The sequence below is a fragment of the Manis javanica genome, chromosome 1 (assembly GCF_040802235.1).
Source record: "Manis javanica isolate MJ-LG chromosome 1, MJ_LKY, whole genome shotgun sequence".
NCBI lineage: Eukaryota > Metazoa > Chordata > Mammalia > Pholidota > Manidae > Manis > Manis javanica.
The window spans coordinates 156,347,382-156,485,746 of record NC_133156.1 but is presented as its reverse complement, the minus strand read 5'-3'; the positions used below and the strand labels follow the sequence as shown (position 1 = coordinate 156,485,746).

The 138,365-nt window shown below is 44.5% G+C and overlaps 1 protein-coding gene across 4 annotated transcripts; it reads left to right on the top strand.

The window, feature by feature from the left end:
• Window positions 1-55,791: 55,791 nt before the first annotated feature.
• GPR45 (G protein-coupled receptor 45) lies at window positions 55,792-134,156 on the top strand. Of its 4 annotated transcripts, none has more exons than XR_005061771.2 (4): window positions 55,792-55,965; window positions 56,143-56,415; window positions 130,641-132,333; window positions 132,557-132,657. XR_005061771.2 is itself a non-coding variant. In XM_037020047.2 (4 exons), the coding sequence occupies exons 3-4, from the start codon at window positions 130,896-130,898 to the stop codon at window positions 132,859-132,861; spliced, it is 1,299 nt and encodes a 432-aa protein (XP_036875942.2). In that variant the 5' UTR covers window positions 55,792-55,965; window positions 56,143-56,415; window positions 130,641-130,895; the 3' UTR covers window positions 132,862-134,156. The 4 variants fall into 4 exon arrangements, 2 of the variants coding, with proteins under 2 accessions (XP_036875942.2, XP_036875943.2); XR_012132372.1 differs by lacking the exons at window positions 130,641-132,333; window positions 132,557-132,657 and adding exons at window positions 103,635-103,692; window positions 104,270-104,515; XM_037020047.2 differs by having other exon boundaries at window positions 130,641-131,889; window positions 132,557-134,156.
• Window positions 134,157-138,365: the final 4,209 nt, after the last annotated feature.

The following is a 138,365-nucleotide window of genomic DNA, read 5'->3' as shown; positions in this document are numbered from 1 at the left end:
GCACTGCTCCACCACCACCCTGACCTCCTCCACTCCTCAGCCCCCACACTCATTGGCTGCTGGAGGGGCTTCTCTATCCTTCCACCAGACTGTAAGCCAACAGAGGCAGGGGACTGTACACTTCATCTTTATGCCCAGTGCCTGGCGCACACACAGTGCAGAGATAAGTACTTGCCACATGGTGGAAGGACTTCGTTCCTGATCCCTCAAAAACACATTGTGGTGATTTACAAGGTGGCCATAGGCCTGCCTGTTCCCTTGTGCAGCCCGGATTCCCCTCTCAGTCCAGGTGCATTTACAGGTAAGTCCTCTGGGTCCTACAGTGAAGAGGTCACAACAAGTGGTCAGCTTTTGTCCTCAAAGCTCGGAGTCTAACTAGAGAAACAGAACCCCACAGATAAACAATTAGAAGGCAATTACGTCCTGCTGAGGAGCGTGGGCTGTGACAAGGCAGTGACTCAGAGCGGAGGGGCCTGGGACCCCTGCAGCGACCCGATGACAAGTCAGTGGAGGCACGGCTTGGCCCCCGGGCTCTGAGGTCTGGTGCCTGACCGGTGCTCAGGACACCGTGACTCGGCCTTCACTGAGCCTCAGCTTTCTTGTCTGAAAAAATGGAGACAATCTTCAGCTCTGGAGCCCTCGGGGGAAATGCCTGGCAGTTTCTCGGGATGGGTCCCTGGAGACTAGGTGTGATGAGGTTCAGGGTGGGCTGCCCAAAAATATGCCACTTTGATATATTATTTTGAATTAAAGTTACCTAAGAAATAGCTGGTGAAAGAAAGACACCTCCTCTGTTCCCCTGGAAGCAGGAAATAAATTCCCCATGTGAAGGGCACCCTCCTGGCCCTTATTGCCAGAGACTCGGCTTTGGGGGTCGAGTAGGCTGCATGAGTAAGCCTTGTCTTCGTGCAGTTTGCTACCCCAAGTCCAAACCCCTTCATCAATTCTTCACAAACAATTGTTTCTTCTTGTTTAAAAGGAATAAAAGCTGTATACTTGCATCACTTCATGGAGTCTCATATTTCCATGGGCTCCTTTATGTATGAAGTTAAAAATTTGTCTTTCTGTTAATCTGTTATGCTGATTCTCTTATTAAGCCAAAGAACCTAGATGAGAAGAAAGGTCAGCCTTCCTGCCCTGCAGTTGTGGCACCCAGCAAGGGGCCCCCCCATGGACCCTGCTCCCCTGAGACAGCTGCAGCCGAGAGATGCTGGGCCCCCTGGATCTCCACTGCAGGGTCCTGGGGAAGCCCGAGCAGTGGTAGTCCTGTCTGTTCTCTAAATTCAGGCTTGCAGGAGTACCTGTGGACCCAGTCCGTTGGGTGTGCTGACTCTGCAAGCACTCTTGCCCTCCACTGATTCCTTTCCTCCCGAGACAGTCACTGTTTTCTCTGTGTTGTCCTCACGAGGAGACCCACAGGGTGGAAGGCAGGCAGGGTCCCTGTAAGCCTGGAGTTCCACTAGCTTCATAGGCTGCTGAGCTCACAGCTCTCAGCAGACCCCAGACTGGTGTCCATTTGGACAAACGTTGCTGTGGGTCCCCCACGTAAAAACCAGATGATGCCTGCCTTACTTCTTGTTCTATGTCCTGAGAACTTAGCTCTCTGAGCAGTGAGAATATTTTCTCTGGTCTTCGCCATCAGAAGATTCACGTGCCTGCGTGCCTCTGGTGGCCAGTGAAACAGACTGGGTTCCAAAATGCCAAGTCACAGCAGCACTCACTGTGTCCCGCTGGGCCAGCTCTCGGCGTTTGTTATAAGAGGCTTGGTCCATAAGGGGGCCTTGTCGCCTCAGCCTCCACTGTTTGTTAGAGCTGGGAAAGTCCCAGTCCAGGAACATCCACCCAGCGTCACAGACCAGCAGGTGTGTGTCTGCAGGCATCTCCATTCCCAGGAGAGATGGGACACACCGTTCTCACTACACTATTCTTACCTCCTTTGACAGTGACGGTCTCTGCTTTCCCAGGCTACCCTGGGAGTGAACTTTGGATCACGGGGAGTGCAATTCTGCACCCACTTTGGGGATGCCTCTTGTGCCCAGAGTTAGGATTTATTCAAAGCCTGGGAAATTACCTCCAGGTCTTTCCATTAAAAAGCCCATTGGATTGAGTCACTACTGGAATAAATACTAACAGAGATCATGCTTCTCAATGGACAGATACAGATCTTTTGAACTGGAAAAACTTCTGTATTTAAAAAAACTTTCAGAGAGCACTGACCAAGAGCAGCTGTCTTTTAGCACCTCTGGGAAGATCGAATTGGAAAGGGCACAGGAGGTATAACCGCCCGCCTTGGGGATCTCCTTACCAAGATGAAAGAGCAGAATTAGACTTGCAACAAAATCAAAGTCCATGTCCAGAGTAATTCCCCTTCTGCATCCTCTGGGCATCCTCTACCCTAACTCCCTGTGTCCAACCCCAGGAAGAACTTGTGGATCTCTAGCCCTGGGTCATGGTACCCCTTCTCAAAACCCAGCCCCCTGCAACAAATTCACCCAACCAAACACCCAGCTGCCTGTTTTAACTCCCCTTTCCCACTCCGGTCTGACCTCTAGGCCCAGCGTATACAGGTTCCTGGTATAGATAGTGGATGCCGGGAAGTGGATTTTCACAGAAGCACCTGGGACAGGCAGGAAGGCTCTCCGCTGTCCCTTCAAGCTCCTCCTGCTCTCCAGGGCTCTGTGCTCCACCAGCTTTGGGCCGTCCTTCTCACTGTCATTTGCAGATGTACCTGGGCCCCACCACAAAGAATGTGTGTCCCCTGGACAGCAGCAGATCCTTTAACCTGCACCTTCAGAAGATCCCAGAAATTTAGAGAGGAATTAAAAAGATTAGTAGCCCTGCTCAGAAACTTCAATTGGCTGCTAAAGAATGTTATTTTTTGCCCATGATTATATTGTAATTACCAGACAGACAGACCCCTGGGGGAAAAAAACCCTCACAGAGGAAACAGATGCCCCGAAATCCTCCTAGGCCCTCCTGCAAATGACCAACAGATGGCTCAGCTAGTATTTGAGGACTGACAGGTATATATCAGGGGCTTTTCCCCCAAAGGGCATTTTCTGTGGTTGAGTTGTGCACTCCTTGAGGACAGCATCCACAGGCCTTTGGTGAACTCTTTCTACAAGCTTCTCAAAGGCACACTGCACTGAGCTCAGGAGCTCTGGAACATAAAAACTTTTAGATGTCTGCCTTAGTAGGAAATTTTCTCCCTCATATAAAGAGGCAAATTCACGATAATGTAGTTGGATGGGCCAGCCAGTCTATAAATGTCATAATAGAAGCAGCTACTTAATTCTTTGGAAATTGCTTGCAGGAATCCAAAGAAAGAAAGAAAAAAAGCTAAAAGCAATGATTCTTGCTCTGCAACTTGGATTTTTAGGGACACAAAGCACAACTCTAAGAGCAACTCAAAGTCCACTGGGAACCCTTCCTATTAACCTGCAGACATTTGCAGATATTATTAAAAAAAACAAAGCAGAACAATGAAAAACAGGACCTTAGAAGAATACTTGTTCTGCACTTGAGAGAAAAGTTTAAAAAACAACCCCCTTAGGTCCCAGCTCTTCAAAAAGGTCAATTTCACTCCTCCTGAGAGGCAACTCCCCTTGAATGATGGGGTCTGCTATCCTTGTTCATGCCCAGAGCCTGCCATCCAACTGAACAGAAAGGATGGGAACTGGATTTCTTACCTGGCCGTGGTGCCCTCTGCTCGGAGGACTCACCTCCGCCTGCCACCCTGGCTTCTGTTCTGTGTCAGAGGTCCTGGGCAGCCTGGTTCATTGCCCAAATCCCAGCCCAGCCCAGCACCTTTACAGGATGCTTAGGCCCCCTTTCCTCTCCTCAGGCCTCTCCAGTTTCCAGCTGTTCACCAGCAAACCTTTGAGATCTGTTATGTAAGTTCAAGCCACTATAAATGTAATGAGAAAGGTGTTTTTATTTCCCTGCACATAGACCAAATCCTAAGTTTCCTACTGTTTTTACTAAAAACTCATCCTGACCTAAATTCCTCTGAAGAAGGTGAGTCTCTAAAAGATGATCAGTTAGTCTCTGGGCCACACGTGCAATGCAAGTGGGTTGCTCCTGGGTGCAGAGCCTATGTGCGTTTCTTGGAAAAGGAATAAACCGTTTGGATCTGTAACCAAAGCCTCCCGTCCGGAGACACGGCAAGGACTGGCACCTCTGACGGCCTCTCTTTTGCCTCAGAGTGTCCTCTTTACTCCCTCACCCTGTAAGGCTCCAATATTGCCAGTAAAGAAAGAAGGTACATTTGACTCAGCTGAGAACCAAATCTATGGAGTTGTGCAAGACCTAAGGACTAAATACTCATAATTCCTTATCGCCCATAGTCCCTAATCCAGCTGTCTCTCACCTCAAGTCCCAGGATGTGGCCTCGTTTACAGGGACTGGCCACTGCTCAGGTCTCTCCAATGCCAAGGCACCCTGACTCAGTTTCTCTTTGCATTTACATCTAGCGGGCTGAGTCTGTTCTCCTCCGTCCTTGTCCCCACCTCAACAAAGAACTGAAACGCACAGACACACTACAAAGCAGAGCAAAAGTGTTATTTGAATACACTGCAAGGGAGGAGCAGGCCAGGGACCAGGTAGATGAAGGCCCTGACCTGTGAGGCCGGAGGACTTCACGTTGCATTCTGGCCAGGAAGTGCCTCTTTGATTGACAAGGTGGGGTTGTTTGGTTGACAGGTCCATCTACATGGCCATCCCTCTCAGTGCGCATGTCCTTTCCCGTGATGAGGGGTGGTTTGGGAGGTTCTTAGTTTTGTTCAGTTGCACCCACATTGGTGTCTGGTTGGGACCGGTTTGGCTGGTCCTGATAGGCAAGGAAGTTATCTCCCTGCAAAGCCTTTGTTGTCTCCACGTGGGATCCCCTATGTTGCTCCAGAAGGAGGAGGTTCCCCGCCTGGGGCAAGTTCCCAATGAGTTCACTCAGACTAAATAAAGGCAAGAGCAAGAAAGTGGGATTTGAAGGGTGTTTTATTCTCACAGCAGTAAATCTCAGTCTCGTGTCTGCTCCAGCTTCCCTCAGCCAGCCTCCATTCTCTTCTAGTTCTCCCGCCAGGCTTCCCTCCTCTGCTCCTCAAGCCCCCTGCTCCCCCACTAGGGCTTAATCCTCCAGGAGCACCAGGGCTCCAGGGCTCTCTCCCCACCAGGAGAAACTCTGGGGGCGGGTCTATGGTGACAGGCAGACGCCTGACCAGTTACACACCAGGAACTGAGGGGAGGAGAGACTGGGCATCTGCTCTCCACCCCTCCCATGGGCCTGTACTCCCCTGAGTGACCAGCTTGTCTGTTCCTGGTAAACACTCCACAGATGTGCAAACAGGTTCATGTATATATATACACACACAACAGGTGGTATTAAGGCCAGGTGGGAATCCCTGGTCAGAAATTCCCATTTTCTCCACACCCTACCTGGGCAGAGTTTGGGCATTTTTTTCCCTTTAAACCTTATCTCTGCCTTCCCTGCTGCTCGTGTCTGTCTTTCTATCTAACACTGACTCACGTACCTCAAGGATACAGCGAGTCTCCCTCAAAATTTTCCCAGGTCCTGAAGTTCGATCTAGTTATATACCTTTACCCAAAGCCCCACTGTTGTTCAAAGTAAAAATTACTATAACGTGGTAATCAAACTAGACACCTTCTAGAGTCCCTCATTCTCCTAAAGGCACTGGCTGAAGGAGGCCATAAAGTGTCCAGATCTGAGCTTCAATAGGTACAAACAACTATTACCTACTCAAGACCTGAGACATCTCAGGGCATTCAAAACTCATCCCAAAATGCCTTGAGCCAGTTGTGTCTATCCCTCTCCCCAAAAAGGAAAACAGTTATGTAATTTCTAGGGGTAATTACTTACTACTGCCAATGGAATCCTAACCTTGCTGACTCTGCTAAACCCCTGGATGCCCTCCCCCTAGTCCCAGGCACCACCCAGAGCCCATTCCCAGACCTCAGAGACATTGACCTCCCTTAACATTGTGCACACCCACAGCTCTTGGCTTTGCTAATTTTGCCAAAACTTTTCATATTGCCATGAAAATAACAGGGGTGCTGCAGACATCCAAGGACAGTTTTTGCCTCAGACTCACCCTAGAGCATCTTGCTCCTGTCACTTAGACCCCCTGGCACCAGATGTGCCCCATGTTGACATATGGTATCTGCAGCTGCCACCTTGACTGACAAAACAGCACAGTCCCTCAGGCTGCCCCATTCACCTCTGTGTTCCCCATTCAAGTTCACAAGACACAGCACCTGTCAACACGGGACAGACCACTGTGAACAGGCCCTTTTGATTGGCTCTTCTGTCGTCTTCCATCATCAGAACACCTTAAATCCAGTTATGTTACCACCCCTCCCCAATGACCAACAACCCCACTCCATCCCCTGTGATAGCCTTGCAACTGTAGAAATGGTCTCAAAGCCATGAGAGGATCTCCTAGACACCCTTCTAGGCAACCCAGATTCCCTTCTACTCTGTGATGGCTCCTGTAAAGGTGATTTCTGGGGGGATGTAATAACCGGCTATGCCATAGCCCCCCAACATGCACCACTTGAGGCACACTCTTTGCTCCCTGTAGAATGAGCCCCAGCTGTTGAACTCTCAGCTCTTAGTGAGGCTGCACATTAGCAGGAGGGAAAACTGGAGTTTGCAATTGGAGTCCAGTATGTTGAGCAGAGGCTGAGGCAGCCATGGAGCAGGGACCCATCTGGGACCAGTGAGCTGGACTGAGGTACGGGCCCCTGAGGGGGCACCGGGATGGGGCAGGTGTGGCTGAAGCAGAGAGAAAGAGAGGGCAGTGGCTGGTGAGGCAGTCAGAAGTCGGTAGGTGCCAACTAGCAGCAGGGGTCACCTAAGGCAGTGATTGGGGGAGAGGCTGGTGGTCCCATTACGGAGTGCCTGAAGGAGGGGGAGTGGGCCCTGTTGGCAGCTTCTGCACAACATCAGGCAACAGGTGACGCTGGCTTGGACAGAGTGCTAGCAGTGGAGATGGAGAAAAGTTTTGGACTCTGAAGTTTGAAAGCCAAGTCCGAAATCGAGTGATTCTTGATTTATCTGAAGTTTACATTACCCATCCCGTTACTTTATCATGATTGCCAGCACTGGCCAGATCAATTAATATTATAACCCATATGGTCCTGTGCAGAGAGAAAATTTTGAAAATTTGTAATGAGGTGGTAGCTAAGTGATCAAGGAAGAATGGGATGTCTCCACGGGTGCCCCACATCAGAGGCTCTCAAACTTAGGCTGGTGCCAGAGTCACCTGGAAGGCCTGTTGAGAGACATTCAGGGCCCCGCCCCGGATTTTTTTGATTCAGCAGTTCTGGGAATTTGCATTTCTGCTGCTGCAGGGACCACATGTGCAGAGTCACTTCTCCAGCTCATGAAGAGCTCTCAGGATAGGAACAGAATCATTACTTGTCGAAAGTCAGGAGGACTTAGAGATCATGTAATACAGCTGTTGCAAACCAAATATACATTTGAAACAGTGTAAGACAGGCATCAGAAGGTCTGGTGGCAGATTCAGGGTCCCACTAGCTGCAACCTCTGACACCTACCCCTACCCCTTTAATCAATCAGGAAGCCGAGGCCCAAGGAAGTTGTGGTTTTTCCTAATTACTATAAAAATAATAAAATTTTTATTCCAACCTGATAACATAGCCAAATAATGAGATTTTTTTTTCTGAATATTCATTTGAAGTAAAAGAGGCAAATAACAATTATTTCTCTTATGTAAAATAATATGCCTTGCCAAATATATGTGTCTAGATATCTCTAGACAATAACATTATTGATATGTTTTACTTTTTTCTTTTAGGCATAGCCTGACTTTTAAAAGCTCATTTATAACTTTTAGAACAGAGGAAAGAATACAGTAATTTTTTGGTGTTAAGAGTGTCGAATTTCTAGCTATTAGTACCCTTGTTTAACCACACGATGGAGCAGTTTACAACCGAATAAGTAGCTAAATGCTGAAAGAGGCCAGAGGACGCGATTCCCTAATTTAATCTAGGTGATTCATACACACTGTAATCCTTCTTAAAAATATCAGACATATTAATTATATTTTCAAAGTCTATCTATTGAAGATGAATTTCTAGAATCTGATTTTTCTTATGCTTACATTTAAGTTATAATTATCTCACTTATTAAATTGATTGCTTTTAATGAAAGCTGAATTGGTAGAGAAGACTAGAAGCCAAAATTGTTGTACTTCCCAGTAGCTTCTTCCATGAAGGAAAATTCTTGCAAAGAGAAGTCGGGTGTCCACTGTGTCCGTCTCAATCTGCCTTGCCCCCAGTACAGAAAGGAGACGTTTGACTTCTCATTGCCACTCCAAAATGTGTATTTATATTAATGTTTTGAGCTGATAATAAACTTTCTAAATGGTAGTGTACAAAAAGAGAAGTAGAGAGAATTTAAATCAAAAGAGAGGAAGACAAATATTGCAAGAGCAAGACTCAAAATCAGTGCATGGAGAGCTGCATTCCATCATGAAGCTTGAAGAGAGGGTGGGCGCTGGTGAGAACAGAGGCTCACCCCGTAAGACAAAAGGCCATGTGCAGGCACAGAATTTATGAGAATAACCCTCTCTTCCCAGCCCTGCCTCCCACCCACAGCCCATCCTGGTATGACACAGGGCTGAGAATGTTGTTGAAGCTTAGGCTAGTGTGTTCTATCCAAAGTGCACCCATTACTCTTGACAGTGAACACTAACTGTCAGGGGTGGGTGGGAGGGGATTCTAATACAATCGCAACATCGTATAAAATCTGCAGTCCTAGATGTCGGTGCCATCAGAGCACAGAGGGAAAAGGTTCAGCTCTTCTCTTTTAAGTAAGGTAATAACTATTAAGATACAAAGTTACTCCTTTGTTCTAACCAGAACTGTAGCATTAGAATTCAAAATGAGTTTACCAAATGGAGAAAGAAAAAAATAATCACCTATAATCTTACCATTATCTCCAACCAAGAGCTAGTATCACTTTTAGGAATTGTATTGTAGTGTACTGTCATGGGAAACATCGTTCACAGTTGCGGTTAAAAGTACACATACTATCTGAGAACTTGATTTTCCACTTACTGTCATAACCCCTTTGCTGTGCAGTTATCAGTTCATAATTATCACTTTAATGACCTCATAATATTCCAACCATTGAGCATATGTTCCATAATTTACTTAACTTGTTTCCATACTATTAACCACGTGTGCTTTTTAAAACATAATATTGTAAATAATGTGCCATGAGCATATTTGTTGTGTGCATGCTTTTTCCTTCATTTATCCGTAGGGTAATTCCCCAGCTGACTTTATGAAGGCAATGAACACGTTCTAGGACAATACCTACTGCCACATGAGTCCTGAAGTATTTTGCATTTCAGTGTGTGAGGATACCACATCACTGTGGCAAGATCAGCCCTGAGCATTTTTATCTTCAAAAGGCTCCAACTTTCCCAGTCCCTGCCCAGTGGACATGCACCTGCTCTTTACAGCACGCCCCTGCTCTCAGGTGACCCTCCCCTACAAAGCTTGCTCACCATTATCTTGCCCTCTGGCCTCTGGCCTTACAGGCCTGGCTCTGCTGTGGCCCTTCCTGTTGCCTCTGCACCTCAGTTCCGCAAGCTCAGTCTGTGGTTGGGCCCACAATCCCCCAGTAGCCCTCCAGCAACCCAAGACCCACAGCTGCTGCTGTCTGTCCTCTCTCCTCAGGTGCACTTCCCACACCTACACCTCTCCTTCCTACAACCCCATCCAGGGCTAGCCAGCTACTGCTTCCACCTCTCCAATGGATTGGCTTTATTCAAAATGTTAATTGCAACAGTGAGTGGGCATCTTTCAGGCCCTTTACATTTGATCTCTGCAAGGTGTTTGACATGATCCTTCTGGAAACTTCCTTCTGCCTTGGCTTCCATGGCCTCCTACCCTTCTGATGCTTCTCTCCAAACATCTGCCATCTCCTCTTTGTTGACCAGTCCTTAAGTATTGGTGTTCCCCCAAACAATATAAATGGCACGTAGGACAATGCAAGAGGGCCTCACTCCATCTCTATGCTATCATGTTGTTTCTAACACTTCTGAACCCTAGTGTGTCCTCTAAGCTGGCTTTCTGACTCTCAATCCCTGCGTTTCAGTCTCTGCCTTATTTTCAGTTGACACACATGATCTATGAACCAGTTCATCTGCTTCCAAGACTCAGACCTTTCCCTGTGCTAATAGCTTCCCAATCTCTGCCTCTAGCAAGACCTTCCTATTGAGTTTGCCTTTTATCTAACTGCCTACTGGACATCTCTACCTGAATACCCTACAGGCATCTCAGATTCAGCAGGTACCAAGCAGAATCATTATATTCCCCCATGTTACCTGCCGGTTGATGCACATTCTCTTAGTGAATGACACCAGTCTCCACCATGCAATCAAGTTCGAAAGCTCTGTTACTTCAGACTCCTTTGCCTTCCTCCACCCAAGGTCACCACTCACTGGGAGCACGACCACCCCACCTCCTAAAGCTCTCAAATGTCTCCCCTCATGGCTGTCCTTCACTGCTTTCTGAGTCCACTTTACAGCTCTTGTCAGCGGCTGCCTGATTACTCCAACTGCCCCTGAAACGGCCTTGACTGTGTTGCCCATCCCTCCCAGGCCACCATCAGGGGTGATGTGGCGCACTGCACGCAGGCAGATTCCGCAGGTTGGCTTTCTGGGCTCAATTACAGGGCTGTCTTCTTCTCTCCGTGCATGTTAAGCAGATTCTTTAACTTGTATTTGCTCATATGTGAGATGGAGACAATAACAGAATCTACTTCAAAGGACTAGGTGTGAGGATGGGATGAGGATCACTTGAGTTAATACATGTCTAGTGCTTGAGACAGTATGTGGCACAGATTAGGCTATTATCATCTTCTGCACAAGTGGGTAGATCTTTCTAAAGGGAAAATCTGGTCCACCCAATATCCTACTCAAAATCCTTCAGTTCAAATAGGTATTTGTACACCCATGTTCACAGAAACATTGTTCACAATAGCCAAAATGTGAAAACAGCTCAAGTGTCCATCAGTGGATGAATGGATAGACAAGATGTGGTCTATTCATGTAATAGAATAGTATTAAGCCTTGAAAAGGAAAGAAATTCTGACACATGCTACAACATGGATGAACCTTGAAGACATTATACTAAGTGAAATAAACCAATCACATGCACACACACACAAACCCCAAATGCCATGTGATTCCACTACGAGGTACTTAGAAGAGTCAAATTTATAGAGACAGAAAGTCACAGAGAGGGTGCCAGGGGCTGAGGGGAGGGACAAATGGAGAGTTGGTGTTAATGGGCTTAGAGATTCAGTTGGGGATGATGAAAATGTTCTGGAATGGGTGGTGGTGACGGTTGCACAGCAATGTAAATGTACTTAATGCCAGTGAAAGGTACACATAAAAATGGCTAAAGAGGAAAACATTATGTGTTTTTTACCATAAATAAAGTTCAGTTTTAAAAACCCAAGCTGTCACACCTCCGCATTGCCTGCAAAGCTGCAAAGACACAGCGTGTGCCCCATGCCCTCAAGGGCCCACTCAGTTGTGCTGGTCCCACTTCCTAGCACCCCAAAAGCGGCAGCTGCACAGCACTGCTGTGGCCCCCGGCCACAGCTGGGACACTGCTCAGCCTCTACGGGATGCTCCAGGGCCTTGCCCTCCATGTCCATGAGACGTGATTCGCACCTAGCTCCTGTACCTCTGGTCTTGTCAATGGACTTTCGCTCAGACAAATCAAAACATGGCATTGTGGAATATTAGAAATTATTCTGGCTCAACTCTCTTCATTTAAAGATGGGGAAATAAGTCATGGATTTATCTGAAAACACACATCAATTTGGTGGTGTAGCCACAATAAGAACCCAGGGTTCCTGCCTCACAGCTCTGAACTCTTGACATTACACCCTGTCAACCTCGGCATTCATGAAAAAACAGGTTCTGGGCCAGTAACAAGGTCAGATGCTGAATGTAGAGATTGCAGACAGGCCCTCGGAACCATGGAGCTCCGATGCTAAAGGGGATCCTATCTGCATCTTATGAGCATGTGGGATAAACTTGTTCATTTGTTCATTCAGTCATTTGTATCCAGCCAAACAGCCAGCCAGCCAGCCAGCCAACCAGCCAGCCACTTTTTCATTCAACTGGGAGGCAACATAGTTCAGAATCCAGATCTGTGTGCTTAGTCTGAGTCCTCTGCGATCTGTGTGATCTGGAGCAGGTTATTTGCCCCCACCCCCATGCCTTACTTTCTGTATCTGTAAAATGGGATAATGTTGTTGTTTCCTTCATAACATGGTTATAAAGAATAAGTCAAAATATGTAAAATTCTTAGAACAGTGCCTGGCACATAGTAAGTGGTGTAAGTCTTTGATTTAGCACTAAATTGAGGGGGAAACACCCCCAATTCTGGAGGAAGCTGGTCTGTTTGAGCCCCTCCTCCTACCATCACTGGCATCACGAGCCACAGTGCTGGTGGAAGGTCAGGTAGGGAGGCCCCAGCTTCTCAAAGTAGGGAAGTTTGCAGTCACAGGGGGTGTTAGCACATCTTAGTGCTCATGTGTCTCCAAGCTTGAAATGTAGAATAATGAATGTAAGATTTCAAACTATATTTTATATTATGCAAATGAGATAGCAAGGCTTGTTTTAAAACATTAGCATAAGTAAAATTTTAAGTTTATGGGTTTTTCTAATGAGAAAAGCAAGAAATAAACCTGAGTGGTAATTTCTGATGATTCATCTGAATGATAAGATGCTTTAGGATGTTGTCAGAGAGGAAGGGTGCTACTCCTGAGTGAGGTCTGGCAGAGCCTCTGCATTTAGAGCAGAGGGATTTGTCTCTACCTCTTTCAAAGGTCATTTCAGGTGTTAGAAAGTCTTGGAATATTAGTAAATTAAATGGAAAACTTCCATTCTTTTCATACATGGAATTCTCCTGATTATCCACTGGTTTGCATCATCTATACAGCATGAAAGAATTTCATAAAAGACATATTTCAGCTACTGACTATTTTGTAAGTGTGGGTGGGGGTGTTATTTTTGCAATGACTGATAAATACAGCTAATTTTTCACTTTCCTCTAACTTAAAACGTCTTTTACTCCAGTTTGAGGTTGAATAAAAGTGCTATGAGTATCTGGGTACATATTTTTGTGTGAACCTAAGTCATCATTTCTCTGGGACAGAGGCCCAGGAATGCAATTGCTGGATCAGTTGCATGTTTGGAGATGGTTGCATGCTTGGTTTTATAAGAATCTTCCAAACTGTTTGCCAGAGTGCCTGAATCACTTTACATTCCCTCCAGCAATGTGTGAGTGATCCCATTTCTCTACATCTTTGCTAGCATTTGATGTTGTCACTATGTTTTATTTTAGCTCTTCTGGTAAGTGTGATGATACTTTATTGTGGCTTTAATCTATATTTCCCTAATGGCTAATGATGTTGCACATCTTCTCATGTGCTTATTGGCAATCTGTGAAGCCTCTTCCCTGAAGACGTAGCATGTCTCCATTCATGTCTTTTGACCATTTTCTGATTGGATTGTTTGCTTTTTACTGTTAAGTGTTGAAAGTTCTTTACATATTCTGGTTGCCAGTCCTGTATCAGATCTGTGGTTTGCCAATATGTTCTTTCACTCTGGAGCTCATCTTTTTATCCTTTGAATAGAATCTTTCACAGAGCCAAGGTCTTCCATTTCAATGAGGTCAGGATTTCCTTTTATGGATCCTGTTTTTGATGTCAAGTCTAAGAATGCTTCCCCTAGCCCTAAATCCAAAAGATATTTTCCTAAAAGTTTTACAGTTTTCTACTTTTTACATATACATTTTAAAAGTCTGTGACCCATTTTGATTTAATTTTCACTGTATAAGCAGTGAATTTAAAGCTCTTTTTTTTTGCCTGTGGGTGTCCAATTGCTCCAACATCATTTGTTGAAAAGACTATCTTCCTCCATTGAATTACTTTTGTACCTTTGTCAATAATAGTTTCATCTTTTGATCACAGACATCCACAGTGTTTGTTTCTGAGGAGGAATGTAAGATCTGCTAAATCAAATATGGCATGTTCTCCTTCTGTTGCCTCCTCTTCACCGACACCTGAGGCTTATGTAGTGGGAGAGCCTATTTATTGTGTGAGGATGAAGGGGGACAGGTCTGTGCACGTGGTATTACAGTTTTAGCAAACCTGGAGCTAACATTTCCAAACGCATGTGAGGCCTTCCAGGCAGTCACCCTGGGACCATTTCTCAGGCCCTGAGCCCTTCTTTGGACTCCCTTTTGGAGTCAGGAAAACTGAAGAAAATCGGTCTCAGTCTTTGTAGTGCTGTCTTGCTTTTATTTTTAATCATAGGTGGTATTTCTTATCCTGATTATCTCCACCTTTCTCCTTATTCCCAGTCTGGCTTTTTCATGTCACCAGGGTCATGTAACAGTGATCAGGATAGGGTTTCACAGTGAAGGACTTCCCCAGCTTTGCCCCTTACTAGCCATGGGATTTGGGATGAGTTACTTCCCTTGCTAGATTTCAGGTGCTTAGTTATAAAATGGCCACAGGGACATGGTGAAGACCACGGAAGCTATAGATCCATGGTGCATAGTACAGTACCTGACACATAGCAATACTGAATGACAGTTAAGTATTGTCAATACTTTTGACTTTTGAAAAATTAAATCTTTGTAAGTGAGATATTCAAAGTATATGACAGAAGCCTCTAAGGTAATTCCATAAAGGACAATCAAAAATATTTTGAGCAACGTGAGATGAATGCCCAGAAGAGGTAAGCATTCGTTTGTTATGTAATGCCTGCCATGTTTGTTGATACGTATTTCTTTGATTAACACAAAGCTCAAGATTGTGATCACCTCTGGGGGAGGGCAGGCAGATGGGATGGGCTGAGAACAGATAAAATTTGATGGTGTTGGGAATGTGCTGGTGATGTTGGGTGGTGAGTTGATGGGTGTTTGTTTTATTAACACATATTACACAAATTCTTTTGAATAAGTCAAATGCTACACAATGAATTTTTGAAGAATTAGCCTTATTGACTCATAGTCTTACCTGATACATATACACATAATATTCACATAGGTAAAATGCAAAGGTCAATTTAGTTCAATAAATTTCTATTGTACTCCTACTACTGCATAAGAATAAATAAATGTGTAAGTACTATACACACATCCTGAGCGGGCTTAATGGCCACTGGATGATAAGGTAAGTTTCAAATGCAGTTAACATTAACTAGGGCAGGCTTTTTGGAAGAGAGAACTCTTTGAATAAAGAAAAAGATTATTTAATGATGGAATAGGCCAAGTGAACACTTGAAGTTTCTGTAGAATTTTTGCACATTTCCCCACCCTCAAAAATCCCCAGAATATATTGAAGATGCACTTTATGTTAAACAGGGCACTGGATGCCTTCATACTCATCCTCTCCAAAGATGATGAAATTAAAAACTTCACACCATATGTTAATACAATATTTTGACTCTGAACCTCCTCAAATCCATACCACCACTCTGATAACCATTGTTGGAGGAAAATATCTGATTGAATGATGCAGTTGAAATTCATGGGTGCTTCGCTGTTGTTTTTTTTCTATCCCATTGCTTAAAGTAAAATGCTTTGAGGCAGAAGACAAAAAATACTTGACAAATTTATGTTTGCTTTCAATAAAATGAATTATAAAAGAGTTGTCTGTGAACTTAGACTAAATTATGGTACAAGCATAAATTATGCTACAATCATAATTACCAACATAAATCTCAGTGGTTTATAGCAACTCACTCACACTGCATGTCCATCATGGGTCAGCCTGGGTGACCTTTTTCAAGACTTCTTTATCCCAGATCCCAGCTGACAGAGCCTCTCCCATCAGGTCATTGCTGTTCTTATAGCCATGGGAAAAGAAAAGATGGCCAAACCACACAATGACTTCTGTGCTTCTACACAGAAATATAACACATTATTCTGCTCAAATTCCATGTATCAAAGCAAGTCACCTGGCCAAGACCTCAGTGGAGTGGGAAAGTATAATTCTGCAACAGTAAGGAGTGGTGAACATTTTGCAAACTAACACAAACTAATTTAAAGGGTAAAACAACAAAGCCAGAAACAGTCTTTCAAAGGTTTAGGTAAAGGTAGCCTTAATCTGGTATCCAGGGCTTGGCCACTCAAAGCTCTTCACTCAATTTCCACACTTAACTTTCTTATGTTCTAGATCCTTCTGTGTCATATCTGGAGAAAACTTTCAGCCTTCCCTCTTTTCCTTAAGAAACTGGATCACAAGAACTCACACACCTTAACACCCAAAAAGCAAATCACCCTATTAAAAAATGGGCAGAGGATATGAACAGACACTTCTCCAAAGAAGAAATCCAGATGGCCAACAGGCACATGAAAAGATGCTCCACATCACTAATTATCAGGGAAATGCAAATTAAAGCCACAAGGAGATATCACCTCATGCCAGTTACGATGGCCAACATAGAAAAGAATAGGAGCAATGAATGCTGGCGAGGATGTGGAGAAAGGGGAACCCTCCTACACTGCTGGTGGGAATGCAAACTAGTTCAACCATTGTGGAAAGCAGTATGGAGGTTCCTCAAAAAACTAAAAATAGAAATGCCCGTTGACCCAGGAATTGCGCTATCCTAAGAATGGAGTTTCCCACTTTCAAAAAGTCATATGCAACCCTATGTTTATCACAGTACTATTTACAATAGCCAAGAAATGGAAGCAACCTAAGTGTCCATCAGTAGATAAATAAAGAAGATGTGGTACATATACACAATGGAATATTATTCAGCCATAAGAAGAAAACAAATTCTACCATTTGCAACAACATGGATGGAGCTAGAGGGCATTATGCTCAGTGAAATAAGCCAGGCGGAGAAAGACAAGTACCAAATGATTTCCCTCATTTGTGGAGTATAACAACAAAGAAAAAACTGAAGGAACAAAACAACAGCAGACTCACAAACTCCAAGAAGGGACTAGAGATTACCAATGGGAAGGGGGTGGGAAGGGGAGGTGGGAAGGGAGGGAGAGGGGGATTAAGGGGTATTATGATTGGCACACATAATATAGAGGGGTACAGGAAAGGCTGTACAGCACAGAGAAAAGTAGTGACTCTATAGCATCTTACTATGCTGATGGACAGTGACTGTAATGGGGTATGTGGTGGGGACTTGATAATGGGGGGAATCCACTAACCACAATGTTGCTCATGTAATTGTATATTAATGATACCAAAATTAAAAAAAAAAAGAAACTGAATCACATAATTCTGTGCTTCCTCCTCACTCCCTCACTCACTCTCTTCCTTCCTCTATGCTAGGCAGTATCCTTGGTGCTGAGACTGTAACAGTACATACCAGTAAACCAAGCAAGGCCCCTCTCCCATGGAGCCTATACTTTGGTAGTGGAGATAAATAATCAACATTTATTAAAAGAGCTCATAAACAAATACGGTAATTGTTATATTAATAAGTACTGTGATTAGTAGCTTTTCTGAAGATTTGACATATTTTGGAGTGTTTTCCAACAACAACAAGCAATTCTCCAGTTCTCAGTGGTCACCAAGTGGGTGTCTTACAAATTAAACTCAATGCTGACACTATCTGCTTGGAGACAGCTCAGATACCACAAGTAAAGGGCTCAGCCTCCACTTTAGGCTCCAATCTCAAGTCCAGGTTGTCACCTGTACTTCTGAACAATTGATTAATATTGGGTTCTCATGAGCCCCTCCTTGGATTTGATAATTTGCTGGAACAACTCACAAAGTTCAGAAAAATAGTTGCTTATGTTTAAAAGGTTACTATAAAGGATACAGATGAATGAACAGATGAAGTGTATAGGGTGAGGTCTTGAAGGGTCCCAAGTGTAGTCCCTGCAGAACTTGGGTGTGCTGCACTCCTGTCATGTGTATGCATTTACTAGCCCAGAAACTCATCGCATCTTACTGTTTAAGAATTTTTATAAAGCATAATCTGCAGCTCCTAACCCTTTACAGAGGTTGGTGATGGGACCAGAAGTCCCAACCCTCTGATTTTTCAGTCTCTCTGGTGACCAGATCCATCCTGAAGCTGTCAAGGGCCCCATCCTAAAGTACCTGCAGGCATGAACTCAGGTATGCCCAAAGGGAATCTCTGTGGATAACAAAAGACACCTGTATTGCTTTTATAACTTAGGAAATCCCAAAGATTTTAAGACCTCTGTGCTAGAACCAAAACAGTATATATTTCTTCTATTCATCATAGGATTATGTGTCCTAGAGGAAATGGCTTAGACCAGGGTATTGGCCTTGGAAAGGAGTGGGCAGACTGGAGAGCTACATTTTTAAGCATATTTTTTTCCACTGAATTATAGTTGATACACAGTATTATATTCATTTCAAGTATACAACAGAGTGGTTCAACAGTTACCCTCATTATTAAGTACTCACCCCAACTAGTTCAGTTACTATCTGTCAAGATAGAAAGATGTTACCGAACCACTGACTATATTCTCCATGATGCGCTTCCATCCCTGTGACTAACTTATGATTGAGATTTTTGTGCCCCTTTATCCCCCTCAGCCACCCTGCAATCCATCCCAGAACCTGCCCCATAGTAACCACCAGTCAATTCTCAGTGTCTGAGTTCACTACTGTTTTGCTCATTTTGTTTTGCTTTGTTTTTAGATTTCACAAATAAGTGAAATCACATGTATTTGTCTTTCCCCACCTTTTGGCATATGTCACTTAGCATAATACCATCTAAGGTCCATCCATGTTGTCACAATGGCAGGATTTCCTTCCTTTTTATGACTGAATAACATTTCATCATGTATATGTACCACCTCTTCTTTATCCGTTCACCTATTGATGGACACTTTGCTTCCATATCTTAGCTATTGTAAATAATGTGGCAATAAACATAAAGATGCATTTATCTTTTCAAATCAGAGATTTTATTTTCTTTGGGTAAATTCCTAGAAGTACAGTTATAGGGTCTTATGATATTTCTATTTTAAGTTTTTGAGGAACCTCCATACTGCTTTCCACAGTGGCTGTACCAATTTACATTCCCACCAACAGTGTAGGAGGGTTCCCTTTTCTCCACATCCTCACCAACACTTGTTATTCCTTGTTTGGGATAGTAGCCATTCTGACTCGTGTGAGGTGATATGTCAGTGTGGTTTTGATTTGTATGTCCCTGATGGTTAGCAATGTGGAGCATCTTTTCATATGCTTTTTGGCCATCTGCATTTCTTCTTTGGAAAAACATCTGTTCAGAGCCTCTGCCCATTTTTTAATCAGGTTTTGTTTTTTGGTATTGAGGCATATGAGTTCTTTACATATTTTGGATGTTAACCCCTTATCAGATCAATGATTTACGAATACATTCTCCCACACTGTAGGTTGCCTTTTTGTTTCATTGATGGTACAGAAGCTTTTTACTTTGATGTAATCCCACTTGTTCATTTTTCACTTTGTTTCCCTTTCCCAGGAAAATGTGTTCAGAGAAAAACTGCTCGTGCTGATGTTCAAGAGGTTTTTGCTTATGCTTTCATGTAAGAGTTTATGGTTTCATATCTTACATTTAGGTGTTTAATCCATTTCAAGTTTACTTTTGTGTGTGGAGTCAGACAGTAATCCAGTTTCATTCCCTTGCATGTAGCTGTCCAGTTTTCCAAACACCATTTATGGAGGATACCATCTTTTCCCCATTGTATATTCATGACTCCTTTATTGTATATTAATTGACTATATATGTGTGGGTTTATTTCTGGGCTCTCTATTATGTTCCATTGATCTATGGGGTTGTTTTTTTTTTTGCCAGAACCATACTGTTTTGATTACTGTAGGTTTGTAGTATAGCTTGAAGTTAGGGAGTATAATACCCCCAACTTTGTTATTTGTCAGGATTGCTGGCTATTCAGGGTCTTCTGTGGTTCCATATGAATTTTAAGATTATTTGCTTTAGTTCACTGAAAAATGCCACTGGTATTTTGATAAGGATTGCATTGAATCTGTAAATTGCTTTGGGCAGGATGGCCATTTTGACAATATTAATTCTTCCTATCCATGAGCATGAGATTTCCATTTATTTGTGTCTTCTTTAATTTCTCTCATGAGTATCCTATAGTTTTCAGAATACAGGTCTTTCACCTCCTTTGTTAGATTTATTCCCAGGTATTTTATTCTTTTTGATGCAATTATAAATGGAATTGTTTCCCTGATTTCTCTTTCTGCTAGCTTGTGGTTAGTATATAGGAATGTAACAGATTTCTGTGTATTAATTTTGTATCCTGCAACTTTGCTGAATCCAGTTATTAGTTCTAATAGTTTTTTGGTGGAGTCTGTAGGGTTTTCTGTTATATATAGTATCATGTCATATCTGCAAATAGTAACAGTTTAACTTTTTTACCAATTTGGATGCCTTTTATTTCTTTCTCTTGTCTAATTGCTATGTTTAAGACCTCCAGTACTACGTTACATAAAAGTGGTGAGAGTAGATATGCTTTTCTTGTTCCTGATCTTAGAGTAAAAGCCTTCAGCTTTTTGCCATTATATTAGCTGTGGGTTTGTCATACATGGCCTTTATTATGTTGAGGTATGTTCCCTCTATACCTATTTTGTTGAGAGTTTTTATCATGAATGGATGTTGAATTTTTTCAGTGTTGTTTCAGCATCTGTTGAGATGATCATGTGGTTTTTATCTTTCTTTTTGTTAATGTGATGTGCAATATTGATTGATTTACAAGTATTGTACCATCCTTACATCCCTGGAATAAATCCTAGTTGGTGGTGATGGATGATCTTTTTGATGTTCAGTTTGCTAGTACTTTGTTGAGGATTTTTGCATCTATGTTCATTGGGGATATTGGTCTAGAATTTCCTTTTTTTGTGGTATCTTTGGTTTTGGTATTAGAGTGATGCTTGTTACATAGAATGTGTTTGGAAGTATTCCCTATTCTTCTACTTTTTGGAATACTTTAAGAAGGATGGGTATTAAGTCTTCTTTAAATGTTTAGTAGAATTCAGCTGTGAAGCCATCTGGTCCTGAAATTTTGTTTGTTGGTAGTTTTTTTTTTTTTTATTACCAGTTCAGGTTCATTACTAGAAAGTAGTTTGTTCAAATTTTTTGTTTCTTCTTGGGTCAGTCTTGAAAGGTTTCACTTTTCTAGGAATTTATCCATTTCTCTTAGGTTGTCAAATTTATTGGCATATAATTTTTCATAGAATTTTCTGTTAATTCTTTGTATTTCTGTGGTATCAATTGTAACTTTTTTTCATTTCTGATTTTATTTATTTGTGTCTCTCTTCTTGGTAAGTCTGGCTTTGGGTTTGTCTATTTTGTATATCTTCTCAAAGAATCAGCTCTTGGTTTCATTGATTTTTTTTTCTATTGTTTTATTTTTCTCTATTTCATTTATTCCTGCTCTGATTTTTATTATGTCCCTCCTTCTACTAACTTTGGGTTTCATTTGGTTTTTTTCCCTAGTTTCTTTAGTTGTGATGTTATACTGTTTATTTGGAATTGTTCTTTTTGCCTGAGGTAGGCCTGTATTGCTATGTACCTCCCTATTAGAACTGCTTTTGTAGCATCCCCCATATTTTGAACTGTTTCTCTGTTTTCATTTTTCTACATGTATTGCTTGATTTCTTCTTTGTTTTGTTCAGTAGTCCATTTATTATTTAGAATCATATTGTTTAGCTTCCACGTGTTTGTGGGTTTTTTGGTTTTCTTTGTGTAATTGATTTTTAGTTTCATACCATTGTGATCTGAAAAGATGCTTGATACAATTTTAAACTTCTTGAATGTATTGAGACTTTTTTTGCCTCCTAATAGTTGATCAATTCTGGAGAATGTTCCATGTACACTTAAGAAAAATGTGTATCCTGCTGCTTTTGGGTGGAATGTTTTGTACTTATCTGCTAAGTCCATCTGATCTAATATGCTATTCAGAGCCTCTGTTTCCTTATTTATTTTCTGTCTGGACGACCCGTCCATTGAGGTAGATGGGGTGTCCAAATCTTCTAATGTGATTGTACTGCTATCTATTTTTTTCCTTTTTCCTTTAATTCTTTAGTACTTATTTTACATGTTTTGGGGGCTCCAATATTGGTTGCTTACATATTTATAATGGTTATATCCTCCTGTTGGACTGACCCCTTCATCATATGTAATGTCCTTCTTTGTGTCTTGTTATTTTCTTTTTTTTTGAAGCCTATTTTGTCTGACATAAGTACTGCTACTTCTGCTTTTTCCTCCCTATTATTTGCATGAAATATCTTTTTCCACACTATGACTTAAGGTGTGTGTATGTCTTTGGGTCTGAAATGAGTCTCTTGTAGGCAGCATATATATGGAGCTTATTTCTTTAGCCATTCTTCTACCCTATGTTTTTTGATTGGTGCTTTCAGTCCATTTAAATTTAAGGTAGTTATTGATAGGTATGTACTTATTGTCATTTTATTAATTGTTTTCTGGTTTTTATTTTTAGTTCCTCTCTGCCTCTTATACTTTTCTCTTCTTATTTAATTGATAGTTTTCTTTAGTGTTATGTTTGGATTTTTTTTTTAATTTGTGGCTTTAGGTTTGTAATTACCATAAGTTTCATAGATAGCTTCTTAAATATATAGCAGTCTATATTTAGTTGATGGTTGCTCTATCTCAAACACAATCTAAAAGTACTTCTTTTTTCTTCTTCCTCCTCCACACTTTATGTATAAGATGTCATAGTCTACATTTTTTGTGTATCTTTTGACCAATTTTGTGTTTAGTTGATTTTACTACTTTTGTTTTTTGTAATTTCATACTTTCTTAGTAAGTAATTGGTCTACTACCCTACTGTAAGTTTATTTTCACTGATAAATATTTAGGCTTAAGAACATCTACATATACAAAAGTCCTGTAACATATCCTGTAAGGCCAGTTTAGTGATGGTAAATTCTTTTAACTTTCATTTATCTGAGAAACTTTTAATCTGTCCTTCAGTTCTGAATGATAACCTTTCTGGGTAGAGGATTTTTGGTTGTAGGTTCTTCCATTTCAAAAAATTAAATATTCATGCCACTCCCTTCTGTCCTGTAAAGTCTCTGCTGAGAAATCTGCTGATATCCATATGGAATTTCCCTTATAGGCAATTGTCTGTCTCTTGCCACTTTTAAAATTCTCTCTTTATATTTAATATTTGCCATTTTAATTACTATATGTCTTGGTGTTATCTTTCTGGGATTCCTTTTGTTAGGGGCCCTCTGTACATCCTGAACTTGGGTGTCTATCTCCTTCCCCAGATTGGGGAAGTTTTTAGCTATTATTTCTTCAAAGAGATTTTCTAATCCCTTGTCTGTCTCTTCTCTTTCTAGGACCCCTATTATGCAAATACTTGTTTCAGACGGAGTTGTCACACAGCTCTTTTAACATCCTCTTGCTTCTAGAGAGTCTTCTTTTCTCTCTGTTCCTCAACTTCATTCTTTTCCTGTTCCCTAATTTCCATCTCATTGATAGTCTCCTCTATTTGCAGCAAGCTATTATTCATTCCCTCAACTATTGCATTTCAGTTATTGCATTCGTCAGCTCTGAGTGGCTCTTTTGCTAGTCTTCTCTCTCTTTGTTGAAGCTCTCACTGAGATCAATTCTTTTCCACAGGCCATTGAGTGTATTTGTGACTGTTACTTTGAAATCTTTATCAAGAAGATTGGTAATCTCCATTTCATTTAGCCCTTTTTCTGTTGTCTTCTCTTGTTCTTTTGTTGTTGTTGGAACATAGGCTTCTGCCTCCTTATTTTATCAGGATTTCTGTGTTTCTTCCTTCATATTAGATAGATAAGCTATGCCTCTTAATATAGAAAGTAATGGCTTTATAAAGAAGGTGTCCTGCGCTGCCCAGAAGCTCAGGATTCTTAGGCTCTGTTTTGTGGCTGAGCCTCAGTTGCTGTTGGTGGGCTGCGGGTTGGGCGACCTTTCTGCCTGTCTGCCTGCAGTGGCTGATCTCTGTCAGCAGCAGCTGACAGCTCACTCTGTGCCCCTTGTGGGCTGGGAGGTGCTTCTGCTGGGATCATTGTGGGTGGGACCACCTCTGCCTGCTGGGCAGCAGTGACAGTGCTGCTGGGCCAGCAGGGCAGGCAGGGTGATTACAGGGAGGCATTATAGTGGGTTGAGCCATCAGCAATGGATATGGAGCATTTGTAGCTGACTCCTGCTGGCACCCAACTGTTTGGGCTGAGGGAGGGGAGGACTGGGAAAGCTGGGAAAGTCTCCCTATGCCTGCCAGGCAGCAAAGTCTGACTGTTGTTGGTCCTAGCAGGCCAGTCATGCAGGCGAGTGATCAGGGAAGAATGCTCCCAGGGTTGAGCTACCAGAGAGGGGGATGGAGCATTTGGGGGAGGCTCCCATGAGTGCCTGACCAGTTGGGCTGGGGAAGCATTGTCCACCTGCCCTTTCTTCTCTGAAGAGCTTTCCCTTCACCCCCAGCCCCTCTGGTACTTTCCCACTGCTGGTTAATCTTTCAACTGCCACCTCTGTGTTAGGTCTCAGTAGGACTGATGGACCCTGCTTGTCTTTCATAAGTGACAGGAATCTCAACCTCCCAGAGTGCTTCTACTCTCCCTGGTGTCCAGCCCCATTAATAAGCAAAGCCCAGTGCAGTGAGGACTCAGGTTCCCAGAGCAGATCTTCAGGGCCAGGTGTGCAGGATTCCTGTGTGCCTATTCCCTTCCCGCTTCAATCCCCTCCCTCCCTCCCACTGGTGGAAGGGCCTGGGTCCCAGCTGATTATGGCTCAGCCCTTTCACCCTTCTCCATGTGGTCCTGTGTTCTTCATCAAGTGTGGACGGTCTGTTCTGCAGTCTTCCTTCCAACTGTTTTCAGGATCAGCTGTATTTGCTGTAGTTGCCCCTTTGGTGTGTGTGTGTGCAGGAGGAGGTCTCCACCTACCTCCCTACTCCACCATCTTTTCCCAATATCCAGCCAGAGAGCTCTTTGGAAGGGGTAATCTGCCAATCCTGGCAATGTAATTGGAGGTGGGAGTGGGAGAGAGGAGAGAGGAGTGAGTGCCAGTGTTTCTGGAGAGACAGCTCCTTGAGCCATCCTCACGCAGCTTTGTGATGGGCAGAGTGGAAGGGTCTAGCTGGGTCTTTTGTGGGATACCCCATGCAGTGCTACTCAGAAATAACAAAGAGTGGAAGGGTCTAATGGGATCCAGGGTTTGCCGTTGAGGTCTTGGGATGACACGAAGAGCAAAGAAGGAGGCGGGAGTCATCATGGAGGGTGCTCAAAATAAACCACTTTATTCTGCATAAAGCTATACTTTCTATACTGCTTTAGTGCTAATTCATGGTTACATAAGTATTGAAGATGCACATACGTGTGGCCTCCATGGCCTGGTGTCTGGCCTTGAAGGCCCTTATCTAGCGCCGTACTCATGGGTACAACACGCTGTGTTTTCAAGGTTTCTCAAGGCCAGACATATCCGGAGTGAAGCAGTGGGCAGCTGACCTTACAGAACAGTAGGGAAAGTGGGGGGAGGGGGCTTCCCTACAGGGTCTGAGCCCAGGAGAAAGGGTAGACTAAATACCTGGATTTGTGGGTACACTGGTGGCCTTTGAAGCCAAGAGAGTAGATGGTATGTCCCTAGAGAGGAGGGAAAAAGAGAAGGCCTGGACTAGAACTGTGAGGTCCACTGACATTTCAAGGATAAGGAGAGAGAGTGAAGGAGAGAAAGAAGGCTTCAAAGGACCGACTAGAGAGGCAGAAAGAATAAAGTGGACAGCCTCAGGGGTCAAGGAAGTTCAGTCCTCCAAGGGAGTCAGGAGGGTCAACACTGTGCAGAGAGACATTGGTTGGCAGAGATGAGGTGGTTGGTGACCTTGGTAAGAGCCAGTGCGGTGGGGGGGTGCAGGGAGAGAAGCCACATGGTGGGATAAGGTCATGAACTGGGCGCCAGGCCGTGAGCAGTCAGAGGGCAGGGTATAACTGAAGGGGACCCAGGGAAGTCTGGCTTTGTTTTGAGGTGGGGAGACTTGGGTGCATTTAAATCATAAAGCAATGGGGGAGGAAGTGAAGATTTAGGGAAAGGGGTGAAGGATCTGGAAAGAAGCCCTTGGGATGCTAGAGAGGAGAGGACAGGAAGCAGGAAGAACCCCAGGCAGGAGGAATTTCAGTTTTTTTGTTGTAACAGGAGGGAACAGCAAACACACTGGTGTCCATCCAGACTGACAGGTATTTTTGATGGTAGAATGTTGTGTAGGGTCCTGGCTCTTGACAGGGAGAGTACCTCCTCCATGGAAAATTTGTGGGGGCCTTTTTGGTGTGTGTGTTGTGGTTTCTCAGTGATTGAAGGGTGATCCTGGCATTTATTGCACAGAGACCAGGTGTCTTGCAGAAGTGGGACAAAGTGATTCACTATTTCAGAAAATTACCCCCGCCCCCAGAAATGTGCTGCTCGTGGTACCCCCCCACCTCTACCCTTCTCTCCACCACAATGTAGCACACTGCCGGTAGCAATGAGCACACCCAGCACCCTGATCCTGAACTTAAATTCTGTCCTTTACTAAAAAGGAATGAGGGCTCACTGGAAAAATGACTGCCTTGTTAGGGCAGGGACTGAACAAGGTGCCCTTGGGATGTCTTGTGCTAGTATTTTATTAACTAAGCATATGAATAGCAATCCCATGCTTTGATTTTTTTACCCAAGAGAAATGAAAACTATGTCCATACCAAGACTTGTTTGTATGCCAATTTCACAGAGCTTTATTCTCACAAAACCCATACTGGAAACAACCCAGATGTCCATCAACAGGTGGCCAGATTAGCAAATTGTGGGACATCCTATCATGCAGTGCTACTCAGAAATAACAAAGAATCAACCACTGAGACACACAATAGGGAAAGATCTCAAGTGTGTGCTGAGTGAAAAAATAACAGACACAAAAGAACACCTACTGTATTACTCCATTTATATGAGCCTGAAGAAAGACAGAAGTGGTCCTGGGGATGAAAGCAGGTGATGGTGTCAGGTGGAGGCCTGTCTGAAAAGGCTCACAGGGAGACTCGCTGGGGGATGGAGATGATATTGGGGGCGGTGGTCACACGGGGCATCCCCGGGCCAGAACTTACTGAAGTCTGCAGTACCAACAGGTGCATTTTATGTTCTGTAAATTACACTACAGTGGAGATAATTTTCAAAAGGATACAGACACCATGTTGGGGGGCTTCCTCTGGTCAAACTGGGACAATTTGAGGATCAAAAAGAATAATGACTACAAAATAATGACTAAGTAAAAATCTAGGGGGCCATAATGAGAGAGGGGCATCCCTTACCTGGGGATCTGCTTGTAGGAGGTAAACACATGGAGAAATGCAAGGAAATGGCAACCAGTGAAGTCAGGGGAGGTGGGACGGGGGTAAGCCCAGGGTGACTTTGGGATTTTCTCTATTTCTTGTTTTATTTCTAGGCTGTGATTATTTCTAATGCTCACTTTAGAATTATCTGTTAAACTGCACTATATGGAGGTTATATTCTACAATAAAAAGTGCATATTCTGTGTTCCGAGAGGAAACAAAAATCCAAGTAACCCACTGAAAAACACTATTTCAATCCATTTATTCCATCTCTTTAATCAAAGCACGTATTAAATTTGAGAAGTGGAGATGTACATGTAATTAAACCTAGAACTAATTCTTACATAAATGTTACAAGAAAACCATTTTTTAAAATACAGAAAGGGTCTCTTAGATAATCCACAATGAGAGACATCAAGCTGTCCAAAGAGTAATAGCTTTATAATAAATCTCTATTTATTTCAGAAAACTTCAAAAACTCTCCCAGCTATAAAGTGTCTACTCTTTTCTAAGAACAGAAAGAGGAAGCAGAATGGAGCATCTCTTCCATTTGAATTAGCACCCAGCTGACCTAGGGTCACAAGTGGATGGCTTTGTCAAGCTCCCTCTGAAAATATTAATTAAGTTATCAAAAGAAATTTGATTTTCATAAAATAAAGATTTTGATTAGGGCCTTGAGGAGAACTGATTAGAGCCTAAGGCGCTCCGAGGACCACGCGGGGCCCCAGCAGCGCCAGCCCAGGCTGATGGGAGAGCCGTTGCTCCTTTCCCCTCCCTTCCTCCCCACGACACTCTGTCCTCCCCTATCATTACCTGGGTAATAAAAGGCCAGATGATCAAACTGAATATAACACCAGGTTCCATCTCCCCCAGCTCAATCTTGGGCAAAAACTTTTTCATCTTTAGAGGCTTTTTTTTTCTTCTTCTTCATCTGAACACATTTATTCCACTTTGCACAAAAAATTATTTTGGTCTCAGACAACTCTTATTTATTCATTCTTGTGGATGAAAGCAGAGACCTGGATAATGCAAAGTGATACAAATCCAGAAACCTTTTATATTTGACTTTCAAATGTGGGCTTGTACTTACATTTGATTAGCCTGCATGTTTAATATTCTGGGGATTCAGTTAAGACTAAATAAATGAGTCGCAGGATAAACACCTAATGGGGCGAAGTGTGAGCTGCTCCTCTGGGTCCTGAGACCTACTTCTAGCCAAAACCTAGTCAGTGTGACTCCTGAGAGAAGGCAGGTGCTGGCCCCTCTAAGCCCATGTACTCCTGAGACCTACTTCTAGCCAAAACCTAGTCAGTGTGACTCCTGAAAGAAGGCAGGTGCTGGCCCCTCTAAGCCCATGTACTCCATCTGCAAAGGCATCCACGGCCTCCCCAGGGCAGCCTGGGTGCTCTGTTCTCCCCAAATGCTGCTCATTGTCTTAGGAGGAATTTCAAATACCACCACTCGGGGGTCTCAACAATAGAGACCTCACAGCCCATAGCACTTGGGTCTCTCTCACCCTGTGTAAGGCCCTCATGCATACACAGCCTCCTGCAGGAGGCACTTCGCCCTCCTCGAGTCCTGTCTGTGAGCTATGCACCAGCTAGCTCTTCAGCAGCCTGGCAGTGCTGGGTGGTGTCCCTACAGCCAAGGGCTCCCACAGTCATGGACTCGTTCATTACCTCCTTCGATGTAAAGGAGGTTCCCTAGTCTGATGCTATGTAGGATTTGTTTAAAAAACAGACTTTATTATTATTCAAGCATGGTGTGGCCAATACATACAAGTGTATGTGCTAATAATACCTGGGAAGGGGGCTTCACCACCACATGATGGCTTTTCACAGGTCCAAACAATTACTTTTCTAGTCTCTCCCTCCTGGTCCAACTGACTTTCAGTTGTTAGCATGGGTCCCATCCTCAGTCAAGGGGAGCAAATCATACAGCAGAAGGCGGGGACCAGGGGGGCCACCCTGGAGTCCATCCACCACAGTACTTACATTTATAGCCAATCTGTCCCCCATAATGGGCAAAGAGGGTGAAATACAGGAGCAAACAGCCTGCTCTGGGTGTGCATCTCTGGGCCTTCCCTCTGGAGTCCATGTCCCTCATCCTGACTGGGGAACCTGCATCTCGGTGGGGACACTCACCTGTTCTTCCCTGTGTGCCTACCCCTACAGCAACTGTAAAGCCAATACTCAGCGTGCCAGCTCTTTGCAGCGGAGGCTGGGGTCTCAGCCTGGGAGGGAAGGGAAGGATATCAGGATATTGGCAGCAGATGTGTGTTTTAGAGGGGTCACACTAAAACTAAAGTTTTGGGGACAAAAGGGAAGAAAGGAAGGAGAGGGTGGAGAGAGACACACACATACAGGGAGAAGGAGAGTGCAAGGAGCGGGTGAGGGGAGGACGTTTTCTGTAGCTGGTCTTGTTGCCTCTGTGTTCCGTGGTGTGATGGAGTGACTGGGTGCCCTTCTAGCAGTTTCTCTCCACCTAGGGCATCTCCCTTATGCTTCTTCTCCCTGGGATAGGGTCTGGGTGTGGGGAGAAGCTCCAGTCCCCTCCCCACAGCTCCTCGGAGACCTCAGGTCAAGCACTTCCCTCTAAGGCCTGCCAGCCTCTTCCTCCCCTGGTGCCTCTGTGGCCAGGCTGCCAGGCTGCTAGTCACTGAGACAAGCCACTCTGGCCCCCAGCCTGGAAGCTCCTGAGCTGCATTCCTTGGATTTTATGGAGGCTTCCTGATGTAGGCAGGACCAACTATCAACTCCATTTCCCCATTCTCCCCTCTGTGGAGAATAGGGGGTGGGGCTGAAAATTCCATGTTTCTGACCACAGCTTGGTCTTCCTAGTGTCCAGCCCCCATCCAGAGTTCCCAGGAGCACCCCAGGAGTCACCTCCTGATGTTCTTAGTGCTCTCATGACCTAGGAATTTACAAGAGTTCAGAGGCCCTGTGTCAGGAAGCAGGAAGAGACCAATCCATGCTTTCTGTCATCTCACACCTCCCAAAGGCCCCATCTCCAAACACCACCACTTGGGGGGTCTCAACATAAGAGACCTCAGCCCATAGCACTTGGGTCTCTCTGGCCCTCAGCTACCCCCTCTGCTGGCCTCGGTGGGCCCTGCTGTTATGCCTTCCTCAGGCCAGCATGGCTGTCCCTGTCTGTTTACATTCACAGCTGGGCAAAGCAGTCCCAGGAGGAATCCAAGTGGACCCCCTGGGTTCCTGACACATTCCTCCTGCCTTCATGGTGCGGGAGCCCTAAGCCCCCTAACGGCCAGGATGAGCAATTCCTGCCGATGTGATGACTTACCTCCTTTTCTTGTGGTCCCTGGATACAGGAAGCCCAAAGCCGCAGACATGGCTTGTGTTTCAGCAGGACCAGGGCTGTGCCCTGGTGAAACTGCTGTCCCACTGGGGAACAGGACCTCTAACCCCACAGAGCCCGGATTTGGGAGGATGGGAAGAAAGCCCCTCAGTGAGTCACTGGGGGGATGGCCAGCAGAGCCTGCACGGCTCTTGGACCCATGTATTCTCCTCCCTGGGGCCATAGCCCCGTGTAAGGCCCTCATGCATACACAGCCTCCTGTAGGATGGCACTTTGCTCTCCTCGAGTCCTGTCTATGAGCTGTACGCCAGCTAGCTCTTCAGCAGCCTGGCAGTGCTGGGTGGCGTCCCTACAGCCAAGGGCTCCCACAGTCATGGACTCATTCCTTACCTCCTTCTATGTAAAGGAGGTCCCCTAGTCTGACGCTATGTAGGATTTGTTTAAAAAACAGACTATTATTATTCAAGCATGGTGTGGCCAATAGATCAGCAAGTGACTGCTGTTGAAAGATAACTTGTTCTTCACAGTTCCCGAGAGGAGGGTGCATGCCCACAGGACCGCACAGAGAAGCCCTGAGGCTGGCGAGGCAGCAGAGGAGGTGTGTGGGGAATGTGGGCAAGGGCCTTCGTTGTGGCTCTGTGGGAAGGAATGGGTGAGGCAGGGTAAGCAGGCCTTAGGATTGGCCAGTTTGAATAGCTTCAGTGGGCTCTGGGGTATAGGGGCTGTCCTGAATTGTCTGGGACCTGGCTGGGACCTGGCTCTGGGGTAATTAGGGGACTATCGGATCAGCGCGCAAAACCCCATAGAGGAGGTGGTAGAGGGTATGGGCTCTGGATTGGTTTAGTTTGCATATGAAAGGCCCACTCATAGGCAGGTCATTTACTGTCTAGGAACTGGCTAGCCTTGGGAAAGGTTGTCTCCCCGGGGCCAGCAAGACCCCGGATGTTACAGAATAAAAAGACATACCTCATACAGGCTCACACACCCTGGATCAAACACTACGTAAGAGCGTGGAGGGTGGTGTTGTGGCTACGTGAGCAGGAAAGGCAAACCCATATCCAGTACATGTGTCTTTCCTGTGAAAATGAACCATTGGCCCTTCCAGAAAGGCATCTAATGTAATCATCTTGCTACTAATAGACCACATGGATTCCCTGAGGAATGCGCCACACTGGGGACTTAGTACTGGTTTCCGCTGGTGGCAGGTCACGTATTTGGCAGGGATGGTAGCAGGATCAGCCTTGGTGAGTGAGGGTCCCCACCACAGTGCCCATGCACAGTCTCTCTGCTCCCGTGGCCATTCAGTTCATATGCTCACCATGCCAGCAATGGGATGGCTGGTGATTGAAGCTGATCAACATGTTTATTTGGTTGTTCAGTCCAGTGGTTCTCAGCTGAGGACAAGTTTGCCCCTGTGGGATGTTTAGTAAGGTGAAGAGACACTTGGTTATGTAACTGGGAGGGTACTACTGCATCTAGTGGGTAGAGACCAAAGATGCTACTAAAAATCTTACAATGCACAGGACAGCCCCCAACAACAAAGAGTTATCTGGACTCAACTATCAATAGGGTTGGCAATTTAGTGTCCCTCCCATGGTGGATAACATACCTTACAAATATTTTCACTCTTCATGGTCACTCCATATGCTTGTGCTCATGACTTTACCACGCGACCTCCCAAGTCTTACTCCCTGCAGTCTCCTAACCAGTCAACCAGGCCATTCACCACCGCTCATGAGCCCATATACCTTGTTTACATCAACACAAGATCAATGATTTCTTTCTGTACAAAATCAGTGATCAGGTATACAGCCCAAAGCTCTGACCTTTGGGAGAAATTTCCCTGGCTGTTATCTGTCAAGACTACCCTTGAAAGGCTGTACTGCAGGCTGCACTATTGCTGCCATTCATTTTTAGCTGTTCTCCTCATACCAAGCCAACCCTCTTTTTATTTCTCCTTGTCTTAGTTGTAAAGACCCCTGGCCCCCAACATGGCCATAGGTATGGGCTGAAGTTTGGAAAGCTGGAATAGCAGAGGTAGATATGCCATCAGGATCCAGAATACCTGCCCATGAAGCTTGCTTGGCCCTCTAGTCCTGGCTGTGCTTGATTCTGAGTGTATCAGTTTCATGTAACATCTTAAAGAATTGCAGCTGAGTCACCCCAATCCTATGAGCTAGCAGTCTGCCTGGGCTCAGCTCACAGTAGGCAGTTCCCTTAGTATGCTCACTTGTGGTGCTGTGGTCAGGACATGGTACTCTAACAGGTCCTAGTGGTGTAGCAGAAGTTGTTTTTCAAAAGTTGTATAATTATTAACTGCTGATAGCATAGCCTTCCACAGAACCTCAGGGGCTTTCCATATCATTTTTCCATCAAGACTTGTCACTACAGAGCACAGACAACACCAAATTCTGGTGAGGATGTGGGGAAACAGGAATTCCCATTCATTGCTGGTGGGAATACCAAATGGGACAGGCACTTTGGAAGACAGATTGGAGATCTACAAACCTAAGCATACTCTTACTGTATGATCCAGCAGTTGCACTCTTTGGTATTTACTTAGAGGGACTGAAAACTTATGTTCACACAAAAGCCTGCATATAGATATTTAGAACAGCTTTATTCATAATTGCCAAAACTTGAAACTAACCAAGAGTCCTTCATTAGGTGAATGCATCAACTGTGCTACATCCAGACAATGGGACATTATTTAGTGCTAAAAAGAAATGAGCTGTCAAGTCACGAAAAGACATGGAGGCATCTTACGTCCATATTACTAAGTCAAAGAAGTCGATCTGAAAAGGCTACATGCTATAGAATGCAAACTATATTCTGGAACAGGCAAAACTATGGGGACAGTAAAAAGATCATTGGCTGCTAGGGGTGGGATGAATAGGCAGAACACAGAGGATTTTTAGGGCAGTGAACATACTCAGTATGATACTATAATGATGAATAGGTGTCATTATATATTTGTCCAGGCCCATAGAATATACAACCCCAGGAGTGACCCCTGAGGTAAACTGGGGACTTAGGGGAATCATGACATGTCAGTGTAGGCTCATCACTTATAATGAATGTACCACTCTGGTGGGGGATGTTTCACATGTGTGGAACTGAAAGATATATGAGAAATCTCTGTATTATCATCTGAGTTCTGCTGTGAAACAAAACTTGTCTAAAAAATTAAATCTTAAGAAATAAGTAAAAAACTGATACAGGTCCAGAAACTAGGTGAGGCATGTGACACTTTATTGAGGCTATTGTCTTCAACCTCCTGTCTTCAATCTGTCCTTGACTTTTGCTGATACAAGCTGAGTGGTTTGCTTGTTGTGATCTGTCTATTTTGCCTCTCAGGACACCAAATTCTATTAATTATCTCTGCCATGCTTTGAGGGTCAGACTCCCTTGGCTGCCATTCCAGCCTTGCCAATCATTTTGGTAATTGAGACCCTTTGGCTTCTGGCAGCTAAGCACTACCACCCGGCCTTCATTGTCTCGGGGTTTTATCTGGGAGTCGATTCCGAGGCAGTCTCTCCTACCATGACTGCTGACCTGCAAAGAAGAGTCACTGCCGCGAGAGTCTGACACTAATTACCTAGAGATAGGTGAAATTCCACGGATTAAGGGCACAGTTCCCCACAAGACTGCCCTCATGTCAGACACCAGCTACAAGTTCCAGGATCCCCAGGCTACTTAAAATTTTGAAAAACTGGCTACAAATTTGGGGGTTCCTACAACCCCTTCACACTCAATAATTTGTTAAAACAACTCAGAACACAGAAAAGTACTACACTTACAATTACAGTTTACTGTAGCTAAAGGACACAAATCCAAAGCAGTGAAAGGGAGAACGTAATCCTTGGCTGGGTATTCAGGCCATACGTAATATCCATTCAATGTGCCTGTTTCTGTTAACCTTTTAACTCCTTGCTCTGCTATTTGCAGAGAAAAATTCTGGCATTTCAAATTCATTCAGTGGGACCCACCACCTTTTCCATACCTCTAGGAGCCATCCAAGTACTAATTTCCTGGAGTCCTTATTAAGCTGTTGATACCTATATTTCAGGAGAGCGTTCCCAAATCAATGAACTTCTCCCTATCTAATTTTATTTCTGGCCCTTGAGGTGACATACTAAGAATACAGACTCACATATTCTCTCCCAGCTCCTACTAGTAAATGTTGGCCAGGTCTTGAAGCTCCTTTGGAAATACATACGACCACCGTTTAACTACACCCTTGGCTGAGTTATACTGTGACAACCCCAATTATAGTCATTGTGGCTAAGGTCCCCATGTGTTAAGTGTTGGAAAAGGCCTTCTGCATTTCCTTCCATTTCATGGTGGGGAGGAGAAAATTCTATTTCTTTCTTTCTTTTTTTTTACTTTTATTTCTTCTTCTTTTTTTATTAAGTTATCATTGATACACAATCTTATGAAGGTATCACATAAACAACATTTTGTTTACTACATTCACTTTTATTATGTAGTGCCCCCCCATACCCCATTATAATCACTGCATAGTAAGATGCTATAGAGTCACTACTTGTCTTCTCTGTGCTATACTGTCTTCCCCATGAACCCCTACATTATGAGTGCTAATCACAATACCCCTTAATTCCCTTCTCCCTCCCTTTCCATCCACTCTCCCCCACCCCTCCTCTTTGGTAAATGCTAGTCTTGGAGTCTGTGAGTCTGCTGTTGTTTTGTTCCTTCAGTTTCGCTTTGTTGTTATACTCCACAAATGCGGGAAATCATTTTGTACTTGTCTTTCTCCACCTGGCTTATTTCACTGAGCATAATATCCTCCAGCTCCATCCATGTTGTTGCAAATGGTAGGATTTCTTTTCTTCTCATGGCTGAATAATACTCCATTGTGTATATGTAGCACATCTTCTTTACCCATTCATCTACTGATGGACACTTAGGTTGCTTCCATGTCTTTGTTATTGTAAATAGTGCTGCAATAAACATAGGGGTGCATATGTCTTTTTGAATCTGGGATCTTGTTTTCTTTGGGTAAATTCCTAAGAGTGGAATTCCCAGGTCAAATGTATTTCTATTTTTAGTTTTTTGAGGAAACTCCACATTGCTTACCACAATGGTTGAACTAATTTACATTCCCACCAGCAGTATAGGAGGGTTCCCCTTTCTCCACATCCTGGCCAGCATTTGTTCTTCCTTGTCTTTTGGATGTTGGTATGAAGTGGTATCTCACTGTGGTTTTAATTTGCATTTCCATGTTGATTAGTGATGTGGAACATTTTTTCACGTACCTGTTGGCCATCTGAATTTCTTCTTTAGAGAAGTGTCTGTTCAGATCCTCTGCCCATTTTTTAATTAGGTTGTTTGCTTTTTGGATGTTGAGGCATGTGAGCTCTTTATACATTTAGGATGTTAACCCCTTATCAGATATGTCATTTACAAATATATTTTCCCATACTGTAGGGTGACTTTTTGTTCTACTGATGTTGTCCTTTGCTGTACAGAAGCTTTTTAGTTTGATGTATTCCCAATTATTCATTTTTGCTTTTATTTCCCTTGCCCAAGGAGATGCATTCAGGAAAATGTTACTCATGTTTATATTCAAGAGATTTTTGCCTACGTTTTCTTTCAAAAGTTTTATGGTTTCATGACTTGCATTCAGGTCTTTGATCCATTTCGAGTTCACTTTTGTGTATGGAGTTAGACAATAATCCAATTTCATTCTCTTACATGTAGCTGTCCAGTTTTGCCAACAGCAGTTGTTGAAGAAGCTGTCATTTTCCTGTATATCCATGGCTCCTTTATCGTATATTAATTGGCTATATGTGTGTGGGTTTATATCTGGACTCTCTATTCTATTCCACTGATCTATGAATCTGTTCTTGTGCCAGTATGAAATTGTTTTGATTACTGTATCTTTGTAGTAGAGCTTGAAGTTGGGGAGTGTAATTCCCCCAACTTTATTCTTCCTTCTCAGGATTGCTTTGGCTATTCAGGGTCTTTTGTGATTTCATATGAATTTTAGAAGTATTTGTTCTAGTTCATTGAAGAATGTTGTCGGTGTTTTGACAGGGATTGCACTGAATATGCAGATTGCTTTAGAAAGGATGGCCCTTTTGACAATATTAATTCTTCCTATTCATGAGCATGGGGTGTACTTCCATTTACTGGTGTCTTCTTTAATTTCTCTCACAAATGTCTTGTATGTTGTCAGGATATAGGCCTTTCAGTTCCCAACCTTCTGGGCTGAGGAAGGAAAATTTTGTCCACCTGTCCTTTCTCCCGAGCATCAAGCTCTGTGTTATCTTTAACCCTTTAGCAGCCCTCTCATTGTTGGGAAGTCTTTCAGTGCACCTGCCTTTCCTTTGTTCCAGAGCAGCTGGGTGTGGAACCTGCTATCCTCAAGTGGCTGGAATCTCAGTCTCTCTGAGTATTCTGTCTGCTCTAATATCCAGAGCACCATGCAATGTGGTTTTGTGCTCTTGGAGTAGATCGCCAGGGCTGGGTATTTAGTAGGGCTGGGTATTTAGTAGTCCTGGGCTTCTACTCACTGTCTGCTCTGTTTCTCTTCCTCCCACTGGTGATCTGGGGTCAGGGGGAAGGCTTGGGTCCCACCAGATCGCAACTTTGCTACTTTACCCTTTTTTGTGAGATCTTCTCTTTTCCCCAGATGTAGGCCATCTGTTGCAGTCCTCTTTCTGGTGACTCTTTCAGGAGTAGTTGTAATTGTTGTATTTTCATGTTATATGTAGTTTTGGAGGAGATTTCTGCCTCATTTCTCATACCACCATCTTTTATCCCCTTCTCAAATGCTGTTTCTTAATATGGGAAGTTGGGCCATGTCTAGTCTTAGAAAGTTCAAAAGTGTCATCTATGGGCATCATCTTGATGTTACTATCCCATGTGTAAGGGCCCAACCAGGGGCCCTGACTTTGGAATAACAGACCTTCCCTGATTGGACATTTAACCACATTTGCATTGCAGTCACTGGGACTATTTTATCCTGGGCTTGGTTCCTCCACTTTCTTTACCTTCTGTCTGCTGTATAGAATACCTTCTTATGAAACAGGAGGAAACAGGAGTGAGATCAGCAAAACTGCAAAGTAGGCAGCTTTGTCCTCTCATTCACCTACAGAAACATCACAAAACAGCAGAAACTCATTAGAACTCTGGAGAATGGTCAAAAGTTTGTAGCAACCAAATGAACAGTGAATCAAGACAGAGCAGCTTCAAAGCAATAGGAAACATTTGTAATGTTTTTACTTGCCTTTGACCTCGTCTCTGCCTGGCCAGGCAGTGGTCTTAAAGATGAAAGCCCATGTCAGTAAGGGATCCTAGGCTCTGATTCCTTCCAGAGGGAGCAGAGCAGGCCTTATCTTCAAATTATTGAGTATGTCTGCCCTAACCTGTCTGGGGGTTGCCTAAAAGGCTGATGCAGGGTATTTTACTCTGTTTCACCTAACTCAGAACTTGGACTAGAAACATGGCAGGCATTGTGCAGAGTGCTAACAGCCAAATGAATTAACTTGCAGATATTTAGGACAAAAGACTATGGTCAAAACATGAAATAGAGGACAAGGCTTGGGATCAAAAACTGGAGTGTTTCTTTGGGAAACTACAGTATTTAAATGCATCATATAAATGGAGGATTTAGAGAGGCATACACATGCTCAGGGCAAGATCAGTGTTCAGAATGGACCTGAGAAGACCCTACGCCTTTACCTTTGGCTGTTCTCTAGTCTTACTTCAAATCTTGCTAAATGTTGAAGGAGTACAGAACTAATCTACAAAGACTGGCAGAGGTATTGCATTTTTGGTTTTTTTGCTCTTGACATCAAGAAAGTCTCTGTCAAAACACTAGCTGAACACAAGCTGAGGAATAAATACTTCAGTGACCACACTCAACAAGTAATAAAGTCTTTGACAAATAGATCAGGAGAGTCACAAAACAAATGGGCTCCTGCAGCCTTCAATAAATTTTTTTTAAAAAAAAGCAAACTTGGGGTAATGGGAAGAATCTGGTTTGCAGTTTACTACCTTATAATATTCAAATGACCAATTTTCAACAACAACAAAGATCCCAAGACATACAAAGAAACAGGAATTATATTAAAGATGGTGGAATAGGAAGACAAAATGGAAACCTCCATCCAAAAACACATAAAAGAGAAAAATACAGCAAATGCAACTAGACCTGAAAATGACCTGAAGACTGCAGAAGAGAACCCCTACACCTGAAGAAGAAGAGAGAACCACACAGAAAAGGGTGAGGTGGCAAAGCCAAGATCAAGTAGGACTCAAGCCCTTCCCCCACCCCAGCCTACCGGCAGGAGAAAGAAGAACAAAGCAGGGTGGGGGTAAGATCCCAGGAGAGTTGCGCCCCTGGCCCTGGAGATCTGCTCTGAGACCACGAGTCCACATTACACTGGGTTCTGGTGATTATCAGGGCTGGATACCAGGGGCAGGTGGAAAACTCTGGGAGTCTGAGACTCCAGCCAGTGTGGAAGGCAGGCATGCTCCACCAGTCCTGACGCCCAAAGCAAAGGCAGGAGTTTGAAAGACTTGCTAGCAGTGGGAGGAGTACCAGAGGTGACAAAAGTTGAATGGAACTCTCTCTTCTCAGGAGAAAGGGAAGGTGGAGGATACCTCCCAAGCCCTTCCTCAGCCCAACAGATCAGGAACTCTTGGGAGTTCCAGACACTCCATCCCTCTTGCTGGCAAGGCAGCCCCAAGGCTCCTCCCTTCATGCTTCTGGGAACTAACCCACTTGGTTCAGCAGCAGTAGCAGGCTTTGCTGCCTGGCAGGTAGAGGGAGACTCTCCCAGCTTCTTGGCTCCATTTCAGCCCAACCAGAGAGGTGCCTGGAGGAGCCAGCCTCAAGAGCTATTTCCTCCCTGCCTCCCTGTGGGTGTCCAAACCCAGTGCTGTGCATCTGGCATGGGACACATCAGTCTCCCCATCCCATTAGCCCTGCAGCCCCACCATTACTGCAGGCCAGGCAGAGGGTGGCCCCACCCATGGAGAGCTCAACAGAGATTCCTGAGCTGATCACAAAGGCAGCAGCTGAAGCAAACTGCCCACCCAGACTTAGACCACTACAAAAGCCAGACAGGTGCCCCACCCATGGCATACCAACTGAGGCCCCCACATAATAGAACCAGGCACTAGAGAATAAAGAATTTTGAGCTTCTGGGCACCACAGCACATATTCTTCATAAAGCCATTATTCTTTAGACCAGAAAGCATAGCAGAATGATCTAATACAAAGGAAGAAACACAAAATCTCTGACAAAATGAGCAGGCCGAGGAACTTGATTCAATCAAAACTACAAGAAAGAGGGTTAAATGAAACAGAGATCACTAATATTCTTGATAAAGATTTCAAAATAAAAGTCACAAACATGCTCATAGATTTACAGAAAAGTACTCAAGATCTCAGGGAGGACTTCAACAAAGAGAGAAAAACCTGAAAAAGAGCTACTGAGAGCTGAAGAATACAGTATCTGAAATGAAACATACAATGGAGGGATTTAAAAGTAGTTTGTTCATGTAGAGGAGATGGTAAATGAAATAGAAATTAGAGAACAGGAAAACCAAGAAGCTGAGGAACAGAGAAAAAAAGGGATCTCTAGGGATGAAAGAATAATAAGAGAGCTATGTGACCAGTCCAAATGAAAAAATAATATTCACATAATAGGGGTACTAGAAGGAGAAGAGGAAAACAAAGGGATAGAAAGTCTCTTTAAGGAAGTAACTGTTGAAAATTTGTCCAATCTGGGGAAGGAAATAGACACTCAGATCATGGAAACACAGAGATCCCCTAACAAAAGGAACCCCAGCAAGACAACACCAAGACATATAATAATTAAAATGGCAAAGACCAAGGATAAGTGTTGAAAGCAGCCAGAAAGAGAAAAAAAGATTACTTACAAAGGAAATCCCATCAGGCTAGCAGCAGACTTCTTAACAGAAACTCTTCAGACCAGAAAGAAGTGGCATGATATACTTGATGTACTGAAACAGAAGGACCTCCAATCAAGAATCCTCTACCCAGGGAGAGTATCATTTAAATTTGGTGCAGGGATTAAACAATTTCCAGATAAATAAAAGTTGAAGGAATTTTCTACCACTGACCCAGTCTTACATGATATGTTAAAGGGATGCTGAAGATGGAAATGACCCTAAGGCTAAATATCTCTCACCAGTGAAAATAAACCCTCAGTAAAGGTAGTAGACCAACTAATTATCAAGCCAGTATAAAATCAAAAAAAAAAAAAAAGCAAAATCAACTACATACAAAATCAGTCAAGGGATACACAAAAAGTTCAGATTATAACATCTAATATGAAAAATGTGGAGGAGGAAAAGGGAGGAATAAAAAGTACCTTCAGATTGTGTTTGAAATAGAGTAAATAGCATCTTAAGATAGACTATTATATAGTAAAGAAGCTATCCTTGAGCCTTTGGTAACCACAAAACTAAAGCCTACAATAAATACACACACACAAACAAATAAATTTTAAAAAGAGAGAGAAATCCAGTTACAACCATCAATAACAAGAGAAGAATATTAGAGGAATAAAGGAACAGAGAGGAGATATTAAAAACAGCAGAAAACAATTAATAAAGCAATAAGTACATATCTATCAATAATCACCTTAAAGGTAAATGGACTGATTGCACTAATCAAAAGACACAGAGTCGAGAATGGATAAGGAAACAAGACCCATCCATATGCTTTCTACAAAAGGCTCATTTCAGACCCACAGACATACACAAACTAAAAGTGTAGAAATGGAAAAAGATATTCCATGCAAATGAGAGAGTGAAAAAGGCAGCAAGAGTAGCAGTGCTTATATCAGACAAAACTGATTTCAAATCAAAGAAAGTAACAAGAGACAAAGAAGGACAATACATACTGATAAAGGGATCAGTCCAACAAGAGGATATAACTATTACAAACATATATGCACCCAATACAGGAGCACCAACATACGTGAAACAAATACTAACAGAATTAAAGGAGGAAATAGAATGCAATGCATTCATTCTAGGAGACTTCAACACACCACTCACCCCTAAGGATAGATCCACCAGACAGAAAATAAGTAAGGACACAGAGGCACTGAACAATATGCTAGAACAGATGGACCTAATACACATCTATAGAACTCTACATCCAAAAGCAACAGCATACACATTCTTCTCAAGTGCACATGGAACATTCTCCAGAATAGACCACATACTAGGCCACAAAAAGAGCCTCAGTAAATTCAAAAAGATTGAAATTCTACCAACCAACTTTTCAGACCACAAAGGTATAAAACTAGAAATAAATTGTACAAAGAAAGCAAAAAGGCTCACAAACACATGGAGGCTTAACAACATGCTTCTAAATAGTCAATAGTCAATGGATCAATGACCAAATTAAAATGGAGATCCAACAATATATGGAAATAAATGACAACAACACAAAGCCCCAAGTTCTGTGGGATGCAGCGAAAGCAGCCTTAAGAAGAAAATATATAGCCATCAGGCATATTTAAAGAAGGAAGAATGAACCCAAATGAATAGTCTCACGTCACAATTGTCAAAATTGGAAAAAGAAGAACAAATGAGGCCTAAAGTCAGCAGAAGGAGGGACATAATAAAGATCAGAGGAGAAATAAACAAAATTGAGAAGAATTAAACAATAGAAAAAATCAATGAAACCAAGAGCTGGTTCTTCTAGAAAATAAACAAAATAGATAAGCCTCTAGCCAGACTTATTAAGAGAAAAAGAGAATCAACACACATCAACAGAATCAGAAATGAGAAAGGAAACATCACGACAGACCCCACAGAAATACAAAGAATAATTAGAGACTCCTATGAAAACCTATATGCTAAGAAGCTGGAAAACTTAGAAGAAATGGACAACTTCCTAGAAAAATGCAACCTTCCAAGACTGACCAAGGAAGAAAGACAAAATCTAAACAAACCAATTACAAGCAAAGAAATAGAAGCGGTAATCAAAAAACTACCCAAGAAAAAAAACCCAGGCCAGATGGATTTACCTCGGAATTTTATCAGACATACAGAGAAGATATAATACTCATTCTCTTTAAAGTTTTCCAAAAAATAGAAGAGGAGGGAATACTCCCAAACTCATTCTATGAAGCCAACATCACCCTAATACCAAAACCAGGCAAAGACCCCACCAAAAAAGAAAAATTACAGACCAATATCCCTGATGAATGTAGATGCAAAAATGCTCAACAAAATATTAGCAAACTGAATTCAAAAATACATCAAAAGGATCATACACCGTGACTAAGTGGGATTTATCCCAGGGATGCAAGGATGGTACAACATTCGAAAATCCATCAACATCATCCACCACATCAACAAAAAGAAGGACAAAAACCACATGATCATCTCCATAGATGCTGAAAAAGCATTCGACAAAATTCAACATCCATTCATGACAAAAACTCTCAACAAAATGGGCATAGAGGGCAGGTACCTCAACATAATAAAGGCCATATATGATAAACCCACAGCCAACATCATACTGAAAAGTGAAAAGCTGAAAGCTTTTCCTCTAAGATTGGGAACAAGACAGGGATGCCCACTCTCCCCACTGTTATTCAACATAGTACTGGAGGTCCTAGCCACGGCAATCAGACAAAACAAAGAAATACAAGGAATCCAGATTGGTAAAGAAGAAGTTAAACTGTCACTATTTGCAGATGACATGATACTGTACATAAAAAACCCTAAAGACTCTACTCCAAAACTACTAGAACTGATATGAGAATACAGCAAAGTTGCAGGATACAAAATTAACACACAGAAATCTGTGGCTTTCCTATACACTAACAATGAACTAACAGGAAAGGAAATCAGGAAAACAATTCCATTCCCAATTGCATCAAAAAGAATAAAATACCTAGGAATAAACCTAACCAAGGAAGTGAAAGACCTATACCCTGAAAACTACAAGACATTCTTACGAGAAATTAAAGAGGACACTAAGAAATGGAAACTCATCCCATGCTCTTGGCTAGGAAGAATTAATATCATCAAAATGGCCGTCCTGCCCAAAGCAATATACAGATTTGATGCAATCCCTATCAAATTACCAACAACATTCTTCAATGAACTGGAACAAATAGTTCAAAAATTCATATGGAAACACCAAAGACTCCGAATAGCCAAAGCAATCCTGAGAAGGAAGAATAAAGTAGGGGGGATCTCATTCCCCAACTTTAAGCTCTACTACAAAGCCACAGTAATCAAGACAATTTGGTACTGGCACAAGAACAGAGCCACAGACCAGTGGAACAGAATAGAGACCCCAGATATTAACCCAAACATAAATGGTCAATTAATATATGATAAAGGAGCCATGGACATACAGTGGGGAAATGACAGTCTCTTCAACAGATGGTGCTGGCAAAACTGGACAGCTACATATAAGAGAATGAAACTGGATCACTGTCTAACCCCATACACAAAAGTAAATTTGAAATGGATCAAAGACCTGAATGTAAGTTATGAAACCATAAACTCTTAGGAGAAAACATAGGCAAAAATCTCTTGGACATTAACATGAGTGACTTCTTCATGAACATATCTCCCCGGGCAAGGGAAACAAAAGCAAAAATGAACAAGTGGGACTATGTCAAGCTGAAAAGCTTCTGTACAGCAAAGGACACCATCAATAAAACAAAAAGGTACCCTACAGTACGGGATAATATATTTGTAAATGACAGATCCGATAAAGGGTTGACATCCAAAATATATAAAGAACTCACACACCTCAACAAACAAAAAGCAAATAATCCAATTCAAAAATGGGCACAGGAGCTGAACAGACAGTTCTCTAAAGAAGAAATTCAGATGGCCAACAGACACATGAAAAGATGCTCCACATCACTTGTTATCAGAGAAATGCAAATTAAAACCACAATGAGATATCACCTCACACCAGTAAGGATTGCAACCATCCAAAAGTCAAACAACAACAAATGTTGGCGAGGTTGTGGAGAAAGGGGAACCCTCCTACACTGCTGGTGGGAATGTAAATTAGTTTAACCATTGTGGAAAGCAGTATGAAGGTTCCTCAGAATGCTCAAAATAGAAATACCATTTGACCCAGGAATTCCACTTCTAGGAATTTACCCTAAGAATGCAGCAGCCCAGTTTGAAAAAGACAGATGCACCCCTATGTTTATTGCTGCACTATTTACAATAGCCAAGATACGGAAGCAACCTAAATGTTCATCAGTAGATGAATGGATAAAGAAGATGTGGTACATATACACAACAGAATATTATTCAGCCATAAGAAGAAAACAAATCCTACCATTTGCAACAACATGGATGGAGCTAGAGAGTATTATGCTCAATGAAATAAGCCAGGCGGAGAAAGACAAGTACCAAATGATTTCACTCATATGTGGAGTATAAGAACAAAGAAAAACTGAAGGAACAAAACAGCAGCAGAATCACAGAACCCAAGAATGGACTAACGGTTACCAAAGGGGAAGGGACTGGGCAGGAGGGTTGGGAAGGGAGGCCTAAGGGCAGGGAAAAAGAAAGGGGGCCTTATGATTAGCATGTATAATATCGAGGGGGCATAGGGAGGGATGTGCAACACAGAGATGACAAGTAGTGATTTTACAGCATCTTACTATGCTGATGGACAGTGACTGTAATGGGGTTTGTGGTGGGGGGGACTTGGTGAAGGGGGGAGTCTGGTAACGATAATGTTCTTCAAAGAAATCCCAAAGAAATCCACAGATTTAATGTAAACCTTCCCACAATCCTCTTTGCAGAAATGGAAAATCTAATCTTCAAATTCATAATTTCAAGGGACCCCAAATAGCCAAACCAATCTTGAAAAAAAATTAACAGTCAGATTTCAAAACTTACTACAAATCTATAGTAATCAAAACAGTATGGTACTGGCAAAAGATAGATATATAAAAAAATGAATAGAACTGAAAGCCCGGAAATGAACCTAGACATCTACAGGCAATTGGTTTTTGGTAAGGGTGCCAAATCTACTCTATGGAGAAAGAACAGTCTCTTCAACAAACGGTGCTGGGACAACTGGATTTCCACACTCAAAAGAAAGAAGGTAGACCCCTATGCCATACCACATACAAAAATTAACTCAAAATGGATCAAAGACCTCAATATAGGAAATAAAACCATAAACCTCTTAGAAGAAAACATAGGGATAAATCATTAAAACTGGTTTTAGCAGTAGATTCTTATACATGACACCAAAAACACAAGCAATGAAAGAAAAAAATAGATAAATTTGACTTGATCAAATTTCAAAATTATGCACGTTTAAAGACATCAAGAAAGTAAAAAGCCCATAGAATGGGAAAAAATATTTGGAAATCATATACCTGATAAGGGTTTAATATTCAGAATATATAAAGAACTCCTAACGCTGAACAAAAAGACAAACACAATTTTTAAATAGGTGAAGGATTTGAATAGACATTTATCAAAAAAAGATATGCAAATGGTCCATAAGCATGTGAAAAGATACTCACAATCATTAGTCGAAATGCAAATCAAAACCATGAGATACCTTCACTCTGACTAGGATGACTATAGTTAAAAACAAACAAAAACCAGCATATTAAAAGGTTGGCAAGGACATGGAGAAATTGAAACCCTTGTATGTTGCTGGTGGTATAGCCAATGCAGAAAATAGTCTTTTAGCTCCTCAAAACATTAAACATAGAGTCAGCATATGACCAACCAATTCCGATCAATCCCACTGCTAGGTTTATACCCAAAAGAATTGAAAGCAAGAACTCACATAGATATTTGTACAACAATGTTCATAGAAGCATTACTTACAATAGGCAAAAGGTGGGAAAAACCCAAGTGCCCACCACCAGATGAATGGATAAACAAAATGTGGTCTATAAACACAATGAAATATTATCCAGTTATGAAAAGGAATGAAGTTCTCATACATGGATGACACTTGAAAACATGCTAAGTGAAATAAGCTAGACACAAAAGGACAAATATTGCATGATTCCACTTGTATGAAACATCTAGAACAGGTGAATTCACAGAGGTAGAAAGTAGATTAGATGTTACCAGCAGCTGGGGAAGAGGAGAATAGGGCATTATTGCATAATGGTTATAGAGTTTGTGTTTGGGAAGATGAAAAAATTTGAAAATAGGTAATAGTGGCGGTTGTACAATATTATAATTACCAGGGAAAAACTGGATTATTGCTACACGATGGGTCAGGGAAGATTATGTGGGTCACCCAAGGGATTCCTGGGGGCTACAGCCTCTTTACTTCCTTTAATGACAGTCCTCAACCATGGAAAACTGCAGTGAAGTCAAGGCCACCAAGCCTCCAGTCCTTCAAGAATGAATGTTTGGGTCACCACCATACAACACGGAGCTCTTCATCTGAGATACTGGCAGAGAGGAAGAAGGACATATTATGGGAGGAGGGAGATCAGCTTAGTAATGCCAATGTAGGCCTCATCACCAGCTACAGAAGAGAAACAAAGAGCAGATCTTTTTTTTGTTTATGTTAATTGTTTTCTTTCCCCACCTTTCCTACATGAAGAGCACAATCTAGGCTAACATTGTAGGTTTCAAGTGTGCAGGTGGCTGAATTGACATCACCCATGAGCCATGATTATATGGTATCTGATTAGATTTTGCATGTCCCCTCTGTGGAAACCACAAATTTTTTTACATGAACAAAAGGCAACAGGGTATGGACTGTGGGGGAGGTTTTCCATTGTTCTCCAGACCAACTTTCCAACCTCCTCCATCTGTTCTGTGGCTGTGAGGCATCAACCAGCCCTTGTGCTCTGGTCCCTGGATGCAATCAGCCAATGGGTGGCAGCAGCTGTGGATAAAGTGAAGGTTCCCGTGGCTAGTATTCTCACCTGGGCCTGGTTGGCCAGCTCACTACACACGTGTGGGCAATACATTGTTGTTGACTCTATATAAAGAGCTCCGCCCAGTGCTCCGGGTGACACGGTGGCATGGCTGCAAGGCTGCAGGAGATCAGAGACGAGGCTGGAGTGGTGGCAGCACCAAGGACAGAGGCCCGGAGGATGGCTGGGAGGCAGAGAGGCCCAGAGGCAGAGACCAGCTTGCTGCATGTAGACTCACTCTGAGTGAACAGGATTCTAGTGGTTGACATGCCAATAAACGTGGGTACAACACTTTCACTGCAAGAACATTCTAATGTCATTTCTTTGGTCACATTGAATCCATAGTGAACTTGCCCAGGGCTTAAACTCATTGGCAAGACAGCAGCCGCGACTGGAGCTGGGCTACATGTTGCCCCACCGCCCTCACTGCTGGGCCCCTCCCTGACAGCCCTGTGACAGTCCCCTCAGTAGAGCCACTCCTCCTGGCCTCTGGTAGCCGCCCTCTCCCTTTGCTTCTTCTGTCCTGACAATGATAACGACTTCCCTGATTGCCAGTCTCACAGCACTGTACTAACCTTTGTTCCTTTCCCTAACCTTTGGCCACAACTTTGTAAACATCAGTGCCTTTAAATCTGCTCAGTTACCTTGAGGGTCATCTATTTCCTTCTAGATCCCAGATTTTTCCAGATAAAAAAGTCATTGAAATTATTTTTAAATGGTGACATATAACTTCCATGAAGAAAAGGACACACAGCATACATCTAACATTGAACATGTAGTTGTAAATTGAACACCCGTGTCACCACCACACAAATCAGGAACTAGAATGTGGTCAGTGTTCTGGAAGCCCACCTGAGCCTGTGTGTTTCCTCCCCATAACAATCCTGTTGCTCCATTCAGAGCTTAGTTTCCCACTGCTGCTATAACAAATTACCACCTATTCATGGCTTAAAACAACACAAATTTATTACCTTACCATTCTGACCATCCAAAGTCTAAAAATGGGTGTTACAGGCTAAAACCAAAGGACTGGCAGGGTCTCTTTCCCTCTTGTGGCTCTAGAGAAAAATCAGTTACTTGCCTTCTCCAGATTTTAGAGGATGCCGGTAATCCTTGGCTCTGGATGCTGGATCACGCTGTGTCTCTCTGAACTCTCTATGCTCACATGTCCTTCTCTGACTCTGACCCTCCTGCCTCCCCTTTATAAGAACCCTTGTGATTACATGAGCCCACCCAGATAATCCAGGATAATCTCCCCCATCTCAAGAGCCTTAACTCAGTCTATCTGCAAAGTTCCTTTTGCCATGGAATATAACATAGTCCCAGATTCTAGTGACTAGGACATGGTATATCTTTGGGAGCCATTATTCTGTATGCCACACCCACAATCTGGACTTTAGGGGTAGGCATTTCTTTGAATAAAGCAATTTTAAAAAATGATTCAGCCAGAAGAGACATATGCACCCCTATGTTTACTGCAGCATAACCAAGATATGGAAGCAACCTAAGTGTCCATCAGTAGATGAATGGATAAAGAAGAGGTGGTACATATACACAATGGAGTATTATTCGGCCATAAAAAGAAAAGAAATCCTACCATTTGCAACAACATGTATGGAGCTAGAGGGTATTATGCTCAGTGAAATAAGCCAGGTGGAGAAAGACAAGTACCAAATGATCTCACTCATTTGTGGAGTATAGCAACAAAGCAAAACTGAAGGAACAAAATAGCAGCAGACTCACAGACTCCAAGAAGGGACTAGTGGTTACCAAAGGGAAAGGGTTGGGGAGGGGGCCTGGGGAGGGAGGGAGAAGGGGATTGAAGGGCATTATAATTAGCACTCACAATATAGGTAGGTTACAGGGAAGGCAGTACAGCACAGAGAAGACAGTAATGACTCCATACATCTTACTACTCTGATGGACAGTGACTGCAATGGGGGGGTGAGGACTTAATAATATGGGTGAATGTTGAAACTACAATGTTGTCCATGTGAGACCTTCATAAGATTGTATATCAATGATAATTTAATAATAAAAACAAAAGAACAAGTTACTTGCAAGAGGCATCCTGTGCTGCCTGCTTTTAGTCCATTGAATTGGGAAAAAAAAAAATTGACTGGGTCTGCTCACCCCATCTAGTAACTTCCATTAGGCACATCAATAGCCAGCCTGCAGTAAGCTGTCGTTGGCTCAGCCTCTGTCCTGGCCTCTTCAGTGTAGGTGGGGAAGGAAGAATGCCGTGGTACAAAACACACATCACCCCAGTGAGCAAGGAGTGGCTCCTGACCACTCTGTTCATGGGCTTCCCTCTCGTACATGAACTTGAGAGGTAGATTATTATCCTGTATTACAGCTGAGGGAATTGAGGCTCAGAGAACTAAAGCAACTGAACTTCCAGGAGCTCAGCTAATGAATGTTAAAGCTGTGAGTCAGCAACCCTAGTCTGGGTGACTGCAAAACCCCACCCTCTTTCTACTCCACCAAGTGACTCCAGATGAAGAGAAGGTAATTCCCTTTACCTGCAGAAAAGTGAAATTAAGATGGGACACCCCTGTGGAAATACAATCCCATTTTGTTGATACAGCAGCCTCAAGGGCAGTTCTACTATGAGCCAATGTAGATACATCGGAGGATGAGCGTCTTTAATTTACCTTTCCCTGAGATTTCTATTTGCTCCTTTTATTGTGGATCAAGCACTTTGCAGAAGGAAAAAAAAAAACAACAAACAAAAGACAAAAAAAACTACCCACTGAGTCCCTGCAGCAGAGGCATGGTTTGTTTCATGGAAGCAGAGCAGGGTTGGGAGGTTGTGTTAATGACTCTCATAACAAAACACATGCTGGGGTCATTATTTGTAATGGGCGCTGACACAGGGTTAAAACTGGCCATGCTGGCAAGAGGCAATGGGCAGTGTAAAATTTTAATGGCGAGGCACTTTCTGGAATCTGATTTTAAATGTTGTCATTATAAAGTGAAAACAGCTTTCAAGAAAGGCATTACGACCAGGGTGCGGATTTCAAACTGGGTGCACATTTGTTTGGAACACCCAAGAAAGGGATGCCAATAGATCTCTTCTCCCTGACACATATATTGCATCTTTGTCAACAATAGCATCAAATTATAACTCATCTGAAACCAGACTAAGTGCTTAGCACATAAACCACATAAAACGTAAGCAAAAAATGGAGTTAGTATTCTGCTTTTAAGATCAACTCGAAAATCCTTGTCCAGCATCTGCTACATGCCAGCCCAGTGCTAGGATGGGGGGGAGCATGGGAGTGCGCTGACAGCTGCCCTCAGCCCCCCGCCAGAGGTCCAGCCACAGTTCTGACTGCTCACCAGGATGGGGAGGCAGTAAACTGGAGCGTGTGACTTCCGGAAAGTGGAGAAGAGTTAGGTAAACAAAAGGAAAAGCAACACAACGTTTAGGACAAGGAAACCATACAACTATTATTATTTATGACATTGCTTTTCAAATTGTAGATTTTGACCCATTTAGCAGGTTACAAAATCAATTTAGTGCACTTTGAAGAATTAAATAGAACATGACAGACTGCACTGCACATAGTAAGAACAAGTATTATTTCATGAAAATTTTAATATGGTTTTCTAGAGGTGGATGCTTATGTGTATTAGGTCACAATAGGAAATGTATTTCTAACTGTGGGTCAATGCCCAGAAAAGACTGTAAAACTGCTTTTAAGGAACCTTTTGTACTAATTATAAAACCATAAATCTACTAATCAAACCCATTACAGAATCTACTTTTTCTGAAACAGAAATCCCCTGGTGATATGCCCAGCTCAGCAGCCCTTTCACCAGCGTGATGTTGCAAAGTAAGTGTGTCCCAGTGGATGATGACAAGAACAATGGCCAGCATTTGCAGAGTGCTCACCACACCATAGGCCCTTCACAGGGTTCATGCTTCACACCCCAGCTATGAAGCAGGTACTACTGTTATTTTGTAGATGGGCACAGAAGCTGTCACTCAGCCGGATACCTGCTGCTAGGAAAGGTGAATACAGCTTGGAATTCAGAGACGCCACCCTTCCTGTTTAGCTTCTGTCCCACTGAGGCGTCTATCCTCTGCTAAGACTGAGCTTTTTGAAGGCAAAATGTGTCTCCCTGCATCTGGCATATTTTTGTCTATCGTTTGATATTCCTGATAGTTGACAGCAACTACCCAAATTTCATGGCATTTAACAACCACTTCATTATGCTCACAGACCCTTTGGTCCGGAAGTTAGACCTGGTGCAGAGGAAAGGGCTAATCTCTTCTCCACCATGTCTGAGGTCTCAGCTGGAAGGACTCAGCCAGGTGGAGGTAACTTCAACGCTGGACACTGGAATCACCTGGAGGCATCTTCATTCATACATCTGGTACCTGGGCGGAGGTGTTATGAAAGCCGGGATGCTGACCTGAGCACCTCTGTGTGGCCTCTCCGTGGGGCTTGGGCCCCTCCCAGCCAGTAACTGGTTTCCGAGTGATCATATCCCAGGAGTGAGCTCTGGAGGGTACACATTCCAGATGACCAGGTGGCAGCTGCATCCTTTTATGATCTGGCTCCAGAGGAGCATATATTGCCTCTTCTGCCATTCTGTTAGCGGAAGCAGTCTCCAGCCCTTCCAGATTCAATGGGAGAGGACACAGACCATACCTCTTGATGTTTTTAAAACCACCTTATATGATGTTAGTTTCCACCTAAGGTGTGAAAGCTTCTCTGTCAGGACGACTGGATTTCTTTGACATGGGAGAGTGAGTGGCTCAAATTCCATGTGATGCAGAGGGTACTTTGTGGTTAACAATCTGCTGTTCATTATTATGATCTGGAGTCTCTATAAAAGTAAATGGGCTGGAACCACAGATATATTTACTGCCTTAATTTAGTTGCTAGCATTAGGCTTATTTTAAAGTATTTTCTCTCCATTTGGACTTAATGTCTTTTATCTAAGCTTATCTTCAATGTCAGTAAGTTCAGCATTCCTCAACAGCTGGAAGCCCAGATATTATGCGTTCCCCTTCTATTAATCTTCCGTAAGTTGATCTTTATAACCATTGAAGGCATTCATCACCACAAGCTGTCGTTTCACATTTGTATGGCCTTCCATTTAGCTAAAGCAAACTCTATTTCTTTATCATGACTAAAGTTCTTTGTCATTTTAATAGTTTATAGAGTTCTTTCCTAGTCGGGGCTCAGAGTGTCAGATTGTCTATGAAGAACAAATGGATGCTAATAACATTTTTTGCTGTGTTTCTCCTCGATCCCAGGGCTCTTTGGTAAATTTATTCCCCAGAAGACCCCTAGGTCTGAGTACCCTAAAATACTCTACAGTCTGTGAGGAGACCTAGAGTTGGGCAGGTCTCCCCTGCATAGTACTAGACACTATTTCCTTTGTTCATCTTGCTCTACAAAAACTTAATCTTGATTTTATTCACCTACACCATCTCTAGTTGATATGGGCAAAGTGCTTCAAACGGTTTAAAAAAATTAGTATCATCCATATTATGAGACAGGAAGGGAAGACAGAAAGCTGAAAGGGAGGCAAGCAAAGGGGGTGGTTAAGGCACAGAGAGAAGAGAAAGGCTGGTTCTTTTCAGAACAAGGTCACTGAAACCCAGAACCTCATCAGGGGAAGGAGCTATGCTTCCCAATTCAGGGATGAGATTGTGGCGCAACCCAGAGGTAAAGACCAGTGTGTCATCACAGCATCATCGGTCAGGGCAGCTGCGATGCCCTGGCCTCCGGTGCATTCCTGCCCCGGGAAGGGCTGGCAGGTGAACAGGTTTGAGTAACTTGTGCCAGCTGCTGGCTACAGGGCATGAAAATCCTAGCCAGCCTGAGCCCTGCTGGGAGCACCGTCGAGGACCTGTGTGCACATTATAGGAAGCACTCTTTTTGCCAGTGCTGGGTTCGGCAATCGACAAGATGTTATGGGGGATGCTGACTACTGATTCCAATCCCAGGTCTCCATGCACTTAGTCTAGATGGGCTGACATGACACATGCAGCAACTGGCAGTTCCAATTGCTAATGCGGGGCAGGCCCAAGAGCTCAAGCTGGAGAGACTGACTTCCTGCTGCCTGAGGTTGTCAGGGGTGACTGCACAGGGGAGGGAAGTCTTGGGGAGGCCGGAGAGGGAATGTTGTGTTTCATTACCTGAGACCAGTTTGGCTGAGGTGGTTGGCAAGAGATGAACATGTTCCTCAGCATCTCAAAGATCAGTTCCTGTAGCCATGTCAATGGAACCCCTGAGCATTTAGGAACTCCACTGAGGCCTGTCAGTGAGCATCTGTACTCCTCCCCCTGGCCCCTTGTCTAAAGGAAAGAGCCACCTTGTAGGTATGCTGCGCTTCTACTGAACAGAGGCAGGTGTGGGCCCTTTCTGTCTGCTTTAAGTAGGGCTGTGAATCTTCTGAAGCATCGATCCTTCTGGATTCAGATCATGGTGGTTCTCCCACTTGAAGGGTACAAGCAGCTTATGAGTACTCTGGCACCTTTCCAACTTTTCTGGGCCAGTCACTGTACAGGCATAAATGCCTCCTGGCAGCCCAACTAGACAAGTTCAAACGACAACCCTGGTTTTTCCTGATGTGGAAGCAGGCACAGAGATGTCAAGTAACTTTTCCAAGGTCACAAGGCTAACAAGAGGTATAGGAGTCAAAGCCAGGCAGTCTGAGTCCAGAGCCTACATCTTGACTGCTTTGCTAGGTACATGCTCCCAAAGCCATGTACCAATGGGTGTGCCTTGGCTCTGCCACTGGCGGGTTTAGATAAGCTGAATGTCCAGATGGCCTGGCACAGCTCAGGTCTCCTCATCCTGGACAAAATGCTCTTCTGAGACACAGGTGAGAATCTATTAACATCCCACACATGCACAGGACTTCTATACAAAGCCTCCACCTAAGGGAAAAAAGTTCCGCACTCCAGCATGACTCTCTTGCCCTGCTTGGGCCCCGGAAATCCCTAGCTCGCCTTGTGGGAGACCTGCCCAGCAGAATCCTCAGGATGCCAGCCTACCCATGGGGCTCCACAGGGCAGTAAGGGACACCTCAGCCCAGCTCTGTGTCTCATAGCTTGTGCTTGGGTTCAGACAGCCTGAGAGATTTGGATTGAAACCCCTATAATTGAAATACAAATTCTGTGTATGCATTTTTCTGGAAGGATAAGCTTCAGTCAAACTTCTCCAGGGGTCTGGGGCATGGTGAGAAGTATCTGGCCCTTGGTGGACCAGGGCTAATTCATGCTCCATCAGCTGCTGCAAGCCAACAACCGGTGCAATCCTTCTCTCCCCGCAGCTTTAGAGAAAATCAGGGCCCACACCAAAGCTGAGTGGTGTAAGTAAAGTGCTAAATACAGGCCTGGCAGATAATAACTACTCAATGAATAACCATCAGCTTTTAAAAAATCATAGTCAGGTGATAGTAAGGAATTATTCGTAATTTTCTAAAGTGAGATAACGATATTGTGATTATGTTTTTAAAAGGCCTTAGCTAGACTAGCCTCAGCGATGAGAAGCAGTGGGAAGATGAAGGAATGAGAAGTGTTGACAGTCTTTAAGCTGGAGCTGAGCACTTGTGCGTTCGTTACACACTTTCTCTACTTGTGATTTTTTAAAATTCCACAAAAATAAATCAAAGCTACTATTCCTAACAAGATGCAAATGACTGAGCCAAGCAGACGTGCTACTTTCCCCAGAAAGGGAAGCCTCCCTGCGGGCCCATGGAGGGGCCCGAGGCTTGTCCCCGAGGTCCAACCTTGACCCTACACACCGCACCTGGCCCAGGAGAGGGAAACAGTAAGGTGTTGGTCCCACTCTTACAGGATGCACGATCCGGGCGTTTGTCCTCCCGGCTCGCCTCTCACTAGCCCTGCGCCTGTGGCACTTGACCTTCCCTCCAGGTCTCAATTTTGTTCTTTGTAAAATGGGTGGCCGGCGCGGAGGAGAGGCGAGCGAGTACGGCCGGGTGGGAGGGCGTGCAGCGCGGTACAGGTGAGGCGGGGCCTAGCATCTCCACGGGGTTGCCGCAGGGGGACGCGGGGAGGGGGAGAGGATCCCGGTTAAGGGGGAACACGCGCGCGCACACGCACACGCGCGGCTCCCGCCCGGCCCTCCCTCCTCCTCTTCCCCGCCCCCGGGGGCGGTCCCTGGCCCTGGGGAGGTCCGCGGGCGAGCACGCGGGGAGGACGCGCCCGGGGCGGCCGGCGGGCCGGGGCGGAGCACTCGGCCGCGCGGCTGCCGCCCGTGGCTCTGCCCGCTCCCCGCCCCCAGCCTCTCCGGCGCCGGGCAGCGCGGCTCCGAGCAGCCGGCGGCGCCGTGGCCGCGCAGCCTTTGTCTCCGGCCGCCGGCAGCGGGGCCCAGAGCAGGCGTAAGTGACCGGCGGCCGGACGCGGCCCGGGGGCGCGGCGGGGCCTGGGGTGCGCGCCCTGCGAGGGGCGCGGGCGCCGCGCTTGGGAGGCTGCCGGCTGGCCGGGCGCCGCAGCCTCGCGCTCGCGGAGGTGCGGCGTGGGTTTAAACCCTGTGGGCGCTGTTTCTCCGGGCACAGGCCACGCGGGGACGGAGGAGGCAGAGAGGACAGGCAGTGATGGAGAGACGGAGAGGAGCCGGCGCGCGTCCCCCCCATGCCCATCTCGGTCTCCACCACCACCACCGCCACCACCATCACCGCCGCCTTCACCACCATCACTGACCGTCGCCCATCCTGGCTCCCCCCGGCCTGCCTTCCGCTCTCATTTCCCAGTGCAACGCCAACTTTCTCAGATCATTTCCTCTCCACGGGTAATACTTTGAAAAAGCGACAGAGTGCCCCAAATTAGGAGTAAGTACATCTGCTGTGGGACATTCAGACATCTTGCCGCCTCAGTTTTCCCATCAGAAAAGGGGGCACAGTGATGCTTCATTCCTCACAGTCAGACTTTCAGTTTTTCTAATCTGGTACTTGTGACTGTTTTATATATTTAAAATAATTTTTCTCTCACTTGGTTATAATGATGATGAAGTAATATCTTCTCTACATTAGATAAACAGAGCTTTAGGTTTACCTCTCCTTTGATTTCTGAGCAAATAGAGACATAAGGAAAATGAAACTGGCTAAAATAATACTACGATTGGAAGCAAAACAGGCACTCTCCAAGAACAACTACCCAGGAGGGCTGAGGGGTGTGACTTTGATCTGAAGCGTAGAATGTGGCCTTGTGGTGGTCCGGTTCTGCAGATCTCATTATTTTGGACGCACGTAGTGTCCTCTGGGTGATTTTCACCCTAGCTGAAAACTGTTTTGGTTGCTGTGTTTCAGAATGGGCATTTACCTGGTCTGAGGGACTGCTGGGTGCATGCAGAACAAACGCGCATCCATGGCCGGAGGGATTGTTAGTAAACCCAGCGGACAGCTCTTACGATGAAGAGCAGCTTACAGAAAGCAAGCTCCTAAACCCTCCTTAAACTGCAGGTAAATTTTGCCTGCTGGTTAGAAAAATCGATCTTAAGCTTCCAGTTTCACATTCTAGTCTAAAAAAGAAAACTAGGCAATCCTCAGTTTCTTGACATGCTTGGAAAATTTTCTCCCCCAGAAGTCAGTAGAGCAGGAATCCTTTTAATTAGAGCTATGAAGGAAACCCACATGGTATGGTTCCCCCTATGTCCTGTTCCTACTTGGAGAAGGAGGGAGGCGATAATATTAAAAATGTGGACCCAACGCATTCGTTGAAATATAATTATATGCCATTAACTCAACTCTCTCTAGTTTGTGAAATGCATTTCTTATAGCATGTGATTCTATGGAGAATGACTTTGAGGTCATTTCTTTTCCTAAGAGTATTTCAGGACCTCAGATTTAAGTAAGGCACAGTAGTCTACCACAGTCACATTTTAGAAAAATGACATGAAGAATTACTTTAGCATATTTTTGATTCTGGATCTTTGGGAAGTAGCATCTTAAGGAACTTTTGTGCCTGTGGTTAGTATTGAATTCTGTTATTATGTCCCACGTGACTTTATTAGCCCATGTGAATTTTTAGATCCCCATATGAAATACATTATAATTTTAAAATAATTCATTTCTTTCTATTGATGTATGATTTACAAAATGTGCACACACACAAAAAGAATTTTTACCATATAACCTCCACCTAGAACAAGATACAGAATATTTCCACTGTCCCAGAGCATCACGCCCCTTCCAAGACCCAAGTGCTACTCTGCTGTCAACACAGAAAAATAATTTATTTTGTTTCCTCCCCTTCAATCCAGTTGGCCTATTCTTTCAGCCAGGGTGACTGAGTCCAGGCCCTGGGCCCAGCACTGTGTACACATGAGCCTTCCCCTGGAGAGGCAAATAAGGCAAATAGTTAAATAAGCAGGGCTAATACTTATTTGCAGATACAGTGGATTATAGTAACTTAAGGCAGGCTGTCTCCCAGTTTGGGGGGTGTTTTAGTTTGGTTTTTGAGGGAGAAAGAGAAGACTTGGAGGATGTGAATTCGTTAGTTAGGAACTGAAAATGAGTACACGGTATTAGCTGAACTTGGAGTAAGAGGAAAAGGAAGAGTACACCAGGAAAAAAGGAACGCCATGAATCATGGCGCAGGAGTAAGAGTATGGAGGGTTAGGGTAGCAAAAATGAGTTGCGGCGGTTGGAGTACAGGGCTTGGGAAGAAGAGTGAAATACAGTTGGAGGGGCAGTAAGGACCCAATTGGAAAGACTAAGGCTATGGTGAGGGGCCAGGCTTTGCTCTAAGGGGCAGGAGAAGCCATAGACAGGCTTTAATCATGGGCGTGGCAGGATGAGACCCCGCAACTGACTGCGGTGTGGAGGGGAGGCTACAGTGGGCATCCAGGTGAGATACAGGTGTTCAGAGTAGGTGGTGGCAGTGGGAATGGAGAGGAATGGATGTACATGAGAGAGATTTAGAAGGCAAAATCCGCACACCTTGGTGTCTGACAGGTGAGAAGTCAAGGATGACCCTTAGGTTTCTTTGATCTTACAAAATGAGTGGAAGATGGTACTGTTGACAGGCAGCTGCATCTGGGGATGTCTTTCCCTGTGCACTAGGTGAGACCTTAACCAGGACAGGAGAGGGTTCTTGACTCTGATCAAGAAAGAATTCTCTAGCAGGTCAGATGAGTGTGGGTAAGGAAGGAATTCATTAAAGTGCGAGTGGTAGTGAATGGCAGCAGCGGATCAAGCAGTAGAGCGCAAAGAAGAACAGAATGAGAAAAGGGAAGTTAATTGAAATCCTGCTCAGCATAGGGCAGATCCCTTACCAACTCTTGAAGCCAGGGTCACCTGGCGCCCACTGTCTGCTTGAATCTGCACAGCATGGGAACTAAGCCCCACCACCCCAGGATCTAGGGAGCTGCAGAACACTGGATGGAGTGATACTATGTTCTGAGAACTTCCCAAGCTAAGAAAGATTTTTGGGAAGGCTACTAAAGAGCATGATTACACAGCTGCTGTCCTTCCGGGTTACCCAGGCAATGAGAACTTGCAGGCCCTAATCAGAGGTCTTAGTAGCCCTTCCCTACTCGTCTGAAGTAGAACAGGCAAAGTGAAAACTTGTCTTAAATCTAGAAAATTGAATGAAGTAGTGAAGTAACAAAGATGCTTCCCATTGGGAAAGGGGTCTCCTGTTAACCTCCTGAGAGACTTTGAAGAGCACAGAGACAAAACACAGTAAGTTTGGCAGCAAGAAGGTTTTATTTAAGGCAAAGTACACACTTGAAGAAAGGGGAGTGTGGGCAGCCTCAAAGAGGAGGCTTACATAAAGGCTTAGGATTCATGTCTTTTAAGGATTTCAGGAACGGGGTAAAAGGCCAAGGCAGCACAGGCTGACCTGTGGTCTCATGATGTCCATCTCCAGTGAGAGACATCATGTCATTACCCACATCCATCCTCTTGATAGTCTGTAAGACAAACTGAACACAAGGAATTTATTGGTCCTGTTCTTCTCCAAGATAGCAGTTACCCCCAAGCAGCGGGAACATACCCTTGCCCTGCCTTAAGATTAGATCAGTTGTTGGCTAATTACCATAAAATATGTTAGGAATCTTACCTCCTAACTCCCTGGTTTTTCAAATGGAATCTTAGCCTTAATATGGAGTCCCTCCTGTTCTTACTAGACTATATCTCAGCAGAAGATCATAGGCAGAAGAAGTTAATCATGATGCCTGTCCCATGTCCCTGTCCTACCTCAGTACCATTGGGAGTACAGGGAAAGCATGTAGTTTATATAATATCATTCTGTGATATTTTTCTTCCTGAATGCATATGATTTCAGGTGCCAGTTATTTTGTGGAACATTTAGGTGGAAATATCTCCTAGGAAGTTGTAACAAATACTTACTGGGCCATTTCTACACCAGGCTTGCTCTGGGCAGTTGAGATGCAACTGTGAACAAGACAGCAAACTATGCCCTTGTGAAGGTCACATTAGATCAGGCTGGAGCTGCAGCCTAGGTGACTGGAGGCTTCAGGGCGAATGAGGTTGCTCAGCAAGGTTTCAGTGGAAGAACGGAAGTCACAGATAAAGTCCTGAGGAACACTAGGAGACTTCACAGGAGAAGAGGAGAGATGGCAGGGAAAGCAGGACAAGTGTGGCCTGCAGAGGTCTTAGGAGTGGTTCCTTGGGTCAGAGGCAGCTGAGAAGTCGTGTGAGATGGGCACTGAAGATGGCCTATTTTGGTGCTTCTCAAAATGGGGTTTCCTGGACCACCAGGAAAAGCAGCATTCCCCTAAGAATTTAGAAATGCAAATTCTTGGATTCCACCCCAGACCTACTGAATCTGAAATTTAATCTGAATCTGAAACTCTGAGAGTGGGGCTCAGCAGTCCATGCTATAACCAGCCTTCCAGGTGGCTGCAATGTACACTGAAGTTTGGGAATCATTGCTCTTGCTCTGATTGACAAGGAGGTCATTGGTGACTGGGAGACCTGGTAGTTCTGCTGACTTTACAGCATGCTTGGGGAAACTTAAAAATGTTAACAGGAGTGTTAAAGTTTTTTTTTTTTCAGATATTTCAGATGTCTTATTTTCTTCTGCATGTTTGAGTTTTTTTCCTTTCCTTCATATGCCAGTTGAGAATGGATTCATATTTTCTTTTACTCTGTTCTGTATGTTTTTTGAAGTTTTGTTTTTGATCTACCTTGAAACATGTCCTTTTATGGGGGCTCATTATGTTAGGCCACCTGCATCATTGATAATAAGTTCACTGCCTTTAAGTCTGAAATCGAGGAATTAAAATACCCAAGCAAAGTGCAGTCATGAATATAAGTGAATCTCAACTCTGAATGGCAGTCTGAGAAAACACCTCAATGCTAAATTAGCTCTTCCAAAAGTTCCAAGACCATCAGGGTATATTTCTATTTATTTGAACTTGTTACTCATGAGAAGTAACTGGAAGTGTACCCTTTTCATCCAAAGTGATCCCACAATACAACCCTAATTATTGTACTTCCGATGTACTTCAGAGGGAGAGGACTCAGTAGCACGGTCTTCCCTGATTCTTTTGTTGCCAGACTCCTAAGTATTTCATTTCCTTTGATGGGAAGAATTAGAGCATATTACTATGTTTTGCTATCTAAAATCTATGGTAGGTTTTCAAATAAGAAGAAACTGATACAGATAGTACTCCTATTGCCATCCCTGTCCTAAATGAAAACTTCTCTTTTTAGAAGAATAAAACTAGTGAGTAGTTCCAGTGCTCTGCATAGCAACAAGCACAAAGAAGTTCCTCAAATATTGAGCGGATGGGTGGATGGATGGGTGGGATGGATGGACAGGTGTGTGGGTGGGTGGACTGGTATATGGATGAATGGGTGGGATGGACAGTTGGGTGAATGGATGAACAGGTGGGTGGGTGGGTGGACTGGTATATGGATGGATGGGTGGGATGGATAGTTGGGTGAATGGATGGACAGGTGGGTGGGTGGGTGGACTGGTGGATGGATGGATGGACAGGTGCGTGGGTGGGTGGATTGGTGGATGGATGGATGTGTGGGATGGATAGATGGGTGGGATGGATGGGTGGGATGGATGGATGGGTGGGATGGATAGATGGGTGGATGGATGGATGGATCAGTGGATCAGTAGTTAGACAAGCTGATGAATGGAGACGTAGGTAGACAAGTGGATGGATAAAAAGTTGGCACTAGAGCTGTGTTTGCCTGAAGAGGGAAAGCCAGTCATTTAAAAAATACTGCCCTGCCTGAAGAGGGTGCAGCTAAATGAGCTGAAGACTTGGAGTTTCCATTGGTACTGCCCCTTATTTCCAATGTGGTCTTGCACAAACCCTCTAACATCTGTGAGCCCCCTGTGTGAAAGGAAGGGTGTCAGCCCACTTGCTGCACTTGTGTGGTCAGGGCCAGATTGTATGATGACCAGGACGGTGGTGTTAAAACATAAAGAGCCATGGGAATGGAAATAATTTTTATTCTATGTGATTAGATAATGCATTGTAGTTTGGGGTTGTTTTTGAATATGCCAGGACTGCTCAGCTTTGGGGACATCCAGGTCAGTCTATGTGCCAGCACACACAAGGTTTTGGCAGGCACCTTTTTTGGGGGAAACGACTGCTCCTATCTGGATTCGGAATACAGTGACTTTTGGCTTAACACAGTGTTTCCCATACACGTCATGGAAGCACATGTCACAGCATGCCAAGCAGGTGATTTATTGATTAAAACAAGATGAACATGTACAGAAATAAAGGTAACTTAAATTTGATGTAAGGGTGAGATGCAGCTATGGCAAAATGGCAAAGGTGGCAGGCACATGAATGGTCAAGTACGGGGCAACTCCAGCTTCATGTATCTGAGAACAGGGTGCATAAAAGTCATCCAAAGTTCCTGGCTGTTGAGAATATATCACAAGCTATTATTCTTTCCAAGCCAAGGGCAATCCAGTGGCACCATGAACTAGCTTTCCTGCCCTTTTGTTGGTGATAATGATCCTTCGAGATAGACCGGCTTCTCTTCATTGTTTACAAAGTGCTTTCACAAACGTTTTCTGTGCACAGGGACTCTGTTCGGTAGGTACTCCCATTGCCACTTTTACAGGTAAGGAGGGAGGAGGCCACAGAGCCACGGCTCCCGTTCAGGTGTGTACATGGTGATTCTTTGGAAGAATCATCAGATGGTGAAAATGGAATCAGAACTGGCCAGTCCCCAGCAAATGGCATATAATGAACACAACACCCAAAGGAAGGTGTTTCCCTGTGTGTGCTATGGATGCTAGCCTAAGTGTCAGCTATTTGAGCTCACACTGAATACTTACAAAGCAGGTGTGAGCTCTCACCGTGCAGACACACCCCATGAGCCTCCCACCACAGTCTTGGGGGACATCTTTGCATCAGGGACATCTAACATATAAAAACAGTTGGCTTTTTAGCCCAAGCATTACTGGGGACTTAGCAACCTCTCAGGGATGCAGTTTTTAGTCCCTGAAAAACTGGCTCTTTGAGTCAATTCGTTACAAGAAAATAGATGCATTCATTCATAATCAGTTCAGTCATGCATTTTACAAGCATTTATGGAATGCCTACTACATGCAAGAAGACATAGAAATAAGAAAGATTTTGTTCAATTATCTTTTTTTATCTTCACTTTTTACAGAAAAATTACTGAAATGGAAATTATATAATAAAGAAAAGGGAGTTTTGAAATTTTTAGATACTGATGAGAACATCTTTTGACTTCCGTGCTGTTGGCCTCAGACACTCAATTCTGCTTGAAAACTGCTTAGCCCCACTGGGGACTTTGATGAGAGCTTCTTTGCTGCTGTTATCAAAGTTTTTATGAAACAGGGTGCTTGGAGTTTTGGTTGATGACATTGTTACGTATCTTCTGAGTGGAAGCTTTGTGTTTGCTAGTCAAACCAGGTCACAACAGTTTCTGTAGGAGACTGTCTCAAACCAGGCTGAGTGGAGCAAGGAAAGTGCAGAGGACTTGGAAACGGGTAAGCCAAGCTCTGGGGTAAGCATGCTCGTGAATGGGAAGAGTGCGGGTTTTGGAGTCAGGCAGATCTGTGTTGGAGGCCAAATAAGGCCGCTTAACATGCTGGCTGGCTGAGTTCTATTCCCTTCTGTGCCTCAGTGTCCTTATTTGTAAGATGGAAAGTATAATAGACACTTGTAAGGTTATTGTAGGGATCCACTGATACTTAAACTGAAGAGTTTCCATGTACCAGGCTCCATGTCAATGTTTCTCCCCACCCTATGTGGGGGGCACCATTATTAGCCCTATTTTACAGACAATGAAACTGAATATGTAAGACTTATCAGGTGTCTGGAACAGAGTGGACTTCAAGTAACTTAGCATGCAGTCATCGAGTCTCTTCTGCTCTCTTTCTGACCATGCGCTGTTCTCCCTGGGCTCCAGTTCGCTCATAAGTGATGAAGACATACCTGCGGCCTCTAGGCAGTCACCTTGTGGAGATGTTCATGTCAAAAGTTGGCTGGGAAAGCACTTTGTGACGGGAACATGCTCTAGTGACACATACGGCCATGGCGCGTCATGTTGCCAGGGTCACTGATGGCATCTGCCTCCTGCCCTGGGCCGCATACCAGTGGGCCCTTCCACTGATGGTCCTCCCGAGAAGGCAGAGGTGCCACGAAAAAGGGTCTTCCATGGGTATGTCCCTGGTCTGAGCTGCCATCTTGACATTCTTCTAATCCCTTTTTGAAATCTGACTTTGACTGTTGATCAAGACATTTGAGTCCCCACTGCCTTTCAAGGCTCGGGGTGGGTTGGAATTGGAGCCGGAACATAGGGAGCATTATCTCTGATGAGAAGTTTGTCACTTAGTGGCATCTCTCTGTGGCTGTAATGGCATAAATCTTAGTTCTGTGGGGAATGTTTCCACGGCGGTCCTCCTGCTTGTCAAGGGACCGCCTGTGACCTCAGGGACTGACTTTGCTCTTTCCAGAGTGGTGCATGTTCCCCTTGTAGGCAGAATGGGAGTTGCTGTGACCCCTCGTCAGGCTGGGCTGGGCTCCTTGCAGTGGCAGGGTGCATGTTTTGTTGGATGGTCGCTAGACAGAATCAGAAGGAGGAATCACTGGCCCAGCCCCTGGGTGTGGCTTTTCCGGGATTGAGGGACAGAGGACAAGAGTCATGGGAAGATGAGCAGCTCCTGCCTCCAGGGGCTCATCTCTCCTTTTCTGTAGGAAGGAGGAGATGAGTAGGGGGGGTCATGTGGGTGGCTGTGGCTGTGACCATATTTGTTCAGACATCGGCGGTGGGGAGAGTGGTGCACGTTTGTGTCAGTATGAACCTGTGTTACGTGTCTGCTGTGTAGGCTGGAGTCCATTTTCCGGTTGTCCCATGAGGGACTTGTTTCCTTAGGAAACCCCTGTGCCTTCAATACAAAAACCGTCGACTGCCTGTGTTTCTCCCACGTAGTTCAGGACTAAGAAATGTAGACATTCTTATGAGGGACTTTATTATTTACCTGATGCTTTAAATAGTAATAGCAGAAATAAAATCTAACTGAAATAAACAACCTCATCCAGAGTAAGTTCAACAAAATCTCAATTTGTGTACTTGCTGATATTTCCCGTCTGTTGTATCAAAGGAACAAAATGGATGAAACAAAAAATGTCTCAAATGTTTACTACCAATTGCTGTGACACGCAATGGCTCTGCCTCTTGGAGTCCACAAACAATGAATGACAGACAGCAGCTCAAGTCACCAAACATTGTTCTCTATCTCAGCAGTTTCAGTGAACAAAGGCTACTTGCCACACAGAAAACCTTCTAGAATATTCTGCCTTATGTCATTTTCCAGAGAGAAGATGTTGGTCGAAAAGCTTATTGAACAGGAGAGAGGAGGAACCTAGGTTCTAGTTCTGACTCCATTCTGTATAAGCATCTGGCATTGCTGGTCATTCAGCCCTCTGAGTCTCAGCCACCCCTTTCTTAAATGGGAGTGTGGGGCACACAGTTGCCAGGTCCTCCCAGTTCGGCAGCTCCATGGTTCTACTCCTTCGTGTGCCTTTTCTCATCCCATTTCTCTTACATTCTGAGCTCAGCATCCATTAACTGTATGCTGTTACCATAATTACCCAATCACAGAACACCACATGATGGAGGATAAAGTCACTACTGTTTATGTTAAACTGTTTCATTATTTTGGAGGGAGGGCGGGAGAGAACTCTGTGCATGAAGCACTAATTACAGTAATATACTACATTAGATTATAGCTCTCTTTTGCCCTATTTTATTGATGATCATAGCCCAAGAAATACAAGCCAAGATTTTTATTTCCATGCTCACATTGCCCGTATTCCACACAAACAACAAAAGGCCAACCCTCCAAAATGAGAGAAGACAGCCTGAGGTTTTGAATCTCAGTTTAGGAAGAGTCAGTGAATGGGAGGGTGCAGGCTGCATCAGCCCTACATGGCACTCATCAGTGAGGGATACTTTATGGGGCTGGCCTGGGCTTTCATCTGCACCTTTAGTTCAAGACTGTGCCCCTCAAGCAGTAAGAGTGTGCCACTAGGTTCTGTAATTATCCCCATTCTGCAGATGAGGAATCTGAGATGCAAAGAAGTTAAGTAACTTGTCCAGAGTTTACACAGCTCATGAACAGCAGAGATGAGACTTAAATCCAGCAGCTTCTCTCCTCGCTCACTCATGCTACCAATACCCACCTCACAGAGAAAGCATCTGTACCCAAGGGGGTGAACTGTCCATGGTACAGGCAGGGTAGGTAGATCTCATGAAGGGCAGGAGAACTTTGCTGTAGGGAGGTCTCCCAAATTGACTTCAAGGCAAGCATAGTGCATGTGTCTCTGAAGTTTCCTTCCCTGTACCTCCAGAGAGGCCCAGGGCAGAACAAAATCTCCTGAAATGGACACATTTTCTAAAAGTAAGACAACTCCTTCAGTGCCATACCTCCTGCTTCCTGATGAAGCCAGCTCCTGCCTTGCCATCCACTGATGGACGTCCTCTTCTCCTTGACCACTGAGCCAAGAAAGGCTGATACTGTGGAAGAGGAAAGGCCCTGCAAGGAGCACAAGGAGGCTTGTAGCTGCAGATTGAATGGAGAGCCTGTTTACAGAACAATGTAAGAAAATGGCTGTGGTTGTTGATGGGGAGAGGTACTGGTTCTGACTTGGGTGCTCAGGGAGGTTTCCTTGAGGCAGTGGTTCCTGCCCCAAGTAGGTGAGGAGGGGCCCTCCAAGCAGAGGAGCAGATGAGTGAAGGCCCAGGATCAAACTGCTCGGTGTGTGTCTGGGATCTAGCAGGATGCATTTTCACTGCAGCACCGGATTGTATGTGAAAGCAGAAGATGGTAAGACTGTCAATGGAAAGCTGAGCCATTTTGGTGGTGGCTTTGACTCCCAAGCTAAGAAGTTTGAATCTTACTAAGTAGGCAGTGATGAGCTATTCAAAGTTATGGAGAAAGAGAAAGGAAAGATAAAGATTTATTCCTAAGGAAATAAAACTGGCCACAATATGTAGAACAGAAGAGACTGGAAGAAAGGGAGAGGCTGTCAGTTTAGAGACTAGATAAGAAGATATGTAGGTAATTCAAGCAACAGATAATGAGTTTCTGAATAAGACAAAGGCATGGAACATGGAAGGAGCAGATTTTGAACTCAGGGAATATTAAGGAGATGGAACCTTCAAATATTGCCCCAGTAATAGAAGTAGAGGAAAATCAAAGAGCCAGATATGACTCCTAAAAGAAGAAAGATGATTCAATTAAATATGGGTTTCTGATTCCAGGAAGATACAATAAAAGTAATCATTCTTATCCTTCCTATGAAGTAGAGGTAAAAATCCCTAGACATTACATATAAAGCAAACACAAGAAAACTGAAAAATGGAGAGAAGGAGGAAGAACCACTAGGGACCTCAGGACTTGAAGAATTACAGGGTGATGAGTTCCTTGGAATTTTTCTTGCTTCTGTATCCCAGAGTCTTATAACATAATACTCAAAATCTCTAAGTTACAAACAAAAATTGCTCATCACGCAAAGAATCAGGAATATATCAGCTTGAATGAAAAAATTCAAGCAACAGATGCCAACAGCAAGGTGTTACATATGTTAGAGTTACCTGATAAGGATTTTAAACCAATCATCATAAAAATGCTTTGAGCAATTATGAACACACTTGACACAAATGAAAAAGAAAATCTCAGTGAGAAAAATAAGATTTAAAGAAAAAGAACAAATTTTAGAACTGAAACAATAAGTAAAGAAAAATCTCAATAGATGAGATTAACAACAGAATGTAGGAGAGAGAGGAAAGAATTGGTAAACTTGAAGACAGAGAAGTAGTAACGACCAATCTGAATAACAGAGAACATAGACTGGAAAAAGAGAATAGAAGCTTTGAGGCCTGCAGGACTGTGTAAAAATATATATGACATTCATGTCATTGGCGTTCTAGGAGGAGAGGAAAAGAAAGGCAGGGCTGAAAAAGTACTCAGATATAATGGGTAAAAATTTCCTACCTTTAACAAAAGATATAAACCTATAGAGTTAAGAAGCTGAGCATACCCCAAACAAGAAAAACCCAGAGAAATACACACCAAGAACCACTGGAGTTAAACTTGTGAAAACCACACAGAAAAAAATCTTAAAGCAGCTAGAAAAAAATGGTTCCTTAGCAGTAAGAGAAAAACAATTTGAATGATAACAGATTTCTCATCAGAAACCATGAAACCAGAAGGAAGTGACACAACATTTTTCAAATATTGAAAGAAAAAACTATCAACCTAGAATTCTATATCCAGTGAAAATACTGCAGTAGTAAAGGGGAAATAAAGACATTATTGAAGGAAAACTCAGAGAATTTGTGAAGGTACCCTAAAAGAATGAAATATAGAACTACCGTAAATAATGGCTAAAAGAAGCTGTCTAAATGAAAGGAAATGAAAAAGGAGAAATCAGAGACCATGAGAGAAAAGAGAACATAGTAAACAAAAAACTAAATTGTTTTTCATGGTAGAAACAAAAATTATAACATGATCTAATTTGGTTCTCAAAGAATTTAGAATATTAAGCAGCTGTATTAAGAGGGGGAGGGTGAAGACACAGAAAATAAGGTAAGTTTCAATACTTAAACTGTTAAAATGTCAATACCAGTAAAGTGTTTTATATATAGAACATGCTTATGCTGTAGATATTGCACTACATGTATATATATGTATGTATATATAGTATAATATCTACACGTGATGTGTTATATATATATATATATATATATATATATAATTTGTGGAAACCACTAAAAATGTATATAAAGAGGTGCATTAAAAAGCACTATGGATAAATCAAAATGGAATTCTAAAAGGATTCAAATGACCCACAGGAAGGAAAAACAAAACAGGAACAGAGAAACAACAGAAAAAACAGAAAACAAAAAGCAAAATGGCAGAGTTTAATTTCTAATGTATCAATAATAATTAGATGTGTATGGTCTAAAAAAACAAAAGATTGGTGGAATGAATTTAAAAACATGATTCATTTCTGCTTACTTAAAGTGTAACAGGTAGGTTGGTAGGAAAATGATGAGAAAAGCTATACCATGCTAATACTAATTTTTTTTTTGGTATCATTAATCTACAATTACATGAAGATCATTATATTTACTAGGCTCCCCCCTTCACCAAGTCCCCCCCACATACCCCTTCACAGTCACTGTCCATCTGCGTAGTAAGATGCTGTAAAAGCACTACTTGTCTTCTCTGTGTTGCACAGCCCTCCCCATGCCCCCCACACACTATACACACTATACATGTTAATCGTAATGCCCCCTTTCTTTTTTCCCACCCTTATCCCTCCCTTCCCACCCGTCCTCCCCAGTCCCTTTCCCTTTGGTAACTATTAGTCCATTCTTGGGTTCTGTGATTCTGCTGCTGTTTTGTTCCTTCAGTTTTCCTTTGTTCTTATACTCCACATATGAGTGAAATCATTTGGTACTTGTCTTTCTCCGCCTGGCTTATTTCACTGAGCATAATACCCTCTAGCTCCATCCTTGTTGTTGCAAATGGTAGGATCTGTTTTTTTCTTTTGGCTGAATAATATTCTGTTGTGTATATGTACCACATCTTCTTTATCCATTCATCTACTGATGAACATTTAGGTTGCTTCCGTATCTTGGCTATTGTAAATAGTGCAGCAATAAACATAGGGGTGCATCTGTCTTTTTCAAACTGGGCTGCTGCATTCTTAGGGTAAATTCCTAGAAGTGGAATTCCTGGGTCAAATGGTATTTCTATTTTGAGCATTCTGAGGAACCTTCATACTGCTTTCCACAATGGTTAAACTAATTTACATTCCCACCAGCAGTGTAGGAGGGTTCCCCTTTCTCCACAACCTTGCCAACATTTGTTGTTGTTTGTCTTTTCAATGATGGCAATCCTTACTGGTCTGAGGTGATATCTCATTGTGGTTTTAATTTGCATTTCTCTGATGATTAGTGATGTGGAGAATCTTTTCATGTGCCTGTTGGCCATCTGGATTTCTTCTTTAGAGAACTGTCTTCAGCTCCTCTGCCCATTTTTCAATTGGATTATTTGCTTTTTGTTTGTTGAGGCATGTGAGCTCTTTATATATTTTGGATGTCAATCCTTTATGGGATCTGTCATTTATGAATATGTTCTCCCATACTGTAGGATACCTTTTTGTTCTATTGATGGTGTCCTTTGCTGTACAGAAGCTTTTTAGCTTGATATAGTCCCACTTGTTCATTTTTGCCTTTGTTTCCCTTGCCGGGGGAGATAAGTTCATGAAGAAGTCACTCATGTTTATGTTCATGAGATTTTTGCCTATGTTTTTTCTAAGAGTTTTGTGGTTTCATGACTTACATTCAGGTCTTTGATCCATTTGGAGTTTACTTTTGTGTATGGGTTAGACAGTGATCCAGTTTCATTCTCTTACATGTAGCTGTCCAGTTTTGCCAGCACCATCTGTTGAAGAGACTGTCATTTCCCCATTGTATGTCCATGGCTCCTTTATCGTATATTAATCGGCCATATATGTTTGGGTTAATGTCTGTAGTCTCTATTCTGTTCCACTGGTCTATGGCTCTGTTCTTGTGCCATGCTAATATTAATTTTCAAAAGCAATAGTTTGATTAGTATCAGGTATAGTAGAGCTCAGAGCAAAGAAAATTATCGGGGAAGGAGGAGGGACATTACATCATGATAAAAAGGTTAATACAAGAAGATGTACTAATCCTAAATGTGTATGCATCAAACAGTGTATAAGTGTAAAGCAAAAACTGATAGAACTGAACAAAGTTTATAGAAGGAGAAATAAACAAACCTACAAGTAAAGGCTTCAGTACCTCTCCTAATGGAAAAATCAACTAGAAAAATCATTAAGAACAGAAGAACTCAATACCACCAACCAGTAGGATCTCATCAACATGTACAGATACTCCATCAAACAGCAGCTGAATATATATTCCTCTCAAGCATCCATGGAATATATACCAAGTTAGATGAGATCCTAAAACAAACCTCAAGTTTAAAGGAATTGAAATAATAGTGTGTTCTCTGACCGCAATGGAATCAAACCAGAAATTAGTAAAAGAAAGATAACAGGAAAAGTTCTAGACACTTTGAAACTAAACAACACACTTGTAAATAACTCATGAGTTGAAGAGTATGTCTCAAAGGAAATTAAAAAGCACATTGAACTTAATAAAAATGAAAATATATCAAACTTTGTGGGATACAGCTAAAGAGGGAAATTTATAACATTAAATGATTACATTAGAAAAGAAGCCTCAAACAATAATCTAAGGCCCCATCTCAAGAAACTAAAAAAAGAAGAGCAAAATAAACCCAAAGAAAGCAGCAGGAAGAAAATGATAAAAACAAAGTCAGAAACCTGTGAATTTGAAAACAGAAAAAGAATAGAGAAAATCAATGAAACAAAAAGGTGGTCCTTCAAAAACATTTTAAAAATTGGCTAATCTCTAGCAAGACTGACAAAAAAAGACAAGATGTAGATTCTAATATGAGGAATGGAATGGCATATCACTACAGATCCCGCAGACATCAAAATGATAATGAGAATACTAGGAACAAACTCTATACACATAAATCTGACAATTCAGATGAAATAGATCGATTCCTTAAAAAGTGCAAATTACTGCAACTGCCACACTATGAAATATATCATTTGAATAGCCCTATAACCATTAAGGAAATTAAACTCCTAATTTAAAATCTTTAGACCAAAATGTTTCACTGGAATTCTACCAAGTATTTAAAGAATTAACACCAATTCTACCCAAGTCTTCCAGAAATTGAAGAGGAGAGAACACTTCCCATTTTTTTTAATGCAATTGTTATTACCCTGATATCAAGATCAGAAAACAACAGTGCATGAAAGGAAAACTAAACACTGTGAATATAGGTACAAAATTCCTTGATGAAGTTTTAGCAAATAGGATCAGCAATATAGAGAAAGAATTTATACATCAAGATTAACTGGGGCTTATTAAGCAGTAGAAAGGAACTTCCTTAACTTGCTAGAGACAGCTGCAAAAACGCTATAGCAAACATCAGACTTAATGGTGAAAGACTGAATGGTTTCTCCCTGAGACTAGGAACAAAGATAACCAGTCCTGTTCAACACAGTGTGTACTGAGAGTTCTATCCAATGTGATAAGACAAAAAAGTGGAATACAAGGAACAAAGAACATAAAGGAAGAAATAAAATTGTCCTTATTTTCAGATGACATCGTTTTCTTCACAGAAAATCTCCCCAAATCTCCAAAATCTCGCCTAGAACTTATAAGTGACATCACAAAGTAAAGGACTAACTAGCAAAATTCATTTTTATTTTTATACAGTAGCAATGAACACTTGAAAACTACAAATTAAAAATACAATACCACTTATAGTCAGTAAATGAAATACCATGTACAAGATTTATATGCAAAAAACTTCAGAACACTGATGAAAGAAAATCTGAATAAATGGAGACACATACTGTATTCATGGATTGGAATACTCAACTTGGGAAAGATGTCAGTTTTTTCCAAGTTAATCTGTCTGCTTACTACAATTTCTGTCAAAATCCAGAAAGATTTTTTTTGTGTGTGGATATAGGCAGAATTATTCTAAAATTTATAAGGAAAGGCAAAGGAACTAAAATAACTAAAACAATTAAAATATATGTATATACAATGGGAGGAGTTCATATAAACCATTTCATGATTATTATATAGGAGTGGCTGTTCAAGCATGTGTGGCATTGGTGGAATAATGGACACACAGATCAGTGGTACAGAATGGAAAACCCAAAAAGTGCCCCTATACAGCACTGATTTTTGACAAAGATTCAGAAGCAATTCAGTGGAAGGATAGTTTTTCAACAAATGGTGCTTGAGCAATTGGATATCCACAGGTTAGGAAAAAAGAATCTTGGCTTAAACTTCATACCTTATACAACAATTAACTCAATATGGATCATGGATTTCAATGTAAAACAAAACTATAAAACTCAGAAGAAAACATAGGAGGGCTTGGTGAAGAGTTCTTTGACATGATACCAAAAGTACAATTTATGAAAGGAGAAAATCAATAAGGTGGACTACAAGAAAAATTTTAAAGTTTGCTCTTGCAAAAGACCCTGTTAAAAAGTTGAAAGGAAAAGCTATAGAAGAAAATATTTGCATCCACACATCTGACAAAGGTCTCGTGTAGGATACATAAAATCTCTCAAAATGCAACAGTGTAAAAAAAGTATTAGAAAATAAACTACAAAAAGGAACATTTCAGTGAAGAGGATATATTTATGGCAGATAAACACATGAAAGCATTCAGCATCATCAACCATTAGAGAAAAGCAAATTAAGACCCTGGTGACAGAGTACCACACACTTATTGAAACAGATAAATATAATATATTGATATTACCAGTATTGGTTAGAGGCAGAGAAACTGTATCATACATTGCTGATGGGAGTGTAAAATGTTACAGCCACCTTAGAATTTTGCGGTTTCTTTAAAAACTAAACATAAGTGAAATAACTCAGAGGACAAAAAACCGTATGATCTCACTTGTAAATGGAATCGTAAAAAACAAACAAAAAAAAAAACCCAAACAGATAAAAGAAATGAGATTTTTGATTACTAGAGGTGAGGGATAAGGGGAGAATTGGAGGAAGGTGGTCAAAAGCTATAAAATTCAAGCTTTAAATTTCCAGCTATAAGGTAAATGAGTTCTAGGGATGTACAACATGATAACAATAGCTAACACTGCTGTAGGGTATATTGGAAAGCTGCTAAGAAGATAAACCCCGGAAGTTCTCATCACAAGAAAAAAAAACATTTTTTTTGTTTTGTTTTTGTTTTGTTTTTGTATTCATGTGAGGTAATGGATATTGACTGAAATTATTGTGATAATCATTTCACAATATAAGTAAGTCATCATTATACTGTATGTCTTAAACTTAAACAGTCCTGTATGTCAGTTATATCTCAATAAACTGAAAGAAAAACAAAAAGCAAAGAACTAATCATGCTTACCATGCATCCCAGTATCCTCACTTGGGCATTTATCTCACAGTGATGAAAACACGTCCACAGAAAAACCTGTACACCTATTGTTTCTTAGTGCCTTTATTTGTAACAGTCAAAAACTGAAAACAAAATATCTTACCGTAGATGAGTAGTTTAATATGCTGTTGTACATACATACCATGGAATACTACTCAGCAATGAAAAGAAATGAACCAATGACACAGGAAACAAGTTGGATGGATCCCATGGGCGTTGTTCTGATTGACTTGTATTCTGAACACATAAAAAGCCAATCTCTGAAGATAACATAATGTGTCATTCCGCTTCTCACCAAAATTATAGAAATGGAGAACACGTTAGTGGTTGCCAGGATTAGGGATGGGTAGAGGGAGAAAGGTGGGCATGATTACACAGGAATAGGATGGGGCAGATCTTGTGTTTTTCAAAAAGTTCTGTATATTGCTTGTGGGACTGGTAGTTTGAATCTAAGTGTGGTAAAATGACACAACTATAAACACACTATCCATGTCAGTCTCCTGGTTTTGATACTTTTCTGTCAATAATGGAAGTTGTAACCATTGTGGAAACTGTCAAAGGTACAAAGGACTTATTTTACTATGTTTGTAACTTCTTGTGAATCTATACATGATTATTTTAAAAATGAAAAAAGGGAAAATAGTATTTTAAAGAAATATAAAAGTCTGGGGAAAAACTGGGGAAGAAGGTAGAATTTGGGAATGCATTGAATTGGAGAAGCTGGTGTGATAACGGGATGGAGACCGAACACACATTACAATACTGGTCTGAATTTTGAAAGCATGTGAACCTGAGATGAGGCTACATTGAGCTGCAGGTCCTGGTGTGGTTGCCAAGGGACAGAGTTGAGGAAAAAGGAGAGAAGAAAGATATTTATGAGGTAGCAAGTAGAGGAAGAAATACTGGCAGGATGAATGTGGCCTCTAGGTTGTCACTGGGGCAGAACTGCTATTAACAGAGTTTCCTGGAGTACTTTCATTTTACCAGAGAAAGCAAGGGTTTTCAAAGTATTGGATTGCCCATCAGAACAACTGGATTCTACAACTAGATCTGCAATTAATTAGCTACATTGTGTTAGATAAGCCACTTAAGCTCTGGGTCTCATTTCCTTAGCAGAACAACATAAAGTAAATATTCTTAATCAGATCATTTTGGGGTGTGGATCAGCCCCACCTAGGTTCTTTTGAGGGCCCAGATTGAGGGTTACAGTTACACAGACACATCTCAAGGCAGATCCCAAGGGCATCCTTCAAACCTCTGCTGGCTCAGATCTGCTAAAATCCTCTTGCATGGCAGGTGACAGCACGTGGGGTGGGGAAGAGTGCCCCACTCACAGTGGATGGGGTAAGAAGTTAATATTAGCTGAACATGAATCCAGCCTTGCTGTGGTCTGGGCACTGGGTTAGGACGAACTTTGGTTCAGGATACTGGGAACCATCTAACACTACCTGCTCAGGTTAGTACTAAAATTGCCTTGGTCTCCGTCAAATCTGAAGCCAGAAATAGCTGAGCCAGATTTCCTGTGATGGCTTGAAGCCAGGAAAATTCCCAGATACCCTTGGACTGGCATTTTCTGCTTCCTGGAAGACTGCCTGGCCTTGACTCAGCTTCCTGGAGCTGAGGTCCAGGTAGTCACCAACCTGATGTTTTCTTCAGGGTGCTGAACATCCTTTTGTCTACCCACCTAGGTACCCCCAGCCATTTTCTACCTGCTGAATTGTTTGGCCTCAGAGGGCCCTTCTGCATTCTGTCATCTGCTTGGGTGTGACCCCTAAGGAACGAACAGGGATGGCAGTGGGAGAAGAGTGAGGTTAAGCATCTACTCCCAGTGGGGTGACCCTTTGCTGACTGTGGGGTAGCCTTGGGCTAACATGGGTGGCCTCGGGTGACTGTAGGGTAACTTTGGGCTGCTGTTGTCCCTCCACCAAATGCAGTTTCTCTCCTGAGTTCCCAGCTCCCATTCAGCCTGTAGGTGATTACATCTCCACTGTTACTAGCCTGTGCTTCTGAACTAGTCCCATGTGGTTCCTCTACATCTGTCCGTATCTTTGTGAAAAATCCTTTTAGTAACCCCTCCTCAGATTTCCCTAATTTGAGTGTGCCATCCGTTTCCTACTGAGGCAACCTTAGTTTTTAGACTGATCTACAGGAGTGCAGGGACTTCTGTGTTTTTGTTCACCAAAGCACCCAGCACATAGGAGGTACTCAGAAAATGCTTAAATGATTGTGGATGGATGAAGACAAATGAATACCATTTCTCACACAGAATGTGTTTGCCTTTGTTTGAATGACAAAACATACTGTGCTGTCTGTTGTGGAAGAGGGTAAAACGACCAAGAGGGACACTATCACTGACTTGGAGATTCTTATTTTTATTATTGTTTTTTTTCTTTTAAGAATTGTGGTAAAGCACAAAATGTACCAGTCTAACGATTTTGAAGTCCACTGTTCAGTGGCATTAAGTGCATTCACATTTTTGTGCACCTGTCTCCACCATTAGCTCCAGACAATTTCATCTTCTCAGACTGAAACTCTGTCCCCATTAAACACTAGCTCCCCTCTCAGCAACCCTGGGAAACCACCATTCTACTTTCTGTCTTTGCGAATTTAACTATTCCAGGTACTTGAATAAGTAGAATCATACAGTATTTGGCCTTTTGTGACTGACCTATTTCACTTAGCATAGAGCCCTCCAGGTTCATCCATGTTGTAGCATGTGTCAGAATTGCCGTCCTTTTTAAGGCTGAGTAATAGTCCGTTGTTTGGATGGACTGCATTTTCTTTATCCATTCATTAATTGATGGACGCTTGAGTTCCTTCTACCTTTTGCCTAATGGTTCCATGAACATGGGTGTATAAATATCCGTTTGAGTTTCTGCTTTCTGTTCTTCTGGGTATTGACCCACAGCAGAACTGCTAGATCATATGGTAGTTCTATGTGTACGCACCATACTGCTTTCCACAGTGGCTCCACCATTTTACATCTTACCAACAGTGTACAAGCATTCCAGTTTCTCTGCATTCTGCCTAACTTTTGTTATTTTCTGGTTTTTGTGGGATTTTTTTTTATAGTAGAGCCATTTTCATGGGTGCTAGGTAGTGTCTCATTTTGGTTTCTGATTTGCATGTCCCAATGATCAGTGATGTTAAGCATTTTTCCTATGCTTATTGGCCATGTGTATATCTTTAGAGAAATGTCTATTCAAGTCCTTTGTCCATATTTGAATTAGACTGTTTATTTTTGCTGTGAGTTGTGAGTTGTGAGTTGTGAGTTGTAGGAGTTCTTTGTATATTCTAGATATTAATTTCTTGTTTGATATATGCTTTGCAAGTATTTTCATTTTGTTAATAGTGTCCTTTGATACACAAAAGTTTTTAATTGTGATGAAGTCCAATCTATGTTTTCTCGTGTTGCTTGTGTGAAATCTGGAGACTCTGGGGCATGACTACACTGTGGAGATACATCTTTTCTCCATGTGACACACATTCTTCCGTGGCCCCCGCCCAGCACCCTTTGCCCACCTAGCAGAGACAAGGTGCACAGTGTTTGATAAATTCTCTTTGCCCCTCTAGTTGCCTACCAGACTACAAACTTCCTGATGGCAGGAAATTTCTCTTCATCTTGGGGCCTTGCAAAGTACTGCACAGCACAGAGTGGGGGCCAAAAAAGCATTGAGTAAGTAAAAAAGTAGTAACTGAATAAATGGCTGTGGGAAGGAAGAAATTGGCTTCTCAGCAGGGCTGCAGAGTCTCCAGCCTGACTGTTTTCAAAAGCTCTGTATTTCTTTCCTTCCTTATTGCCCTGGGAGGTTGCTTCTCAGTGGGACCTGGCTTTTATATAATTGTCTGCAGCATAACGACACTTCTGTAGCTCTCAGGCAGTGGCCTCATTTCCCTCCCTCTTTAATGAAAGGGACATGTCTTGTGTGGGAAACCAGTGATATACTGAGTGACCAAAGCCTGTTTCTGTTGCCTGAAACCAGTACAGACAAGCTTCTTGGTGGAGGTGAGGAAGGAACATAGCTAGCTACTTCTGAAGAGGAAATTAATTTCCTTGCCCCTGGGGTGTCCTTGCTAATAGGCAGCTGGATTCATCCTGATGTTCTGCCTCAGATGGACAGCCCACACTTTTATTTTTGTCAACTCCCCAGGACATCCCCTCCACATACCTTTTTCAATGATCTTCCTGCATGTAACCCTCCCGTGAACCCCCAAGGCTCTTGGGACACAAGTTCGATGTAAAATCAAAATTGGGAACATTCATTCCATAATTTAAAAAAAGCTACCAAATGAAGCATGAATAGTTGTTAATTATCTTTTTGTGATTTTTCATTCCTTTTAGGACTCTGCTAATGTCACTATCAGATAAGGAGAAGCAGACAACAAAGCTTAGGAAATAATAAGAGAAAACGAGAAATTCGGAAAATTCTGTCAATTTTTTGTGCAAACTGAAAAAAGGCCATCATTATAAATCATTTGATTTTAGCTGCAGAGCATCCCAAACTTCTTAGTCTTTCTGGTCCTGCTGGGGCAGGACTGAAAAGTCATGCATGACATTCTAGAGAGAGCAGGGTTTTGAACTCAGATTGACCTGGATTTGAATCCTTGCTGGGCAGCCCCCTTTCTCTCTGTGTGATTTTGCACAGTTATGTAACCAGTTTTAGACTCCAGTTGCTCATCTGTAAAAGAGGGTTGTAATGAAAGATGCCTCACAGGGCTGCTGTAAGGTTAAATGAAGCAGCATTTGTAAACCGAATAGCACATGCTCGACAAGTAAGCCTCCCCCTCCCTCCCACCATTTGTTGTGGATGGAGGGGTGGAGTTATTTGCTAGCTGAGTACTAGTTTAAATAACAGACTAGTGGTAGACAAGACAACCAAGATGTTGTGAACAGAAAGGCAATTTTTTCTTAAACAAGATACTGTCTTCTTTATTCCTTTATTCCTCCATCAAACAATGTGTGGGCCTTGAGGACAGAGCTGATAGTGGTGAGGGATTAAACACCGGTTTGTCCCAGAGGCTTGGTCTGATTTATAGTTTGCTTTGTCTTCCATGACTTGGTTCCAAATTGTCCCCAGATATTCGGGCCATTTGGGGTGAGCTATGGTGCCCGCACTAGTCAGTGTCCTAATGCCTGCATTCCAGGCGCCCCTGGACGGGTTCCCTGGGTCTTGCTCCTGGTGCGTCCCTGAGCCCAGCGTGCCTCCCAGAGAGGACATCACAGCTGACCTTGACCTGCATCCAGGAAATAAGACTTTTTGCCTCATCTACTCCAGTATAATCTCCTCTTCATCAAGTCCCAAATCAGAGACGACACAGAGGCAGCACATGGCGTGTTTGCCAGCGTAGGTTTTTTTCCTCTTTCGTTTCGCCGGGGCAGGAAGTAAATGGAGTGGCTGCCTCTAGGAGCTATTTCCACCCCGTGCAAGGGCAAAGGGCAATGGCAACATATTTGGGACGAACTTTGCAGAGGTAAAGGATTTATGAGGAAGTGTAAAGAGACCACACTGTGGAGCTCAAGGGCAATGAGGATAATTGGAATCCTGTTCAGTTCACCGAAGAGATATGAGGCACTTCCTTCTTTTTTATCACAAACTTCTCCATTTTTTTCCCTGTGGAGAAAGCTGACTCCCAAAAGGCGTAAGCCTCCCATCCTTGCTGTTCTTCTGCCCACAGAACAGAAAGTTGCTGACCCACCCAGGGAGCTCACGTTGGGGAGGGCAGAGGGCCACCTCCCTCTTCCCACAAGGCTGAGTTGCCTGGGGCTTCCAGGAAGAGGGAAAGTTTCTAGTCTTCATTTTGGAAAAACATATTCTTAGCAGAGATTTTTCATGGCTTGTTCTCCTCACTCTTAATGAAGTTTGGCAGCCAAGATTGGTGTCTTTTTTTTTTTTAAAGTTCCAGTGTTAAAGCCAAAATTCAACTAAGTAAATTTTAAAGATCTTATTGGCTTTATTCAACAATTCATGAATCAAAGACTTTTGTAGGCAGAAGGGAGCAGGACAAGGAAGTTATACTAGCAAAAAATGGGTTGTTTTTGGCAAGGCCACTTTCCTTTAGGGGACAACACCCCAAAGAGGGTGCAAAGGATACTACCTTCCCAAGAGCCAGAGCCACTCACAAAAACAGCCAAAAGAAAGAAATACTTAAGACAAATTCACCTGTCAAATGGTGGGACTCCAGCTACAAATGGAGTGCCACCTATATTTCTGTCTGGCCATATTTTTGCACCCGTGCCTAGTTGTTGAGCTGTCTGTATGTGCAAGAACTGACAACCTGCATGTCCCAGGCAGACAGAAAGCCGAGCCAAGTTCTCAGGGCACAACATGTGTCAAGCAAGAAAGCAACCGCTGTCCCTGGGAGAGAAAGGATCAATAACCAATGGGCCCCAATTTGGAAAGGAAGAGACAGCATGGAATTTTATTTTTCTCTCTCTACTGGGTACTGCAAACAGAGATCTGAAAGAGCTGACTCTGCTAAGAATTCTCACCCTTAGCCAGCTTCTGCCAGTTTTCCCAGGATTCTGTCTTCTGCGGGCTCTGAGTGGGGTTTAAAATAGAGAGTGTAGTCCAATGTAGTTCCACCAGAATTTGGCAAGGTTCTCATTCCTTTAAATTCCAGTTTCCTCCCTGGTCGTTTAAGGAAATGACTGGTGGCAGCTTACCAGAAAATCGCTTAGAGTCCCATCAACCCTGGGAGGGGCCCATCTGCAGACCCTTGTTTGAAGGTAGATATGGGGTCACTCAAGTTGATGTTGAAGAGTTTGCACAAAACCTTTCAGGACAATGTGCTTGCCAGTGTCCTAGTAGACTACAGGTGAGACACTTTTTCCTGGGCCAGTCTTTTGATGATGGACCCCTAGGAGGGGGCAATGGGGAGGCCCAGGTGTTGCTTTAGCTTCCTGGCCTTGGAGCTGCTGCAGATGTACGGGTAATAACTTGGCAGACTTTGTTTATGGTCTTGTTTCAAGATCCTTTCAAAGAATTCAGTCATGGTCATAAGTTTGGTCAGACTCATGACTTCCCATTCTATCTTATGCCTTTTAGTCAATCTGCTAATCACAGGGGATAATCCCTTTACAAAGAGGGCAGCTAGAGCAGGTTGGGTAGCATCATTTATCACATGGAATCCAGAATGTCATAGGAAGAGAGCTTCCAGACATCTTTAAAGTTGGCCATAGATTCATCCTTCTTTTGTTTGCATGTTTGAATAATGGACCAATCAGTGCAGGCAGGAAAGACTCTAGGAAAAGCTTTGAAAAAGTTGGTTACTATTTTGCAAGACTTTTCCGGTCCATAAGGGGACCATGTTGGAGATCGAGGATCTTGAATATCATCCTTAAGGTTTCACCATTCGGCTTTCTGCATCTGATTTGGGGCTTCACCAGGTCCTACCAGTATGTGCACAAGCTGATAAAGATCTGACAGTCCAAGGTCATTGGCCCCAAAAAGGATTCTAAATTCTTCAGAAAACTTTTGAGAATCCTCTCTGGGTTTAAGAAATCCTTTAACTATGGCCCTTAGTTTGATCTTTGACCAAGGAGTGAAAGATGCCTGAAGAGGATTGCCTGCAGCCTTGGGTGGTCTTATTTTAAAAGGTAACTGTTTAATCATCTCTTCAGAGTAGAAAGGCAATTCAGATAAAGGATTAGTAGAACATGAAAAGTCAGGTAAAGAAGGATAGAAGGGAGCAGTAGGAGTCACGTTGGTCTTACAGTTTTTTGTTTTAGGTACTTGTGTCTTTAATTTTACATTAGCCTTTTGCAACAAATCTTCAATGAGGCTGTTTTGGAATCTTGAAGGCTTTTGGAGGCTTCTGCATAACAATTAAAATAGGCATCCTATTCTGTTTGATTGATATGGAAACACTTGCTTTCAAGGACACTTCTTAAATGAATGAGCTTGTCTAATTGGAATATTCCTCCATAACGTCCATTGTAATTCTAGGTTGTCTTTAGCAGCATTTTTGCCATGTTTGTAGATACCTACAGCCTCCAGGACCATGGTACTTAGACATAAAATAAGCAGGTATGCCAAAAGGTGGCACACTCAGTTCTTTGGAGCTTGAGTTAGCTACACCTTGGGTCTCTCAGAGCCAAATTAATACCTAGAATGGGTGTGCCCCTAGGGTGGGGATTGTGTGGTGTTTTAGGTGTACCTCATTGCCTGGAAATTTTCTTGAGTTTGACAGGTGACCTTGTATCAATCTAACCCATTCCATGACCAACTTATCCTAACACCGAAGTCTTAGATTTAGGAGGGGAGTGCTCTAACAGCTCTAAGTGCTCAACTCATGCCCACCAATTTTGCAGCTTTGCCCTCCAAGATTCCCATTAGCAATACCCTTTACCTCATATACACATTAACAGAACTAACAATAACTGAGGAGATGGAACTGTGGACACCAGCAGTTATCTACTGGTCAAGAGAAGGTCTTGCATGTGTACCACCCATGTTTCCCAGTGCAGAACTGGCCAACAGCTCTTAACAAATGGAACTGGGGACTGAACCAAAGCCTAGGGGCTTGGGTTCCAGGTGGAACTGTGCTAGCTCAGGCTGGTGGAAACAATGTAGGGGTGATGGGCTGGGGTGGGAGGAGGCAAAGCAGCCTGCTGTGCTTTGCTTGTAAGGCCCTCAGGACTTGACCGTGAAGGCAGTAGGGGTTGTCGGGGTTCACTGTGCACTTGTCTGTTTTCTTCTAATCAAAAAGGATTTCAATTCAGAAATGTTAAAACATATACAAAAATAGAATAGTGCAACAAACCTCTTCATACTCATTATTCAGGTTCATTATCAATATATAGCCAATCTTTTCTCATTTACACTTTTCCTCTGGCCACTCCTCCACCCCTTGGATTATTTTAAATAGATCCAGGCATATTTAGTCAGTAGTTCAGCACTATCCCTAAGAAAATTTAGTCAGTAGTTCAGCACTATCCCTAAGAAAGCACTCTTAACCACACCACAGTATCATTATGACAATTTAAAAATTAACAGTAACTCCAAATATCATATAGTTTTCAACCAGTTTTCAAATTTCCCTGATTGGCCCAGACACATCCTTTAACTGGTGTGCTGGATCTGCACAAGCTCCACCCAGTACATTGGGTTGGTGAGGCTTTAAGTCCTGTTGGATCAGTAAGAGTTGCTCCTCTGTGCACTTGCTCCCAGCAGTATTTGTTGAAGAGAACAGGCGAATTGCCCTGCTTTCTGGGTTTGGTCATTGAGAATTGAGCAGAGGTGTGTCATGGCTCAGGGTCCTGGCTGGAATAGCCTGGCAGCCTGGGGAAGGCAGACGAGGGGGCCTGATGAGCCAGGGGCACAGCAGCAATCTGCCTGGGAAAGGACGGGTGTGCCAAGGCTGAGGCAGTAAAGATAGAAAGCAGGGACAGGTCCGAGAAATATTCAGAAGTGATATTAGAGGTAGAAAGTAAGGGAGGAGGAATCAGCTGGTGGCACCCATGTTTCTGATGGAAGCAGCTTGGAGTACAAGGTGTCGTGAGCCAGAGGGAGGAATGAGGGGGAAGAGAAAGGGACAGTGTATCATTAGGATCCAGATTTGGTCATTTAAACAAAAGCCAAAACAAAGCACACAAATACACACTGATGAGATTCATGACATATCACCCCAAAATACAGCATGTCGACATAGTGAATACTCCAAGTGGAAGGAATTTGAGGAATGTGCAGGAAGGACTTTCTGATCTTTGCCTGAATCAGGTCATAGAACTTTATGTGAGAGGCACCCTCCCTATACCCAGAGAAAAGGAGCGTCCATACCTCAGAAGATAAAAGCACACAGGGGAACCCGGCCAGCCCTGCTAAGAACCCCGTCATCGCTATGCTTAGCTGATGCTCGTCGTCCTGTCATATATTTCCACAACCTTCCACTCCTCATCAAATCTAACATAAAGACACTCAGATTTAACCACTTCTTTGGGTCTTCATTTCCTTATGAAGGCTCCTATGTCACATAAAATTTATATTAAATAAATGTGTATGCTCTTCTCTTGTTAATCTCTATTTTGTTTTAGGAGCCCCAGTCAAGAGCTTAGAAGGGTACAGGGAAAATATATTTTCCTCTCCTACCACACACACAAAAAATGGTTTAAATAAAAGAGAAGCTTGTTTGTTTTCCATATAGATGTTGATGAGTGAGTAGCTTACAACTGATATGGCAGCTGCATAGTGTTGGGACACAGGCTTCTTCTACCTTGTTCTGTCATCTACAAGGTCCAAGTGCACCCAGCCCCAGACAAATGGACGGACAGCATGTCTCTTCCCTGTAAGGTCATGAGCCACAAGGTTCCTACATCCCTTTGGCTAGACCTTAGTCATAGGGCCAGACCTTGCCACTTGGAAAATGGGCAGTGCCGTCCTGTGCCCAGCTAACACTTGAATTCTTCTGTTAAAGGCTGCAGGGGAGAGTGGGTAGGGGTAGGGGAGTCTTTGCAGCAGAAGGTGTGGTTTGGTTTGAAGCATACTGAGTTTCAGGCGCCCCTGGGGAATTCCAAGGGACATATGTACAACCCAGAAAAGAGGTCTCTGGCGGAACGCTGGTCTCAGGATTCATGACTGTCATTAGGAAGCCATAGGTATTTGATCAAGGAAGGACCCCAACAGACCCAGGATTTAGGAGGGTGAATGTCCTTTGTGGGATCCACTGGAGAGGCGTGAGGCTGAAAGTGGATCATTTAGGAACTCTTAGAATGACCTAAAAGAATTTGCAGGGAAAGTAGCCATAGAACTGAGCAAGTGATCAGGTAGGACTGAAGCGGCAGAGTGTGGAGTCAAAGATGACTCAAGGCAACACGTGTGTGTGCCCGAGAAACTGAAGATGCCATTTATAGAAAAGATAAAAAGGACAGATCTCTGGTAGGGTGGGTGAATATGCGGCTAGGTGGAGAGGAGGAGAAAGAGCTTGGTTTGAGACATTTTAATATGCGGTGCCAAAAGTCATCCAGGCGGCCCTGGGACAGAGGGTGGTGACAGGCCCAGGCGAGGTATCAGAGCTCAGGATTTAAATCCAGATTCTGTCACTGACCTTGAACAAATACATACCACCTCTGCACTTCAGTGTCCTCAAAATAAAATAGAAATAATAAGAGGACACATAAGGAGGATTGTATGAATACATGTAAACATGCACATATCAAATGCTTGACATATTTGATATGTTTGATTTTCCTATTACAAGGAATGATAGTATGTTAGGGTAACAGTCATTTGGAAATACAAGCCAGAAGCTACAATTGTAGGTTAGAAATAAAACTTTGGGGATCCTTGCAACAAGGTGGGAGTGTGCAAGATCCCCAGGGAAGAAGCTGGAGAGGGTAAGCACACTTGGGGGCCATGCACGTGTGGAGAGGCCTCCCCAACCAACCCCACTGTCCCCGGGCGCCTGTGGTACATGCACCATAGATATTGCCTTCCCAGCACTTACCAACCTTATCATTCCCCATTAGTTAGCTGATTATTCCCTTACAGGTCCATTTCCCACTAAAACCTCTTTTGGGCAGGCCCCTGGGAAATTCCCCAGCACAGAGTAGGTGCTCCATAGTTATGTGTTGTTTGAAGGAATTGGGTGGGGAAGGAAAACCTGCTCTGGGGCAGAAGTCTGCAAATATTTGTGTTGCCAGGGAGGAGCACTTGATGAGAAGAAAATGCTAGGAGGCAGTGGAAGGGATGGGGTAGGGTCAACCTTGCCGTGGCTTCCTGCGGTTTACAGCAGCCACGCTCTACCCTTAGGCTTATTAAATGACAAAACGGTTTTCCTGAGACTGAAGCTTGGAAATGTGGTCGGCCAAGCAGATCTAACCACATAAGCAAGTGAAAAATAAACAGCCAATGCCTGGAATGGCTAATCAGAATGCAAAAAATACATAGGTGGCTCTCCTCGAGGCCAGCTAGCCACCTTCCAGGTGCATGTCCATGAAGCCTCCCGGGACGTCCAGAAACTCTGAGCACTTATCTCTCTGCAAGGGACTGCCAAGTGTTTTATGAACACAGCAAACGGTTCTCAGGGCAGAGAAATGGCCTGTCTTCCAAGAAGGAAGAAGTCACAGTTGGGCCACGTGGTGTCTTCCTCCAAATAATTCATCCTTATCAAGACAAACACAGACCCTCCAGTGTGACTCTCCAGTGTGACCATGTGGAAGCCCCCAGGCTTATGGAGGGAGAGCAGGCAGGGCCCTTCCAGACCATCCACGCCAACCTCATGGCCTCATCTAATGATGAGAAACCAAGGCCTTGAAGGGAGCCAGCAGATCAGAGAGTGGTTTTTTCCTGAGCACCTACTATGTGCCTGGCACTGTGACAGCTGCTCCCCAGTATGTCCTTCATTTAAACCTCTTAAGTATTTTCTGTAGCTTGTTGGAAACATTGATATGAATGTCTTCCTCTGTGAGGACAACTAACTTACCCAAGCCCCAAGTTGATGGTAGAGATTTGACCCAAAGCCTAGGTCCATAGGTCACCCAGGAGGGTGAGGGTATGCTGTGGGGACAGCCCATAGAGTCCGTGAGGGTTACTTAATATGTGTTCATACTCAATACATATTAATTACTTAATAATATTACTTAATAATATGCCCCATACTGGCCATGGGCTGAACCAGGGCTCTTTGTATCACCTTCACGCAGGGGTGAGTGAGGAATCCAGATGGAGGGAGGCTCCCTGCCACAGACAAGAGGGGCGGAGGCCTATAGTGACCCACACCACCCTTAAAATTAGCCCAGAAGGGTATGCCTCCCAGTTCACTGGCCAACAAAGTCATTTGCTACATGCAACCTTAAGGGAACAGAGAAGGCAACCGTGTGGAGTGGCTGGAGACCCACAGAAATATCTGGAGGGCTGCACTGACAGCCACCAGCCACACATGTCCCCTGCCGATCCCCAGAGAAGCACTGAGAGGCTCCCTGGATGGCAAAGGCTCCCTACTCCTTCCCTGCGCACCCCACTTTCTGCATTCCCAGGCTGTCTTTCTCTATGTGGCGGAAAAGAAGCAACTCTTTATTCTTTCTTCTATGGCAATTTATATCAATATACATATCTTGGCAAACATTTACAGACCCCAGACCTGAAAGAGGATATGCAGAAAGAACTAAACTTATAAGCTATAAGGTACAATAAAATAGTGTCTGGTTTACCCAGATTCTTGATATTAATGCTTATTTTCTGGATGATATATGATGGTGGAAAGATACTCCCTCCTAGCCTATTTCTTTTTTTTGCCTCCAAACTGCCTGCAAAACTTTTACATTAGTTTAAAATTAAGGGAGTAGACGGACTTCCCAAATAGCATTTTGTAAATCTGTGTGTGTGAGTGTGTGTATGTGTATTATGGAAACATTTTAAACATACACCAAAGTAAAAAGAATAGTATTGTGGTTGTTTAAAAACATATCTGCAAGTCACCCAATGTGCCTGTCATCAAGAGGCAGAGTCTGTGTCCCTCTCCCTGTGCACCTGGGTGGGCCTCTGGGACTGCCTCACCCGAGGAATGTGATGGAGATAATGCTGCGCGCCCCGAGCTTGCCAAAAAAGGCAATACAGTCTGCCTGGTGCTCTGCTGGGACTTCCAACTTGGGAGCCCTGGGCTAACATAAAAGATCCTAGGAGCTGATGTTGGCGAGAGAAAAATATGTTTTCCCTCTACCCATCATAGGCTTATTGGGAGATCCTGTAAATCAGAATGACAGAAGATTAATAAGAGAAAAACAGAAGTTTATTAATATGCAGCACACATACATACAGGAGAACTCAATGATGAGGAGCTCAAAGGGGTGGTTAGAACTTGGACTTACATAGCATCTTAGTAACAGACAATAAATTTGTAGGGAAGGGGCAAGACAAAGGAAGAGGACTTTGAGCTTCTAGGGGCAGCAAATTGTTGGAAAGCAAATATATGGGGAAAGTACTAGGTGGTAAGAGCTCATTTTGGCAGTTGGTTCCTCTGGTGCCATCTTTGAACTAATCAGGGTCTAGAGTTGTCTCTGGTGATTCACCTCTGACCTTCCTGATAGGGAGGGGAGGAGAAACACCTTTAAAAGTTTATATCCTGATTTAGGCCAATAGGAGGAGGGCAGAGGGCTTTTCTGGTATCTGCTTTTTCTCAATTGCCTTTAGTTCAAAATTATCTTTATGCTGAAGTGGCATATTTGGGGGCACATATTTTGCTACTCTTCATTGTCATACTAGATAATCTTAGACAAATAGACACACACAGAAAGAGAGAGCGAGAGAGAGACAGAGAGTCCAGGGAGCCCCAGCTGTTGGCATCTTCCCAGCCCAGGTAGCAGGCATGTGCATGAGTGGACCTTAAGCTTCCAGCCCAGCCACCTCTGACAATTGCAATCCCATGAGAGACAGAAAATGAGAACCATCTTAGCTGAGCTCAGTCAACCCCTAGCACCTGAAAGATAATGATAAAATGACTCTTGTTTTATGCCTCTAAGTCTGGGGGTGATGTGTTACACAGCAGTAGGTAACCAGAACACAGATAGCAAACCCCATGTGTGCATCACCCAGCTTGAACAATGATCAACTCATGACCAGTCTTGTTCCATCTAAATCCCCACTGAATTGTCCCATCTCCAGTTATTTTGAAGCAAATCCCATGTGTCCCATCATATCATTTCATTCTAATATGCCAATATTTATCTAACAAATTTAAGACTCTAAATATATACTTAACCACAATACCATGTTGTGGGTTGAAATGTGCTTGAAAAAGCTATGTCAGCGTCCTATCCCCTCCACCTGTGAATGTGATCTTCTTTAGAAACAAGGTCTTTATGAATAAAATCAAGTTAAGATGAGGTCACACTGGATTAGGGTGGGGCCAATCCAATGACTGCTGCTCTTATAAGAGGAGAGAAATTTGGACACAAAGACACATGACGTGAAGGGAGAATGCCATGGGATGGTGGAGGCAAAGATTAGAGCAATGCACCTATAAGTCAAGAAATGTGAGAGAGTCACCAACAAGTGCCAAAAGCTGGAAGAGGCAGGGAAAAGATTCTCCCTCAGCCTCCAGAAGGACCCAGCCCTGCTGACTCCTTGATTTCAGGCTTCTAGCCTCCAGAGCTGAGAGGGACTGCATTTTGGTCATTTTGAGACACCCGGTTTGTGGGAACTTGTGAGGGCAGCCCTAAGAAGTGAAGACACCATCCAAGAAGCATTGTATTTTTTGCCATCTGAACTTTTTCTATTAAGGTATCATTGATATACACTCTTATGAAGGTTTCACAAGAAAAACAATGTGGTTATTACATTCATCCTTATTATCGAGTTCCCCCCCATACCCCATTGCAGTCACTGTCCATCAGTGTAGTAAGATGCCACAGAGTCCCCATTTGTCTTCGCTGAGCTACACTGCCTTCCTCGTGACCTCACACACACCATGTGCACCAATCATGATTCCCTAAAATCCCCTTCTCCCTCCCTCCCCATCTGCCCTCCCACACCCCTCCCCTTTGGTAACCACTAGTCCCTTCTTGGAGTCTGTGAGTCTGCTGCTGTTTTGTTCCTTCAGTTTTGCTTCATTGTTATACTCCACAAATGAGGGAAATCATTTGGTATTTGCCTTTCTCTGCCTGACTTATTTCACTGAGCATAATACCCTCTAGCTCCATACATATTGTTGCAAATAGTAGGATTTGTTTCTTTCTTATGGCTGAATAGTATTCCATTGTGTATATGTACCACATCTTTTTTATCCATTCATCTACTGATGGACACTGAGGTAGAAGCATTGTATTATAAATTAAAAAGTAGGCATGTTCTTTTCCTCTCATGTACAAATTCTTGTCCTGCCCGAGATTTTTAATTCTTCTAATCATATATGGAATTATTTTGTGCCTCATAAAAATATAAGACCCTAAACATTATTGGGTCTATCACTGTTCCTCCTCCCTCACATCATAAACAGTTGTTGCCCGGACCCAGTCAAGAGAACTCAGGCACTGTGGGAGTTCAAGGGCCAGGAAGCTGTGGTGGGGGGAGAGCAGGTGAGCTCTGGCCCCAGATAAACCAGGTCCTTCTCATGCTGCACCATTTTAGCTGGTGCCTGTGGCTTTGGCCAGGAGGGCAGGGTGGGCAAGGGGCTTCTCCTGCCTAAGTTTTGTTCACTCAGTTGCACAAGAAGATTAACCCTTTATATTCCAAGGTACTATAGTGGGAATAAATGGAGTGGTTTGTGAGAATGCTGGTCCAGCACCTGGCACTTTGAAGATTGTTTCCACTTTGAGTAACCAAAGTTGGAAGAGAACCTGGGCTGCTGAATCTCTTGGTCTCCTCAAAGTGTTGCAACAGATGCCAAGTCCATGCGCAGAAAGCATGAGATGGTCCTGTCTTCTCTAAGTCCAGGAATAAAGTGCATTGGCTTGAGAAGCTGCCCTTGACAGGTTAAGGGCAGAATAAGTAGGGCCTGAAGTGGTGTGGTTTTAGGGGAATTAGGAGGATTCTAAAAAAGTCCTAAAATTCTACTTTAGGAATGATATTCCTTTTATCCTGAGCTCTGCACTTGTATCTTCCAAAATATAAGTGGAAACTCAGTAAGTCCCCACAACCCCAGAGAGAATTAACTCAGTAGAATGCGTCCCTCTAAGACTGGAAGGCCTAGGATGGTGTAAGGGCACCACAGGAGCAGGGAAAAGGGGTCATTTCAGATGATGTGTCCCCGAAGCCTTCCTGTCCTCTGAGGTGTGCTGGGCTCAGGTGAAGGGCAAACTAATGCAGTGGCTGCAGATGGGATCTGGTGATCCTGCGCTTCTCAGCTGTGAGTGTGGCTCTCTCTCCCTGCTCTTCTGCTGCAGCTGCATGACCCCTGCAAGACCCTCCTCCTCCCTGACCTCGTGTTCCTCACATGTTCAGCCAAGGTGTCAGGCTAGACAGGGTGGAGACACTTTCAGGCCTGAAGGCCTGTGGCATCACCAACTAGAGCTCTAACTGGGCTTGTACAGCTGACCTGTTACTTATGTGCTTGGCTTCAAGGAAGAGGAAACTGAGCCAATGGTCACTTCAGCCCAAAGGCATTGTTTAAGCCCTGAAACCAAAGGTTCACACCCCAGGGCTACACTGGTAGCTATTTGTGTCCCCAGGATGTCCTATCCCCGTGTTCCTCAGGGAGGGTTTAGTTTTCCAGGCTTGTGTAGCCTCAAGGGCACAGAATGGCTTTGCCTCCCCCCACCCACTTCCCACCTTGGCATTCAAACAGGAGTGCAAATCTTTCCCACAAGCACTCAGCTGGCTCCCCTTCATGGCCTTAGCCAGGACTGGGTCATGTGTCCCAGGGCCCAGCCCACTTACCCAGATGCCCAGACACGGCTGGAGCAGATCCAAGTTCTGTCGGTAGGAGAAGAGGAGAGGTGCGTGCTGGGGAGGCCCCGGCTGGCCCGTCGGCCCCACTCCTCCAGGGCAGTCCTCAGTCAGAGTCTCGGCACTCATGGCACCATAACTGCGAGAGCTGAAACTAGTTTTAGGATAATCTGCTCTACAAAGCCACTTCTGGGTGGCCAAATGTGAGCTTGCCTCTGTGTGGCTGCCTCCCCAGACCAGGGACACCTCAGGGCAGCCGGTTCTGGCAGAGTGGGGGCAGGAGGGTGCTCGGGAAAGTCCTCACCAGGACTCCAAGGGGTCTGGTGGCAGCTGGTGCTTGTGCTTCTCCACAGGGGAGCAGGACAGAGGGATGGCAGCCGTGTCTGCATAGAAACCTCTCAGGCCTGCACACCAGATGCCCCCCAGAAAGCACCGCTGTGGCCCCTCCACCCCTGGCTAGCTGCAGACAGCAACTAGGTCCTCTCTGAGGCCTCAGTGGTCTCGATTTCCCAGTCAGACAGTCTCCCCATCCCTAGCTGGTGTTGGCTCCAAAACATAGGCAGCAAGTGAGAAGTCAAGGTGAGACAGAGAAAGTAAAGGCAATGTGCTTCACAGCCTCTGTTAGGAGATGATGGATAATGGAAGTGGGAGGGATTAAAATAATCCATTTAAAAAATTGTCAAGTTAGAGCAGAGGGATGCGCACAAGGCAGCATGCCGTGGGGACCAAATGTGGGGTTAGGAGACCCATATCCTGGGCTCTGACATTTAATACTTGTGTGATTTGGGACAAGTTCCCTAATTTTCCTGAGCCTCAGTTTTCTCTTCTGTAAAATGGACCTAACAATACCTTTTACATTGGGCTATCATGAGTTTTAAAGAAAATGTGATACACTAATGTAACAGTTTCTACCCTGAGAATCAGTGTGACATAGCAGAAGGAACACACGCTTTGGGGCAAGAGTGCACCTAAGTCCCATCCTGCTCCATGGCTTCCCCTCCCTGTGACCTCTTCCCCTCTCCAGTGTGGACCTGGCACATAGTAAGTCCCTAATAAGCGGTACCTGTTGTTGCTATTATTATTATTGCCAAATTTTGCATTGAGATGTAGTCAGTTCCTTAACCTGATCTTTGGCATCACTTTCACCACTGCACAACAAAGTGCCTGGCACATAATTGATACTCCACAAGTGTTTGCAAATGAACAAATGAATGAATGAATGAATGAACAATGGCTGGTGCTCAGTGAGAGGAAATGCTTGAAAGCCCGATCAAGGGCTTTGCTGTGGGAGGCTCTCAGTAAATGGCCTCCCCCTTCCCTGGCCCTTTCGGGCACACCCACCCAGGCCTGGGCCTCTGGGCCCGCAGTCCACCAAGTCGGCTGATTCTCTCCAGACTGTGAGAGGGCTAAAAGTCCCACTAGACATGCTCTGCAAAGACCCTAGCTTGGTTTCTCATGGTTGCTGTGACAAATTACCACAAATTTGGTGGCTTACAACACCACAATGTATTAACTCACCATTGCGGAGGCCCGAAGTCCAACACGGTGTCCCTGGCTGAGGTCATGTAAGCAGGGCTGTGCTCGTCCTCCAGCTCTCGGGCAAAATCTGTTTCCTTGCCTTTCCAGCTTCTGCATTCTTTGGCTCCTGGCCCCTTCATCCCTCTTCAAAGCCAGCAATGGCCAGTGGACTCCTTTTCATGCCGAGTCACTCTGATGCTGACTCCTCCCATGTGAACGTCCTTGTTATCACACTGAACCCACCAGATAATCCAGGATAACCTCCCGATCTCAAGGTCAGCTGGTTAAACCTCAGTCCTCTGCAACCTTAGTCCCCTTAGCTATGTACTCCAGCACAGTCACAGGTTCCCCAGATTAAGTCACGGCATCAGTGCAGGGCCATTACTCTGCTTAACATAGATCACTTCCCAGGGATCTGCCTTTCAAATCCATTGATGGTGCTCAGAGGGTTTTTGTGAAAAACAGCATGAAATAGTGAGTCATAAGACATACATATGTGTTCATTCAGATGAGCAAATATATATTTCCCAGTTGTATGTGGTCTGCACTTTTCCTGGAAATGTTGCAGTCTTACAGGTGAAATGGGTGTCTGTCATGTTAATGAGAGACTTTTGGACCCCACCCAAGGGCAGAGGGAAGTTGAATCAGCCAATGGCCAATAGTTTAGTCAACCATGACTATGCAATGAAGCCCTCACAAAACCCTGAGAAGAGCTTATTGCCCTCTGCTCTCCTGGGTCCTGCTTGTCTGTGGGAGAGCTTCTCTGCTGGGGGAACCAGACTGCCTCCACGTGCCACTGAGCCAGGCCCCCAGCTCCAGGAGATAGAAGTTCCTTTATTTGGGACCTTGCCCTGTGTCTCTCTTCATATGGCTGTTAACTTGTATCCTTCGTGGTATCCTTTATTAAACTGGTAAATGTTTAATCAGTGAGCCGCTCTAGCAAAATAATCAAACCTGAGGGGGAGGTCGCGGGAACCTCCGATTTGTAGACAGTAGGTCAGGAGCACAGTAGCTGCCTGGGGCTTGTGACAGGCATCTGGAGTTGGGGGAGGATGGCCGTCTTGTAGGATGGATTCCTTAACCTGGGAATCTGGTGCTGTGTCTGGGAAGATAGCATCAGAATTGAGTTGAGTTCTCAAATACCCTACTGGTGTTTAAGAATTCTTGGTGTTATGTGTGTGGGAAGACCCCTTCTCCTCCACAGACATTGCAGTCGACTGGGTCTGGAATTCTAGAAGGAGTTTTAAGCACACCCTCACAAATAGCAACTCCACAGTTATGGTTCTTGGAATTTTCTTAGCTGTATGTCTGTGGATCTTTAATTTAAACAGTAGGATTCAGACTGTTAACCTATAGGTGCTAGGAATTTCCAAGGGAAAGGTCTATTGTTAGCATTCAGCTATTCACTTAGCCATGCATTTATTCAATAACTCATTTATTCAAGATACTTACCATACACCTGTTATAAACCAGGCCCTATTGTAGGTCATGGGCTGAAGCATGAACTGCACAGATGAGGCCCCTGTTTTTGTGAAGCTTACACACTAATGCTGAAGAAAAATGATACATGAATAAAATAGTAGCACTTAAAATGATTTGGGGAGCGCTAAGTGTTATAAGGAAAGCAGAGAGATGAGTGACCAGGGGATGGTCAGGAACATCCTCCCCAAAGGGATGACTTTTCAGTGAAGACCTAACTGATGAGGCCAATATAGGAAGTTTCAAGTTCTAGACAGAGGTTACTGGCAGTACAAAAGCCCTGGGGCAGAGGCCAGCGTGGCCTGAGGAACCGGAAGAAGGCTGTGGGGAGAGGAGCAGAGAGCAGCCGCCTGGGGTCCAGGTAGGACATGATGGGAATGGCAGTGGACTCAGACAGAGGGTGCTTCTGGGCGTGCTGGAGAGGCAGAGCTGACGATAGGAATGAACTGGGTATGTGGAGGGGCCAGGGGAGAGAGTAGAGGACTGTACCCCTGATGTGTGGATGGGGTACTGAGACAGCAAGTCTGGGAACCCTGAGGTTTGCTGATGTTGTTTTGCTCACGGCCTGGGAAGGATTTGGCACCAAGAGGCCAGCTTCAAGCAAGATAGAGCTGTGTTTAGGTACCCGAGTTGGCTGTGGGGTAGGAAGTTGGGCTCGGGCTTCAGGGAACGGTTTGGGTCGGAGGTCCCATCTGCTCAAGGACGGTGTTTAGAGCCAAGGCCTGGGGTCTTCCCCAAGGGAGGCTCTAGTGACCGAATGAGAGGCTGCGCCAGCTCCCATCACTGCATCCCTGCAGCCCAGGCTCTGAGACGGGCAGTCTTCTTCCCTCTGCCCCTCTGCCCTGGCCCCTGCCCTCTCCCCTCCCCTCTGCCAACACCCACTCCAGGCCTCCAGGCACAGAAGCACTTGCTTCTGGCACAAAATTTAGGGTGGTGCCCAAAACACCAACACAAATATTATTTTAGTGCAAATTTTTTTAAAAACCAAGATTAATGTAAAAGAATCCAAGATGAGCAAAATATCAAAATGTTTAAGATGGAATCTTAACAGTGCTGAGCCACATAGAGCCTGAGGCAAGAGGAAAATTCATTCTGATCCTGCCTGTAGTTAGAAAGTGGGGTGCCCCACTCCGCTCTCCAGAGCCCGGCCTCCATGCCCTCCCACATCTTCCGGGGCTCCATGGGCTCTCACCTCACGCATCGGAAACAACTGTTGTGTTTTTTAAAAAACACAGGTGCCTGGACCTACCCCAAGGCCAGTGCAAACAGAATGCGGAGGGTGCAGCCTGAGCATCTGTGTTTAGATTTCCCATTGATTCTATTGTGCTGAGGGACTGGGTATCTCTGGGACGCCAGCCTGGTGGTTGATTCCCTGGAAAGCCAGCCACCCTTCCTCTGGCAGTTCTCTTGAAGCAGAGGGAAAAGGAAGCAAGTAATTACACTTTTCTTTTTTTCTGCACAGACACTGGAGAAAAGCCAAAATGCTAAGAATCTTCCTGCCAATCTGAGATTTACCGGTTCCTGGAGAGCTTCCTTGCAGGCAGCCAGCCGCCTGGCTCCTGGCTCTTGCAGCTGCAACCTGGGCAGCCCTGAGCCCTGCTTCCTAGTGGCAGGTCATTGAGCATCACTGGGCTGCAGCGTCCCCTTCTCTCCCAGAGACGGTTCACCTCCTAGCAAGGTGTTTGTGAGAAACAAACTCAACGCAAACGCCTTTCACAGCGCCAGGCAGCTTTTGCTACGATTATTATTCAACATTTTGTAACAGTGATACTGGGGATGACTGTGTGCATTCCTGAAGGTGCATTTGTTAAATGCCTTTGAGTAGGTTTGTTGTGTCCTCCTCAGGAAAACTGTGTTCATTTAGTCCCCAGTAAACATTTATTATTCACAGACTTCCAGTCAGGCACTATTCTAGCACTAGGGAGGGATGGTGGGAACAAAAGAACAAGCCCCTCCCTTCATAGTGCCTGTAGGGAGACAGAATAAGTAGTAACCTCATTATATAGTGGTGTGTGCCGGGAAGAAAAATAAGTAGTGTAGAAGGCGAGAGCCTGGGAATGCTATTTCATCCAGGGGCTAAGGCACATGGCATCCAAGCAGAGCTGCGAATGAGGTCAGGGAGTGAACTGTAGCATAATTTGGAGAACATTCCAGGCAGGGAAACACAGTGCAAAGGCCAGGGGTAGAAACACTCTCGGCTGTTCCAGAAGCCATAGGGCCCTGTGGCTGCAGAGAGGTGAGGGATGCTGAGGACAGCAAGAAGCAAAGAGCTTCTTGGCTATGGATTTTTACTCTGGTGCAATGGGAAGCCTCGTGGTATAGCCTAGTGAATTGTGTGCATGAGGTGTTGCTGTAGAGGCCCCTGCTGAGGGGGCACAGGTCTCTGCCCAGCCATAGAAACCTTCTAGCCACCCCCTTTTCATCATCCCTCCAACCCTAGAAGGCATATTGTCTCTGAGAATACTTGCCTGGCATTGGAGGCACAGGACGGGCTTGCTGCTGTAGAAAGAGTTGTTCAGAAGTAGCTCTGGGTGCCCTAGGCCAGGTCACCTCCACAGGCACCCATGAGCCCCACAGGGCTTTGCTGAAGCTGCCGCCGACATTCTCCTTTCTCCCTGCTGCCCTTTTTACATCAGTCAGGTGAGCTGCTGGTGGGAGAGTTTAGCTTTCCCATTTTCTCTTTAAAAAAGACAGAAAGAGCAAAGGAATTAGTTGGAAGCAGAATTCCTAAACCAGAGGATTACTGAAATGCTCACCCCAGTATTCAAGGTGCTCACTTCAGTGGGCAGGCTGCCCCTCTTCCCTGTCTGTGATCCTGGTTTGACAGCACTTGAACCCCACACTGTGGCTAGGGCCTTGTGTCCTCTGGGGCTTCTCCTCGCCTGAGGTAGCTGCTCACTTTTCTGGTACCTGGTGGTCTGCCCCTGGGGAAGTGGGGTCAGAATCCATAGAAACTTACCACCACAGGAGCAGCGAGGAAGGCTGGAACTGGGCAGAGGCACACGAAAATATTCCACATAAACGAGCTTTTTGTGTCACCCCAAAATTCCTGTGTTGAAACCTCACCCTCAGGGTAGTGGTAGTGGAGGTGGGGCCTTCAGGAGGTGATCAGGTCATGAGGGGGGAGCCCTCAGGAATGAGATCAGTGCCCTTATAAAGAGACCCCAGAGCACTCTCTTCCTGACTCTCCACCACGTGAGGATTCAGGAGAAGTCTGCAAGCCAGCAGAGGACCCTCACCAGCACCAGCACAGTGTGGGGTTCAGTTGCTGCCACACCAGAACCACAGACAGAACCACACAAGCTGGCACCCTGACTTCAGTCTTCCAGCCTCCGGAACTGTGAGAAATAGATTTCAGTTGTATATAAGCTGCCCAGCAGCCTGCAGGGACCTAGACACATGCTCAGTGCATGGGGAACAGAGTGAACACAACTGGCAGAAGCCCCTGCCTTTGGGGTGCTTCTAGGAAGGAGGAGACTGCTCCCCAAGCTGAGCTCCTGCCCTGCCTTCCCTAGTAAAGATTCTGCTGACAGAGTGATCAGAGCAGCTCCAACAAAGGCTTTAGCTGAAGCTTTTCCCCACATCTTCACAAAGTCAGATCAGAAGCATCACGGTAGTAATAAAATACTCTCCAGCATTCATTCCACAGACACATGTTATGGGACTGCTGTATGCTGAGCCCTGGTATGTGCAGAAAGTACTGCTGTTCATTTGGCTTTAAAAAATGTTATCATGTGATCGGTATTGAATTTGCACTTATGTGGGACGTTCTGCCACAAGCAGAACGTTCTGCCGTAAGGGCCACAAGCGTAAGTAATTTACACCACCATCTGTATTCGTGCCTATTGAAATAACATTACAATTAAGGTAACTTAGCTCAAGAGGGTCAGTTCCTTTCTGCTCTGACACTGTTTGAATCTGAAGGAAGGGCTTGAAGAGAAACTACAGACTGAAATGAGAGGCTGGGTGATGTTTCTCCCCAGGAACACCTTTCACTGCACTTTGATCAGAGCTTGTAGTAAACTCCCGTCTCAGCAAAAGCATAGACAGCCTACACCTCGTGGCACAAGGGTGACTTGGAGACTTCTGCTCTAGTTGGGACTTTGCTTCATGATAAGGGTCTTCCCCTGAGGGTGTTAAGTGAGCCAGTGTAGGGACCAAGTCCCTTACACGTTTGCCACATCCCCTTTCTGGGAGCCCTTCACTGGGGGCTTTGTGCACAGTGAGCACTTAATGAATGCATGTACCCTGAATGTTACACATTTCTGTTTATTTGTTCTTACCAATCATAACAGAATTAGGCCTTTGAGGGAGCTTCTGGGAAAGTGACCATCCGTTCTTTGAAATGACATCAACCTCACACTTCTGTATCAGTAGTGTATTTCCTCTCTTCTCTTTCAGTCTTTTTTTCTGGTCCCAAATCTTCTTATTGGGGAAATCAGTCAGAGGCTATTTTTCATAACCTTTGTCATCCTGGTTGATTTAGCTATTATTGGATCATTTTTATTTCTTCCTGAGGTATTCAGATTTAATTACATGTTTTTCTCTGCCTTTAGTTCAGATATGCTAATTATGTGGTATTTTGTCTGTCTCAAGTTTATTATTAGACTTTTCAATGTCCCTGCATTTGTTAAATTGCAGAGATTTGTATTTTTAGATACAAATCTCTTTCCATTCATGGTGTCATTACTTAAGGAAAGTAAAATATATAGATATAGATACTTAATATTTCCAATTCCTGGTGTAAAATTCTACTTACTGAATTGAAGCTGGTTAATTCTGTTGCCATCCAGCTTATGAACACTACTTAAGTAGGGTCAACTTAGTACTAGAGCTTTTCCTTGTAATAAATGTGGAAAAACCAGAGGAACTAAGATACTGATGGCTTTTGGTGCCTTTGGTGTGCCTCCCTCTTTAGAACCTTGCTTTGCAGATGAGTATAAAGTTTCCATATGGATAAATGCAGGGCTGGTTTGGAACCTGTGCCTGCATTATCCCCCGTTCCTGGTGTAAGGAGGCAATGGGCCAACAGCTGTTGCTGTGACCCTTCCCTTTGGTGTCAAGGAAGCCCCACCCACTCAGATGTCCCTTCTATTTGGCCATTTCACAGTTTATTAGCAGCTGCCCCATAGAACAGGTAGGGGTTATGATTCTTACTTGACTCACTTGTTCAGGCACTCATGCGTCAGTCAACGGGTCCCTGCTGAAGGGTGGCTATTTTGGTACCAAGGAGAGAACTGTTACAGAACAACTAACATCCAGACCTTCATGGAAATGTATATTATAGTGGCATGAAAAGTACTTTTGATAAAATCAAATGAAAATGTGATGCATTAAGTGGTGTGAACAGCAGCACTGCTCCCCAATACTTTGCACCCTGCTTGCCTTAGACTTGTGCATCACACATTGCCATAGACGGTGCAGTTCCTCCAGCAGGAATTGGACCACATTTCCCTTGACTTTCGGCTTGGCTATATGACTCACTTTGGCCAGTGGCACATTTGTGGGCATGATGTAAGCAGGGACCAAAAATATGCTTGTGTGGTTTGGTCTGCTTCTTCTACTTCGGTGTTGCCACAAGAACATGCCGAGTAGTTTCTGGTCCCAGAATAATGAGATATTTGTGAAGCTGACTTGAACCCAACCTGCAGCCTGGGCACAAGCCCAGCAGACCTAAAGACTAAGCAGCCACTCAGCTGGGCCCAGCCTAGGCCAACCGATCCAGGAGCCTGCGTATCTTTGAGCGTGAGAATGAAGGCTTGCTCCTGGAAGTGACTGAGTGTGAGGGCTGATTTGTTACAAAGCACTATGACTGACAGACTGACTAATAGAAGTGGTGGTAAGCACTAAAAGGAAAATTCAGAGTAAAAGTAAGGACAGAAAGCACACCATGTAAGGAAAGACAGAAGGAGTCAGGACAACAGTGTAGGCTCTCTGGAAAGGGGCTGTTTGAGCAGGAGCTTGGAGCACTCACATTTGTTGCAGGGATCCTGTGCCAGATTCTGGGCTGTCTCACTTATTGGTCACACACACATTTCATGTGGGAGGTACTGCTAATATTAGCATTTTTTAACATAAGGAAACTGAGGCACAGAGAGGCTTTTGTGACTTGCCCAAAGTTTCATATATCATAAGGGAGAAGACTGAGGCTGCATTCTGTTTCTACCCCAACTCGATACACTGTAATGCGGCTTTGGCACTAAACTCCTGCAGTTAGCACAGACCCCACATGTTAAAGGGCATGGTCCCAAACAAGACTGATCTGGTTTCAGATGCCAGCTGCACTCTGGGGGTGCATCGGCCACTGGCACAACTAACTGACCTGCTATAGATTCAGGGATTTCCATGACCCCCCTCAGGTTCAATAATTTGCTAGAATGCTCACAGAACTCAGAAAAGTGCCATACTTATGATTACAGTCTATTATAAAGGATGTAAGTGAGGAGGACCAGTCAAATAAAAGGACACACAGCAGTGAGTTCTGAGGGATGCCAAGCTTTCAAGCTCTCTCCCATGTAGTCAGAGCTCATCACCCTCTCGGCACGTCAGTGTGTCCACCACAGGAAGCGATGGTGTCCAGTTTCTATCAGGACTTCATTAGGCAGGCATGCTTGAATCATTGGCTGTATGATTGAACTCAGTCTTCAGCCAGTTTCCTCCCTGGATGTCGGACGACTGTCCCAACCCTTTATCACATGGGTCTTTCTGGTGACCAGCCCCATCCTGAAGCTACCTAGGAGCCCACCCTGAGTTGCCTCACTGGCACAACAAAGACACTCTTGTCAGAGAGTCCAGGAGGTTTAAAAGTCTGTCCCAGGAACATGTAAATGAAAAAAGTGGTAACCAAAACTCCTTGGGCAGATTAAGTGGCAGGAAAGTTGCAGCAAAAGAAACATTTTGTAAACTGGAAGAAAAACCTGAAGAAATCACCCAGAATGCACCACTGAGAGATGACAGAAAGGAAAGTAGGAAAGGTTAGGAGACCAGAGAATAAAGTGAGAACTCCTCTCAAATGTCTAACAAGGTGACAGTAAGAAGAAAGAAAAAATGAAAGAGAAGCAAAACTTCATGAAAAAATGGCTGCCAATTTCTAGAAATGATGGGAAAGCTAGCTTCCTCATCTTCAGGAAGCCTAACTAGTGTTAAGTAGGGTACTTAAGAAGACATCTACATCTGAACATCAAACATCTTAAAATCATCCAGACAGAGAGAGATAAAAAATAGATTATACACAAAGGAATTACAGTGAGACTAACACCTGATTTCTCAACTTACAATGAAGCAAAGAAATGGTGGAATGATAGCTTCAAAGTGTTAAGACTGCTGGCCTAGAATGGACTAGAATGAGGAAGAGAATGGCAATTGAAGTTGCCGAAATGAAATGTAAATGGGAATGAAAAAAATCCAGAAACTTGAAGATGCCACCAATTGGACTTGCAGGTAAAAGACTAGGTAAACCTTCAATCACAGTTCCATGCTGATGGCCTGAATTAGTATTGCCATTGTCAGAAATTGGAAACCAGGAAGGACAGATTTGAAGGAAATAAAGATAAACTGACAGATTTTGTTGTCATTACTATTGTTCTTCCTGATTATGATTGTAAAACAGATTTGGATAATGTATGAATGCTCATTTTTAATAAACTCTGTAATTTTCCTAGGGTGGAATATCTCATAATGTTTTTTCAAAAATAAAGTGACACATGTCCATAGAAGAAAATTAAGAAATTACCAAAATACACCAAAGAAAAATTACCCATTCATGACTAAAAGGTTAACTGTTGTTAAAATTTTGCGGTTTGGAATTTTGAACATCTCCTGTGTTTTGGTATCAGTAGAACATGCAGACAGGCAGTTCGAAGTACGGGGCAAGTATAGACGCTGATGAAATTTGATGTTTGGCTGAGCATTTGTTTAATCTTTGGTTGAGACATTTTCACTTCAAGCAGACAGGGAAAAAAGCAAGAAAAGACATCCTCAGCACTCTTCACCCATGCAGTGGGGCTACTGCAGAGAACCGGGAATCACAAGGCAAATGTTAGTCATGAGTGTATTAACCTTGTTTCCTTGGGAACCACTGGGTGAAGGGAGAATGCCGGTCACATTGAGCAGGCTGCTATGTGTAAGGCAATTAGTTCCAGGATTTGTCAGATGACAGTTCTATTTTTGAGCACTTTCTTATCAATTAGGAGAAAAATATCTGACATGCAGAGATTTCTCAGCAGTGGGGGCGGCAAGTTAGTTTATAAGCAACAGGAAGGCAAGTTCAAACTGCCTTGTACAAAGATCATTATAATTTGTTCCTCTCCGTGGAGGGCCTTGATAGATCAACTCAGAGTTAGGATACAAGCAAGGAGTGAAGAGGCTGATGTTCAGCTTGTGCTCCTCGGAATGAGAACAGCTTGTGACAGGCAGAGGCTCCATCCTCAGAGGCGGCACACTCAGTGTCTCAGCATTTTGCTCTGGAAATTAACAGTGGTGTGGATGTTGGAGTTGTTTTTTTATGTTAACCATGGGTTTGGGAATGCTTTGAGCAAGAATGACCCAAACAACCACAAGAACTGCAGCCATCGGAGAGCCAGGTGCTGGCGGCCGGAGTGCGCATGGCCTTCACATCAGTCAACCCATGAGCCCTGGGTGCAGGGTCACATGGTGACGGATGGGCATCGGGCTGAATATGGTAAAGGGAGGCAATGAAACTGCGAGGGTCTCATAAACACTCAGAAACCCAGAGCACCATTCATGTGTGTACCTTGTATGCTTTACTTTCTGTGTATTGTCATGTTTTGTTATCTTAAAAAACCTGTCTGGCTGGAGAGAAACTGCCCCTCCCAGGGCTAGCAGGTTGCTAGAGAGGGCAAAGGGCCAGCCAGGTGATGCTGGGGTTCTTGTTTGTGGAGCCAAAAAATAAACTTAGCAAACACCCAAGGTAGGAGAGTCAGGGAGAGGCTTTTGGAGAGATACAGTGAGAGGACAGAGCTTCTGGCTCATGCCAGGAGGGGACAAGAGAGTCCATGGTGGTGCGTTGTCTAGCACATTTATAGGCAGTTGAGAGACAAAGGGCTAGGGATGCAGACCTGCTAAATGGTCCCCAAATGTTTATCTTTGAAGAGACACTAAGTTTCTTATCAGTCTTTTGGATTATTTTGCAGAGTTAACACAAGAAATTTATTGCTCTAATTCTTTCCCAGAATAACGGCTTTTTGGTTTGGGAGCACATCAATCAAGACTGCCTGTCCTGCTCCCAAGGTGGGCTGGGTTATTGTCTGTTATGTTAAGAAACCTACTTTTCTTTTTGGGTTTTACAATGCAATCTTATCTTTAAGATGGAATCTTTCCTGTTTCTACTATGTTGTTTGTGCCTGGGCCTGCCTGCTATATTAAGTGCCCAGGTTATATATTACTTGATTAGGGCTGAGGGAGGAAAAGCAATTTCTGGGCAAAGTTAAAGAAGATAAGCCGGGCCTTTTAGCCAGCGGAAGTAACTTTTACAATAGCCTCATTTAATTGACACAGTGAAGACATGGGCTGTGCTGACTTATTTTAATATCTGGGGGATACTCAAACAGCCCAAGTTACTCCTGGCTTTTTAGTCTTAACTAATCTCACTGAAGAATGCTTATATTCCTAGTTTGATATTTTACTTTAGAGAATTAATGTGACTCTGACTTTGCTTAATTGTTTAATATGGAGTTTCCATAGGGGTCTTTTTCTAGAGGCCCTCACCCTACTCTGACTATACCCACGCTCCCTGTCTCACAGGCACAGCCCTTGATACGCAAACTAACCAGTCCAGGACCTGACCTCCTCTCTCTGTCCCATGCAGCCCAGCTGGCAGTATTCCTCTGCCTTCCACGGCCGTGGGCCAGGTACCAGGCAACTAGAGACCAGCCCTATGGCCCAAGCCTGCCAGTTATTCCTGCTAGCCAGTCCTGTGATGTGCGCCCAATCCTGCCTTCCTTCCTGGGAAACCCCAATAAAGGCGTGGCCAGCCCTTCTGCTCTCCCCTGTCGTCTGCCTCCCCACATGGCATGCCCTGCCTCCTGTCTCTGGGCCTGTGAGAATAATAAACTTTGTTTTCCTGAGCCTCTCCTCTGTGTCCTCTCATGGCTGCCCTTGGCTGCCCTGCTTATAAAGAGTACAAAACCCTGTGGATAGCAGCCATCATCCACAAACTTACCATGTACTTGTGCCATTTTAAGTTAAGAAAACAGAGGCTTAAAGAGCACACCTCTGCATAGTTAGCTAAGGGCAGAGCAGAATGTGAGCCTAGGTCTGTCTGCAGGCCACACTCATTGCCTTCCTCTCACTACTCAAAGCTGCAGGGGCTCCGACCAGCCGCTGGGGCTCCCCTGGGAGCTTGGTGGCAGTGTAGACCCTCAGGGCCCACCCCAGGCCCAGTGAATAGGATTCTGCTTAGTAACCAGATCCAGGCATCCTGAGAGAAGCTTGAGAGGGGCTGTTCTATTCCCATATAGCCCAGCACAATTTTGGGGAGACGTGTACCATAGGGCATCTCTGGGAGTGATATAAACAGAGCCCCAAATAAAGGCATGGCTGGACAGGGAGGGCCTGGGATTGTCAAGAAGGAAGCTGGTGCTGCGGGCCAGGATGGTCAGGGAAACCCACCCAAAGGAGGTAAGCCTGTAGGGAATAGTTAGGATTCAAATCCATTAGCACTTAGGGAAGTTTACAAAGCATCCCCCTCACAGGACCCACCTCCCTCTCACTAATCTCCACACACAGGGGCTGCCGAGGTCTCCCAACTGCCTCTGGCACCATGCTTACTTGGGGATCACCATTTTACCCCTGATCTGGTGACTGCCTTTACTGGAAAGCTGCATCAGGTTGTGAGGACAGCTCAGGGGACTGCCTCCCAGCCTCCATGGCACAGAGGGCATCCACATGGCAGTCTCAAATCCTGCTTGAAAGTAGCTGTGGTGAGGAGAGCCACCCATCTCTCTGTCCCTGGGTTTCCTTCAAAGCCACCTTGTAGCCAAAGTTGGAAAATGTCCTTCTCCAAGAGCACTTTCTATATTTAAACTCCAAGATGAAATAATATCTAAAGGAAACATATGTGTTTAGATACACACAATGGCTTAAGATTACCTGCTAAGATAAGGAATTTTTAAGCACATGATTCTCTGCACACATTGAAGAGTCCTGAGCTGCATTTTTTCATATGCCTACTTACAAGAGAGATAGAATGTACCATTATTAAAGACAACTAAACATTCAAAGGTCAAACCTAACACCTCAGCCCATTTCCATCGCACTGGTGGTCTGCCAGCTTACACAGGCTTCTCCGGTTCCCTCCCATAATCACCACCATTCCCACCCCCCACCAACCGACCCACCGGCCTTTCCAGACAACACCCAGTGCCAAAGATCCAGGCCTGCCATCAGCCTCATAGCGCTCACCAGCACCCACCGTTGTGTTCATATTTATTTGTTTCATGTATCTGTTTATTCTCTCTCTCTCTCCCTGATAGCTCCTTGAAAGCAAGGATTTTGATAATATTTTTCACCACTGAATCTCCAGCAGCTAAAATACTGCCTAGCACAACACATACCAGTTGAATAAGTAACTGTGTACATAACTAGGCTGATTCCAAGCTTCTCTGGCTCGTGCGGTGGGTGGATGGTGGGACCATTTGCAGAGGGGGCTGGGAGAGAGGGGCCCTTGTTCAGAGGGGATGAGCATGAATTTGGTTTGGGCGCGCTGAGTAAGGGAAGCCATTGAGAAATGCAGGAAGAGGTGATAACTAGAGTGGTGGAGATTCTGAAGTCAAGGGAGAGTGTCATTCTGCAGAACTGGGAGTGACTGAGGGCTCTCAATCTGTGCTAAGGGCCTCGGGGAGCCTCAGTGCTGCAGCCATCTTTGTAGGGGTCATTCTGGGCCTCACACTGAGGCTTAGAACTCAACCCCTCTAAGACTCTTGACCCTTTAGGTAAATTACAAACTAGAGCTTCAGGATTCAGCAAGGGATCAAAATGCATACGTTGAACTATTTTAAAACATCATGATGGCAAGTTAATGTCATTTCACATATAGACTTCAGAGACCATACCTAGGGCCCTGATTGAATAGTCATGTCTGCTGAGATCTCAGAGGGGAAGAGCAGAAAAAAATCCATGCCACAAGTTTGCCATCCTAGGCCTCAGCCTTGTTGGAGGTCCTCAGCCAAGGAATCGGGGGCATATCCCTGGCCCCTCTCCATCCTGGAAGCAAGAAAATCGAGCATTGGCATCTGGGAGCTTTTGGTTGCTTTTAATGAGCAATTTTTTGGCAGTGGCTCCAGGAAGTTCCCCGTAACTCAGAAAATAGCAAAGAGATTGTCTAGACCAATTTGTATTGACTTAGAAATGTGTGCTTCCCTAAGCAGAACTTGAGTTACTTCAATTCTGCCATGTGTATGTGACCAACTGGAATTTGTATTTGTGTTTAACATTTGGACAGTATAGTAGTGTGCAAACTGCAAGGTGTAATATTTTGGCTTCAAAAGTACAATATACATAGTCTTGAAATATACTGAATTTGAATAGCTATGCAATGGAAGTTTATTCTTTTTTTAAATTGTGAATTGTTTTAAAACTAGAAGATGAATCAAGGAAACAATGATTATTACTGAATATGATTGTGTGGTTAGAAGAGGATCTTAGGTGTGGAATATGCTAGAATTGCCTCTGTGTGGAGGTGGTGGCCAAGCAGCTTCATTGAAGTGGGGATGATCAGATAGGGAAGGCAAACAGCCATGCAAAAGACAGCAAGGAGATTTGCTGGATGGTGTCCTATTGCAGGGCAGGGCTGGCCTCAGGACCAAGGACAGATCAGCATGCCTGGGGGAAAGCTGAGTCCTGCACAGATTGCAGTTAGCAGGGTGGGTTTGAGGGACAGCCTGGGAGGGTCTATTCCCTTTGCTTCTGCTGACTGTTAAGTAGGAATCCAGATGCCCAGCACAGGGATGGGGAGGAAGTGGCAGGGACTTGAGGAGAGAGGAAAAGGATTCTAGGAAGAGGGAGGCTGAGAGGACCAGGAAAATGTGGTAGTGGGTCCCCTGGGGATCCAGTCATTCATTGACAGTGAAAGCAGATGTCCAGACACCCAGGCTGTAGTCCCAGTGCTTCCACCACTGTGCCTTGGGCAAGTTCCTGACCGGCTGAGCCTCAGTTTCCTCATCTGTTGGAGAGCAATTAGAACCTGATCATAACTCTTTTCCGGGGATCAAGTGAGGTTGGTAAAGCCACTACACAGGCTGTATTAGTTGACCCACATGAAGTTTGCTTACATTTTTCCCCCCCTTTAGGTGATGCACAAGTGGGCTGCTCAGATGATGGGGCCATAGAAAATTTAACTTTGATTTGTTGCTTCTGGAAGTGGGCTCCTCAGCCCCACCACCTTTCCCCAGACCCTCTGCGTTGATATAGAAATGTCAACGTGTACTCCCCACGGCCCACAAGAATGTCACCTATCCCTCCTTCCAAACAGACAAGCCCTTCAGTCCACTGCCTTGCCCAGCACCAGCTCACCTCATGGCTGGCCAGCAGCTGGGCCCTACTGCTGGGTGCCAAAATGTCATCCCAGCCCAGCTTCTCTGACCAGCCCACAATATGACATGGTAAATTCGGGAATGGGCTTGGGGTATGTTCTCATCCCAACTCAGCCTCTCGTTATTAACTGGATGACTTAGGGCACATTACTCAACCTTTCTAATGTGTGTCATTGGGCACAATACCCACCCTCTTGGCTTTAGTTACTTCCTCGAAAAACAGGATAACTAATTGCCGTACCTCAGCAGGACCCACTACAGTGATTCTGTGAAATCATGTATGCAAAGAACTTAATATGGCACCTGGCACACAGTGACCAGTAGAGGGTAGTAGGTTTCTTTTTTAATTAAAAAATTTTTGAATTTTAATTGTGGTAAAATCATACAGCATACAATTTACTATCTTAATCATTTTTAAGTATACAGTTAAATAGCACTGAGTACATTCACATTTTGTCAGCAGAGCTCTAGAACTCTTTTTGTCTCTCAAAACTGAAACTCTGTACCCAGTAAATAAAAACTGCTCACTTGCCCGTATCCCAACCTCTGGCAATCACCATTGTACTTTATGTTTCTTTGAGTTTTATTATCCTAGATACTTCATGTGGGTAAAATTGTAATATTTCCAGAATATCTCACCTGGCTTTAGTGCATCTGCATATCACTAGGTATTCCTCAGGGGTGTAGAAAGGTTTATCTCCATATCAGGGGGTAATTACCTGGGCAACTGAGGGCTTATCTAAACCTGAGAGGTTAGTGGGAGGTCCTTGCTTGCTTCTGCCCAAGTAGGGCAGATTTCAGTTTTAGAGGTATTTTGCCCCAGAATTCCCTCTCCCTGGAGTTATACTCCATACAAGTGGAATCACACAGTATTTGTCATACTGTGACTGTCTTAGTTCACTTAGCATAATGTCCTCCAGATTCATCCATGTTGTAGCACTTGTAAGGATTTCCTTCCTATTTAAGGCTGGATAATACTACACTGTATGTATAGACCTCATCTTGTTTATCCATTCATCCATCGACAGACAGTTGCATTGCTTCCATCTCTTGACTATTGTAAATAATACTGCAGTGAACATGGGTGTACAAATATCTTTTGAGAATACGCTTTCAATTCTTTTGGATATATACCCAGAAATAGGATTGCTAGATCATGTGGTAATTCTATTTTTAATTTTATGAAGAACCTTCATCCTGATTTCCAGTGGCTACACCATTTTACATTCCCACCAAGGGTCCCAATTTCTCCCCATCCTCACCAACACTTGTTATTTTCTGCTTTGTTTTGCTTTATGTTCATTTTTGTTTTCATTCTGATACTAATCATCCTAATGGGTGTGAGGTCATAGCTCACTCAAGTTTTGATTTGCATTAATTTCCCTTATGATCAGCAATGTTCAGCATCTTTTCATATACTCATTGGCCATTTATATATCTTCTTTGGAGAAATGTCTATTTAAGTCCTTTGCCCAGTTTTCAATCTGATTGTTTTAGTTGTTCAGTTATGAGTTCTTTATATATTCTGAATACTAAACTGTTATCAGATATATGATTTACAAATATTTCCTCCCATTCCATAGGTTGTTTTTGCACTCTGTTGATTTTTCCTTTGCTGTGCAGAAGTTTTGAAGTTTGATATGGTCCTAATTGTCAATTTTCTGCTTTTCTTCTGTGCTTTCGGTGTCAGATCCAAGAAAACATTGCCCAATCTGATGTCGTGAACCTTTTCTCCTTTGTTTTCTTTTAGGAGTTTTATGGGTTCAGGTCTTATGTTTAGGCCTTTAGGTCTTAGTTATTATTCATATTATTATCATTATTACTTCTGCTAATGCGACCCACAAAAGTTTTCCTGCCACTAGTGTGGAAAATTGAGAGCTTATTGTCAAGCACTTTTATCTAAATAAATACTGATTGTGCTGACTCACATGTAAATCTCTCTACTAACCTCCCTAGCAGGAATATAAAAAGAAGTAGAAAGATGTGATCCTTTCTCTCAAATAAGGTCTAGTCCACAAGGTAAAGTACTAGCCTTGGGTCCTCACAGTGCCCGCTCTTTGCTCACTGGCAGGGTCTGCTCTTGCTGGGGTGCAATCACTAATTCCGTTTGCAGTTGTTACTAATGCCTCATCCCAGCTGGGCTTCCTCCACAGTCATTTTGTGCAAAACACAGAGGTGCCTTATTACCACTGTAGCCTTAGCAATTAAGAGGACATTTCCATCAGGCACTCGAGCCAAATGAAAGGCTTTGAAGAAGACATACAAATTACAGATGCTCCTAATGCCAGATCAGGCCTCACCTTTCAGGAACACTTAATGATGGCAGAGAAGGGCCATTGGTTTCAGCTCAGTGTGTGCAGTCTTTATTTCCATTAAGTCACTGGCAATGCAAAACACTTCCTTTTCAGCTCAGAAGTCCCACTGCTGCAAAGATAGCCCCAGGCACTTCTCTCTGGTGATCTCTGGTGTCCACGTACGACTAGAGAGACCACAGCAGCTTGACTACCTGGCTATTGCAGGTAGAAATCTGGCCTGATTTTCCCTCCCCACTGGATCTCCGTTTTAGGCCCTCACTCTTTGCCATCCCCCTAATGGCCTGGGCTTTTCCATACAGGGTGGATGTGCTCCTTAAACCGTAGACTAGAAACTGTTCAGACCTAAGCAGATCCAAATCCAGGAAGGAGGCAGCCTTCCGGTCTGGTAGGCACACTGAGGAGGTGGCACCCACAGAGAGTGCCTGAGCCAAGATGGACCCCAGAGGCCAGCTGGGGGACTTCCCAGGTGCCCAGGTCTCCCCCAGATGGAAGGCCTGCGGCAGGTTACAGCTGCCAGGGCACTTAGAGGCCACCTCCTCCAGGAGCAATTCCTGAGTGTCCCAGGGCTCTTGTCGGCCTCTCAGGCTGCTGCATGGCCCCTGTACACTGCATGCGTTCTAACCAGCCACTGACTGCTTGGCCTCCTGCAGGACCTGTAACTTCCTGAAGACTGGGCTAGTATTTCTCTCATGTCTTAGTACAGCATCTACCACGTGGCAGACCCGCTACATCAGCAGGCCATCCAACTAATCCTCTTGTTTCCTCCTTTTTCCTGTTTGTCTAGGCAGTGTCTCTCCCACCCGGGCTATAAGTGCTAGGAAGGCAGGACTCGCTTTGCTCAGTGCTGAATCCCCAGTGCTAAGCATGCCTGTGGTCCAGCTGTGTTATGTGAATGCACGGGTGCATGGATAGATGTGTGACCCGAATGTCCCACCCATCCCCATCAACAAACACTCCAGGATATCTGTCATTGTCTGACTGTCCCCTCCTTAGCCCCTTTCCCACCTTGGACCACCTTCTTCATACCTGGGATGGAGGAGAGTTCACCACCATATTAATCAGGGTTCTTCAGAAAAACAGAACAAATAGGACAGATAGAGGAATTGAGTTTAAGGAATTGGCTCACATAATAGTGGGGCTGGTAAGTCTCAGTTTTACAAAGCATGGTGGCAGGCTGGAGAACCCAGTAAGAGCTGACGCTGCAGCCTAAGTCTGAGGGCAGTCTGGAGGCACAATTCCTTCTTGCTCAAGAAAGTCAGTCTTATTCTCGATTGGATGAGGCCCACCCATATTATGGAGAGTAATGTGCTTTCCTCGAAGTCTACTGAATTAAATGTTAATCTCATCCAAAAAATACCTTCACAGAGACATCTAGAATAACATTCAACCAATATCTGGGTAATGTGGCCTAGTCAGGTTGACACAAGATTCACCATCACATCCACTTTGGTGAACTGGAGGGAAGACCTGCCCACCCAGTCTACCCATCCTTATACTGACCTGTGTAACTTGTATTTACCAATCCTCACCCCAGAGAAGGAAGGCCAAGTGGGCTCCCCATTTTCCTCATTTTCACAAATTTCTTATGCAAACTCCCTGATAATCTGACCTCCAGACTTTCTCTGAGGAAAACAAACCACATTTCTTTCAAAGCCCAATGGCTGTTCCATGCATGTTTTACATTAAATGTTTGGAGAGATGCAGTCTCCCTCGCATGGTTTATATTAGCTTTCTCAAAGGTATCGGCTAAAATTATTTTGAACAAAGGCAATAGGTATTCGATTTCCCTGGGTCCTGCTGGCCTTGCCTGCCCCCTCATTTCCTCCCCAACTTCCAGCCCTTCCAGAAACAGAGAACACACAGTCCTGGGGTGCTCCTGCAGCGCATTTACATCAGATAAGCAGAGGGACTGGAGGGCTGACTGGGAATAATGAGGCAGGAGTTATTCACTCCTTTAATTATTTCCTCAAACTGATGTGGTCACTGAGGAAAACTTTATATTGCTGGGGGCATGTTTGCCAAACATAGAAGTTCACAATATACATAAAGAGGAAATGAAAGGACACAAACACGAGAAATACATCACGAGGCTTAACAGTTTTAGGGAGCCCTCTTTGGCTCCCTAATCCTGCACAGGATGACTTTTCATTCTTACAGCTGATGCTCTGACCTGCTAGTTAGTCCCAGGCCTGTGGCCTGATCCTCCCCCGGCCTGGCCTGGTGAAGCCTTGTGGGGAGTGGGCCCCATGTCTGTTTAGACAGCAGACTGACCCTACCTCGTTTTCTGGGCACCTGTGTCCAAAACATGCCCTGAGAGGTGGCCTCAGCATTTTGTCTTCACCCTTCCAGTGAGCTCAGACACAGGTTTGATCGCCCCTCCATGCAGGTGAGTAACTGCGGTTCCAGCAGATGGAGTGCTTTGACCAGGGTGCCCAAGAGGGCAGGGGCAGCGCAAGGCTGGAGACGGACTGGCTGACACCAGATCCCTGTGTTTCCACCAGCCAGAGGCAGAGGATGTCCTTCCAGCCTCAGGTGCTTCTCTTTCTTCTCTCTCACACCCCTAGTCTCAGGGCCTGGAATTCTCTAGTTCCTTCCCTTCTGCCCAGCACCATTTTATTTCAGAAAGGATTAATAAGTAATGAATATGAATTAATGAACTAATGAGGTGTGGATAACTGACATTTATCATGTATTCTTTCTCCCCCGGCTAAGTGCATTAGGAGCTTGGCCAAGAATGTTAGAGTTCTGAGCAAGCCATGGGTTTCATATCTGTTTCATGTGAAATTTTGTATGAAATATAAGTACAGTTATCATATAAAAATTTCAAATAAAATATATGATTTCCATGCTGCCAATCTCATTGAAACCCAGCATGTGAGCTAGAGAAGGTTGTGTTTGGGTGTTGTTTGGGACACAAAGGACTCTTCCTTGATGCTCTAGCATCATCCTGTAAGAGGCTTTGCTTATGAACGTGCCTGTGAGCTATTCTCTGGGGGGATGCAGTCCTGCTGCAGAGGTCAGGGATCTATTGCCTCTGAATTCAAGACAGTAAGGCTGCCTTGTTTATTTCTGTATGTCCAGGGGGTCTCCCATATCACAGTGGCTCAAGCAACTCTTAAATTAATGAACACACTCATTTGTTCCTTTCACACCTAGTTGTTGGGTAGCTATGATGTGCTGGACATTCTGCTATGGGCTGCAGCTACAGACATGAAAACATCAAAGTAATTCCTGCCCTAAGGGAGCAGGCCTCAAGAAAGCAGACACAAATCAGACTGCACTATGCAGGAGGCGGGAGGAGAGGGTGTTGTGGGGGTATATGGTAGGTGACCCATCCCTGCCTAGAGGTTCTGTGAGGGAGGGACATTGAAGCTGAGATCTAAGGAGTAAAAAGAACCAGCCCTGTAAGGCCAGGGCAGGGCAAGGTTGGGTGGGCAGGGCAAGCAAAGAGCTTCAGGGAAAGAGAATAGTTTGTGCAAAGGGCTGGAGGTAGCTGATAGCTGCCAAAGATACTACATGTGACTAGAGCATGTTGCCAGGAGGAGAGGGAAGAGGGGGCCTGGAGAGTTGGTCCACGGCCAGATCATGAAAGATCTTTTCTATAGTGTTTTTCAAACTTGCCTTCACTACAACCCACAGTAAGAAATGCATCTTAGGTCATAATTCAGCACACACATGTGTGTAAAACAATAGTCATGAATGATACTCACCCTTACTATGCACAAAGTGCTCTATTTCTGTTGTATGCTGTTCTTTGTGTTTGTTTGTTTTTCAGTGCTGGTTCTGACCCAAACATTGATTTCACAACCTTCTAATGAGTCCCTCCACACATCCTTGTAAATCATGGTGGGCAGTTTGCACGTTATCCCAAGGTTAGTAGAAAGCCATTGATGATCTTTAGCCAAGAGCAACCTGGTCTGGTTTCTTCCATGAGGTGATTCTCCCACAGCAGCTGAGGGTGGCCCGTTGGGAGGGGGTGGGGTGAGGAGGGTACACCAGGGCTTCTTGGCTACTGTGACCTGGTTGAGAGATGAGGGCACTCTAAGTGCAAGCAATGGCAGCATGGGCAGAGGGAAGTGGGTTGATTTTTGAGATTCTTAGGGCCAGGAATAGATGATTAGCTGGAGGCATGCAGGGAGGGGAAGCTAAGGATGGCTCCAGGATTCTGCTTGGGCAGCTAGAAGGACAGTGGTGCTCGTGGTTAAGACTGGGAGCCATGGGGAGGCCCATCAGGAGGTGAGGATGCTGAGTTTCAATTGGCTATTTTGGGTGTGAGGTATGCAAGAGTTAATGTTCCATAGACTTTGGAACTCAAGAAAGAGTGCTGGATTGGGGCTGTGGAATTGGACTAAGCAGGTATTTGTGGGTGTGTGAACCCTTGGAAGAGAAGCGATCTCTTAGGGAGAATGTGTGAGCAAAGCAAAACAGGCCCTGGGACCTTCACGGGTCCTTTTCGGAATGCTCTGTCTCCAAATAAGAACCAAGTTCATTGTCTGTACACCCCAGACATTTGGATCACGTTACTCAGAGGAGGTTAACACAGAACAGGTGTGTGGGTTTGAGCTGATTGTTAAACATCATCTCAAGAAGCCTGGACTGAGCCTCCATTATGGCAAAGGAACCCCTTGCTCCTGGCTGATTGTTGGGGAGCCCACATAGGAATTGCTAACCTGGGGGCTGGCTCACTCTGTGGCTTGGCTATTGTACTTCAGATGTTTTCCATCCTGGCTGCTTTTGAACTAAATGCATTCCTCATGCTGGAGAAGACATGTGTTTGATGCTATTAGAAACCTGAACAACAAAAATATGTTGGAAATTATTAGAAGTTAGAGCAGCTGCTATTGGAATATTTTGGCCCTAGGTTTAGATTAGTAAGTCAGCTCTCTTGATAAGGAGTAGTATTAAATTTCAGCCCCTTGACTTAGCAAAGCATTTGGCTGCTGTCTAGGAAATGGCCTGAACTAGCAGGTTCTCTCTCCCCGAACATGTGTTCATCTCACTGTCTGTTTTCCACTCCTGCCCATCACACCTATGTATCTTGGGTTCAAAGCAGAAATGGTATAAAACTGAGACACAGAAAAAATGCTACCTATTTTAAAAAATTGATCTTTTTTCTTATTAGAAAAAATAAGGTGTTGCCTGCAGAAAGCTTAGAACATATAAATTAGCAATGGAAGAAAAGTAAAATAATTCACCCAGGCAGTAAATGTTTACTGAGCAGTTATTACATTCCAGAAACTATGAAAGGTGCTGGAGATACAATACTGACCCAGAGTGGCAGAATCTCTGCCTTTTCAGATGTTGTGATAAGTGCTAAGAAGCAGGGGCAGGATGGGGGCATAAACTATGAACTGTCCGGGGGATGGTTGTTAGGTCTGACTGCAGGTCTGACGGGCAGGGAGGGGTCCACTGAGGAGGTGAGTTTTAATGGAAGTGGGGGAAGGAGGCATGAGGATGGCGAGGGCAAGATCTTTCTGGACAGAAGGAAAAACAAGTGCAAAGGCTGAGGCAGAAGCAGCCCCATTTGTCAGAGGCACAGGGAGGAAGTCAGTGTGGAGCTGCAGAGTGAGGGAGCCGGGCCAAGGGGAGGCGGGGTCCTACACGGAACTGGGGCTGCTGGCAAACCGTCTTGGGCTTTCTAGATTAAGGACCAAGCTTGGCTTTCACTCTTATTTCCCAATAAATTTAGAGCGGTGGAGAAATTGAAGCACAAAAGTAATGTGATCTGACTTACACTTTACTGGAAGTCCCGGACGGCTCTGTGAAGAAAAGGCAGGGAGCTTGCCGGACAGCACCATTGCAAATGGTCTTTGTTTTTAATGCATGCATTTATAATGAAGGATCAAAGTCCACCAGCTCTTCTTTAACCTTCTTTTTTCACTTGGTATCTCATGAACAGCTTCCCTGCCATTGAATACTTGTCTACAGTGTTATTTTTGATACCTAACAGAGCTCTGCTTTAGGACATTACACAGCGAAGCAGGAATAAAAGCCAGCCTGTGCCTAGCTCTCACCATGTCCTCAGTGCTGCTGTGTTCCTCCCAAGAGCAGCGAATCATTTTGCCTATTTTCAGGTGAGGAAATGGAGGGCCAGGAACTTACCCAAGTTCAGAAAGACTCACAAAGGGCAGGGTCAATATTTAACCCAAGTGCTGAAATCCCAGGTCCCAGGGTCCCCCTGGTCCCCAACCACCTTACTATCACTGAACTTAGAATTAATTTCTGCCCTTTATGAGTAACATTGCCATAGCATCCTTGTGGCTAAATCTTTGCATGTATCAGTAATTGTTTCCCTAGAACCAATTCCTGGAGGTGGTAATTCTAAGTCAATACCTTTAAGGTGACAATAAACTAGATTTGTTTTGTAAATTAAACAAGTATGAATAAATCATCCCAGATGCTCAGAGGAACTATACGCATTATTGAATACAATGGATGATAGTTTAAAAGTAATGATTATCATTGGTGACTCCCTATATATACAGTTTCTCCAGAGCAAGAACTGTACCTTAGCAGGCATTTCTCTAAATGCAGCTTTTTGATCCAGGTGTGCCAGAACAGATTGGTGGCAGCGCTCTTCAGCAGATGTCCATACCAGATCCTGTGTCCTGGAGATCCAGGCAGGAATTTCCTGAGTAGCTATGTTACAGGATGCTGGTGAGCTATGAGCTCTGAAGGTGGGGGTTGTGACATCCTTGGTGTCCCCCAACCAGGGATAAAAGGATAGACAGTCTTAGAGTTAGATGGAAGGTCCTTTCATCTCAGCCATTTATAAGCAAAAAGCACAAATAGCAGCATTAGTTTTGCAGCGGGCAGATCAAGTGGTGCAGCCACGCTCCTTCCCCTGGACCCACACTCAGCATCTCCACAGCCAGCCACTGGAGCTCTGGCTGTGTCTGTGCGCATCTGTGCTTTATCTCGATGGATTCTGTGCATCTGTTAGCAGGATGTGTCCTGAGGTATCAGAAACGCCTAACAGAAGTTAGCTTTTGTGTCCTGAAGGCTCAAAAATGTTGCCATATAAATCAGTGGTAATTTCTTCTTCATTTTATACTATTTCAGCTTATGAAAGGCTTCCTAGGAACACTCTACTTTCAGGTAGCAGAGAAAACCATAATTGAAAATTTCTGTCAGTAGATCGTAAAAGTTCTCATAATAAGAAAAATAAATTGTAACTATGGGTGATAATGGATATTAATTGGACTTACTACAAGGACCATTTCACAATACATACAAATAAGAATAATTATGCCATACACCTAAAACTAATATAATGTTGTAAATGAATTGTATCTCTATAAATAAAAACATAAACAGCACACAATTTGTTCCATGCCTCCCCTCACTCTAGTGTGCTTTCTGCTTTCCTCCTGATTGGCTCAAGGTAGTACAGGAGAGCAAATGTTTTGCTAAAACATCCAGAAACAAAAAGCTTATTAGTAATTGTGGCAAATACAGAAGCATGAGTCGCAAACAGGGTGACCATACATTTCAAGACATAACCTTAAGACTGATATATTTCAAAAAGCTTTATTTGCACTTCTTTTCTTTCTTTTTAATTTAAATGCTTCTCAATATTTCTTTCAACTACAGTCACATTAATCAGTCTTAAAATAGGCTTCAAAAGTTTGGCAGTTGGATACATATCAAATCATAGCTTGACCCAAAAGCCCATAATTTGCTATAATACATGCTCTGGAAAAAGTTATAGAAAAACTCATGTTTTCTACTCAGTTTTGTCTAATTGTTCATGTCCTATAGGCAAACCAATGTACTGCCACTAACTCCTTGGGTTATAGGAAAACAGAGTGAGTGTGTCAGGGAAAGAGAGAGACAGAGAGAAGGGTAAAAGAAACTTTTAGGAAATGAAAACTAAAATATTACCTTGTGCTTAAAAATAGTAACTTTCTCTAAATCTTAATATTCTAGGTGAGGAAGGTTTTAGGTACATTTTTCTGCATGATGAAATATCTGATGCCAAATTTAGAGTTGTTGTTTTTCCAGTGGGGCTCTTTTTGATTCATAGGATTTATTCATGTGATTTATTTCAAGGACACCCCTAGAAACTGTTATTTGAAAAGGAAAACAGTATATAATAATTCCAGAGGATTTGGGTCCAGACCAGTTTGCACAGTTAGCAGTCTGGGGATTTTGAAAATGGTCTTGGCATCTTGGTCTGCAGTAAAGAGGTCCATGAGCCCTGCAGGAGTCCCTCACGCTGCCCTGTGTGGGAGGAGACTCTGGGGGGCCACCTAGGAGGAAGAGAACAGCTTGTTCTCCCCGATGGTGAGTGCTCACCATGCTGAGCCTAGTGACTCTGCGGTAGGTTGGACTGTATCACCCAAGCCATGCGTGTCTACCCAGAACCTCAGAACGTGACCTTGTTTGGGAATAAGATCATTGCAAATGTAATGTAGTAAAGACGAAATAATACTGCAGTAGGGTGGTCCCTAAACCCAATGCCTGCTGACTTTAAAGGAAGAGGAGGGGACCTGCGGAGACATGGAGAAGGCCATGCAGAGACTGGAGCGATGCAGCGACACCCAGGGTCCGCTGAGGACCAGTGGGAGGCACCGGAAGCTGCCAGAACCGAGGAAGTAGTGTCCCTGGCGCTGTCAGAGGGAGCGTGGCTCTGCTGACAATTTGATTTCAGATTACTGGCCTCCAGAACTGTGAGAGTATGAATTTCTATTTTTATAAGCCACCCAAACTTATGGTAGTTTGCCACAGCAGTCATACACCAGAGTCCAAAATGCCAAAGAGCCTGACATCACCCTGGGCCTCAGGTCAAGGTCAGTAGATACTGCAAGAGAAGCGGCCCCTATGGCCTGCCCGATTGGGAGCACCGAGCCCTTTGGGACCGCAGAGCCTGGGATGAGGAGGCACAGGTGGAAGATGCCAATGGGGAGAAGGAGGAGGAACTGGTATCGTAATACCAGTAACAGCACTGGTCACTCCAGTGAGCATTTTACATATGGCTTTCATTAATTGATTCCTCACCACTCTGGGTAAGGAATATTATTGTCCATATTTTATGCAGCAGGAAAATGAGGTGGGGCGTGTAAGAGCTTTCCTCCAGTCATGCAGCCCACCCCAGCACTAACCACTGTATGGCACATCCCGAGGCTTTCCAAAGCAGCTGTGCAGTGCTTCTTTTAGTAATCAGGTAACAATAGTCTCCTTTAGGTGATGAGCTTTTAATGAGATCAATCACTGGACACCTGCCTCCAGCTGTGACTGGACAGTCAGCAAGGATAGCAGACCCCAGTGACTGAGTCTGTCTTCCCATCATTAGCAAACAGCCAGATGTCATCTCTGCTCTAGCCTAATATGAGTCCCTTCTAGTTAAAATGTTTGGCTTAAAAGGTGATGGCATGCACAGTAGAATTCAGCATGCCGGTTCCCGTGCAGGAGGACAACCTCGTGGGTTATAATCTCCCCTGGCTCCTTTGTCAGGTTCCGCACAGGTCCGTGGCTGTGCTGTGCATTACAGACTGTGTGGTGAGGCAGACCCCAGGCCATCCTTCCCTTCTCTCTTACTATCTGCTACCATCCACTGCCATCTCGCTGGCTGGGGCCCTGGTTCCCAGGAGCAGACTCCTCAAACCCCAGCCAGAGATTCTGATCCAGGTGGTCTGAGGTTGGGCTTCAGTCTCTGCCCCTTCCACAGGCAGCCTCGGATGTTGTCTTCATGCTGCTCACCCTCAGACCACATCTGGAGAAAAACAGACTCAACTATGAGTTCCTAGAAGGCAGAGCTCACCACTGAATCCTTACCCCTGCTCCAGGGAACTGCTCACTAAATATTTGTGAAAAAAATGAATAAATTAACTTCTTGCCCAGGGTTTTACAAATTTGACCAAAGTCAGGCTTTTACAACCAAGTTCCTTTTTTTTTTTTGACATGACAGAAGAAGAAAATGGCATAGTGTGTAGTTCATTGGTCTCCTACCAATATCTGCTGAGCACTTGCTAACATGCACGCTGATAGAATATACGTAATGAATGACACATTTGAGATGGTGAGGCTGACTTTTTCAGGACATTGTGGCTGGTGTGGGGACCCAAAATGTAAGGGAGAGAGGGGGCTCAGCCTCTAACCCACAAAGGCAAGTGGGAGCTCATAGCCCAGGAGCAGTGTGGGATCAGTGGGTGGAAAGTTACCAAAGGGAAACATCAGGGCGAGGGTGTTTCAGGCTAAGCCCTCCTAGCAGGGCCCTTGCTGAAGGATCAACAGAACTGGGATGGGGGAAGGGGTGGGGAAGTTGGGGGAACGGTGGAGGGTGAGGGCAGGGCTGGGGACCCTGGTCAGATATGGAAGCCGATTAGATATCCAGGGCATGGGTTTCTTGCTAAACTGACTTACCTGGTTCTTGCTAAAACCAGATTTTATGAGGAAGTGCACATGGACCCAGGAGAGAGTTTAGGAGCCTGGCTAACATTTGGTCAAGCCAAGATTCTGTCAGTAGTAAAACACATAGTTTTTTCTCATTCTAACATCTCTGAAACTGGGATGCGTCCTACAGCCACGATTTTGGCCAAGGTGCTTGTCATCTGTGCCATTACTGGGTGTGGGGGGTAATGTCCCCATGGTTCATGTTATTATCACTCCACTTTACAGTTACATAATAAGCATCACACTGGTGTTGCTGTTTAAACTGTTTTCAGAAAGATTACACACTAATTCTGTGCGGAAATAGAAAATCACACACACGCAAAGGTACAAACAAACAGCACAGTGGGGGGTGTGGCTCATATTAATAAAGCAATAATTTGTCATTCAAGGAATGACTACAATTCTAACATTTTCTTGCAAACACAAAAACCAAATGCTTTATGGGACATAGGAAGAAACCCCACAATGATTGTTTTGTATTCTTTATGTCAGCCAGGGGCAGCCACAAGAGGAGACAGAGGAGAGGCTCAGGAAAACAAAGTTTATTATCCTCACAGGCCCCAGAAACAGGAGGCAGGGCATGCTACGCGGGAGGCAGACAGGAGAGAGCAGAAGGGCTGGCCACGCCTTTATTGGGGTTTCCCAGGAAGGAAGGCAGGACTGGGCACACATCACAGGACTGGCTAGCAGGAATAACTGGCAGGCTTGGGCCATAGGGCTGGTCTCTAGTTGCCTGGTACCTGGCCCACGGCCGTGGAAGGCAGAGGAATACTGCCAGCTGGGCTGCATGGGACAGAGAGAGGAGGTCAGGTCCTGGACTGGTTAGTTTGTGTATCAAGGGCTGTGCCTGGCTGGCCCTTTGCTCTCTCTAGCAACCTGCTAGCCCTGGGAGGGGCAGTTTCTCTCCAACCAGACAGGTTTTTTAAGATGACAAAACATGACAATACACAGAAATTTTAAATATTTTCAATATACAGATAGAGTTGGGTTATGTTTCATTATGAAGCAGAAAAATGAGAAAAATTAAAACCACCATCATACACCAAAGTGATGTAATTGCCAAATGCCTCAGAACAGGTGAAGGAAATGCTGAGCAATGAGAGCCCCTGGGGAGGGCTCCCGCCGGGCCGGGGTACTGCTGCCAAGCTGTGGGGGAGTACCTGGTAGCATTTTTATTTTCTCAGTGTGTGTGAAATAATCACACATCCTAAGTCAATGGCCCTTAGAGTCAGTGAAGGACAAAATATATATGTTTCACATACTTTCTCTCATTTAATTCTTACACACTGAAACATTAGGTAATATTACACCAGTAATGTAGCCGACTACAGAAAATGTGAATACTTTGGGCAACTGACCAATGGCCTCCAGAAACATCAAATGCTCAGTGTGACTGACTTGAGGTCCCCACCCCTTAGACTCCTACCTTTTCCACCAAGTCACTCTCTGGTATTTTGGACCCTTGCCTCACAGGAGACACTGCATTTCTATCCAACGTATCACTCAAGCAGGAACACATTCAACTGGGCATTTGCTGTTACAGGCATTCAATTGAGGAAGCAATCAAAGGTCCCCTTTGTATTCATAGATGGCCTGTGTTTATGTAACAGCAGGACAGCCATATGCAGGCTGGCCCATTTGCAGTTTTCCACGGTAAGTTTATGTAGTCCTTGATTCAAAACTTACAGGTTGACAAATCATTTCTTACATGTTGTAATCTGAGAATTCAGTGAACACTTACCTAAAGAGTTAAGAGCTTCATTTTAATATACAACTCCAGAGAGTTAAAGTGAACTTTGTTCCCCCTTAGACTTTATGTTCTCTATGTAATGAGCCAAACCAAACTCTTCCATGGTTTTCTTTGAAATAGACCGTCTTAGCTCATGAACAGCGGGCAAGGTCATGGACAAATTGGCTCCTTTCACAATATGTGCCGAAAGTACCACTGGGCAGCCCCAGAGGACAGTGGGCTCAAACCTCCAAGACACAGGTCTGACGCTCCCTGAGATTCTGAAGTCATGCTTTCTGCCAGCTGGAGGGTTCTCACCCACTACCAGAGAAAAATCGCAAAGTTCCAACCAACTTGAGAGAACTTGGAAAGGGTGGTGTGGGAGCCGAGTTCCAACCTCACTATGTACACTCTCTGTGACCTTATGGAATTACAAGCACAAGGAACCAGGGTCACAAGTGTTCTGCGAATCATACATGCCACACATGTAAAACTGACTTTATTCAGAAGCTAAACCCTCAGGGCATAACCCCAGGGACCCCCTCACTACGATAGACTCAGACTGCCCCCAAACCTAGCATGTGGAGTCAATGGGACAGAACCTGCCCTTTGCCCTCATAAAGCTCCTCCCACCCTGGCCTAGTGCCTCGTGCTTTGCCCAGTGCCATGGGAACGTTCAGTCCTGACAGCAGCACCGTGACACAGGTACAGAAGAAGAATCCAAGGCTGAACAGCTGGGACTCTCCGCTGGCTTACGAGGCTGCAAAGCAGCAGATCCAGGACCACAGCCTGGATCCTCTGGGCCTTGCCTCATTGCCCAAGCACCCAGTGCCTCCTGTGTTTCGTTTGTGCACTGTGACTTCATGCGAGCTCGTGGTGCTCTGATGGAGGTGTGCATAAGTAAACTTACCCTGCTCCCAACCCAGCTAATACTTGCTAACTCAAGGTCATGAATATCAACATGGGCCAGGGTGGAAGGACGAAACAATTTAAATGATGTTTCATCTTTTCTAGGAAGGTAGCCCCTGGGCCCAGGCAGGGGTATGGGCGGGTGCTTCAGGAGTCAGCAGCCTTCATTAGAATTGCCAGGTTCTTGTGAGGTAATGGGGAGTCCTTTCTGGAAAATAAGTTGGAATCACTATCGAAAATTCAATTAGTTGACTGCAGACAGACATGCAGGATCTTTTCTGAGGTAATGGGAATGCTCTAGATGCAGAGTGTGGTGACAATTGTACAACATTATAAATTGACTAAAAAAATCATCAAATTATAAACTTACAACAGGCAAGTTTTATTATGTGTAAATTATGTCTCAATAAAGCTGTTAAAAACATTAAAGTATCAACAAAAATCATTTTAATTGAATGCATAAATTGTGTGTGCTTTCTTTATTACAAATGAAAAGACTTTTTAAAAAAATCTGATCTAGGCTTTGTTTTTTTCCAGAATAGGGCCATAAAATATTAGGAAAATTGCAAAAGGTACCAAGGAAAGTTTAAAATAAGCTTTTGAGAAACACAGTGACAGTTGGGGAGGGGTGCCTGCAGATGTGATTTTTGGAGGAACAAGCTTTTGCAAAGCAGTCTTGCTGCAGCCTGAGAAGTTTGAGGCTTTTGTCTGATCTGCGTGAGCCACGGCTCTCCTGGGAGCCCCCGTGCAGCCTACTTGGGACGTCACGTGTCCTACCTGGAGAAGCTCAACATTGCCAGGTCTTATTTTTTAGCATCTTGAAAAAGTGCTAAATGCCTTAGATTTCATTAAAATACCAAACGATACCCATATTTTAATAAGCACCATATGCTTTGTGCTTCTAGCAAACTCTTCATATGTGGTTCAGGGACTTGAAAAATCCTACCTAATATGGGACACCTCTAAACTAGGTCAGATAGGAGAGTGAGGGGTGGGGGTGGGGAGTTGGCTTTTAACAGTTAAATGCAAAAATGAAATTCTCAAAGATTCACTTGGACACTGAGGCCCTGAGCAAGTCACATACTTCAGCCTCCTCAACAGATAGGTATAGGTATAAAGATACATACAGACAGATATTTTGCGAGTATTGGGTGGGTTATTTTGGACTTTTCAGAAGTACTTAAATATCAATTGTTCTTTCTCATAACTAGAACAAGTATAGGCAGTTAATCCACCTGAGTCATAATCTGTATCTGTAAAATGGAATTTGTCCTCACAATGAAACCCTGGGGGCACTGAGTGGGCATCCCAGATCCAGGGCCTCCCAGGGCAGAGGAAAGGGGGACAGAGCCTACAAACAGAAGTGATGACTGGATGCCCCCTTCCACCGGTATCATCTTAAGCAGATCACGCAATCATGGCGTTAAGTTTCCTCATCTGTAAATGGGAATTAATGGCTGTGAGAAAGTAAAATTAGCACATTTCTGTAACATTTGTGTATTTTAGAGCTTTATCCCAATTCTAGTTACTATTATTGTCTCTTTAATCAGAGCAAAATTTCAGTCTGCTTTAGACTCCTTACATGCAGAGCCAGAAAAATTGGCTATTTAGATGAGTTTCCCCGCCCATGGTACACGGCGGTACATGTCTTGATAACTTTCCTGGGGGAAGAAAAAAGGCCTGAACTGGATGGTGGGCACATCCCCATGCTACCTGCATCTTCCATGGATCTAGCCTTAAATCATACATTTTCTACAACCAGCAGATTTTAAATTAAGGGTAAAAATAGATCTCGCCCCCATTTGGTCCAGAAGCATCTGTGTGAACTCACCCATCTGGGGCACAGAATGTAATGCAGGCCAGAGGCAGCCTGGTGTCCTGCAGACTGTCTATGACTGCCCGAGGCCCTACGACACTCTGGCCCTTGCCAGTCCTACAGGGTCCCTACCTCCATTTGCCATGCTTTCTCTCTACCTGCAGCAAGACATCATTGTTCTTGCTCTGAAATACTAACTATTGCAAATATAAAAGTCTGCCTTGAGCTCCCACTTACCTCACTGGGGGAGGGGTGTAGCCCAGGGACTGACCCGGACCTCCTGGATTCTAGCACAGGTCACTCTCCTGCAGTCCAGGCAAAGAAGGCTTATAAGTTTCCTGTTCTGTAAAACCGAGTCTGTGGCAGGGTTCAATGAGATACAGCTGTAGTTTCCACAACCGTGAACATTGAAACCCCAGACCACTTGTTAAGGCACAGATTGCTGGGCCCCATCCCCAGTTCTGACTCTGCAGGGCTTGGTTAACCCTGAGAATCTGCATCTTTCACAGGTTCCTAGGGGATGCTGAGGCTACAGGTACAGAGAACCGCTGAGCTATGTAAAGGGTTAGCCTGGCCCATAATAAGCACACAATAAATTTAGGCATTACTAAGAAAAATATTCACTAAAGGTTTGCTTCATGGAAAGGTTCCCAAATTCTGTTCTGTTTGAAAAACCTCCCCCACTCTTGCCTGAGTTGAGGAATAAGAAATCTGGTCTTCCAGCTCACTTGTCTTAGAAGTTGAGACACGTGGCCTAACACCTGTTTCTAAACATAGCTACTTGTATTACTTCTGGCAGATCTCGCGTATTTTTTTCATTGCCAATAAAGTTATTCAAATTGAAATATACCATCTGTTTGGGAGTTTGTATCAAAAAGACAGGTGACATGGTTGCAGGTAATGACGATGTCAAGCTGTTTCCACAGCAAACGTTCCCATCTGCCAAGACTGACTTCATGTCTTAGATTTGGCATTTGGGAACCAGGATGTTCTCTCTGGGGTAGGAATTAAAAACCCAATATCACAAACAACAATCCCTTACCTGAAGCTATATGTACAATGACTACGGAGAAAGAAGCCACCAAATTTCCCACCTTTTGGCTGGATCAGAACAAATCAGCAGCAACAGCAAATTCTATTGAACATATACATGCAAATACGTGTGTTTCTAAATCTGTGAATTGTAGATGTACTTGTGTGCAGGGAGTACCTGAGCTTTTTTAATGTTTATGTAAAATCGTTCCAGAAAAACCACTGACTCCTTGGTGGGGCAGTGAGCAGTATTCTGAATGTTTTCGGTCCTCTCACCAGAGGGCTGAGGCCCCACCCCTGAACACACATGGGGCGGGGCCTCAACAACGTGGTCAAGGCTGGGGGTGCCTGGAGTGCACAGGACTCCTGCAGAGCTTTCATCTGGGTGCTCTGGGAGGCTCAGGGACACAGGCCTGTGGGAAGAGGGAGGGCCAGTGACTGCTTTGCTTGAATGGCATGCAAAGGGCTGCGGAGGTCCTCAGTCTGGGGTTTGGAGCAGTGAAGGAATTTGCTGGGGGATGGTACACCCTTCTGTCCTGTAGGAACAGCTCCTGGGTGGGTTCCTGTCTGTCCATCAGGGCACCCCCTCCACCTCACAGCCTGGCTTCCTCTCTCCAAGAAAATCTCACTGTATGAGAAACCACAGCGGGACAGGGGCTGTCTGGGGACAGGGAACTCCAGAGCCTGCTGCCCTCTTAAATGGAAGGAAGTGGTGAAAACGAATCTCAGAAGCTCAGCCAAATGGGCTTCAGTATTCTAGCTTTCCTGCATTTCTTTATGTTTTAAATGTACCATACTAAAATGCTTTTGAAAGTTAGCAAAGAAAGAGACACACAGGGACAGAGAGAGAGCTGGGGTGGGGAGGGAGGCAGGCGGGAAGCAGGGGCGCTGGCACCAGCGTGGTGCCACATCCAGTCATCGCGGGAGGCACAGGAGATCCTTTCCCGGCCCTCACAGACCATCAAGGATCCAGACTCAGGCTTTACAGTCCGTTCTTCACCTACTAGAAGGGAGAACATGTGTGATTTCATCGTAAAGACTTCTGGGCCTCCACTTGGGTGGTTGGGGCAGGGTGGGGGGTGTTTTTCTTTTCTTTCCTCCACGCTGTTAGGCGTCACAGACATGAAACCACCTCCCTGTCACCATGATCCCAGCCAAAGCCTGGCCCTCTTTGGGAGTCTCTGGACCAAACTCTGCTCTCCAGGCCCACCTCTGCTCTGTACTTGAGGACGTGAGCTGGTCAGGACCCTCGGAGCTTCCCTTCAGCCATCCCCTGCCTGTTTCCAACTGCTGCCCAGAGGCCAGCTGGCCGGACAGCAGAGGTGCTGGCAGTCGCCAAAGGGGCTTTAGAAAACATTGCAGTAAATTCAGTGTAGGATGGTAGTGTTCCCTTTTAGCTCATGCCAGAAGCCTCTTCTGTCCTCTGCCTGGACGCAGCTGGTTGAGAACATGGTCAGTGTGCTTGTCTTCATCCACAGCACACAGCCAGGGTGCAGCTGGCCACCCTTTCCTTCGTTCACTATTATACTTCCTTTTGAGGTGCTTATTTATCTTCTAACACCTGCATGACCTCCCCATTGCAGGGTGTCATCATTTCCAATGGGACCTGTAGTAAATACCTTGAAATGGGTCCATTCCCAGGCTGCTTCTGTCTCTCGGCTTGTAATCCACAGCTCGGCTCCCAGCCCTCAGAGTGAAAATGCTAGAGAGGGTGAGCGCAGCTCCAGACCACAAGGGCCTCAGCAGAACATTTCTTGTTCACTTGCTGCCTTTTACTTTGATCTTTGAAGTGCTGAAGCTCCTGCTCATAAAAGTGCTGTTGATTTGGATATTAACAGCAGGACTGTGACCAAAACACCAAATTAAAGTATCTGAGACAAGTTGTTACCCAGAAGCCTGAACAATTTTAATCTGATTCAACCTCAAGACACACACATTTAAAAAAATTCCTTTCATGATTTGTTCCTTTGGTTAAGCATGAAATCATTCTCTGTAACTATTATTGCCGGGAAAACCAGTCAGAGTGCAGAGAAGGCTGCAGGGCCAGCATTCCCTACCGGCTGGGACTGACACAGACACAAACGGCTGCAGCCTTTACTCAGCTGTCCCTGACTCTGCTCCGAAAGGAGCTTGCTCCACGAGGCCTTCATGCATGCATCCCATGGTCCTTGCTCTTTCATCCAAGAGACAGAAATCCATGAACTTGAACCAATGCAGAATGTGAAGTTACTTATTAATACTTATTATTACTTATTAAGTTAATCACTTATTAATGCCCCTGTTTTCATTAGGCATTTTACAACTCTAGGGGCTGATAAGTGTCACCTCTGTTTCACAGATTGGGTCACTACCTCTGGGGCACAGAGGTATTTTTCCCACTAACACAAGCATTTGTGGTTTGCATGAGAGAGATTTCACACTTACAAAGTGCCATACCAGATTTGGGATTGTACAACTCAGCCTGCAGAGTTTGGGTAGCTGTGCCCACCAGTGAGAGAAGAACCAAAGACTGCAACACTGAGGATCGGCTGTATCTAAACTGAGGTAATAGCACCAAGATATGGCCGCCTACAGAGCCTGGAGGCTAGCGGGCCTGGTCAGAGCCCTCCTGGATTTTTATATCGCCCTCATCCCTTCAATTTGACATCCAGGTTTCCCCTGCTATTCAAAAGTAGAGCATTCCTATGACACCTTTTGTAAGCCGAAATGGCATAAAGCAAAGAAGAAATTAACATTAATTTATATGGGAAAAGCTTTGAGCCTTCCCAGACCCAAAAAATAACCTTAGACTTTTCTGAAACCTTAGGACATATCCTGGTAACAAAAATCAACTGAGATAAAGCACATATGCGCACAGACGCAGTTCAGAGCTCTGGTGGCTGGGTGCTCAGGTGCTGAGTGGGGTTCCCAGGGAAGGAGCTCTATGGGGCCATGCTCACTTCCTGAGTGCGTGCTGTCTCTTGGAATGCTGAATGCAATTTTTGCTTTTTGCCATTTTTCATAAACATGAAAATCCTGTTTGGATTTTTCTAGGTTAACCAAAACACGGGCCAGTGTAGGTCTTTTTCACAAAAACGAAGTGGCATAGCATGAACTTTCAAAAGTCAATGGCTACTGTATCTCTAATATTGCCCATAAGGAGCTTAGAAAAAGAGAAACCTCTTGCAAGCCCAGGAAGAAGTCAGAATTAGTAAATTGGAAAGCAGGATGAGGGCCACCCAGGAAGAAAATCATGAGCTAAAGTTCATTCGGAGGTACCTCTGGAAGCCTTTTGCAGTTCACATTCCCGTCTAGTTTGCGAACTACCTTCACTGGTAGAACGTCCAGGAATCAAGAAACTATCTGTTTCCTTTTAATGCTTTGATCCTGGTTCCATCATCTGTAGGTGGTTCTTCCAGCCTTGCCTGCAGCATCCAGGCTGATTCCCCCACTGATTCCTAGCCACAGCCAGTGGAGATTTTCAGGGGACAAGGTGGGGCCAGAAGCTGCCACTGACCCTCCCTCCCTCCTGTTTGATGGCTGCTCTGCTGACTGTGACTCCTCAGCTACATCATTCTTTTTATTAACATTAATATACATTTATTTCTCAAAGGAAAAACAAATTGCTCCTGTAAAAAGAAAATCTAGTCCAATTGTTGGTTCATCAGATTCTTACATCTTCATATTTTGCTATACTTGTAGATGAATTTTAAATGAAGTACATAACAATATATTATTAATTCAAAGATTGGGGTAAGAAATTAGATAAAAATGAAAGGCTGGAAATTTAGTTAAAAACAAAGAAAGGAGTAAATACTGATGGGCATGTAGAAATGCAGATTTGATTGAAAACTATCAGGAATTGAAGTAGGTTGCCCTGTGTTCCTGCTCCTTTATACACACACATATGTAACTATGCTCTCCTCCTAATGTGTGCTTGCTTGCAGTAATTATCTGCCAGATTCTGTCTTAAAACTGCATGTGAATCTACAGTTATCTCAAAATATAGTTGACCAAATATTCCAGTAGCAGCATCAACTACTGTTTATTCATCAACTTGAGCTCAACATCGGGTGTCTTCTGTATGCCAGGCACTGTTCCAGGTGCACAAGGGGGTGGATGCCACTGAGAACAGCAGAGACAAAAATTCCTGCCCTGCTGGAGATGACTTACCCAAAGCTTCATTCAGTCAGGTTGCTTATCATTCAAGTTACTAAATACAGGCTTTTTATGTTAATATTGATTACAAAGTATTCACTTCCTCATCTCCCACAAAGTTGGTCTGATTAGGTCTTCCCAGACTACTTGACGCAGCTCATAATATTTGTGAATAGCAAGCCTTGCCCCGAATAATGAATGGCTCATTCTTTCTTTCCACTCCAGTGTTTAGAATACTTGCAAAATGTACACTGCTCTATTCAACATATGCTTGGAAAGTCTAACTCCCTTTCCCTTGCTGCTCTTTGCTCCAGGCTACAGAGGGCATCCAAGTAGGACACTCGGGACACAGCTGGTGGTCACAGAGAGGAAGCCGTGACCGATTAACTGAAAATCCCAGCTAGTGATTCCAAAGAAAGAGAAAGACATTTCTCCCAACCATTCCAGTGCCCTAGAGGTCCTGGACATCCTGGAAGAAGATGCAGCCCGCAGACAGAAAATGACAGCCACCAAAGTGCTGAGGGGGCCCGTTCAGTCCTTTCTATCCCTGCTCCAAATTCCACTCCAAGATGACCTGTAACCGCACAGCCATCGAGTCCTATGAATACTGGCTGCTGAACGGGAGCAACAGGTGGGACTCTGGGGCAGCCCCACCCCCTACGCCCCTCAGGATACCCTTGGCAATAATCATGATGCTGATGATCGTGGTGGGACTCCTCGGCAACGCTGTCGTCTGCATCATCGTGTACCAGAGGCCAGCCATGCGCTCCGCCATCAACCTGCTGCTGGCTACTCTGGCCTTCTCCGACATCATGCTGTCCTTGTGCTGCATGCCCTTTACCACTGTCACCTTGATCACTGCCCACTGGCACTTTGGTGACTCCTTCTGCCGGCTCTCAGCCATGCTGTACTGGTTCTTCGTCCTGGAGGGCGTGACCATCCTGCTTATCATCAGTGTGGACCGCTTTCTCATCATTGTGCAGCGCCAGGACAAGCTGAACCCACAGAGGGCCAAGGTGATCATCGCTGGCTCCTGGGCACTGTCCTTCTGCATGTCAGCTCCCTCACTGGCAGGCTGGACACTCTTGGAGGTACCGGCCCGGGCCCCGCAGTGCGTGCTGGGCTACACGGAGCTGCCAGCCAGCCGTGCTTACGCGGTGACGCTAGTGGCTACAGTGTTCTTTGTACCCTTCAGCATCATGCTGTGCTCCTTCCTGTGTGTCCTGCACACGGTCCGGAAGAACACCGTCCGTGTGCACAACCAGTCCAACAGCCTGGACCTGAGACAGCTCGCCACAGCTGGCCTGAGGTGGCCCCAACGGCAACAGCAGGTCAGCTTGGACCTGAGCTTCAAAACCAAGGCCTTCACCACCATCCTGATCCTCTTTGTGGGCTTCTCGCTCTTCTGGCTGCCGCACTCGGTCTACAGCCTCCTGGCCGTATTCAGCCAGAGCTTCTACTGCAGCCCCTCCTTCTACACCACCAGCTCCTGCATCCTGTGGCTCAGCTACCTCAAGTCCGTCTTCAACCCCATCGTCTACTGCTGGAGAATCAAAAAATTCCGTGAGGCCTGCATCGAGCTGCTACCCCAGACCTTCCAAATCCTCCCCAAAGTGCCTGAGCGGATCCGAAGGCGAATCCGGCCGAGCACCGTCTATGTGTGCAACGAAAACCAGTCTGCAGTTTAGTGGGGGGGCTGAGGAGCGAGGAGACCAGCTCCTGCCTGGCCCAGGACAGAGCGTGGCTGTCCTTCTGCTCTGCTTCCTGGCCCTAGAGTTGTGGTCAGCGTTTTGTGGTGGTCATTTAAGCACAAAGCTACTCATTTGTTAGCAGAGAAGCAGGGGCACCTAAGTGTACAAGATGACTTCCTTTGTTTCTCGGTGCAGAAGGACAGTGTGGGGGACCTATGGACACTGGAAGTTAAAGCAAAATGAGACGTGCAGATGTTTCCTAGAAAGGGAAGCTTGGGGCAGGGACTGGAGTCGGCTGGTGAGAGGCAGGTGGAAGGTCTGTGTACGGGGCTGTGTTCTGAAGTGAGGGCCCAGCAGGTACCTCTTGGGTGTGCATTTGTCTTGTCTGATGCCAGCATTCTTCAGAGGTGTTTATGTTTGTGGCATATGGGGAAACACATAAGGTTCTCCATGCTGGTCAGAGGTGCCAAATCATCCCTCCTGTAAAACAAAATCACACCAGGAGCAGAGTGAACACCTGTACTTTTCTGTCCCCCCAGGTGACACAGAGGCTTCAGAGGCTCAAAGCCCAGAGAATGTTCGACGCAGCTCAGCTGAACTGAGGAGCCCACCCACCGCCACCCGGCTGGCCCACCAGCCCTGCACCCTGCCCCTCCCAGTATGGGTGACATCCCTCTGCCCCTTCTCCTTCCCTCAACCCCCCCTTTGTTTTAATCACAGCCATTCCAGTACACAGGAAAAACATACTCCTCCTCCCATTCTCCATCTTTTCAGCCAGTGTCTGCAATGGCTTCCTTTCAGTTTGGACGTCGTCAGTGGGCTTTGTTTACGTGTTTCCCCTTGACACCCCGTGCCTGCCATGTCTGTAATGGCCACCTGGGCCTGGGCACTGCAGCTGCGGCAGAGGTAGATCACACGGCGCCCACTGAGCAGCCCGGTGGCCTGTGTCCCTCCTACCTCACCCAGGTGTGCGGGCCCCCGGCCGCTGCTGTCGGGCTGCCGCCTGTGACCTCGGTCCTCCCGGCCCAGGCAGGACTGGGGTCCCAGGACTGAGGCTGCCTAAGGAGCACCTCTGCCCTTGGCCGCTACCCCCAGGGCCGCCCATTTCCATCAGAAGCTTCAGACTTTGAAGGATGACTGTCCTGAGTTAAGGACATACCATTGGGTCCATTGAGCTCTCATTCAGATCAGAAGAGAACGGAAACTTTAGGAAGAAATTCATAAAATTTGATTTCAAGTCTAACTGTATCTTGAACTAGTCATGGTGAAACTATGTAAAACTTGTTCGTTTCACCTCCCTTCTCTGGGCCTCAGTTTCCCCATCTGCCAAGTAAGGAAGCAGGTCTACCTGATCTTCAATGTCCCTGTCATGTCTCAGACACACCAGTTCCAAATGTGTATGTTTTCTGTGCACAGTCACTGGATCCCCTGCATCGACTTATTTATCCATGCAACGAGCATGTATTAAGTGCCTACTAGATAGAAGGCACTGTGGGAGAGAGTGATGAATGAGGCCTGCGCTGTGTCCAGAAGCAGTTGTCCCCTTCAGCTCAGGGTAATCATGACTCAAATGACTAAGAGCACAGAAGTCCGTGGTTTGTTTCTCTTCTTGTTTCTTTTTCTGGGTTGTATTACAAGGCCAGCTCCCCATTCTCATGTTCTCCTGTGGTATTGGTGACAAAGGCAGGAAAGAAAGAGAACATATTTATATTAATCTAAGCCCAGAGGAGAGTTTGTCAAGAAAATAATTGACACCTTTTCTCACCAACTGTCCCCTTCTTTCATATCCAGACACAAGAAAGAGAGAGAGTTGCAGGCAGGCAATTGGCAGGTGGTTGACTGAGGTGGGGCCTGGCCCTGCCAGGACAGGGTTTGCCTTCAGTTCCCATGAGGCAGAGTTGCACGGCCTCCATGGTGTAGGGTACAGCCAGGCCACTGAGGGGACCATGCCACTGGGCGTCTCCCCTCTGGTGCATGTTCAGGGGAATGCACTTCAGGAGGCTCAGGCGAGAGAGAGAAACCACAAACTGAATGAATGAAGGTACCAAAACGTATATCCGTCACTGTTCGATGATGCGTGTTGGACAGTAATATATATGTTTCAAAGTAATAATTTTGTATATATTTTAAATAAAGTATTATTGCTCTTTCAGTGTATAAGACTATGTTCTTGCCAAAGTTAGCACCAAGGCCATGATGAGTAAGCCAGGAACTTCTGTGTAATACCTCCAATGCCAAAACTGCTTCAGGAAATCTGGAAGTTTTATGAATTTCACCAAGCTGCTGTCACCAAGCAGGTGTCAGTGAGATGGCAACCAGGAGACTGTTGGAACAATAGGGTCACAATTGGGGTGCCCGCACTTCTTAAAATCACGGCCCCACTGTGGCTCCAGCCAGTTCAGCTTCCCCTCTGACTTTAAGGATTCTCTCCAGCCTTGCTGAACGTTGAGGCAAGGAGCCTTTAGGAAGTCTGCTTTCCCAGGATACTCTGCAAATACCGAGGTCTTGTCTCCTCTGAGGCTTGCAGGGCAGCTGCTGCTGTTTGGTTCTGCTCTTCTCTTTAGCCCTGGGGGTCACCCAAGCCCTGCGCACCTGTACAGTTTCTGGGGGCAGCGGCTAGCCTAATAATTGTCCAGAGGGAGGTACCGGGCTCCTTGGGGGACACTCGCCTCAAAATGAGACACAAATATCTCAGAAGTGTCCTCCTAATTCTGAGCACCCCTGAAAACCCACTGCCTTTTCATCTTGAATCTCGGTCCCTGCTGTTGGGTGAGATAAAAGCTAAGGTTCTGTAGAACAGTCTGACAGCCAGGGTGAGGAACAAAATCTATTTCAATTTCTGCTTCGCTGTCCTGAGCCCTGGGTGTACTTTCCCCACCATGATGCTCACCACATCCTTTCTTTGGACGTAAAAGCACTGTGTTAAGAATTTCTAACGTGGCTCTTCTTGCCTTGGCCCCCTGAAGTCGGGCATGCCCAGCACTCAGGATTTCGCTCTTAGGGGAACATATGGGCAGTGGAATGGAAAGGGTGCATGCTCCAAAATGGGACTGTCTAAACCCCAGGCGGCTTTGCTCTCTGCAGGGTCTGGACAAGTCATAGAACATTTCTTCATTCCGGCTGCCTCATGTCCTAAATGGTGGGAAGACTCCCAGCCAGAGGGCCTCCATGAGGAATAAATGATATAATGGAATAACGGATCTAGCCCGATGCCTGGCCCACGGTAGAGGCTGAGTAGACAGCAGCAGTAATGATGACAGTTAGAATGCCGACGTCCTTTATGTCCAAGCTTTGTCCTTCTGGGACAAAGGTAGACATTTGTTTCAGAAACTGGCTGTTCAGTCCACACCCTTGTCCTCATGTGGTCCTGAGATTTCAGGATTCAGTTGTCAAGACCACACCATCCACTGAAGCTGGGAGCGTGGATTTGACTTTGAAGAACAAAATCCTTGAAGGCCAAAACTGCACTTTATTCCATTCCAAACCCTCACCCGGCCATAAACTGGCCTCACAGGGTTGCTGCGGGAATGGGATGGATGGGTGGGTGCTCCCTCCTCCGCCCTGTTCCCAGGCCTAGGAAAACAACCTGAAATACACACCCTCTGTTCTAAGGGTGGTTCCGAGTTCCAGGGAGCCTAGTAGCATAACTGGGAATGCAGGGAGGCAGGAGGGAGGAAGGGTGTGGATTAGGGTAAAAAGTAAAACTCCTATAATGACTCACGACACAAAGTGGCCTTTAAAAAAAATGATGGCGCTCCCTCTCCTAAGCTCCAGGGCAGCTTGGAGGGCTCTCTGCTCATGTGGCTGCTCGGGACTCGGGTTCCTCCTGTCTGGTTGCCCACTCACCCACAGGGCACTGTCATCTTTGTGGTCAATCTGGGTGGCAGCCAGGTCTGCACACCCCCACTGCCCAGGAGGGAGATGGGTCCCTAGGTGGCCTCCACATGCCCGGCTATGGCTTCCTCAGCATGGAAGGGGAGGAGGCAGATTTAGTGGACTCCCAGCACTTTGCCAAAATATCATGACTTTGAGAAACAACAGATCCTGGAACACCTACAAATTCTGAAGTCCTGGTACAGATTTCATAAATGAGCTCATTGTGAAATAAACACATCTCTCTCCACCACCCCGAGATGGTTGCCTCTCTCTCTGCCTCTGGCCCCAACACAAAGCGACCTACATCCAGGTATGGGAACCATGCACATTTATGCCTGTGCAAAGGAGATAAAGTTGCCACATTTTATCTTTTGGACAAAAAAGAAGGGAGACATAAAAGCAAAACTGAAAAATTGCAGCCACAAAAGGGTGAATTGTACCAAGAAAAGAAAAAATATAACAATTCAAAGCAACAGATCAACAGTGATTGAGACCAACTCTGATGAAGAATCTGAGTATTTTAAAGGCAGATGTGTAATTTCAAAGCCTGGCCTGTTGAAAGGTGGAGGGCAGTTGCTAGTGCCAAGGTGGACCACCACAGAGTGTGGGAGGGGGCTTGACCAGGCGTGGAAGTTAACTATTTAAGGAAAGGGAGGGGCTTGGGGACTCAAGGTGGGGGCTGAGCATCTGGATTCTGTAAGAATAAAAGGACATTTGAATGCAAAAGCATGGGGTGGGGAGCGTGCCTGGGAGGGGCACTCGGGTGGGAGGTGCGACCAAGGTCAGTTTGGCAGACAGCGCCACTTTACCTCTCATCCTAGAGGAGCAAGGGACAGGGTGCTCTGGGAACAAGGGAGGGGCCAGGGATTGTCTGCCCTGGAGAGGGCCCAGGAGGTGCTGCAACAAGATTTCTCTTAGTAGTCTGATAGGAACAGAAAGAACTCGTCTGTGTGAGAAACCCTTGGATGTGCCCACACTGTACCTTCTGCAGTCATGAATCCGAAGGTGCCAATAAGCAAGCCCAGCTCTCTGAGGTGTCCAGGGAAACACTAAAGGTCCCCAAGGCCGGGGTGATAAGAACCCATTCCGTGCTCCTCTGCGCTCTCTCCTGCCACCTCCATCATCTGCTGTCCCTTTGCCAACCATTCCATTCAAGGAAAAAAACACTAGCTCATTTTGGGAAGCATTTTTCAGAAGACAGTTTGCTGCTCCTTATGGACTGTCATTTGGGGATAATATTCCTCGTTTTCTTCCTCATTGAAATGCTGCTGCCATAGTCCCACCTTACAGTGTGGCCGTGGTGTCAGGAAGCCTCTGAACATTTCATTAAACCATGAGAGAGGGTCACTAACCTCACCATAACAGGCAAACAAGACTGAACGATTTAAAAATGCACATGGAAATGGAGAGCTTAATTTGCTTCCAAAGCGTGAACAGAGGCAAGGCAGAGACATGATGGGAAGCAGGAGGTTCTTCCCCAGTCTTCCAGTTCTGTCTGGGACTTGCTGGGCCTCTCCAGAAGCAGACTGTCTAGGGGGAAAGTGCTTTCCCCTCATGGGGTGCCCTGGAGCTGTGGGGACTCATTGAGGTAAGACCTGCCCAGGTGGTCAGGGCACGTCTGGGCTTCGCTTCACCAGGCCCAGATGTGTACCCCCAGATGCTTCCCCATTCTGCACTGTGATTACACTCCATGAAGGTCTTTGTCACACAGCGTCTGAATCCCTGCTACTTCCCTCCACGTGCGCCTCCTGCCTACAGGGCCCCCTCACTCCCTGGCCCCTGCTCTGATCTTTCCTTCTCTTCGCAAACAATGCAGTTGGCAGATATGGGTAAGGTCTGAACTAGAAGTGAGGTTTAACATATTGTATTAAAATTTAGACTTAGATTCTGTGACAAAGTTTGTTTTCCATCCTTATAGTGTTTCTAGTCTTAAGAAAAGTTTTAAAAATCAGATACCCTGATTTTTTTTATTAGAGAGATGATTTGCTGTTTGCAGAAATGAAAACAGAACAACTGGATTTTTTAAAACCTGCAGCATAAAGAAAATTTAAGATTTTCTAGTCTTTTTTATTACATATAAAAAATGCATTTTCTTTTGCAATATTCAGATCTTCCCATCCCACATCAGAACTTTGTAAGCTGTTTTTGTTAGGTTTTTTTTTTCCATGTTTTGAAGTGATTTCTGATGGCTGGAAGTCTTCCATTATATGCATGTGCCACAGACTAAGTTATTTAAGTACTCCCTGTTTTTTGAATTTTTTCCTATATTTCACTATTTTTTTAAATGCTGTAATGAACACCTTTGACATAAATTTCTTTGTCTAGTCACTGTTTCCTTGAACTTCTAAAAGTGGAACTGGTTGCTTTTTGTGCAATAATCTTTTCTTTTTTTTAATTTCAGAAAGTCTGTGCCAATTTGCTCTCCCACCAGCTGTGCTTGAGAACTACCAAAAACTCAGGGGGTGTCATGAA

Bases quoted from the DNA above. Each gene is read 5' to 3' on its own strand.
- GPR45 (XM_037020047.2), top strand. From the start codon at position 130,896: ATGACCTGTAACCGCACAGCCATCGAGTCCTATGAATACTGGCTGCTG. The intron at 131,890-132,556 runs GTGAGGCCTGCA...CTGTCCCCCCAG, and splicing joins CTGGAGAATCAAAAAATTCC to GTGACACAGAGGCTTCAGAG.